The 134148-nt window shown below is 50.1% G+C and overlaps 2 protein-coding genes and 2 long non-coding RNA genes across 6 annotated transcripts in view; 3 read left to right on the top strand and 1 right to left on the bottom strand.

The window, feature by feature from the left end:
- The first annotated feature begins 13277 nt into the window (after nucleotides 1–13277).
- On the top strand, nucleotides 13278–66926 carry BMP2K (BMP2 inducible kinase). Of its 2 annotated transcripts, XM_064149651.1 has the most exons (16): nucleotides 13278–13703; nucleotides 33033–33151; nucleotides 33648–33753; nucleotides 34478–34620; nucleotides 35863–35984; nucleotides 36958–37039; nucleotides 37607–37739; nucleotides 41026–41129; nucleotides 42507–42586; nucleotides 43306–43466; nucleotides 44624–44805; nucleotides 45738–45833; nucleotides 46575–46762; nucleotides 48691–48848; nucleotides 53109–53222; nucleotides 61851–66926. In XM_064149651.1, exons 1-16 carry the CDS (start codon nucleotides 13553–13555, stop codon nucleotides 63275–63277), a joined length of 3366 nt encoding a protein of 1121 aa, XP_064005721.1. In that variant the 5' UTR covers nucleotides 13278–13552; the 3' UTR covers nucleotides 63278–66926. The 2 variants fall into 2 exon arrangements, with proteins under 2 accessions (XP_064005721.1, XP_064005720.1); XM_064149650.1 differs by lacking the exons at nucleotides 13278–13703; nucleotides 61851–66926 and adding an exon at nucleotides 32171–32195 and having other exon boundaries at nucleotides 53109–54000.
- A 433-nt stretch (nucleotides 66927–67359) lies between these two features.
- On the bottom strand, nucleotides 67360–73986 carry PAQR3 (progestin and adipoQ receptor family member 3). Of its 2 annotated transcripts, XM_064149654.1 has the most exons (7): nucleotides 73720–73986; nucleotides 73432–73594; nucleotides 72584–72739; nucleotides 71494–71691; nucleotides 70983–71073; nucleotides 70572–70720; nucleotides 70125–70206 (listed from the first exon to the last, which is right to left on the bottom strand). In XM_064149654.1, exons 1-6 carry the CDS (start codon nucleotides 73902–73904, stop codon nucleotides 70578–70580), a joined length of 936 nt encoding a protein of 311 aa, XP_064005724.1. In that variant the 5' UTR covers nucleotides 73905–73986; the 3' UTR covers nucleotides 70125–70206; nucleotides 70572–70577. The 2 variants fall into 2 exon arrangements, with proteins under 2 accessions (XP_064005726.1, XP_064005724.1); XM_064149656.1 differs by lacking the exon at nucleotides 70572–70720 and having other exon boundaries at nucleotides 67360–70206.
- Nucleotides 73987–105470: 31484 nt separating this feature from the next.
- LOC135178629 (uncharacterized) lies at nucleotides 105471–106441 on the top strand. The gene is made up of 3 exons (XR_010303652.1): nucleotides 105471–105653; nucleotides 105966–106067; nucleotides 106359–106441. It is a non-coding gene; the product is annotated as an uncharacterized LOC135178629 (long non-coding RNA).
- Nucleotides 106442–126177: 19736 nt separating this feature from the next.
- LOC135178627 (uncharacterized) overlaps nucleotides 126178–134148 on the top strand; it is a 36670-nt gene continuing 28699 nt past the window's right edge. The window contains exons 1-2 of the long non-coding RNA XR_010303647.1: nucleotides 126178–126393; nucleotides 127342–127454. This is a non-coding gene — a long non-coding RNA (uncharacterized LOC135178627). The remainder of the gene's footprint in view (nucleotides 126394–127341; nucleotides 127455–134148) is intronic.

Raw genomic sequence — 134148 nt, 5'->3', positions numbered from 1 at the left:
TATAGACAAGGTCTTGTAATGACAGAACGAGGGGTAACAGGATTAAACTGGAAGAGGGGAGATTTAGACTAGATATTAGGAGGAAGTTCTTTACAGTGAGATTGGTGAGATACTGGAATGGGTTGCCCAGGGAGGCTGTGGCTGCTCCCTCCCTGGAGGTGCTTAAGGCCAGGTTGGATGAGGCCTTGAGCAGCCTGCTCTAGTGGGAGGTGTCCCTGCCTACGGCAGGCGGTTGGAGCTGGATGATCCTTGAGGTCCCTTCCAACCTAGGCCATTCTATGATTCTATCAATGACAGACTGAAGGCCAGGGTAAGGCTTCAGAGTAAGGATGGCTCAAGCTCAACCTGTCATGCAAAAATCCACAACCAAACAACCCCCAAGCCTCTCCCAAAACAAAGGGGGTAAAAAAAAGCCTGAATTCCTTGTAGCTGTTTACTCTGGGAAGGAGGATATCCAAGAGTGAAATTCCCCCAGTGTAATTATAGATGCCAGCTGAGGAGGGAAAGCCTAAGAAATGGTAATGCCACCTCGAGCCTGTTGGTTTGTGCTTCAGCATGTCTGTAATAACTCGGCATTGTCTAGAATCTATTGGACAATTTATTCTCCACTTTCAGATATGCTGTGTGTTCTGTACTTCAAAGAACATCAAGCCAGGCTTTATCTACCTCATCACTGACAGCCAAGCGTCTATCCTGCTTTTAATGATGCCACATAGGTGCTTTCTAAAGAGCAGACAGGCTGGGGGAGAGCTGCAGAGCAGAGCTCAGCAGAAGATCCGTGCTCCCCTCAGATCAGGCTGTGTGTGGCTATTTATCAGGCTGCTACTTCTAGCATGACTTTTACCTTCTCCCAGGCTTTAGCTGTGGGATCATAATACAAAGCCCATTTGCTGCTGGCTTCTCCCTCCTCCATCCCAGGGACACAGGAGGATGGGATGACTGTGGGCCATTTGCCTTGCTGGGATCATAGAATCAGTCAGGGCTGGAAGGGACCACAAAGATCATCTTGTTCAAATCCCCCTGCCATGGGCAGGGGCACCTAGGTCAGGCTGGCCAGAGCCTCATCCAGCCTGGCCTTAAACACCTCCAGGGATGGGGCCTCAACCACCTCTCTGGGCAACTTATTCCAGGATGGATGGGTGCAGTCTGTGGTCTGCCCCCTGGGCTGGGGAGAGTCCCAGCTGCTGCACTTAGTCCTCACCAGAGCTGTCTCCTTCAGTGCCTTTTAGAATGCCCAGGCTTGCTACTGTGGCACAAGCAGCTGAGAGACATAGCAGAGGATAAGCTGTACCACAGAAAGTGTGGCAGGCTGATGCTGAAGGGAACTCTTGCTCTGTTTTCTGTGCCAAGTGATACTGATGAGTGCCAACACCAGTCTGGTGCTGTGGCAAGAGCTGGTGGGCAAACACTGCTTTCCATGCTGCCGCAGAAAATGGCACAGCCCCTCTGGATGGGTTAAGCAGTGTTGGTGTCTGAGTAGCAAACCACACTTGTGGGCTCACTTGTCTCCAAGTTATGCAACACACCTCACTTCAGAGCAGCAATGATTTCATCAGACAACAGAATGCAGTTTTGAACCTCAGGGGGAATTGCAGAGGAAAAGAATAGCTGTGCTGCACTTAACTGTCCTGGGCTGTTTCCTGTCATGCAGGTTTTTAAGAGCTGTTGCTCCTAACTCCTGCCCTAAAGATGTTCACCATGGACATGGAGAAGTTTCAGGTGGTAGCTTCTGTTGTGTTCTCCCCTTTCTCAAAGTAAGCTCAGACCGTGGTTAGACCACACCTTGAGTACTGTGTTCAGTTCTGGGCCCCCCAGTTTAGGAGGGACACTGAGATGCTTGAGCGTGTCCAGAGAAGGGCGACGAGGCTGGGGAGAGGCCTTGAGCACAGCCCTACGAGGAGAGGCTGAGGGAGCTGGGATTGGTTAGCCTGGAGAAGAGGAGGCTCAGGGGTGACCTTATTGCTGTCTACAACTACCTGAGGGGTGGTTGTGGCCAGGAGGAGGTTGCTCTCTTCTCTCAGGTGGCCAGCACCAGAACAAGAGGACACAGCCTCAGGCTGTGCCAGGGGAGATTTAGGCTGGAGGTGAGGAGAAAGTTCTTCCCTGAGAGAGTCATTGGACACTGGAATGGGCTGCCCGGGGAGGTGGTGGAGTCGGCGTCCCTGAGGCTGTTCAAGGCAGGGTTGGACGTGGCACTTGGTGCCATGGTCTAGCCTTGAGCTCTGTGGTAAAGGGTTGGACTTGATGATCTGTGAGGTCTCTTCCAACCTTGGTGATACTGTGATACTGTGAAATGGCACCTTAGCTCTTCAGGATGGGTGTTCTATTCCACAAGAGGTACAGAGCATCAAAACAATCCCTTTGTTTTCCCTCTGGAAAAAGAGACAACTTGCAGCTCTCTGTATGAGTGTCTAATGTGCACCAACCTCCCTGCTTTATTCACTGAGCTTTCCTGAACTGATTCTGCAGGAATAAAGGCCTGCATCATGCAACCATGTCACGAAGCTGTGGTTTTGCCACACAGCTGTTCCAAGAAGTGTACCATGTGCTTTTCTGGCAGACACAGGTGCTTCCAGCAGCAAGGCCATGCCAAGACAGCCCAGGCTGTGTACTACTCCATGTTCCAAAGCACTGGAAGCAGAAGCTTATATCACTTAAATAATTTGCAGAGAACTCAGAGTTATGCACTGAAAAGTGTCCAGCTCCATAAGGACAGTGGGGCTTGAAAATGCTTTTAGAAGTGACACTGAGCCAATGAATCTAAATGAGATGAAGCAGAACTGTGATACTTCACCTAATTTCTGGAGAAGAGGAGGCTCAGGGGAGACTTTATCCCTGACTACAACTACCTGAAAGGAGGTTGTAGCCAGATGGGGTTTGGTCTCTTCTCCCAGGCAACCAGTGACAGAACCAGAGGACACAGACTCAAGCTGTGCCAGGGCAGGTTTAGGCTGGATGTTAGGAAGGAGTTCTTCACAGAAAGAGTGATTTGCACTGGAATGGGCTACCTAGGGAGGTGGTGGAGTCACCCCTTGGAAGCCTTTAAAAAGAGACTGGATATGGCACTTGGTGCCATGGTTTAGTTGATTAGACAGTGTTGGGCAATAGGTTGGACTTGATGATGTCAAAGGTCTTTTCCAACCTGACTAATTCTGTGATTCTCAGACTATCTCATGTAAGCAAGCTAAGCAAACAGTGGCAGTTCCCCTCAGTAGCAGATAAACCCCCAGCAGGTTTGGCTGTTACCTAAAGGGACTATCTTTGGGAAAAAAAACCAAAAACATTTCCTCCTTGTTCAAACCCTGGCAGGCAGAGCGCTGTGCTCTGCAGGCACAGCAGCTGCATGGGGGGCACCAGCACATCTACGCTCCCCGCCCCAATTCACTCTAGCGTTGCCGCATGGTTTGGTCGCTGAGAGGGCCTGGGCTGGGGTTGGAAGGGAAGCACAGCAGCTGCCAGAAAGAGAAGGTACACACCAGCTATGGAGACAATTAAACCCCTTTCCCTTGCCTGTGAGTGCTCATTATTGGTGATATCTCCAGCTCCTTGAGGTCACGGTGACTGCTCTGCTTATCAGAATGGCTGTCTGCTGTGCATACAGCTCAGCTCTGCAGCTCCATGGCCTTGGTGGCAGATCTGAGCATTACAGACGCCACATGATGTAGACCTGCTGTTGGATGTTTATGTTTCTCCAGAAGCAGTTGAAACTCTGCCTTGGAGTTCAATTTGCTATCTTGTCTTAGGCACAGAAACACAGGGCGTGCTAAATAACTCTTTTGTTATTCCTTGGTTTAGAGATACCAGGGGCACAGCCTTATCAGCATTGCCCACTCCAGTCCTTACTGGCTCTCCTCACATGGTCTCCTCCTTAGAGTTCCTTACAGTGATGCTGACAGAAGTGAGCTGTGTTAGGAAGAAGTTCTTCAGGAGGGTGGTGAAACTTTGGAACAGGTTGCCCAGGGATGTGGTTGAAGCCCCATCCCTGGAAGTGTTCAAGGCCAGGCAAGATGAAGCTCTGCACAGCCTGATCTAGTGCAGGGTGTCCCTGTCCATGGCAGGGGAGTTGGAACTAGATAATCCTTGTGGTCCCTTCCAACCCTGGCTGACTTTATGATTTTATTACATAGTCACCTTGGTTTTGGATGTGGCACCTTGCTGGTGTCTCTTCTAGACATCTGAGTCTGATGCAGGGCAGGATAGCAACAGATGAACACGAATGCCACGCTGCTCTCTGGGCATGCCTCCTGCTCCCCAGGATCAGGGAAGTGATCCCTTTCATCACAGATGAAGTGCTTGAGCTAGAGTTTGAATAAAGACTTTGCCTCGATTGATTTAATTAAATCAGTGCAGAAACTGCTTGAGCAGTCTGCACACTGCAGTGATTTAATTAAGCTCACATCTAAACCACTGCTGCTACCCTGGAGTGAATGCAATCATTCTAGGCAATGACAGATGTCTGAAGCAGCAGCTGGTGTGTAATGTGCTTTTACCACTGCTGGATGTTACTGCCAAACCTGGCTGTGGCACTCTGGGCTGGCCCTGAAACCAAGCTGAAAGGCAAGCAGAAGGCAGGAGTTTCCCCTTGGTCCCACAAGACAACCAGCTGTGACCAGCTGCTCTGTTGAGCCCTGCGTGCAGGAGGAGTGCGGTCAGCACTGCCTCAGCTCCAAGTCTCTGCCCACCAACTCCCCACTCGTGCTGACGGGAAGAGCTGGAGCCCAGTGGAAGCTCCTTTTGCTCCGGGGTTGCTAAACTCGTGTGGAGGGTACAGCACTCCCTTTCTGTCCTTGCTGGAGGCTAAAATTAGAGATGGTACCCAGGACTAACACCCAGGGCTAGTTGCCATCCTCTGATCCCATGGTTTGCCGCATGGTGATTCGCAGCCTTCCGCCTCTCAACACGATGAACTGGAGATGGTGCAGCACCTTCGTGAGGCACAGCTGGAATGCTGGCATCACAGAAAATCAGTGCTAATCATCTCTTGACAGTTCTGCCTAGCAGATGTAGAGGGCAAGAAATACGTAGGACTGAAATGCTAAGAACCTGTGCCTCGACTGTTGGAAGGTCGGGAGGTGAGCAGGAATGGCTCAGGAGTGAGTCAGTTGCTGTGGCAGCCCCAGGCTCTGCTGGTTGCAGTCTGAAGTGCTCTTGCTTTCTTGTTCCTTTCTGCTCTTGTCAGCAATAACCATGTTTATGTGGGAAGTGCCCAGGTTTTGTTCGCAGCTTGTTGGGTTGCTTTTACTCATCTCCTCTCAAGCACCCTACAAGGTCTTAATTCATCACCCTTTGTGAAGATTGAAAGTGTCCCTATTGTTTGGTGACACTCCAGTTAAAAAATAATGACTAGGTGTAGGCATTTCCTAGAGACTGATACAAGGCTGAAGGGAAGTGATGAACCAAGGCCCTGCAGAGGAATTGTTGCAGTTGTCAGCTGGGCAGAAAAAAGCAAAGGGAGAAATGCAGGAAGGAGGTTTCAAGGATTACGCAGTTCCATTGGCACTGGAAGCCAGTGCATGCTCTGAAAAGAATGTATCTCCTGAAAGCTCCTCAGATTGTTTCAATCAGCTCTCAATTTTCCAGACAGCTTAAAAAGGGGACTTGGAAAATGATTCCTTTGGCCAGGCTTAGTTCACAGCCCCTCCTCCCAGACATCTGTATTTGTGTGCCTGTGTTAGTGTTTCTGCCACAAGAGTCACTTCACTTCCACTGTCAAAGCCGGGTTCCATATGCTGCAAATGTCAACCTGTACCAGCTTACTACCAAGGAATATCTTCCTCAGTCTAGTCACCATCAGAGCAATTTGGAGGCCACTCCTACCAAGCACAAGAGTACATGAAAGTACAAGAGTAAATGAAAGCAGCCAGCACACTGCAGGCTGGCCTCACTCTGCTGAAGCTCTGTGCCATGTTTGTTACCTCATGTTGGACTGGACTGAGTGGGTGTAAACCTGCATTCAGGGCATGGAAGCAGCTACTCTGAACATATGATTCCATCCAAATCCCCTAATGATCCTCTCTGTTTCCCAGAACAGCAAGTTATTTCCATCTCATGCCAAAGACTTCCCTATGCTCTTTAAGGTGCACTTAAGCTGCAGAACATGGAGTGCCAGTCACAGAATCACAGAATGGTTTGAGCTGGAGGGGACCTCACAGGTCATCTAGTTCCAGCCTCCCCACCATGGGCAGCCATTAGGAGATGCAGTAGCACACAGCCCATTTCATGTAAGGCTGCTGGAAAGTGATGAGCAAGTGTTACTACAGTTCTGTACCTACTTAGAGTTGGCATAAACTTGCTGTCGCTCTCTTGTCTCCACCTTTGCCGTCCTCCTGCTGTGACACTAGCTTCAGCTGTGCTAGCAGCAGATGCAACCCTTCCTCTGCTCAGCCTGGATGCAAATGCTGCTGGCTAAACTGGCTGAAGGGTGCTGGAACCTGTCCAGAGAAGGGTCACAAGGATGGTAGAGGGCTGGAGCACCTCTCCTATGAAGAGAGACTGGAGAGGAGAAGGCTCCGAGGTGACTTTGTTGTGTCCTTTCAGTATCTGAAGAGGGCCTAAAAGAGATGCTGGGGAGGGACTTTTTAGGCTGTCTGGGAGTGATAGACTGGAGGGAATGGAACAAAGCTAGAAATGGGTAGATTCAGACTGGATGTTAGGAAGAAGTTCTTCACCATGAGGGTGGTGAGACCTTGGAACAGATTGCCCAAGGAGGTGGCAGAAGCCCCATCCCTGGAGGTGTTTAAGGCCAGGCTGGATGAGGCTCTGGCCAGCCTGATCTAGTGTGAGGTGTCCTTGCCCACGGCAGGGGGGTTGGAACTAGATGATCCTTGTGGTCCCTTCCACCTCTGACTGATTCTATGTTTGCCATCAGACCGAAACTACAGCTCGCCCCTTGGGATTTGCACTGTACTTTGAGCCAGCAGCTCAGCAGCACAAATAACCTGTTGGTGAAGTTCATTTATGAGCAGCACGAGTGTGAGTCTAGGTGGGGCTGAACAGCCTGAGTCAGGCAGCAGCTGTGACCTGCAGTCACAGCAAGGACACCATTTCCATGTGCTGATGTGCATCAGCACAGGGACTCTCCAAGTCTGACCCAAAATGCTTTTTTCTTCCCCAGGCTCTTCATTCCAAGGCTTTCTTCCCCCTCCCTTCAAGCTTATAAGACTATTTAAAGAAGTAAGTATTTTTAGCATAAGGAGTGATGGATGACCAGGGATAATTTTGCAGCTCTCCAAGACTCAAAAATAAACAGGGGAGGGAAGTCCATTGCTCACTGTATAGAACAACTCTAAGCCTATTGCTGCCAGGAGGGGAGGGGGGGGGAAGAGATTTTGAAATGAAATAATTTCTTGAGCTCCAATGGCTGTGAAGCTTCAGTGGCTTTTTACTGCTGCAAAGAAATTTGGGGTGTATCAATGCCTCTGTTGAGGGCTGCCACTTGCATTTTTATGTGTGATATAAAATAGTTTATTTGCACCTCAAAAGTACTTCAAGATACTTATTTGGATTTGCCCTCTGTACTTGAACTCTACCTTTTGCCTTTGTTTATCCTTCATTAGCCACTGTAGAAGCAGGAGAGCAGTATTAGTGTTGGGGTTTGAGGCTGGAGATGGGGCTGAGTCTCTGTGAGTGCAGAGCAGCAGGACTGCAGGCTGCTGTCCTTTCACACCTGCAGGAACAAGCATGCCTCAGTGTATACAGAGGCCTGTAACCAGTGGAGTCCCTCAGGGGTCAGTACTGGGACCGAGGCTGGGGAGAGGCCTTGAGCACAGCCCTACGAGGAGAGGCTGAGGGAGCTGGGATTGGTTAGCCTGGAGAAGAGGAGGCTCAGGGGTGACCTTATTGCTGTCTACAGCTAACTGATGGGTGGTTGTGGCCAGGAGGAGGTTGCTCTCTTCTCTCAGGTGGCCAGCACCAGAACAAGAGGACACAGCCTCAGGCTGCACCAGGGGAGATTTAGGCTTGAGGTAAGGAGAAAGTTCTTCACTGAGAGAGTCATTGGACACTGGAATGGGCTGCCCGGGGAGGTGGTGGAGTCGGCGTCCCTGAGGCTGTTCAAGGCAGGGTTGGACGTGGCACTTGGTGCCATGGTCTAGCCTTGAGCTCTGTGGTAAAGGGTTGGACTTGATGATCTGTGAGGTCTCTTCCAACCTTGGTGATACTGTGATACTGTGATACTGTGATATATTCATCAGTGACCTGGATGAGAGCACAGAGAGCACTGTCAGCAAGTTTGCTGATGACACAAAGCTGGGTGGAGTGGCTGACACACCAGGAGGCTGTGCTGCCATTCAGTGAGACTTGGACAGGCTGAGAGCTGGGCAGGGAGAATGTAATGAAATTCAACAAGGGCAAGGAGAGAGTCCTGCACCTGGGATGGAACAACCCCAGGGGTCAGTATAGGTTGGGCACTGATGTGCTAGAGAGCAGTGGAGGAGAAAAGAACCTGAGGGCCCTAGTAGATGGGAGGTTGAGCATGAGCCAGCAATGTGCTCTTGTGGCCAAGAAGGCCAAGGGCATCCTGGGGTGTATTAGAAGGGCTGTGGTTAGTAGATTGAGAGAGGTTCTCCTGCTGCTCTATTCTGCCCTGGTGAGGGCAAATCTGGAGTACTGTGTCCAGTTCTGGGCCCCCAGTTTGAGAAGGACAGAACTGCTTGAGGGAGTGCAGCACAGAGCCACAAGGATGATGAAGGGAATGGAACATCTCTCTTATGAAGAGAGCCTGAGGGAGCTGGGGCTGTGCTGCTTGGAGAAGAGGAGACTGAGAGGTGACCTCATCAGTGTTTATAAATATCTAAAGAGTGAGTGCCAGGAGGCTGGAGCCAGGCTCTGCTGGGGGAGGCCCAATGTTAAGGGGCAATGGGTGGAAGTTGAGCCATAGGAAGTTCCATGTAAACATGAGGAGGATTTTTTGCCTGTGAGGGTGACAGAGCACTGGAACAGGCTGCCCAAGGGGGTTGTGGTGTCTCCCTCTCTGAAGATACTCAAAACCTGCCTGGATGCATCCCTAGGTGATCCTGCTCTGGCAGGGGGGTTGGACTGGATGAGCTTTGGAGGTCCCTTCCAGCCCCTGACATTCTGTGATTTGGGCATGGTAACTTTCAGGAAGGGGAATGTTGTGCCATGCCTGTCAGCAGGCCCTCTGTGAGCCATTGGCCATGCTTTAAGAATGGTTTAGCCACGTTTGGCACTTTTTCAAGGAAGAAAGTCACTTCCTAGGGCTTATCCACTCAGTTGGGATGGTAGCCCTCCTCCCAAGGGCTATACAGAGCACACTTCCCATTAGAGACATACAGTCCCATCACAGAAACTTCTTGGCTGGCTGTCTTTAACAAGTTACTTGTTAAAGTCAGGGTGCAATCAGGCTTTGTTTATGAGGGAATTATGGAATCACCTGGTTGGGAAAGACCTTGAGTTCACTGAGTCCAGCCATAACCTAACACCTCCCTCGAGACAATTGTCAGAGAATGCACACGAGGCTGCTGGTAAGACACCTGCACATCAGAAGGCAGGCAAGAACTCAACTGCAAGGGGTCAAATGCAGCTCCAAGAACGCTCTTCTAAAGCAAGCAGGAATATGTTGCCTTGTCAAATGAGCTGAGAGTCCTGGCCATCAGGACACACACATGAGCCTTCTCCAGAGAGAAGCCTTCTCCATTATTATTAATGTGAAGCAATTAGCCAAGTCAAGATGCAAACAATTATGAGCCTGCTACAGCTTCTTTCCTCCTCCCTCCCCTCAGTTTTCTGCCCAGGACTCTTACAAATACGCTCCCTCTGTGTCTTCCCTGCTTCAGGCTGCTGAGCTTCCCAGGGGCTCTTGTATCAACAAGCACTTTACACTGCCTTGGGTCCCAGCACTGGCTGGAGGGCAAATGACCAAATCTGGTGTTGCAATAAAAGACTCTTGACCTCAGTGTCAATGAGAGTTGTGTTGGGTGTCACCAAAGCTGACATCAGCTGTTTGTACCTTCAATATTTTCCCTAGCTCACTCCTCGGTTTGCTTCCATTTCAGTGACTTAGTTCCACAGTTTCTGTTTCTTTCCTAATTAGAATAGCTGATAGAAACAGGGATGAGAGAAAAAGTTGCCTCTGTTCATGGGATCAGTGCAGAGCCTCAGGATTCTCAAAAACAGAGGAGATGTTAGGGAATGCATAGAACCATAGCATCAACCAGGTTACACCTCCAGGTTCATCCAGCCCAACCTAGCACCCAGCCCTGGCCAATCAACCAGACCATGGCACTAAGTGCCTCCTCCAGGCTTTGCTTCAACACCTCCAGGCACAGAGACTCCACCACCTCCCTGGGCAGCCCATTCCAATGCCAATCACTCTCTCTGCCAGGAACTTCCTCCTAACATCCAGCCTAGACCTCCCCTTCACACTGTGTCCCCTTGTTCTGTTGCTGCTTGCCTGGCAGAAGAGCCCAACCCCACCTGGCTACAGCCTCCCTTCAGGTAGTTGTAGAGAGCAATGAGGTCTGCCCTGAGCCTCCTCTTCTTCACACCACCTACTGTTCTATGCCAGCCAGAAAGTGGCTGTGCTTGTGGGTACTTTGAAGGGTCTAAAATGTGCTTTCTGGGCTTTCTAAAGCAGTGCAAAGCCCTTTCTGATCCATTTGTCACGATGCCAGGCACGTGTCACAGTAAAAGGATGGGTTTACTGCATTGCTGCTTTGCCTGAACCAAATGGGAGGTTCCATTTCAGTATAGGAGACCGAGGTTTACTTTGGGTTTCATAGCCTGGGTGAAAGAAGTCTCCTAACTCTTTTTTTTTCTGGAATTCATACCTTCTAGAAATGTCAAAATGCTGTTCCACTCAGGTGAGGAATTAAATTGGCCTACTGACATAGTCACAGCCATGACTCATGTGGTGGCTTGCAGGATCAGGTTCATGTTTTTAAAGTGATCTGTCAGATTTATCTCTATTATTCAACTCCACTGACCTATACTTAATAAAAGGGGATCCTTCACACAAAACCTCCTCTCAGCAATGCTAGTGTCTTACAGCAAAAGACCATTTGGGTGCCAGATTGGTGGCTCAGTGGGCTGTGGAGCATCGTAAGGGCACTGAGATTACTCACTGGAGTAAGCCAGTCGCACAGCCACCCACGCAGGCACAGCCTCGGTGTGCAACACTGAGCCACTGCTCTGCTGCCCATGCCTCCTGCCTGACCTCTGCATCCTCCAGTGTGTCAGAGCAGAGATTAGTTGTGTTAATGCCAGCATAACAAGGGTGCTTGTTTACGTCAGCCTATAAATAACCCAGGCAATAATTCCCCACTCTGACTTAAAAAAGCAAGCACACAGGTGGGGTTAGGGACCCCCCCAGGAACACGAAGACTGACCAGTTCACCTAAAAGCCAGTCCCACTCTCTTGCAGTGGCTGCTAGGAAGTACATTATTTTTCTTGAGGAGAGGCAAAATTGTATTTCTCTCCAGGGCTACACTGCTGTGCTTTAAGCCATCTGCCTGCCTTCTCGGAGGCACAACAAGCCATGTGCGGCTAAGGAGCGCAGGCATCGATCGCCACCAGGCTGCCCTCATTACCTGCTGTGCCTGATCATGCTGCTCCTCTCAGTGCCCTGCTCCTTTCACCTGCAGCCAAAACATCTTCCTCTTCTCAGGACAACTGCGAATTAAAGTCCCTGTATGCTGTTGAAAATCTGATCCCCTCTTACAAGGATCAAATGTACCCCCCTGCAGAAGAGGTCTGAGGCAGGTAGCCGTATGAGTGCTTCCAACCTGTGACAAGCTGTCACTGCAGTGGAGAAGGATCTCATTACCCACCGAGGGTATGGCAATATGAGTAAGCCAAAACTAATTTGATCATTGAAACCTTCTCCCAAAATTTAAGTTATTGAATCATAGAATCAATAATAGAATCAGCAAGGTTGGAAGAGACCTCCAGTCCAGCCGAGCACCCAGCCCTATCCAGTCAACTGGACCATGGCACTAAGTGCCTCATCCAGTCACCTCCAGGGATGGTGACTCCACCACCTCCCTGGGAAGCCCATTTCAATGGCAATCACGCCCTCTGGCAAGAACTTCATCCTAACATCCAGCCTAGACCTCCCCTGGCACAATTTGAGACTGTGTCCTCTTGTTCTGTTGCTGCTTGCCTGGCAGAAGAGACCAACCCCCACCTGGCTACAGCCTCCCTTCAGGTAGTTGTAGAGAGCAATGCAGTCACCCCTGAGCCTCCTCTTCTCTCCCCAGAGCCTTTCCTGACACAATGGCTGTGGTTGGTGTGCATGCAAACCCTGGTGTGCAGTGCATGTGGCTGTGTGCTTCAGTTCCCACCATGAGCACCCAAAATGCAGCTTTGTTCATATGTACAAGAGACTGACAGGAGATCTCACATCAGCTTCTTTTGGTAAGGGGGGGAAAAAAAATCACAGAATAAGCCAGGTTGGAAAAGACTTTTGAGATCAAGTCCAACTCATCGCCCAACACCATCTAACCAACTAAACCATGGCACCAAGTGCCACATCCAGTCTCTTTTTAAACACGTTGAGGGATGGTGACTCCACCACCTCTCCGGGCAGCCTGTTCCAATGCCAGTCACTCTTGCTGTGAAGAACTGCTTCCTAACGTCCAGCCTGAACTTCTCTTGGTGCAGCTTGACAGTGTGTCCTCTTGTTCTGTCACTGATTGCCTGGGAGAGGAGACCAACTCCCACCCGGCTACAACCTCCTTTCAGGTAGTTGTACCTCCTGTGTTTACACAGGGAGGGGTACCTGGGGATAATAGGCTTGGAACAAAGCTTCCTGTTCAGTGACTCCACCCTCTCACCATTTTGGGGTGACTAGAATCACTGGTTTGGCACAAAACTTGGATTCCCTGGCCTTTGGACAGCTGGAGATTTGGTCTTGGTCTGAATGTGGATTTGAAATGGGCACTGGTTAGTTGCGGGCGTGGAGGAGCACCACTGGCATTTTAAACTTGGTGCTTTTCACCTCCTTTCCCTGCAGGAAGCACCCCAGAGACTGCAGAGGCCCTGCAGCCAGCAGCCTGCCTCCCCAGGGCGTGCACGGCCGCCTTTTCTGCCAGTGTGGCAGAGGAGAGCACACCGGCGGTGCCCGGCGGAGGCGGCGGTGCCCGGCGGAGGCTGCGCTGCAACCGCGGAGCTCTGCGCAGCGCCGCAGGGGCGCGAAGCGCGGCGCGAGGAGTGGGCGGGCCGCGCCACGTGCTCGCCTCACTTCCGGCCGCGCGGGGCGGGGTGCGGGCAGCGCCGGAGCCTGGCCGCGCATGCGCAGTTGGCCGCCTGCTCCCGCCTGCTCCCGCCTCCCCGGGCCCGGGGCTGTGGCCGGGCTCTGCCCGCCCCCTTCCTCCTTCGCCCTCCTTCTCCCGGAGCCGGCGCTGGCGGGCGAGAGGCAGCGGGGCGGGGGCCGCGGCCGGCATGTGAAGCGGGACAGCCCCCTCCCCGCTCCCGCAGCGTCGCTCGCCTCTGGCTCTCTGCCCTGCCCAGCCCTGCCCTACCCTGCCCTGCTCGGCGGCTTCTTCCTCAGCCGCCCCGCGCCCGTCCCGCGGGCCCGGAGGGGCTCCGCTAGCCATGAAGAAGTTTTCTCGGATGCCCAAGTCCGATGGGAGCGGCGGCGGGACGGCGTGTGTCGGCTCCGGCGGTGGGGTGAGCGGCGTCGCTCTAGGCAAGGTGCTCACCGTCGGACGGTACCAGGTCACCCCCGAAGAGCTGCTGGCCGAAGGTAACGGCGGGAGGAGGCACACACCAGGACGTGCTGAGTGCTGAGGGAGGCTCGGCGGGGAGGCCCTGGGAGCGAGGCGGGGGCCCCGCTGTTGGCCGGGGCGGGTGTCGCCCCCACGCACTGCCCGCCGCTCTCCCCGGCCCTCGGTAGCTCTTAGGCGCTGTAAAGCCGGTTAAGGGCTTTTGGGGCGTCTGAGTTTCGGCTGGTGCCTGGGGCAGAATTTCCTGTCCCACTGTGTCAAGGAGAGCGGTAAGAGATGTCCGAGAGAGCGGCGCGGTGCTGGTGAGTCGCTAGGTCGGGTCGGTTTGGGGTGGAAGTGGCCATCACCGGTGCCTGCGGTGCACTCCAGTGGTAGGCTTTTGCCAGCTAATCTGGAAGGAAAAAAGCAAAACCCCAAAATAAAGCCCATGATCTTCTTTGCTGGAGCGCAGTAGATTTCTGGCAGGGTCACGAGTGGAGCTGCGCTGTGAGCAAGTTGTGCTGTAGGGACCCTCTGCCCTCCCTTGCTGCAGGGCTGCTACTGCTTGTCCGGGACTTGCACCTGGAGTCGCTGGACCTCCGTTGAGTCTGGAGCGGAGTTGTGTGAGTGCAGGGAGCACGGAACTGGCCGGACTTTGCCGGCTGTATGACTTCCCTGGGCGCTGGCATGGGCCGTGGTCAGAACAGCCATGTTTTGAGTTTTCCTGTGTGGGGGGAACAGTGCAGTGCTGATCTCTGATGGTAGCAGCTGATGTTGTATGGAGAATAACTCCTCGGCGAGGTCACTGAGCCTAGGGCTGGTCCTCTGCCTTTCATGGCCACTGAATTTCGCAGTGCTGTGGGTGTTGTGGGTGCAGTAACTTTGTCATTTAAGTGTCTGTGTGTTGCTTTAGACTAGTGAGGGCATGGCTGTGCTGGGGCACTTGAGTTGCTCGTTCATTTCTTAAGATGCAGTTTTACCAAGTGCATGCAGATTTTATTCCTACTTAACGTGCAAGCGTATAGATGGTACTTCAGTTTTTATTCCTAGCTGGAAAAAAATCTTAGCAGGATAGTGGAACTGGCATTTTAATATGTAGAAAGCAATAATTTGGCTTATGGAACGAGGTCAGGGCTTAGCCAGCTGCGTACCTGCTTGCCTAAAACGCAAGTGGTCCTTGCTGAGAGCTCATCCAGAGTCATTGTGGTCTGACAGAAGGTGGTTGCTCTGCAGGGCTTTTGGCAGGATAGAGACAACTTAATGAAACGATGGAAAGGGACTTCTGAACAAAAACCTCCGTGTAGTGGAAAGGAGAAAAACTGCATCGGTGCTTGGTTCATTGCAGCAGATTGTGAAAAGTTAACCTGGTAATCTGCTGTTTCAAGACTCACTGGGTTTGGTGTTTTTTTCCCCAATTTCTTAGCTTGCAGAAACAACTTCTTAGCCCCTGAGGGTTTGGGGGTAAGGGAAGAACGAATTTTATCAGTTGGCTTGTGCAAACTGACTTCCTTCCTTATTGAGACAAAGTTCCATACAGTTTTTTCGTGCCCTCTCAAATAGTTACCTAGGACTAGAACTGGTAAAGAGTCAGGGCAGTGGATCTGCTGTCATTTGAGCAAAGTCTGGAAGCCAGCACCGGCACAATTCAGTAGGAGGAACCCACGAAGACTGAGGAGAAGGCACTAACAGGTGGCATAGCTGCGTGGCAGGGGAAGTAGAGCAGTGCAGGAGCTGGGCAGGGATTCCTTCACAGCCGCACTGTGGTGTGCTGAGGAGAAGGTGAGGGTGACTAAGTGTCCAAGTGGCACCGAGGCAGTTTGAGCTGACCACAGCAATTGATGAATGACAAAGCTGTTATCTAGGAACTACTTCTCGGCAGGCAGGTTTTCCCTTGACTTGGTAACCATTAATAGTAAGTAATGGTATGTTATTGATGCCATATTAGTCATAAGAGTAGTCTGTTGTCACTCTTAACATGTCCTCTCTTTGAGAATCCTCCTCCTCCTTAGGAGGCAGGGGGGAACCAGATTTTTTTTCCCCCCTGCTCTCTCTGTATAAGGCTTTTTTTAATCTTCTCTTCCTGTTTTGGTACCTCCCTTTTCACTGAGGATCTGTCAGGTAGTTCCTCTTATTCAGAGCTGCTGAAAAACCATTTCCAACTTACTTTGAGGCTCACATCACAGTTTTAGACGTTGCTAATAAGGTAACGAACATGAGAAGCCTCTTTCAGCAGGGACGTGTATTGCATTAACAGTGGGGGAGGCATTTTTACTGTTAGAATTAATAGCATTGCATGTCTGTCAGATTCAAACTGCTTAAACAGCACCTCCCCACACATCCCTTCCAGATTTTGCACCCTAGGAAGCTAGCTGCTGGTGTGGCAGAGGACTTGGGCTCCTGGTAATGAGGGCAGGTGGCAGAGGTGGTGCCAAAGGCTTGAGGTGTTACTCCCTTGTTAGTCTGCAGTGATGAATCCCGAGTGGATTTCCTGTTGTCTTTCTCTGTGTTGTGCTACTGCAGCATTTTAAAGGCAAAAGCATGCAGGGATGTAACCCAGTTCTTTGCATAAATACATCTGAAATGCTGTCTGAAGCCACAGCAGCCTTTGTAGTAGAGAGGGGATGAAGGTGGAAGTGCTGTACTTAGTAGGCTTTTAGATGGTTTCTTTTGCTTTAACCATATCTCTCTCCTGGTGACCTCTTAGCCTTCATGATTCATAACCAAATTCTGTGCTGGAGATACTGGGGTTTGAGATTGACTTTCTCAGAGATGGGGAAAAGTCAACAAATGAGAAATGAATGAATGGTGAATCTGGGTTAAGGTTTGAGGTAGCAAATTAGTTCCTATCCACTTTTGGGGGGAAGTATGCAGAGTAAATGACTGGTGCAGGCAGGATGAAGGCCTTTCTTTCCATCTTTTCATTGAACTAGAGTGTGGAGCAATGCAGCTGAAGTCTGGAAAATTAAATCTGACAAAAATAGGGAGAATCCTCTGTTCCAGCTTGCAGGAGCTGCATGCAGAACTCTAGTTATGGTGTCTCTTGTGTTGAAAAAGACTCTCTAGTTCAGAAACTACAGCAGAGTGGCCATGCAAAAGTAGAAACCATCTGTTCAAACTGATCTTGGATGTCATTGCAGGGCAGTGGATGTTGTGAAGAGTGAAAAGGAAAGCAAAACCTAGCAGCTTCCGCAAATGTTTTTGGTTTATGTAAGGAGCAGGTAGAAACTTGTGGCTTGATGTGGGCATAGACCTACTTCATTGTTTACATTGCCTTAGAAAGGAGTTAGTGAAGTGTAAGAACTGCAGTAAACCACATTTTTTTCCCCTGAAAACTATAAAGGTAGGCATTGAAAAACACTGATTTGTCTTCTCACCTTGATTGCTTGGTAGGATTTGAGGGTGTTTAAACTGAATAATTAAAGACTACCTCAGGTTTGCAGTTGTCTCTGTACCACAAGCAGACCAAAGTGGGTTTTGTTGGGTTTTTTTGTCACACACTGGGGATGCTAATCAGGCCACGTGTGGGTGAGCTTTACTGAACTGGATTGCCCAGGATTATCCAATAATTACAGTTTTCCCCACTTTAACTCTCCCACCAGCAAGTCCACTGCCTGTGAAGTGGAGGTAAGATTCTAGAGACTTACTCATAAGAAACTGGGTTAAAAACCTTGCAGTTTGTTCCCAAAAGCACCCAGACTGGCTGGGAAGCAGTGGCAGAGTCCCAGTGTTGAGGAAAGGCAGTGGCTGCTCTCCAGCTTTCTGTGTCCTGAGACTTCGGGTGGCAGAGGTTGAATGTGATGGCTGCTGCTCTTGTGCTGTACCTTTCTCTTTCCTTTGCCCCAGCAGATGTGGGAAGGAGGTGTGTAGTGGTGGTTACAGTTGGTTTTTATCCTGTTAGCTGATAAAATGGTGAGTTGGGAGCTGTATGGTGGTATGCCTTCCGGAGCTGTATCTTAGGAAGCTGTCATTGTTCTCAGTGACCTAGGACTAGAGAGGCAGGGGAAAAAGTGATTGCTTTTTAAGTTAATCAGTTCATGTTTGCTTCATTTGTTTCATATAATGGTTAAGGCACAGCTTTCTGTGAAGAGGAACCTCTCTCAGTAGGGAGGACAAATGGAAACCTCCCATCTTGCCTTTTTAAAATGGGAAATTCATTCTCCCCTAATTCATCTCAGACTGCAGCCTCATGGAGCAGCGAAGGAATGAGCCTCTTAGAAGCTTTCCTGCCCTGTTAAACTTGAGCATGCCATCTCTGCAAGTACTGGATGACATTTATTATTCAGTCATTTACTTCTGCCCTGTTACAGAGGCAACCTAAGAAAACAAGAACCTGGATGGGAAGGATTCAGAATCCTGTTTTGTGAGATCTTGTGCTGTGCATGAAGCTTGTCTTGATGTTTAACTTTTAGCACAAGTGTCTGTTCTTGGAGGTTTTTCTTTAATTGTCTGTGGGAAGAAAAGGACTTTTAATTTTATCACTACAGCTGTGGTTAACGTTGAATGACCTACTATCCAGAAAATAGGTGTGGTGAGGTTTTGAACATCAGCCTTCAAATTAAGGTAGAAACCATTTCTTTGCTGCAAGTGTGGTCATGGATTGGAGCAGGTTGCCCAAGGAGGTAGTGGAGTCCTCATCCCTGGAGGCGTTCAAGAAATGTGTGGATGTGGCACTTGGGGATGTGGTTGAAGTGGCCGTGGTGGTCTTTAAGTTGAAGGTTGGACTAGATGATCTTGGAGGGCTCTTCCAACTGAAGCCATTCTGTGTTTCTGGGATAATCTTGAAAGTTTTGTGGTGGGTGATTATTTTGTTTCCTACCTTAGGTGTCTTAGCAAGAGCAGTTCAGTTAGTAATCCAAACAGCTGAACTTTCTGATGTGCACAAGGTTCTTCTTGCCCCTACAGGGCTAATCCCCAGATGTTTAGGTGGATTTGCAGCTGCTCTGAATTGTGAGTGCTGCTGTGCAGCACACCCTGCTTTCTGTCCTGTGAAGGTGCCTCATTTGTTGTGCTTTGCTCCGAAGAGGCAAACAGAGAAGTGCCATGGTTGTGGAGCTGCTCTCTTCAGAGCGTTTCAGTGTGGTGTAGCCTGACTTTGGAACTCTGAGGTTCAGATTGTGCAGTGTGGGAGCTGCTTGTGGTTAGAGTGTAGCTGCTGCAGGTCCCTTGTGCATGGCTGTGTGGCACTGCAGCCTCCCAGCTGGGGCCAGCTGACAGTGGCGGCAGCGGTTCAGTGGTTGTGCAGCTACTGGTTTATTTTCAGTTGGAATCTAGCTCAGGTGGATTATCAGCTGGAAGGCTGTCTGGAAAGATAACTTGTGGAATTTGAGTTGGGGTTGGCCATGTTGGTCTTCCGCCAGTGTAACACTACTGAATCTCTGTTCACAAGTGGCTGTAAAGGTTAAGCCTGCTACTCTGTCTCCAGCAGTTTTGCTTTGCCAATATTTGATTAGCAGAAATGGCTTTGTTTGAGTTCAAAAGATAAAGGGAGAAGGAAAGCAATGTGGACACTTGAAAGCTTCCGATTTTCTTGCTGGCTCAGAGGGTGCTGTAACATAGGTGAAGTCCTGGCAGTCTCAGTAGCAGCCATGGTTGCTGGGGCTGAGACAAGTCTGATCTCTGGCTAATGCAAGGCAGGGAGCCTATCCTGTAGAGCTTGTGATTTAACTTGGAGCTTTTCAAGCCCAGCAAAGGCAACTACAAACTGGAAAGAGGAGCACTGTCTTGGGAGTTACAGGCCATGCTATGGAATGAGAAAGACAGACCAGGAAGCAGCCGCAGTGTTTGCATGCGATCCTGGGCTCGCATCACCACACAGGTGAAAACACCTTTGTGTACACAGCACACAACATGAATGCTGCTGCTTCAGTTTATCACCCAGGTAGCTGGTGTCACTGAACTTTGGTGGCACCCTGGTAGAGCAGTCTTTGCTGTCCTGTGCCTCTCCTACACTGCTAGAGAAGCTAAGAGTTTGGGGAACATCTGCAAGCTGGCAGAGGTGTGTACGGCTGAGAAGTGCAGCTCTCACTGACAAGTGCTGTCATGCTCTGTGGTGGTCTTTGCATCCCCTAGGAACACTCCTTTGTGCACTGCAGGGTACAGGAACAGGTAACATTGCTCTCTTAACTGCACACAATTGTTCCTTTCTCATTGAAGAACCTTATCGACTTCACTTCTGCTTGCCCAGAAGTAGTTAAATACTGAGTACTTTGAATCGAGTGATTGCGAGCTGAGGGTTGGGACAGTGGCCAAGAGTCGGATGGTTAGATAGGAGAAGCAACTGGATTTGTAGCAGTCTCATGTTAGTGTGATGCACAACATTCAACCATCTTTCCTCTGCCAGCCTCTGACGAAAGACAGATGTGAAAAAATGCAGCTGCCATCTCCTCCTTTGTCGTGTGGCTGTGCTTGGACACAGCACAGTAGTGTGACAGCAGTGCTCTGGAGCAGGTGCTTTACTGGGACACTCAGCTGAGGCAGCATGGACTAGCGGAGGACAGAGTAGCTTTGGGCATTTTGCTTGGCTCCACAGGGTCTTGTTTTGGCTGTGTGGTGTGTTCTTGTGTTAGGTGAATGGTGACTTTTTTTATTAGAGCTCAGTATTTTGCGTGTCAGCAGAAAAAACTTTGCTAGTTAATAAAAGCAGAACTAATTTTCAGAAAGCAGTGATCCTGAGAAGTGTGCTCATTGCTCTGGGCTTCCTTTTGTGTGCTGTCTGAACTGTCAGTCACCCAGCTGGGAGAGTTTGTGCAGCTCTGCTCTTACCTGGAGCTGAAGTTGCTGCTGGAGATGGGGCTCAGGCTCTGTGAGTGCAGAGCAGCTGGACTGCAGGCTGCTGTCCTTCCACACTTGCAGGATCAAGCATGCCTCAGTGTATACAGAGGCCTGTAACCAGTGGAGTCCTTCAGGGGTCAGTACTAGGACCAGTTCTGTTCAATATATTCATCAATGAACCTGGATGAGAGCACAGAGAGCACTGTCAGCAAGTTTGCTGATGACACAAAGCTGGGTGGAGTGGCTGACACACCAGGAGGCTGTGCTGCCATTCAGTGAGACTTGGACAGGCTGAGAGCTGGGCAGGGAGAAATGTAATGAAATTCATCAAGGGCAAGGAGAGAGTCCTGCACCTGGGAAGGAACAACCCCAGGGGTCAGTATAGGTTGGACACTGATATGCTAGAGAGCAGTGGAGGAGAAAAGAACCTGAGGGTCCTAGTAGATGGGAGGTTGAGCACGAGCCAGCAATGTGCTCTTGTGGCCAAGAAGGCCAAGGGCATCCTGGGGTGTATTAGAAGGGCTGTGGTTAGTAGGTCGAGAGGAATTCTCCTCCCCCTCTGCCCTTCCCTGGTGAGGCCAACTCTGGAATGTTGTGTCCAGTTCTGAGCAACTCATTTTAAGAAAGACCTCAGGGGACTGCTTGAGAGAGTGCAGCACAGAGCCAAAAGGTGATGGAGTGGAACATCTCTCTTATGAAGAGAGCCTGAGGGAGCTGGGGCTGTGCTGCTTGGAGAGGAGGAGCCTAAGGGGTGACCTCATTCATGTGTATAAAGATGAGTGGGGTGAGTGCCAGGAGGCTGGAGCCAGGCTCTGCTGGGTGATGTCCAATGACAGGACAAGGGGCAATGAGTGGAAGTCGAGGTGTAGGAAGTTCCACATAAATAGGAGCAAAAATTTCTTCACTGAGAGTGACAGAGCATGGGAACAGGCTGCCCAGGGGGGTTGTGGAGTCTCCCTCTCTGGACATATTAAAAACCTGCTGGGATGTGATCTGATATAGATGATCCTGCTCTGGGGGGGGGGGTGGACTGGATGAGCTTTGGAGGTCCCTGCCAGCCCCTAACATTTTGTGGTTCTGTGTGTACAGTTAGCTGTGTGACCCAGGCCATCCTTCTGGCTGGGTGCAGGTGTTTGCTTTAGCTGCCAGCGCCTGCACACACTGGCTCAGCATCTCGCTTCTTGCCACTTGCTTCAGCAGAAGAGTCTTTAAGGTTATCACTGAGCTTGTGCTGCTTGTCCCTGGCACTGGTTTGCTTTACAGCATTTTTTTAAGTCCTCATTCTCAAAACTCTTTCTTGGATGAGGCTCTTAGTGCCATGGTCTAGTTGATTGGGCAGGGCTGGGTGACAAGTTGGGCTGGATGATCTTGGAGGTCTCTTCCAACCTGCTTGATTCTGTGATTCTTAACCTTGGGCTATTTTTTACTGCTTGTGGCTATTTTTTGCCTCCATGCTGGTGTGGCTAGGTAGCCTGCGAACTGACACTATGAGTGCTCAGTACCTGCCATACTGTGTCCTGCTCGAGTGTCAGCTAATAGGTGCTTCTAGGGCAGATTCTAGTCTGCATTTGGGACTGACCAGGCACACGGAGCAATTGCCTGCCTGTAACTTGGTTGTTTGAGATGCTTCCCTTTCCCTAAGAAGCTATTGGATTTGCATCAGTCTGCTTTGGCATGGAGCTTTTTCCCTGTGTTTCTGTAGGTTTAGGTGAGAAGCAGCAGGAATGGCTGCTTTCTGCAGTGCTGGGCATATTTGCCTATTTCTAATTTCAAGCTAAAAGTCTGTGGCTGGTTTGCACATCTCAGTGATGCTAAGCAGCAGCGCACACTGATGCAGGTCCTACCATCTCCAGTCTGTTCTGCTGCAGTAGGGATGGCTTATCTTCTGTTTTCCTCTCCAGCTCCAGAAGATAGGCAGTGTGCTTTTGAAGGGATAGGCTCTGTTATGTCTCTTCATTATTGTCTAGCTGCTGACAAGGAAGGAAGATTAATTCCTTTTCTGCTTTCTTGATTGTCCTGGGAATGGATTTTAGTCTTTTGAGTGTTTACTGGTTAAGAAGGTAGGAATCTCTTTCTCCTCCTCCTGAGTAATGTGTTCTTTGCTCACGCTTGTCTAGGTTAGTTAGGTCTTACCACTGACAGTGGCTGTGGGTGGGGTGAGTTATGAAACTCAGTCTCTGAACAGAGCAGGGTGGGAGAAAGTGCACAAAAAAGTACAGATTAACAACTGGAGATACAAAAATTCCTTGTTCTGGGTCTGTTCTACTGGGGAATGCTTTGGTTTGCATAGCAAAAGGCCTGCTGCTTTGCTCTTGAGCAACATGAGTACAGGTGTCACAAAGCATGAAGGCTGTGTTGTGGAGTTGAAGGGTGGTTAATTGGCAGTGTTCTGCCTGTGAGGGGGTGAGAGGCTTGTCTGGGCCTTGAGTCTTGCTACAGTTACTTCTGGTGCAAGTGTTAAGAACATTGAAGATGTAGACGCCTGTGAGTGAACCTCTCAATGGTTTTTGTCTTGCCCTTCAAGAGGTGTCCAAGCTGGTACTGGTCTGAAGATCCTCACATCATCCCCTTAGGGGAAGTCACTATTCCACAGATGGAGAAACAAAGGCAGGTGTTGCCCTAAGACATACAAGTCTGTACAGGAGATATGGGGAGAGTTTGGAACCTCCTGGTTTTTTTTGCCTTGTCACTTGTGTAACACACTCTGCCTTGGCTGCCATAGGCAGAACTATGAAAGGAATTCTGATGTTCTGGGACTGCAGGGGATGTTATTGGTGATAATGTGGATGTTGGCCTTCCTTCCAAACTTGCATGTGATTTTAATGGATGATTTTGTTCCTGTAGTGCCTTGAAACTTTAATGCATGAGGCTCTAATAAGAGTTACGTACTCATGTGTAGGAATGGTCCAGTCCTTGCTTTAATTCCTGTTCTGCTGTACTGACTCATTTTACTTCTCATCTTTTTAATTTGCAGTTTGGACTGTGAGTTCTATCTGTGCATCCTGGCTGTCAGCAGCAGCCCTAATGAGTTGTTCCTGCAGCATTTTGCCACTACTTCTAAAATGAACACTATCTTTAAAAGGCAGTGGTTAGTGTGACATACTGTTGTGTTCCTTCCCAGTTTCTGAAGGCTGGAACACTGAACCTGCCTTGATTTAGAGCAGTTGTGGCTAAACAGTTGTTTTCTCTTCTTTGCTTTGAATAATTGCTGAGTGACTTATGTGAAGCTGTATGAAAGTGATGTTTCTTGGGAGAGACAAACTGTGGAGGAACAAAACTTGGAGCAGCTAAATGGGTGTGGGCTTGGTCTGTGCCGCCTAAGACCCCTGATAGCGCCAAGTGCTGCTTTGGATTGCAGCCTTATGAACTCAGCAGAAGGTGATTCCTCTTAGTACTTGGGTTTGGAGCTTGATGTCTGTGATACAGAGCAAACAGGTTGTTCAAGAAGGTAAGACACTGACACCTGCCCTGAAGGTAGCCTGTGTTCATCGGAGAAGGGAAGTGTGAATGAAATGTGTGGTGTCATTGTTAGCCATGGGGTCAGTTCTGGTTTGTCCATGCTGGGCTGGAAAAGAAACTTTTTAAGGAGGAAATGAAGTGGTTGCATCCTTCAGAGCCCTGTGGTCTCTCCATAAAGCTGAGTAGCACAGTCTGTGGCTGCAACGCTGAGACAGTCACTGCCAGATCAGCTCAGATGAGCTATTCCTTACCTAGTACCACTTGGCTTTTACTTAATGAGAATACTTGCAAGCATCAGGAGGATTATTTGTTCTCAGAATGAGCTATCCAGAGATTCTTTAGGCACTATGGGGATAGAATGGAACATTTGTCTCATTTTGGTGTGTATGACCACACAGAAACTCGTCCAAATAAGTGTGCTGCATCTAATTTACTTTGGTCAAACAGATGTCTTCAGGTTCCTTCAATCTTGGTTTGAATTCACAATGTTACCTCCCCAGCTTTGTACTCTCTTGAAATGTTTGCCTCCAGCAAATGGACTGGTTTACTCCTTCCTTTTGACTTGCTCTTCTTGTTATACAGCTGGGTTTGTAAGAGGAAGTTCTGGCTGAAGTACATCTTTGGATTTAGGTGGTCAGTGGGTCCTCACATTTCCATGTTTCAAGACTAACCCAAAACCAGATGAGCTTTCACATGGGTCTGTTTAATGACAAACTGCCTCGTTCAGAGTTGTGGCTGTTGAGTGATTCTGCCTTGAGACACAGATGGATGAGAGGTTTTAAATTATTTTGATCATAGACTCTGTTACTCAGAATCCTGTTCTATTTATTGCTATAAGCAGATTGAATACCAGGTATTTTGCTCTTAAAGTTTGTTGGTCCCCTGCTCGTATGCCAGATAGCTCTGCCTCTGCTCCTTCCAGCTCATCAGCCTGCAATTGTGTGTGTGTGTGTGTTCAAAGAAGATGAGGTGAAGTCATGAAAATCTTTGCACTGATCACCTCAGATATTCATGCCAGATATTAACTCATTCCAGCCAGTTAATCCAGTTTAGTCATGCTCATACTTGTAAACTGGTCAGCGAGTTCAGTGGTGGCTGCGCTCAGATGTGAGTCTGTGTCGACTCCAGCTACGTTAGTGTGTGTATGATGCAACCCAGAGCATCTTCCTGGGACATCTGCCTTGGTCTGACATGCTTCTAACATCTTGAGCTGCTTGCTGGATCACTGTGTGGCCTTCTGACTCCTTTGTTTGGTCACAGCGAGTGGCACTTCTCCAGGGTGACACAGAGCTGGGGCTTGCCCAAAGTGGGGCACCTTGTGCTGTGCCTTGTTTCTGTGCTGTGGCAGCTCTGTGCTGCTCACTGGCTGGGTTAGTGATGTGAGGTGTTGGATGTGTTAGAGATCATGATTAAAGGAATGATTTCATGGAATATGGAAGACACAGAGCAAACAGGAGCTCAAGCAAAGGCACAGCGTTGGGGGTTGTAACTGGCAATAGAGTTCAGTCCCAAAAAAGCTGTGGTGGTTGCACATCAGGTGTGTCAGGTCTCACTGCCACTGAGTTAACCATTCAGTAATTGTGGTTTATTTTGATACTTGTTTGTTATATTGGGGTCAAAATCCAGTCTCCTAAACTGCCCTGCTGTGGGCATTCCAAATGCATAGCAAGTGACATTTGAGATCAATCTATAAAGTGAATTGAGTGCATGGGTTCTATTGATCATAGCTTCACAGCTATAGTCTGGGTTCATAGCTACTGTCATCATCCAGCCTTTTGACTCCATCTGTTTTTAGCTCAGAGTAAACTACAGACAGAGCTGAATTCAGTTAACAATCCAAGTCGAAGATACAGCTGCTGTCCTGAAGTGTTGGTGTGGGTTTGGTTTGGGGTTTTTTTGTCAGTGATGCTAGCAGGTGCTCAGCAGAGGTGCCTGGGAAAAGCTGAGAAGCTTTCTGGTGAAAAGGTGGGTAGGAAGCACATCTGCCTGAAGGCATCACTTTGGCTGCATCTCCAGTAGCATGCTGTGTCCAGTGTGCTCAAGCTTAAGAGACAAGAAGTTTAATGGCAGAGTGAAATGGCACTAAGTTAGCTGCTCTGGCCTAGATCACAGCGTAATCCTTATGGAAATGTTTGGTCAGTGATCTTGACCTTGGCCAGAAGCAAAATGGGAGTGTTCAAGTCGGCCAGTAGGGCTCTGTTGTGTGAGTTTCTGTTCTTGAATCTTAACAGTTTGGGAAGGGAAGCCTCAGTGACGTGAAGCTCTGTCTCCTGGAGAAAAAAAATCTGCTTGCTCCTGCAAACAGCTGTCAACTCCTGACAAGTGTTCCTTGGCTCCAGAAACATGGGCTGTGTTTCTGGGATTTAGTTGCTTTTTTTTGTTTTAATTCCAGAACTGGTTTATGCCAGCCAGGGAAATTGTGAGCTGCCAAGTTAGGGCTGCAGCTGTGAGTGGTGCAGTGCAGTGTGGGTGGGTGGGAAGCCTACCCGCAGTGCTGGGCAGGTTTGTCCAAAGGACACTGGCTTGGACATCACAGATGCAGAGAATGGATTGGGTTGGAAGGGACCTTAAAGATCATCTGCCATGGGTAGGGATGCCTTCTACTGGACTACATTGCTCAAGGTCCCATCCAGCCTGGCCTTGAACACCTCCAAGTGAAATGCTGCCTGGCTCGTTTGGAATGTGCCAGGAGGGCATCTGCAGTGGGAGAAGGCAACCAGCAACAGAACAAGGGGGCACAGTTTCAAGTTGTAATGGGGCAGGATTAGGCTGGGTGTTAGGAGGAAGTTCTTGACAGGGAGAGTGATTTGCCATTGGAATGGGCTGCCCAGGGAGGTGGTGGAGTTGCTGTCACTGGAGGTGTTCAGGCAAAGCCTGGCTGAGGCACTTAGTGCCATGGTCTGGTTGACTGGATAGGGCTGGGGGATAGGTCGGACTGGATGAACTTCGAGGTTTCTTCCAACCTGCTTGATTCTGTGATAAGGGATTTGAAAGCAAAACTGGTTACTTCTGTTAGTGTACATCTTGGAAGTGCCAACTGCTCAGTAACCCTTGGGTTGCTGAGAGGTGGTGTTCCCAGGCTGAATAACCCTTGGATTGCTGAGAGGTGGTGTTCCCAGGCTGGATAACCCTTGGATTGCTGAGTGGTGGTGTTCCCAGGCTGGATAACCCTTGGATTGCTGAGAGGTGGTGTTCCCAGGCTGAATAACCCTTGGGTTGCTGAGAGGTGGTGTTCCCAGGCTGGATAACCCTTGGGTTGCTGAGAAGGGGTGTTCCCAGGCTGGATAACCCTTGGATTGCTGAGAGGTGGTGTTCCCAGGCTGGAAGATGGTTTCAGAGCACTGGACTAGGAGATGCCCATCTGAATGCAATGCTGCTTTGCTTCTGTTCCTGATGTGCCTGTAAGGAAACTGTTGTAGTGTCTGTACAGCAAAGGGAGGTTGACATAATAAAATCTCTGAGTGTCAGCTGTGCTGAGGTTAAAGCTTTGTTGCTGCTTCATGAGGCAAATACCAGTGTCTGCTTGCATCCCTGGCACCTCTGGGGTTTGTTTATGACTGCACATTGTATCAGTTGCTCTAAATGATTTTTAAGTGGCTAAAAAATGAAATGATTTGTGCTCTTAGCTTTTGTATGCTCTCCTTTGCAGCAGAAGTGCTTCTGTCTTCCCTGGATGGATTGATTTTTCCAGTTGTGTCTGTGGGCCTGTGTGGTGCATTGGCATTAGTGAGTAAGAAAGCTTTTCACCAAATGCCATGGCAGACCTCAGAGCACCTTCGTAACTGGAGGTATCTTGGGTGCCTCAAGTAGTCCCAGAGCTTTTGGCAAAGCTGGGCTGTGGTTGGTGCTGGGAGAAACCCCAACAGTGGGCATGGCTGCTCAGCAGCAGGACTGCAGGCTGGGCAGCAGGCAGAGGTGTGCAGAGTAGATCTCCTTCTGCCAGGCTGTGCTGTAACCTGGTGTCTTCTGGGCATGGCAGGCGCAGCTGCTGCCTGCAGAGCAGATGCTGCTTTGAAGCAAGCCGTGCTTGTGTCTAAACCAGCCCTGGTGCTGGGATTGTCACAGTGGGAATTTGTGTGGGCAGTGGGAAAGGGACAGCAGCATGTCCCTGGGAGTGCACTGTCCGCATGCTGAGAACAAAGCAGAGAGTTCCAGAAAGTCTCGGTGTGAAATGGGTCCTTGGGAAAGTTGGGAGCTATTTCTGCTAGTGGTTGTGGGAATGCTGAACTCTCCAGCTTGTGGGTCACACAGAATCACAGAATTGCCAGGGCTGGGAGGGACCTCAAGGATCACCTAATTCCACCCCCTGCCATGGGCAAGGACGCCTCGCACTAGATCAGGTTGCTCAGAGCCACATCCAGCCTGGCCTTAAAGACCTCCAGGGATGAGGCTTCCACCACCTCCCTGGGCAACTTGGTCCAGTGTCTCACCATCCTCATGGTGAAAAACTTCCTAACATCTAATCTGATGACCCACTGCTCCATTCCCCCTAGTCCTGTCACTACTCAACACCCTGAAAAGTCCCTCCCCAGCTTTCTTGTAGCCCCCTTCAGATATTGGAAGGCCACAAAAATGTCTCCTCAGAGCCTTCTCCTCTCAAGGCTGAACAGCCCCAACTCTTTCAGCCTGTCTCCATAGGAGAGGAGCTCCATCCTCGTGGCCCTTCTCTGGACAACTGCAGTTAGGGATGGGGCTGTGGAGCTGTGTTTCAGAGCCTGCTGTTGGTGACTGAGATGTGCTTCACTAAGTCTGTGGCACCAGCATCTGGTGCCATGAAGCGGCAGCGTTAGAGCAGGTGAAGTGGTGGCAGCATACTGAGGCAATTAAGAAGTGAATGACCTTCAGCCCATGCTCTGGAAGCCTGGTGTAGGAATTCTTGTCACGTTGCTGGGAGACTGATACCTTTATTAAAGGAATGGTTCACCTCCTTTTCACACAGAGGTTGTGCTTTGGGAATGCAGAGACAGAAATGATGGTCAGTGGCTTCTTTGCCCGGTGGAAGTTTTGACAAAAATAGAGTGTTTGGGCAAAAAAAAATCTTTATAAGGCTTGAAAACTACCTCAGAAGTTTCTGTTCACCTGTAGCTTCTCAACAGTGGTGTGGTACTTGGAGGCTGATTATCAGTGTTCAAATGTTTGAGCTGTGTGTGCTCATGAAGGTTTTGCTGTTACAGACACAAATGTTGCTCTCTTGAAGAACTAAATCACAGAACTTCTTAGATTGGAAAAGACCTTCAAGATCATCGACTCCAATGATTAGTTTCACACTGACAAGTCCCTGACTAAACCAAATCCTTCAGCACAACATCTCATCACTATGAAGTGCTGTGGTTGGAATGGGCCACCAGGATCATCCACTCCAACCTTCATCCCAGCATCCTTCATCACTAGACCATAGCCTCAAGCACCACATCCACTCTCCTCTTGAACACCTCCAGGGGTGGTGACTCCACCACCTCCCTGGACAGCCTTTTCCAGTGCCTGACCATTCACTCAGTAAAGAACTTCCAAAATCACACACAGTATCACAGTATCATCAGGGTTGGAAGAGACCTCACAGACCATCAAGTCCAACCCTTTACCACAGAGCTCAAGGCCAGACCATGGCACCAAGTGCTACGTCCAATCCTGCCTTGAACAGCTCCCGAGACGGCGACTCCACCACCTCCCCGGGCAGCCCATTCCAGTGTCCAATGACTCTCTCAGTGAAGAACTTTCTCCTCACCTCCAGCCTAAATTTCCAACCTACACCTCCTCTGATGCAACTTGAGGCCATTTCCTCTTGTCCTAGCATTAATAATTTGGGAGAAAATCCTGGGCTCTGTGCAACCTCCAACTCTTGCCTATGCTTTTAGCCTGTTGCTCCCACAAGTGCCTGGAGCACAGTATCTGCACTGGCTAAGGAGATGGTGCCTCTGGAGAAAGGACATTGTTGGAAGGGGGAGGTGTCTGATAGTCTGAAGTGCTTGGAGAAGATGGTTGGTTTAATATCTGGAATATTAAAGCAACCATCTTCTCCAAGCACTTCAGACTTCCCTGTCCTGTTTATTGTGCCATAGCTTATCAGAGTTTGGTTTTAAGCTTTTGTTGGATGTATTCTGTCATGGAAACCTGAGTGTATTTTCTATCTTCACTGAGCTGAGACAGGAGAAGTTGTGGGTTTTTTTTCCAGTTGCTGCAAATGCTGGGACTGTGCCAGCCTGGTGGCCACTGGAGGAAGCAGTGCTGCCAGGCTGCAATCTTCAGTCTCTGGGCAAGGCACCTTCTCCCTGTTGCTGGCTGTTTCTGTCCAGGATAAGGCCACGTGTGCGCTCAGACTCTGCAGTGTCTCCTTAGAGTCAGCAGGAATGTCTGCTTGGTGTTTGCTTCCCTGCTTTCAGGGACATCTTAACATCAGAAACAACTGGAAAGGTTTACTTCAGTGGTTCCAGAGGGCTGCTGAATGAAGATCTCCAGAACACCGGGGACTGTTTGTTTTCCTGTGAATGCACTTACTCAAGTTTTGTTCAGCTTTATGCCTCTTGGTACTTTGGAAAGCCTCTTATAGTGCTGTTATTTGCTACGGGCAGGGTCCCGTAGTGGCAGAGTGGGGAAACAGGTCTGCTGGTGGCTCAGCCGTTGGGTTGTGTTGCCACCTCATGGCCAGAGAAAGGTTTCTCTGAGCCGTGAGGGTGTTTTCAGTGCTTTCTGCTGGTTGGTTTTTTCCCCACTCCTGTCTGCTCTGGTTACATAAAACCAATTGTCAGGGAAACTAGAAACATGGCAGTTTGTACTTCCCCTCCTGCCACTCATACAGAACCTTAAGGCCTTAGAAGGGGCTGAAAAGACAAGAAATGATTTTTATCCTCTCATCACTAGACCTTAGTGCTTCAACTGAGTGCTGCTTTAGATTTTTGGTGTTTGAAAAATAGGGCTCTTGCTTGAAAGGAGTACCAGAAAGTCTTGCACTGGGAAAAGCCTGCACATCACTCTTCATAGAGCTCCCCAGGCTGCTATTGGGACATCCTGTAGGATCCTTTCAGCTCCAACTGGAGGAATTTGGCATCAGAACTTGAGTAACTCAGAAGCCAGGTGCCTGTTTGGAATAGTAATATTAAATGTAGTGATTCTACCAGGTGTCCTGGTAGTGTTATGCCAAGTTAAGTGCAGAGTTGAGCCTGTTATAGTCAAGCTGGCAGCAATTCTGTGTTGTCAGCCTAGCATCTTGTGTGGTTAAATGAGTTAAAAATGAGTTAAGTTAAAAATAATAGAACTTTTAATCTTCAGGAAAACTTTGTCTGGAAAACTTAGCACCTTGGGCTGCTCTTTGTGTGCAGGGTTGCTGAAGCACCTGAGGCTTGCATCAGATGAAGTGCATTGTACTGAGTCTGCTGGCAGATCACAGATTTAAACAGGTTGGAAAAGACCTTCGAGATCTTCAAGTCAACCTATCACCCAACACCATCTACTCAACTAAACCACAGCACCAAGTGCCACATCCAGTCTCTTTTTAAACACCTCCAGGGGTGGTGACTCCACCACCTCCCTGGGCAGCCTATTCCAATGCCAGTCACTCTTTCTGTGAAGAACTTCTTCCTAAGCCTGCTCTGGCACAGCTTGAAAATGTGTGCCCTCGTTCTGTCACTGATTGCCTGGGAGAGAAGACCAACCCCCACCTGGCCACAACCTCCTTTTGGGTAGCTGTAGACAGTGATAATGTTCCCCTGAGCCTCCTCTGCTCCAGGCTAAGCAACCCCAGCTCCTTCAGCCTCTCCTCACAGGGCTATACTCCATCCCACTTACCAGCCTTGGTGCCTTTCTCTGGACAAATTTGAACATCTCAACATCTTAAACTGAGGTGATACAGAACTCAAGATGTGGCCTCACCAGTGCTGAGTACAGGAGCAGAATGGCTTCCCCAGTCCTGCTGGCCACACTATTCCTAATACAGGCCAGGATGCCATTGACTTTCTTGGCCACTTGGGCACACAGCTGGTTCATGTCCAGCCACCCTCAACCAGTACCCCCAGTGTCCTTTCTGCCTGGCTTCTCTCCAGCCACTCTGTCTGCAGCCTGTAGTGCTGCATGGGGTGGTTGTGGCCACAGTGCAGAACCTGGCACTTAATCTTGTTAGATCTCATGCCCTTGGATTCCATCAGGGGGCACTGATGAGCATTTTGGCTGCCCACCTGATTAGCAGAGCTGTTAATCGCTTCTATTTACACGTTTCAGCCCTGGCTCTATAGCTGAATGTTTGCACTCTTTCAAGTTCCGAGGGTTGGCTTGCGACAGACAGCAGTCAGTTAAGGAGAGTATGGATTTGGGTGAGTCCTCCTTGGAGGCAAGTTTGCCAGAGCTGTGGGAAATGTGAACCTGGGGGTGATGCTGATAGGAGCTGCTGGATGCCTGGAGCAAAGCTCAGACCAGCCCGAGACGTAGAGCAGGAAAGTGATGGTTTTCCACTTAGCTTCTGTGTGATTTTTGCCTACCAGCCATGAGCTGGGAGGTGGCTGAAGTGCATGGCTGATGGTTTGTGCTGCTGCTGGGCAGTTGTGGGGAAGTGTTTCAGTCTTAGCTGTGTGTTCAGTGTGGGCTTCTGTAAGTACAGTGCTGCAGAGCTGATGGCTTGTGCGGTCTGTGACTGCAGGGAGGTTCTTCCTGTCCTTAGGTGGTACTGGAAAAGTTGCTGACTTCTTAAATACCTCTCAAGACTTTCTCTGTTGTTAGTATTTGAACTCTTATGTTCAAATTAGGGAGTTAATAGTGACCTTAGTTAGATATTGGGGAATTCAGAGATTGTGACTATCTGGAGAACACCTTCAGAGTGTTCAGCTTTTTGGCTGACTCTGAAAGCGTTTCGGGGCTGATATCTTAACACAGAGTTTGCATTAAGCTTTAGGAATGTGTTTGAGTGTGGAAATCCTTTTCAGGTGTTGTTTTTACTTAGTGTCTATCAACAAAGTGAGGTCCTTAAGGTGTTTTTGTCAAAACTACTTAATCTTTGTGAAATGGATCAAGGCAGCAAATCTCTATGACTTTTGAAGTGTTTGTACTCCTCACGCTGTGACTGACACAGACTTTTTTAACTTGTTTCTTAGCATGTAGTGATATTGGCTAGAGGCACAACCAGAACTCAAGTTGCTTGTCCCTCTATTTTCCAGGTGGCTTCTCAACCGTGTTTCTGGTACGCGCCCACGGAGGGGCACGCTGCGCCCTGAAGCGAATGTACGTTAACAACGTGCCAGACCTCAACATCTGCAAGAGAGAAATCACTATTATGGTGAGAAACCCAGCATCTGGAGCTGGAGAGTGCACTCACAGAATTTTCAGGGCTGGAAGGGACCTTCAAGATCATCCAGTTCCAACCCCTCTGCCATGGGCGAGGACACCTCACACTAGTTCAGGTTGCGCAGAGCCACATCCAGCCTGTAACAGAAGTACACCTTTGCAGTGACAGCAGCTTCCAGACCACCTTTTCTTTTGACCTTCTGCTCCTGGGTTTGTCCTAGAACTAGACTACAGCAGTTGTGCTTTTCTTCCATCTACTTGTTTTAGTAACTGTGAGAGACTTCCAGTTCAGCTCAGGGTGGGAATGAGTAGCTTTTGATGCTTGCCAATCTTAAAGGTGTTTTCCAAGCATAGTGATTCAGTGGCTGTTCCATATCCCCTGCATATCAAGGCTCTAACTATTACTTGGCTGTCTGAAGGCTTGTGCTGTCTTGTCTTTGCTGTGGATGTTCCTGTGCTGAAGTGTTAACATGGGTTTTCTTTTTCAGAAAGAGTTATCTGGGCACAAGAACATTGTCAGCTACTTGGACTGTGCTGTGAACTCCATAAGTGACAACGTTTGGGAGGTGCTCATTCTCATGGAGTACTGTAGAGGTGAGACTTGGGGGAAATGCAGGAGAAAACGTTGGTATTAGTCACCTGAGATTGTTACTTACAATTGTTTACAACTGATATAAGAAGGTTGACAAATTCACAGCTGCAGTCCTGTTAGGCTTTTTTGCCTTTCTGTTTGCCTTGTTCCTTAGGCACTGAGCTCTTGAACACTGAACCTAAGTCAGTTTCACATAGCTTTAATTAAGTGTGATTAGAAGCAGGGAAATGATTTGTGTAAGCATAATCAGCATGGAGCTAAAACACTGTTTGATAGGAGAGACTGACAGGCTTTTAACTACTGTTGCCCTCTGCTATTTTTGGTTTAGATAGCAATATTAAAGCTACTTTGCTCTTACCTGATGGATGACTTGGTATAGGTGAGCACAGCATAGCTGGCGTGGGTAATGCTGGCCAAAACCATGCCAGTCCTGTGGCCCCATTTTATCATGTGGCTTCGTTTCACACAAGATGTAAAGCCAGAGGGTATCTAGATGTCTGCCTTTGTGACAGGCTTCATTCACAGGGGCTTTCTGCCTGAAATTAAAACACCAGGGCTTTTTCTATCTAGAGGCATGCACCTGTGGAAAACCAGGGGTGACTTATTTAACTGTAGTGAGTGTGGAAAACTTCCTTGCATCTCATTTGTGGGCTTTCTGTGTACAAACAACTCTTCTGCATGTGATAGGAAGTGCTGAAAGAAAAATAACTGGCCTTGTTTCTTTAGCTGGGCAGGTTGTGAATCAGATGAATCAGCGCCTGCAGACAGGCTTCAGCGAGGCAGAAGTGCTGAGGATATTTTGTGATACCTGTGAAGCTGTTGCCCGGCTGCATCAGTGCAAAACGCCCATTGTTCACCGGGATCTGAAGGTAGGACCCTAACGAGGCAGTGTCTGGCTTCACATCTCACCTTGGCTCTGGGGAGGCCACACTCTGCTGGTTTGAGACTGAATTTCTCTCAGTAAAATATGCCAATTAATCTTTAGCTGTGAGAAGAAAGAGAAGAAGACAACAGTAGCCTATATCACCCATTCTTCTGCTGAGAAACACCACTAGTCAAAGTATAGATAAGGCACTCACTTCTCACACACTGCTCAGCCCTCACTTCTGGCTGTGCCTTCTTACTGGCCGTCTGGTCTCTGTGGCTGACTCTACTTTAATTCTCTGATCCTCTGGCCCTTTTCTTCCCTCTGGCCCTTTTCTTCCCCCTGGCCCTCTTGTCTTTTTTACATCTCACCTCAGATCTCCAGATTTATCACATGAGATATATGGGGGTTGACCTGGTTGGTTGTGAAAGGAGGGAAAGAGGGAGGGGGAAAGGGGCATTGGACTCCCCCAGGAGCCCTCCTGGAGATTCTGATTGTTTCTGGGAGGGGTATTGTGTTTCTGAATTACTTTTAACTTGTATATAGCTGTGTATATTGTAAATATCTCCTTGTATAGTGTGCTGAGCTGTAAATATAAAGCTTCATTTCCAGCTGGCTGAGTCTAGTCTGGGTGATTTCATAAGAGGGAAGGGTGTGGGTAACACCCAAACAGTCACACACACCTTGAGTATTGTGTTCAGTTTTGGGCACCTCAATACAAGAGGGATGTGGAGGTGCAGAGGAGGGCAAGAAAGTTGGGGAAGGGCCTGGAGAGTAAATCTCATGAAGAGCAACTGAAGTAGTTTAGTTTGAAAAAGAGGAGGCTGATGGGGGGATCTCACTGCTGTCTAGAGCTACCTGAAGGGGCATTGTGGAGGGGCTGATGCTGGTCTCTTCTCACAGGTAGTTAGTGATAGAACAAGAGGGAATGGCCTCAAGCTGCAAATGAGTGAGTTTAGACTGGATGTGAGGAAATTTTTTTCCCAGCAAGAGTGGTCAGGCACTGAAATGAGCTGCCCAGGGAGGCTGTGGAGTCACCAACCCTGGATGTGCTTAAAAGTCATTTGGATTTGGTGCTTGTGAACGTAGTTTAGGGTGCACCTTGCAGAGTAGGGATATGGATTGGACTTGGTGATCCTGAAGGGCTTTTCCAATTTGAATGTTTCTGTGATCTGCTTCAAAAGGACTGAGGCAGTAGGGGCTACTTCACTTACACTCAGTGTTCCTCTCTGAATTTCTGTTCCAGGTGGAGAATCTACTGTTAAATGATAACGGGAACTACGTTCTCTGTGATTTTGGCAGTGCCACCAACAAATATCTTCATCCCCAAAGAGATGGTGTGAATATGGTTGAGGAAGAAATTAAGAAGTAAGTTCCCTTTTAAGTGACTGGCTAGAAGCGCTGCCTGTGCTGCTGTGCAGCAAGCATTTGCCTTACTGATCTGAACTGCACTTTATAGTTGTGTTTGAGCTAACCTTGCCCTAACTGTAGTAGAGTCTTGGAGCTGTCTGCTGACGTAGATTGGTTTATTTACTCACAGACTGAATTTGCAAAACTCAGCCTTTTAAGACTGAAACTGTAAGGAAAAAAGCATTCCTGAAATGCAGTTGTTCAACAAGACTTCTTTGGCTGCTGGCCTTTTTAGGAGTCATTTCAAACCTGTGCTGTTTTGGTACAGCTAACTCTGTGAGAGAGAGGGACATGGTGTCAGAGATGGAATGGGTCTGCAGTGAGGGCCACTCTCATTCTCCTAAGGCTGATGAGAGAAATGCTGTAACTGCTACTACAGGAGTGCTCTTGGAAACGTGGGTTGGTTTGGGCCTGCCCCCTTGGGTTGTCTGCTGCAGAGCAGTAAATGCAGGCTGCTTGTTCTCAAGTTAGTGCTACAGGGTAGGGTGTTTGGGGTTTTCCCATCTCTGAAGAACACTTTGAGAGAGCTTATTTTGAGACCAGCTTTTTGAAGACCATATTCTGCACATTTCAGTGTGCAACAGGGAATACTCCTGTGGGATCTTTGCCTTGCATCTCTCAGCTGTCTGATTCTTGCAGTATTTAAGCAAAGTGACTGGCATGAGTACATATGCTGGGGAAGTTGCATAACGAGCAGGTTTTAACTGACTTACTATTTATTCTTGTGTGTGATAATGTTATGTTGCTAATCCAGATAGTTTCCACGGTGCTGCAAATGCAACAAAGGACTTGCATTGTGTGCAAGTTAAGCCCAGGCAGGTCCCTGAGGCTTGCTGTGAGTGGTGTGTGTGTGTGGCAGATGCACTAAAGTGTTCTCTGAGTCCTGAGGTGTACTGCTCATCTCTGTCCTCTTTTAATCATGTGCTGCCAGGTACACAACACTGTCGTACAGAGCTCCTGAGATGATCAATCTGTATGGAGGAAAACCAATTACCACCAAGGCAGATATCTGGGTAAGCAAAAAAGTCAGGTACAGTGAAGTAGGGAACTAATGAAGAGGTGTGTGGAAGTGAAACCTGCCATGCAGCTGTGCAGTGCAGAGTGCAGCAGAGGGGTCTTTTGGAGGTGGCATTTTTCCACACCCATAATGAGTGCCACCTGTGATTGTTTTAAGAGGGGCATGATTGAAAATTCCTTTCCTTTCTGCTGGCTCAGGTTGCTGCTCAGGAGTCACCAGGGGTTTCCTGAGGAAACTGTTGGCAGCATGATTAGAAAGGTGTTGTACCGGGTGCTGTGCAGTGAAGTCAATAAGGACTGAACTCGGATGAGGTGCTGGTGGTATGCCAGTGTGAATGCAGCTTTTGGGCTGCTGTCTGATTCTGGTGGTTGCTTGTCTGGCACAGGAGTTGGTGAGAAAGAGCCTTGTTAGAGCTGCTTCATGCGTCAGCTTGTGACACCACCAGCAGCTCCTACCCACATAGCAGTGTAAGCAGCAGCTGCAGCTGGGCTGCCATTTGGTTCTGGTCGGTGCCATTTGCTCACTCTGATCCCTTCCCAGTGCCTGTGTTTGTGTTTTACAGGCACTTGGCTGCTTGCTGTACAAACTCTGCTTCTTCTCACTGCCCTTTGGAGAAAGTCAAGTTGCTATTTGCGATGGAAGCTTTACCATCCCCGACAGCTCCCGGTACTCCCACAGCATGCACTGCTTGATCAGTAAGTGGCTGGGACCAGGGCACTTCTGCCTCATCAAACCATTAGAACACAGAGGATCCCACTGGGCTGGGTGCTGCTGGCTGTCTGCTTGAGTGATCAGTGGGAATTGCCACTGACTACCATCTGGTTGCAGCTCCTGCAGTTGCACAGGTTGATATTTTCCTATCCAAGCCAGACAGTTGGGCTTAGATGAATTAGAAGTGCAAATCAAAGTTGTACTGAGGTGAATTGCACTGGGGAGCATTTTATAGCAGCTTTATGACACTGTATCTAATAAAGTTTGTGTAACCTGAAGTGCTGGGCATGAACATTGGCCAAAGCCTGAAAGCATAAAGAGAGTGAAGGAGAATTGTGGACAGCACAGCTGTGATGCTAACAGCTACAGAGATCCAGGAGCTCATCTCTACACTCCTAATAGAGGCTTTCACTTGTCTTAGCTTTCAGCTTTGAGCAGGTCAACTTAAAAGGGTGTGACTGCTAGTTTGACAAGCTCAGACAGTTTGGACAGGAGCTCTTATAATCTATTTCCAAGTTATGGATGTGCTGACCATACAGTTTCTGCTTTTATAAGACTAGGAAATAACAAATGCAAACCACTTTTTTGAGCCCACGTTGGTAAATGAGAACTAGCAGCTACCTCCCTAAGCACTTAACCTTCTGCAAATACTGAGTAACTGACAGTATTTCCAAGTGATTAAACACTTCTGAGTGTCACAGGAATACTTTCAGAAGAGTACAGGTTTTAATCCTGTCTCCCTGTGAGTATGAATGTTGATTTATTAAGATTCAATGAACTGCTGTGCCAAGATGAGCCTTACTGGCATGGAACATATGTGGGTGGGGAAGCATCTTGTAATGTAAACTTCCCCTCTTGCCATTTGGAATGAAAGCCAAAAAAAAACCCTGCAGTTGGACACAAAGGATGCTTCAGGGACTTCTGGCTGCATCTCAGCTCTTTGCCAGGGTGGGAGGTGAGGAGTGACAAGCTGAGTGTCCTCCTCATACATCTAATATTTCAGAACCAATTGAAAGGAATCACTTCAGTGTGCTCTGTTTCCACTTAAACTTGCTGTGACAGCACCATTAAATAGAATCATAGAATCAGACAGGGTTGGAAGGGACCACAAGGAGCAGCCAGTTCCAGCTCCCCTGCCATGGCCAGGGATGCCCTACCCTAGATCAGGCTGCCCACAGCCTCAGCCAGCCTGGCCTTAAACACCTCCAGCCATGGAGCCTCAACCACCTCCTTGGGCAACCCATTCCAGCCTCTCACCACTCTCATGCTCATCAACTTCCTCCTCACATCCAGCCTCAATCTCCCACCTCCAGCTTTGCTCCATCCCCCATAGTCCTGGCACTCCCTGAGAGCCTGAAAAGTCCCTCCCCAGCTTTTTTGTAGCCCCCTTCAGATCCTGGAAGGCCACAAGAAGGTCACCTGGGAGCCTCCTCTTCTCTAGCCTGCACAGCCCCAACTCTTTCAGTCTGTGCTCACAGCAGAGCTACTGCAGCCCTCTGAGCATCCTCGTGGCCCTGCTCTGGACACACTCTCCAGCATCTCCACATCCCTCTTGTAATGGGGACTCCAGACCTGGATGCAGTACTCCAGGTGGGGTCTCACCAGAGCAGAGCAGAGAGGGAGAATCACCTCCCTGGCCCTGCTGGCCACATTTCTTCTGCAGCCCAGGCTCTGTTTGGCTTTCTGGGCTGCAAGTGCACACTGCTGGCTCATGTTGAGCTTCTCATCCACCTGCATCCCCAAGTCCCTCTCATTAAGGCTGCTCTCCAGCCAGTGACTGCCCAGCTTGGATTTGTGCTTGAAATTGTCTTGTCCCAGATGCAGGACCCTTCACTTGCACTAAATCTGCTTTGATTTGTTAAACCTGTTAAAAATAAAACCTGCTGTCAGCTATGTTGACCATGGCTTGCAGGAAAGCGCTGAGATCTGTCTGGATGATAGCAAAAGTACTGCAGGGTGTGTTGGAGGTTGGCTGTGCTGGTGAACAGTGTGGAAGCAGAGCTCTCTTTTCCCATCCAAATGGAGAAGTTGCATTTTCATGCATTCCCTCTGCTTGCAGCTGGGTGTATTCTTGGAGGCACAGCTTGTTTAGAAAATACCTTTCAATCTCTGTTTAGATTCTGTGGCCATATTTAGGCAAGAGGTCTTGATTGTGTACTCTGGATTGTATTGGAAACAATATAAGGAAATTTCCACTTGCTTGAAAAACACCAAAACTTCTAATTTGGGAACCTAATATTTGTGAAGGGCATCAGGAATGCTGTGTTTTGTCAGTTAAAAAACACTAACCCTGCAAGGCACAAGGGGATGTAGAACCTTAGCCTGACTCAGAGTTATCTCTGAATCTTCTGGTAGCTCCACTGAAATTTGTGTCAACCCTAGAAAATTTCTAGGTTCGTAGAAGGGGTTGGATTGGGAAGAATTTCAGAGATATCCAGTTTCAACCCCTCTGCCATGTGCAGGGACACCCTCCACAAGCCCAGGTTGCTCAAGGCCTCATCCAGCTTGGTCTTGAACACCTCCAGGGAGGAGGCAGACACAACCTCCCTGGGCAAACTGTTCCAGTGTCCCTCCACCCTCACTGCCAAGAATTTCTTCCCCATCTCCAGTCTCAATCTCACCTCTTCCAGCTCAAAGCATTTGGTCCCTGTGTTGTTGCTCCCAGCCCTTGTCAGAAGTTCTTCCACAGCTCTCCTGTGCCACTTCAGGTACTGGAAGCCTGCCCTAAGGTCTCCCTGGAGCCTTGTCTTCTCCAGGCTGAACAGCCCCAACTCTTAACCTGTCCCCATAGGGCAGGTTCTCCAGACATCATCTTGGTGACCTCCTGGACCTGCTTTAACAGTTCTTGGTCTCTTACACGGGGGCCACCAGAACTGGATGCAGTTATGCAGGATGTCTGAGGCAAGCAGAGCAGAGGAGAGGGGGATTATCACCTAGTACTGCAAATTGAGTTTGTGTCATTTCTCCTCCAAGTTATTAATTACTGCTTCAGTTTAGCCTCCTTTGCAGAGCTTCATGTGAGGATACCCAACAGCCTACACCTTCTCCATCTGTATTTGAGACACCTGAGAAACTATTTGACTTGACAAAACCTATTGGGGGAAAAAATCCTCCACCAAACAAACCCAAATGAAACCCTGCACAACAATAAAAATCACTCTGAGGGAAAGCTCATCTGGTGGAGCTGCTGGGTTTTCCCTGGCTGATAGCACACTGCCTCAACAGACCTTGTGATATCCAGCTCTGATGATTTGGTCTTAATTTTTACAGGATATATGCTTGAACCAGACCAAGAACAGAGGCCTGATATCTTTCAAGTATCTTACTTTGCCTTTAAGCTTGCCAAAAAGGACTGTCCAGTGTCTAATATAAATGTAAGTAGTCTTTCATTATCTTCTGGATTATTTTGTGGGGAGTGTTGAAGTCCATCTTTTGTTAGAAAGTCTCAACATGCTCTCAAGGGTGAGCTCCTTACCAGCAAGTGTTTGGTTTGTGAAAGTCAGGTTGGGAAATTTTCCTCTTAACCTCTTAATTTTCAATGGTTTGTTTTTTGAGAGGGCAGATGAGAGAGTTGGGGTTGTTCAGTCTGGAGAGGAGAAGGCTCTGTGGGGACCTTCCTGTGGCCTTCCAGTATCTGAAGGGGACTACAAGAAAGCTGGGGAGGGACTATGTTGACTGGATAGGGCTGGATGCTAGGTTGGACTGGATGATCTTGGAGGTCTCTTCCAACCTGGTTGATTCTATGTAAGTAGTGAGCAGTGGAAGCTGAGCAAGACCAGTGACTGCAGGCCAACAGAGAGGCTGGCAGAGTGCAGCCTGCTGCCTGGGACAGCAGCTTCATTTTTCAAGGAGCAATCAGGAGTTTGCCTCTTTCTCCTGGATTCTTGAATAATTCCAGCACTGTGTCCTTCAGCAGCAGTGTTTGATAATTAACTCTGCACTGTTTGTGACCAGGTTTAGATCTGGTGATCATGAGGTGATGCATGTGTAACCCTCTTCCCTCCTGCCACATTTCTTTCCCTAAGTCACAATGCCAAGGAAAAAGGCAAAGTCAGCAGTCAGACTGAGGTGGGGCTAAGCTGAAGCACCATAAGCTTAGGTGCTGCAGAGCTTGCTGAAATTACTGTTGCCATGGGAGAGTCAACCAGGCTAAAAATCTATTTTTTCATCCAAAGATTAGGCCTTGGTTTAGTTCTGTTTTTTCACCTGAAGGTTAGGCTTTGGTTTAGTTCTGTTTTATCATCCAAAGGTTAGGCTTTGGTTTAGTTCTGTTTTTTCACCTGAAGGTTAGGCTTTGGTTTAGTTCTTTTTTTTTCATCCAAAGGTTAAGCCTTGGTTTAGTTCTGTTTTTTCACCTGAAGGTCAGACTTTGGTTTAGTTCTGTTCTATCATCCAAAGGTTAGGCTTTGGTTTAGTTCTTAAACTTGAGGCTAAAGTGAGGCTCTGTTCTGTGCAGTTAGAAGAAGATACCTGGGGAAAACATTTTTCTTTACTGCTGGTACCTGGTAATGCATGAAGTAAGGGCAGTGGTTGGGAAAACAGCTCAGGAATGGCTTTGCTGTACCTCTGCAGCAGAGCAGATACACTGCTGGAGTTAAAACACCTTTAGCCTCCAGCCCTCTGAAGCAGTGCTGCATGAAGCCTTGTAAGATGAAGAGCTGGAGCCCAAGGATTCCTCTTCAATATGTAATGATTTTTTTCTTTCAGGATTTTGTTTTTTTTTTAATGTATTCCAATTTATTTTTCCCAAGAATTCTCCTGTCCCTTCAACTCTTCCTGAGCCCATGACAGCTAGTGAGGCAGCTGCTAGAAAAAGCCAAATGAAAGCAAGGTGAGCAGCAGATGTGGCTTCACTCTTTCTTTTTTCTTCTCTCTCTGGTTTGTGTTTGCTAACATTGCTAAACTTGGAAACAGGGTTCAAATAAACATCACGTGTGGTAAGAGAGAGGCATTGAGGTGCTGGAGCAGGTCCAGAGAAGGTATAGGCTGGATATTAGGAGGAAGTTCTTCACAGAGAGAGGGATTTGCCATTGGAATGGGCTGCCCAGGGAGGTGGTGGAGTTGCTGTCCCTGGAGGTGTTCAAGAAAAGACTGAGGCACTTAGTGCCATGGTCTAGTTGATTGGATGGGGCTGGGTGATAGATTGGATGGGATGAGCTTGGAGGTCTCTTCCATCCTGGTTGATTCTAAGAGCAATGAAGCTGGAGAAGGGTCTTGAGAAAAGTCTTTTGAGGAGTAGCTGAGGGACCTGAACAGCCCAGGCTGTGATTTGCCTTCTGTGCTGCAAGCTGACACTGTCTGCTCATGTTCAGCTTCTTGTCCATCAGCACCCCTAAGTCCTTTTCCACAGGGCTGCTTTCTGTCACCTCATCCTGTGGCTGCAGTGAGTGGCAAAGTGCAGTTTTAGAAGCAGATCTGGAAGCGTTAAAACTCAGTACAGAAGCAGAGCTGTTAAAACAGGGTTGAGCTGTTGAGAGGTGTGCTGTGCTTAGCCTGAAGAAGGAGGAGTCTTTCAGTGAAGTCTCTTCTGTTGGGACCTTGCCTTTGCAGAATAACAGACACTGTTGGACCAACAGAAACCTCAATCGCGCCCCGGCAGCGCCCGAAGGCCAACGCCAGCAGTGCCAGCGCCGGGGTGCTGGCGATCCAGAGCTCCGCAGCGCCGGGCAAGGTGCAGGCTCCTGGGGAGTTCAGCAGTCGTGCACATAAAGGTAACTTACAGCCTGAGGAAGGCCTGGCAGAACTGAAGAATCAGCACTCTCTTTCCCTTCTGGCTCTACAAGGGATTGCAGTTCAGCTGGGGCTGTTCACGTGCCAAACCCCAGATCTTCATCCTTTCCAGAAGGCTCTGGAGTTGCATATAACAATTTGGACCAAGGGCCACAAAATCTGAAAGCAAATTGACAAGGGAGGGGATTTTTGTATTGTGTTTCACACTAGTTTTGAACTGACTTCTCCTCTGTGGCCTGAGAGAAGCTGAGGCTCAGTTTTGACTTGCAGGTAATTCATAAGAAGTACTGAGCCCTGCTGGTGGTGTAGCTGGGAGGCTGTATGCATGCAGACCTGTGTGCTGTCAGGGTTAGGGTTTGACACACTAGAAGGTACAACTCAAGGTGTTAGAAAAGCACAAGTCTGGAACTCAGCTTCCTCTGTCATGAAACTGGAGGAAGCTCCTGCATCCTGTAGGTAGAAATTGGCCATACCTTGAGTACTGTGGTACTCACAGTGCTCACTGGGCTCCTCAATTCAAGAGAGATGTTGAGATACTGGAATATGTCCAGAGAAGGGTGACAAAGCTGGTGAGGGGCCTGAACACAACCCTGTGAGGAGGTGTGCAGCCTGGAGAAGAGGAGGCTCAGGGGTGACCTCATTGCTCTTTACAACTACCTGAAGGGAGGTTGGAGCCAGGTTGAGTTGGTCTCTTCTGCCAGGCACCCAGCAACAGAAGAAGGGGACACAGCCTCAAGCTGTGCCAGGGGAAGTCTAGGCTGGATGTTAGGAGGAAGTTGTTGGCAGAGAGAGTGATTGGCATTGGAATGGGCTGCCCAGGGAGGTGGTGGAGTTGCTGTCTCTGGAGGTGTTGAAGCAAAGCCTGGCTGAGTGCCATGGTCTGGTTGACTGGACAAGGCTGGGTGCTAGGTTGGCCTGGATAATTTTGGAGGTCTCTTCTAACTTGGTTGATTCTATGATTCTATGACAGGCTGGAAATACTTGAGTCACTTTAGTGTCTACCAGCTCTGCCAGCTGTCAGGCTGGGAAGGGAGTTTGAACTGTTCACCCCTAAAGTGTTAAGGAGGTTAACTGCCAGGTCACGCTGCAGCTCAGCTGTAGAGCTCAGTATGTCAGTAGTGTTGTTTGAATGCTGCAGGAGGCTCACGACCAGGGAACGGACAAGAAATCTTGCAGTCCCATGGGACCACTCAGCAGCACCCCCCACAGCAGAACAGAGTTCTCCAGCAGCTACAGCAGGGAGACTGGAGACTGCAGCAGCTACACCATTTACATCACCAGCAGCAGCAACCTACACTTCAGGATGCTTATATCCAGCAGGTACAAGTCAGATCTGTTAGTCAAGTCCCTGTACTTGTAGCTAACACCTGGAATCGTGTGCTGGTTAAACTCTGCTATTGTGGCCTGGCTGTCTTCCTGCTAAGAGATAAAAAGGGATTGTGGCTCCTGCCCCTTCTTTTTGCCTCTGATTTATTTCTTCACAGGCTCTCTGATGCTTATCCCAGAGAGCTGCTTTCTTTGTGCTGTCCTTGTTTTCCTGCAGCGTTGACCCTGAGTCCCAGCTTGCTGTGAATCATTACTGTTCAGCCCAAGGAAAGGGTTTGTGTGCAAGCATGGTTAAGGAGTTACCCAGGGGATGATGCTGCAGTAGTTGGTTGGGCACACACACACCACCTGAGCAGGACTTCTTCAGTTTTTGCTATTCTTCAGTTTTTCTTGGTCAGTGAATAGCTTCCTTTTTGTAGTTGTTTTGATGGCTACCCCATTCTCAGTGTCTGTCTTGCATGCATCAGCTGTAATCACTTCAGTCATGTAAGCAGGATAGAAGAACAGCCAGGTCAGACAGCTTCCAGATCCTGCCTAAGATATCTATTGCTATTCCTCCTTTTTGTTTTTCCCTCTCACATTGAAACCTCTTATTCTTCAGACACAGCAGAATTTCTTGCCAATGGGGCTCAGCACCAGTGAAAATGGCAAACTTGGGGTGTTAGTTGGCCTGCCCAAGGAAAGGCAGTGCTGAGCATGTGGTCTTATTTTTGGTTAAATAGATTGGTGTTAAGTGGGGGAGGTGGAGGGGTTATTAAAGTGCAGCAAGAGAACTGCAGACTGATTCTTGGTTCTCTGATGTCTTAAGTGAAGACTTCTCTTGAATCACAGAAGTGATATTTTAATTGATGCTGCTTCTGAGGATCTGGATATTTCTAAAAAGGGATCCTGGCTTCTTAAAGCTGTTTTCTTCTTTCCAACTGTAGTATCAACAAGCAGTGCACCAGCAGATGGTCCAGCAGCAGCTGTTGATGCAATCTGTGTACCAGCAGCAACCTTCCCAACCTCAGTACCCTGCTATGGTATGTCAAGGATGGAAAATGGATGGTACAGTCCTAAAACACATGCTGTGCTTATAAGTCTGTTGTGAAAATGCACTAAGAGAAGTTTGTGAGTAGGTTTATGAGCTGGAGGTGTGGTAAACAGTGTGAAGATCAGCATTGAAAATAGTATTTGATTGGGAAGAAAACAGTTAACCCAAAGTTGGTTGTGAAAGCTCATCTGGAGTCACAGTTCTGTATTAATCAGGTGGGATATATCCTAAACTGCAATGAGTAGATGTATGCTACTGTGAAACTTATTGCTGTGATCACCAATCTTTAAGTACCAAGTATATGTCTGCTCTGCTACCAGGTGATAGAGGGCATGGTGGCATCAAATTCTTACTTTAAAAGCAAAGAAGCTGACTGGCAACATCTGTTTTTCAACAGTAAAACCAGTAATAATTGTTCTTGAAACCTTGGATATCAATGTTTAAGACTAGCTGGTGAAGAAAGCTACCTCTTTTGTGCTGCAGTAGCATGTGCTTAGGCCACAGTAGTTACAGCAAGCTAAGTGGTGATGTGTTGGAAGAGAAACCTCTTAGGGCAGTTTAATTTCACCCCTGTAATGGACTGCTTTGGCTGCTTGCTTTTGCTGAAGCTGCCAAGCTTTTTTGAGGGAGGTAGGGTGGGTGGTCAGTGCTGCAAGGCTGGTGCTGTTCCTCAGCAGAGGAGAATCCCCTGGCCCATGTGAGTGTAACTAACGTGAGCATTGTCCCTTAGGTGCAGCAGTATCAGCAGGCTCTCCTGCAGCAGCAGATGCTCGCTCAGCAGCAGCAGCGGGCACAGCAGGCACAGTCCCCTGAATACATCACTTCTCCACAAGACTTCTCACCAGCCTTAATCTCCTATCCTGGGTCACTTCCAGTGTGTGCTGGGACAGTGGCAGATTCTTCCTACCCTGCAAGCAGGCAAGTACTCTGACAGGGCTGTACCCAAGGGCTATCCACTGATGAATTCTTTCCTCAGAAATTGCTTGTTTCAGAAGGAAGGTGCTACTCAGGGCCCTTGGATGAGTACTTTTTAGTGGCAAAAGATATTCTGGGAGAAGGGTGAGACAACTAACTTATTGACAGACAAGCCTGGAACAGGCTTCTTAAAGGTCATGTCTTCCACTGTTTCTTGGCTGTGGACTCATCCCAGGAACTGACTGCTTACTGCTTTGAGGGTGGTCAGTAGCCTATGCTGGATGAGGTTATGGCCACGAGGAGGTCATCTCAAACACTCCTTTAAGAGAGGCCTTCTTGCTGGCATTTGTTTGCTAGGACTTCTTACTGCTGTGTCAGTTGGCATATTCCATACTGGAATCCACCTCAGGCCCTTTGCAGGAGGCTGTGGACTTAGCCATGCTTGAAGCGTCCTAAAAAATGACTTTGCTGTGAATTCTTACGACAAAGCCTGTGTGGAATAACCCCCTCCTTCCTTTGCTGATTTACAAATGGTCCCAGATGTGTCCAGGTTCAGTCCTGTTATGAACTGGGCTGTACTCCTGTAGGTTCCTCCTCTGCTGTATGGCAAGGCAAGTGTGGGAATGCTGCGCTGCTGGATACAGCCAGGCTTGAGGCAGGCTTTCAGTTAACAGCATGACTGATGTGTATCAGGTGCTGTTGTCATTCAGAGACTCTTACAGGTTACAATGCTTTGAAAGAGTAAGAAGCAAAATCTTGCCCTGCTGTGGGCTGGATTGTTACAGCCTCTTGCATCACTGTGACCAATGTGGCTTCATCTTCCCAGTGAGGTAGTCTGAGTCCTAGCAGAGTGATGTCCTCCTCTCTGCCAGCTGTTCTTTGGGCAGATCTTGTGCCAGAATGCTTTTGCCACAAATCATTCCTCAAAGGAATCACTTCAGGCTGGCAGTAAATGTGTCTGTTTCCAGTTTTCACAGGATCACAGGGTATTAGGGGTTGGAAGGGACCCAAGGAGATCAAGTCCAACCCCCCTGCCAGAGCAGGACCACACAGATCAGAGGAACACATCCATACAGGTCTTGGAAGTCTCCAGGGCAGGAGACTCCACAACCTCTCTGGGGAGCCTGTTCCAGTGCTCCGTGACCTTTACAGTAAAGAAGTTCCCCCTTGTGTTGAGGTGGAACCTCCTGTGCTGCAGCTTACACCCATTGCTCTTTGTCCTATCCCAGGGAGCAGTGAGCAGAGCCTGTCCCCCCGACCCCAAGATCTCAGATGTTTATAAATATTTATTAAATCCTCTCAGTCTTCTCTTCTCCAGACTAAGCAGCCCCAGGACCCTCAGCCTCTCCTCATCAGCCATGCCCTCCAGTCCCCTCATCTTCATAGCCCTCTGCTGGACCCTCTCCAGCAGATCCCTGTCCCTCTTAAACTGGGGAGCCCAAAACTGAACACAGGATTCAAGATGAGGTCTCAGCAGGGCAGAGTAGAGGGGAAGGAGAAGGAGAGCCTCCCTTGGTCTGCTGGACACACTCTTGTTAATCCACCCCAGGATCCCATTGGCCTTCTTGGCCACAAGGGCACATTGCTGTGCCATGGGTGACGTGTTAGCCACCAGCACTCCCAGCTCCCTCTCCACAGATCTGCTCTCCAGCAGATCACCTCCCAGCCTGTACTGGTGCAGTTTTCTCCTCCAGTTTTGCCCCAGGTCGGTGCCTGGGTGTTAGCAGTGTTTTGCAGTGCATGAGGTCAGTCTTTCAAAGAAAAAGGTGTATTAGAGAAAGGGCTGATGAGTTGTCTGAGCTGTTAGTGCACCTGCCTCTCTTGCCTGTAGTGTTTTGACATAATGAAGTATGTCACAGATTTTTTTCTTCACCCTGACAAACAATCCAGTAATGTTTCTCTCTCTTTCCTTCCATAAATTGACTTTACAGGTCAGGTGTTCCTGATGTTGAAGCAATTACCAGTTACCCAAAGCAGAGCATCAATAACCCACCTGATATGTCAGGCTGGAACCCATTTGGAGAGGACAATTTTTCCAAGCTGACAGAGGAGGAGCTGCTGGACAGAGAATTTGACCTGCTAAGATCAAGTAAGGGACGCTTGAAGGCTTATTTTGCTTCCCAGTAGATAAGGGCTCTGTAGTAGCTGAGCAGTTCCAACACCTGTTCTGTGGAAGGGCTGTGCAGCCTGTGTACAGAAAATTCTTTCTGAGCATTTGAGGGCAGAGTTGGGCCTCTCTTCTTTCCTCCTCCTCCTCCTCCTTTCTGAACATGTGTGCAATAGGATCTCACTGTCTCAAGTCAGTGCTTACTGGCTGGAATCCTGCGGAAATGGCAATATATTAGCCCTTAAATACTGCTTCTGTCAACCGGATTGTCAAGAAGCTCTGAACAGCAGAGGTATGTGCTGAGATAGGAAGAGAAGTTTGGCTGCTTGCTTTATTCCTTTCTAGCTTTTTCCTTGCACACCAGAGCAGAAGATTCTGTGGGTCTGACCTGCCCTTTGAAAATGCCTGGAGGAGCAGTGATCTCTTACATTATGTTAATGTTTTGTAATGTCCTTTCTGACCAGTGCCTGTGTGTAAGGGCTGCTTTATTGTTCTGATCTGGCAATAGTTGAATAAACTTTTTCCTCTTGAAGCTACTTATCTCAATGTTTTTTACTTGGAATGACTTTCTGTTCCTAGTGCTTGCCACGTGGTCAGTTAGAGGCTCTTCCTAAAAAGGATTTGGTCAAGCTGAGGTTCAGTACTGAGACTTGTAAGATGTGATGATGTCAAACCCCAGACTATTGACTTGGCTGACTCTCAGTGAGTTCTTTGCAATTAAAAACAAAGTAAAGATGAACTCCAAGTAACTGGAAAGAAAAACCAAACCACCTGCATGCCTCAGTGGAGTCTCTTTATTCTTGGATTTCTGTGGCCTTGAATGGCTGGGCAAGAGGTGCACATGACCTGTTAATCCCTCAGGATTCAAGCCTGGTTGAATGGACTGCTTTGGTAGCTGTAGGTTTTCACTTGTGCCCTGTGTGGATCAAACCAGACTCCTGCTTTTGAGATGTGACTCGCTGCTGCCTAGGAGAATGGAGAATGTACCAACTGCAAGCATCAGCACTGAATCCATGGTCAAACTGGACCTTATTTAGTAGGAGAATTGAATGTCTTCAAGCCTCTTGCTTCCAAATGAAGCCTTAGAAGTCTTGTGAAACACCCTTCTCCAGATGTCAGAGTGTATTAGCTTGAGCCATAAGGACAGCACAACGTTGCCTTTCTTCAGTATCTTGAACTGCCTGCTGGGCTGTGGGGAGTTTTGTGAGTCTGGTTGGGTTAAGACACGTTTTGAACCAGTTCTGTACAGAAGATGCTACCAAGGACAGCTTTCAAGTGGCTTTGCAAAAAAGATGAGAAATGCCATGGAAGACACAGGCTTACCTGGAGTAGCTGGTTCTAGTTAGCTGGGTAAATAGAGAGTCTCAGAATCATTCAAAATCATCAGGTCCAACTCATGTCCCTCAGCACCACATCTCCATGGCTTTTACACCCCTCCAGGGATGGGGACTCCATCACTGCCCTGAGCAACCTGTTCCAGGACTTGACAGTGCTTTTTGGGGGGGTAAATGCTGTATCCCACGGGGATAGTTAGACTTAATGAGGGCTAGGATAACTTGAAGCTCAATGCCACTAATGACTGACTCTCAACCTCCATCAGCAAGAACAGTGAAGTGCTGCTGTGAGTCCATTGCCCAGGTTTTGTGCTACATCTGTGAGAAGAGTCTGACATTTTTGAAGACTAAATCTGCTTGTACATGGTTTTGGCTCCCCTCTTGATAAAGGGAAGAGCTGGACATGGTAGTAAACTGCCATCTGCTGCATCAGAGAAGTAAAATACCAGCATGGCTCTCCTTGGAATGGGCCAGCAGCTGGGTTTTCTAGCCACTGCAGAACAAGTTACAGCTCCAGGAGGAGTCTCCTGGCCAGCAGTGCACTAGATGGCAGACTTGCCTCTGGCCAGGAGAGGCAGCTGCAGCCTTGCTGAGACGTCTTGGCTGGAGCTGTGTTCCAGATGCAGTGGAGGGGAGCATGGTTAGTTCTGATCTCTGTGTGTGTGGGTAGAGATGTGCAACAAAGGCTGCCTGGGCCTTTTGTCTTCCTGTTTTGACAGTGAGGATTTTGTGCCAGAGATGGGATGACCTTACCTTGCACTGTTCATGCCTTTGCTGCAGTCAAAGCAGAAACATTGGTAGTTAACTTTATCTGCTGGTACTTGCTCAGACTTAGGTGGATCAATGAGAAACTGGCAGGCTTATTTGTCCAGATAAGGCTTTACCTGTAAAGCTGTCTCTGTGTGATACTTGCTGCAGTCTCCTCTGATATATCCTAAGGATCAAGGCTTAATACTCTTTAGATGTAGCTTGTCTCTCTCTGTCTCTCTTGTGAGAAAACTGCTGATTAACACTAAGGAACTTGGGGGTTTTGCTCATTTTTCAAGCTTGCTGTGATTCTTTTTGCCATCTAGAGGAAGGGGAATCGAAACTACAGCTCTGATAAGTTGGTGTCTTTTCTCTTGCTCAGCCTCCTTGCTGTTCTGTGCTTGGTAACTCACATACAGTGTTATGCCAGTGTCCTTTGGTGGTGCTGAGTAGCACTCAGCACACCAATCCTTTCTTTCCGTTTCCAAGGGCATGTTAGGAGGAAGTTCCTCCCAGAGAGAGGGACTGACATTGGAATGGGCTGCCCAGGGAGGTGGTGGAGTCACCGTCCCTGGAGGTGTTGAAGCAAAGCCTGGCTGAGGCACTTAGTGCCATGGTCTGGTTGATTGGTCAGGGCTGGATGCTAGGTTGGACAGGATGAGCTTGGAGGGTGTCTTCCAACTTGTTTGATTCTATGATTCTACTCCATGATTCTGTTGTTGAGCTGGTGCTTTATACAGAAATTCACAAGGTCAGTGGCAGTCTGGCTGAGGTGGGCAAGCTCTCTGCTCCTCATGCTTGTCCCAGGAAGGCCTTCTGGCTGAAGAGCTGAGCAGAAAGCATGCATGTAACTAGATGTGGAATTAGGACACAGAGCAGCAGCATCCCCATGGTGATGCAAATAGTTTGGAAGAACAGCTGCTTGCTGTGGACAGTGGGTAGAGCCAAGCGCTCTGTCCTCTGCGTGGAGGATGCTGGATGTCAGCTGAAGGTGCAGCACCATGTCCTGGGACATGTCCAGAGAAGGGTGACGAAGCTGGTGAGGGGCCTGGAGCACAGCTCTATGAGGAGAGGCTGAGGGAGCTGGGGGTGTGCAGCCTGCAGAATAGGAGGCTCAGGGATGACCTCATTGCTGTCTACAACTACCTGAAGGGAGGCTGTAGCCAGGTGAGGTTGGTCTCTTCTCTCAGGCAACCAGCAACAGAAGAAGGGGACACAGTCTCAAGCAGTGCCAGGGTAGGTCTAGGCTGGATGTGATGAGGAAGTTGTTGGCAGAGAGAGTGATTGGCATTGGAATGGGCTGCCCAGGGAGGTGGTGGAGTTGCCATCCCTGGAGGTGTTGAAGCCAAGCCTGGCTGAGGCACTTAGTGCCATGGTCTGGTTGATTGGCCAGGGCTGGGTGCTAGGTTGGGCTGGATGCTCTTGGAGGTCTCTTCCAACTTGCTTGATTCTATGGGGCAGGGGCTTGCTGGACACTCCTGGACTGCAGCATGGCTCTGAGGTTGGTAGCACAGTTAAACTAAGAGCTCAGACAGCAAAACTTGAGTTTATCATTCCTTGTGCTCCCAGCTTTTGACTGTTTGAAAGCCTTTCTTGTGTCTCCCAAAAAGCAAAATCCCAAACCAGTCTGAGAAGGGTTGCAGGCCACACAAAACAGGCACTGCATTTGCCTCTGTGGTGTGGCACTCAATGGGTTTTAGTTGCTAACAGGTGTTAGATGTTCAATGAAATGACTCTCAGCTCTCTTGCTGTAATTGTCAGCTTGTCTCTTTCTGTGGCAGATGCTGGCCAAGGCCTATTTCAAATGACTGATGATGTGTTTTGGCTGAGCACAGAGGACTGGTGGGTTCCATGAGCAAGCACGAGGGCTGCATGTAGCATGGAAGAGAGGTCCTCATTTACAGCATTCCCTCAGCAAAAGTGAGCTGCTGTAGGTGGGGCAGGGAATTAACAACAGGTTTGTGCAGCTGAGTTGTTCTGAGGGCTGGAGAAGTGTGAATTCAAGGTGTAGGATGTCTTTTCAGCATCAGCCCCCACCTGGTGTGAGGGTGCATTGCCCCCTACCCCTGCTCAGGAGATCCCTTTGCTTAGGCACAAGACCTGCCACTTTTTATTTTATTTTACTTTATTTTTTGTTCTGTTTCATTTTGTTTCTTTGCAGACAGGCTGGTGGACAGGAGAGCATCCTCAGATAAGATTGTGGAGCCACATTCTGCTCCACAGAAAAATCCTCCTGAAGATCCCTTTGGTTCTGTTCCTTTCATTTCTCACCCAGGCAAGTTACACCTGTGACATCCCTACCTCCTAGATAAACCTTTGGGTGCCTCCTGTGTAGCTGTGTGTGCCTGCTGAAGCATGTACAGCTGGCTGGGTGACCAAAGAATGAGCAAGGTGTTGGCTGCCTCTTGACAGTGGATGGGTTGAAGAGATGTTTAGGTGTTGATTACTTCCACTCGTGTGCCCAGGCTCTGGTGTCTGAGCAGGCCATGCTGCTTTGGCAGCACAGACATGCTGGCCTGGCACAGCCCGAGGTGCAGACCCAGAAGTGCTTTTGCTGAGACAATGTTTTGCTGCTTCCTTGTAGTCTGCTTCTAGCCCATTTTGTTTCTCTAGTTCAGTTCTCCTGCCAAGCTCAGGCTGGGAGCTGCTGCTGCACTTAGTGCATAGCTTTGGTGCAAATGGAGTCAAGCCAAATGAAATACCTGTGTGAGCTGTGCGTTGGAGGGGAGGGAGGAGTCATTCCTGTGCTTCACTCCAGCTTTGGCTTGTACCTTGGATGAAGTGAAGAGAATAACATTGTGTGTGAACACTGACTGTGAGTGCCAGACTGCATCACCCTGCGACATAATGGCCAGTCATAACACTTGTTTGATCAGCACTTTAATCATCTTGTGGCAGCTGTGGCAAACTGAAGCCTGAACAACAGTGAAATGGTTAAAAGGTTTGATTACTTCTGCAGCCACTCATTTTTGGTGAGAGAGTGGCAAAAGTGCCTTAATGACTGAAAATCTCAGGTAATGTGCCTTAAAATAAATCACTTGGGCTCAACCTAAGCACGCATCTGTGTTTCCTTCTGCTGTCACCTTGTGTTCCTGAAGATCCCCTACTAGACCTGCTCAGTGCTCAGGAGAGCTCATGTGCTGTGCTGGGGAAGTGCCCAGGAGAACCCTGGTGTGCTGGGAGGCATCCTGCAGAAACCCCTCTGCATCCTGGCTGCCCCTGCTGGAGCCCTGGATTTACCCTGCCCACTCTGTGTGCCCAAAGTCTCCTTCTCCACATGCTGGGTTTCCCTCCTGTCAGCATTCAGAAGCTCAATACAAAGTGGGAGCAGCTCTTGCATGGGGAGGTGTTTGCTCTGTAAGTGGCAGTTGGGAAGGATTTGCCCAAAAGCCTTTGTTGAAGGGGTGCCTTTGGTTTAGGGTTGAGCCTAAATTCAGATGTGAAATGAGCAGTAGCAGTGACACTTGACCTGAGATGGTGGCTATCAGGTGCTTAGTCCCCTCTCTGAACTATTCACACCTCTGTGTCCAGGGATTCTTTTTTTCTTTCACCACTTTAGATCTTTAAGATGTGTTTGCTCATTGCTGGTGTCAGGCAGTTGCAGCTTAGGGTGTACTGAATTGCTCTCCTTGTGAGTTATGTTACAATTTTGGTGCTTTGATTCTTGATGCCCTGAAAAGCAAAGGGAGATGCCTTCTCTTCAGGAAAAAAAAAAACCAGCAATGCTCAGTCATGGCTCAAAACCCAACCTGCTTGAGAAATGGTGAGTTGGTTGTGAGCTGTTACCTGGCACTGGGCTAAAAGGGTACAGTTTGCAGTAGCCTCCTCTGCCTCCTCACTGTGCTGCACACACAGGAACATCCTGGCTTGGTCTGAAGGGAAGCGTTTGTAACTCTGACAGTGACTTACACTCAGCAAGCAGATCTGGTCTGATAAATCTTTACATCTGAAATGATGTCTTTTAAAAGTTGGTTTTGTTTTCCCCCTGATACTGTTCTTGGAAGGTGGGTGCTGTAAGGCAACTAAGGAGAGCAGAGTGGTGGCCACTATGAAAGTTTTATTTCCAGCTGAGGGTTTTCTAGGGCAAACCTGACAAACGTCCCTAACATTTTGATCCCCTCTTGTACTTAACATTGTTGTACAATGAGGGTTTGCTGCCTTGTTCCTTGGATTGTAAGACATTTAACCACGTGTGCACCTTGCTCAGGGCATCAAAGGGAAGGTGACCAAGCAGAGGCTTAGCCCCAGTGTCTGGCTGAGAGATGTCTTCATCTAGTTGGGAGCAGAGGATTCACTTCGATGTTGTCACCAGTGCAGTGTTTTCACTGCTTACTCAGGTTTGACTGCTGAACTTTGTCCTCTTGAACTGTGATGAGATGGAATTTGATGTTACCAATGCAGACTACTTAAAACAAATAAAAGCCCAAACCCCAGTTCTACAGAGCTTCTATGGAAGATGTGTTCTGCTGCACTAACAACCTTCAAGCTGTGACTCTGATCTTGTTCTGCTCTCTTTTCCTGTGTGACGCAGGTCTCAGGTTTTTAAGTGTTGCTGCATGTGGACCATAGCTGAGTACAGGCACCTGAAGTATTTTCTTTGTGTCAGAGGCTTAAGGGTTCTCTGCTGAAGGCAGCTCTTGACTGAACACTTGGCTAACTTCTATCATCTGATGTGAGATAGCAGCAAGAAGCTGAAGATCATGGATCATCTTTGGACCTAACAACAGAAAGTGCTGGTAGCTCAGCAGAGGAAATGCCACCAGGTACATCGTGTACAACAGGAAGGCAATGCAAGGGAGATGCAGAAGTTGAAACCTGAAAGCTTTTATGGTGGCTGGAGAGGCCCATGGGGTGCTGAGAGCTATGAGCCCCTGGGACTGCCCTTGGGGAGCTGTGACACATTTCAGCCTGTTGCTGCAGGGATTACTAGGACCTGGTCAGACACAGGTTGTTATCCATCAGAGCTTCTCTGCTTGTTCCTCTCAGGTGGGAGTGGAGAGCCAGCAACAGGTCCTTTGTCACTTGGCACACTCTGTGGAGGGCCAGCAGTGGTGTGAGAGGAGCTAACACTATCCTGGGTTCCTCTGCTACTAGCTGACAGGGGAAGGGTGCAGAAGCACTCAGTGCTCCACCTGGGTACCTCCTGTTCAAGGTGTTTTGACAAGTACTACGTGCAAACTGCTTATAAATGCTTGTGCAATGTTACGGCTTAGAACTTATGGACTTGAGAGAGAGTTTCAATGCTCAGTCTGGTGGAAACCAAAGCAGCATTGCAACCTTCTTATGAAAGAAAAAAGCACAACAGGATAGCCACTAATGGGGGGTTTAGAACAGGCACCTACCAAGTGACAAACAGCCTCTGGGTTTTGTTTGCCTCTGCTTACTACTGGAATTCAGAGAAGCAATGAAAGACTTGAGGTAGCTCTCAGAATGATGTGGGTGGACTCTGAGAAGGGGAGATGTTGGGAAACCTCGCCTGGAATTTCTTCACAAGTGCTGACTTGAGGCTGTCTGCTACACAACTTGTTCCTGTGGAGAGCCTCAGTGAGCAGCCTTCTGGCTTGGCATCCTGGGGTAAAGCTGTAGCTCAGGTCATCTGCTGAGCTGCTCCATTGAGCGTTTGTAAAGCTGCCCTCTGGCACCTGCAGACGTGGTGCTCCTCCAAGTCACTGCTCTCTGCTCATATTGCAGGGCACTGCATGTGTGCTCTTCAGGGGCTGTCTTTGACTTCCTGCACTTGAGGACCTGGTAGTGTCCTTAACTGCCCATTGTAGGTGTCCATCTGGCAGTGGGAGCAGTTGTGTGCTGCACAACTCTTTCATCAGAGCCTGGACCTGGCAGAAGAGCAGCCAGCACAGTGCCATGCAGCAGTGCCTTGGGAATCAGCTGGGGCTCTGAACACAGCACGGCGCTGGCAGGACTCTGCTGCAGCAGGAGTGGGTGTTCTCGAGGCACAAAGAGTAAGGGTGCTTCTTGGTGTGCTGCTTTCAAAGTAATGCAGGTTCCTGCACCACAGCTTTGGAGCCCTTGGACTGTGCAGTCTGGAGCTTTAAGTGAAATGCAGCTCGCTACAGCTTAGCAAGAAACTGCAAACAGGAGAAGAGCAGAAACAGACAGACTTGAGCTGGCTGCCTCCACAGTGGCTTATGCCATCAACTGCTTAAAAGATGCTCAGACCCAGAACTTGAGATGGCCCTTGTACAGGCTTAAAGGGTCAGGGAACTTGACAGCTAAATGAAGTTGATGTCAATCTTTGCACTTGCTGAAAACCCTGCTTGTGTTACTCCAGAGCCTTCTTTTGGCATGGTTTTGAGGATTGCTGGATGCAGGTTTAGGATCTTTCCCTGTATCAAGATCACCTTTGGACTTCAGCTTTTCTAGGTGACACTGCCACAGTAACTTGAACTTCCTCACACATCACAAGACTAAATGCCATATGTGGGCTGTGCTGGTGCTGTTTTTTTCTCTCCAAGATGCTTCAGTGAGGATTGTTTTGGGGGTCATAGGGCAATCACAGTCCCCTTTCACCTTTTTCTAACTCACTGCCCCTCCAGACTGGTTCTTGGAAAGAGCAGCTAAACAGTAGGTGGCAGGCAGCAGTGCTTTTGCTCTCCCACTTTTGCTGTCAAAAGCAGAGGAGGTCAGCAGTGCAAATCCCCACTGCAGCCCCCAGCAGCCGCTGCTCTGGCTGGTGGGAGAAGCGGTGCAGAGGCGGTGGCAGCCTGTGGGTAATCCTGGGGTCTGCCATGTGGCCAGTGGCTCTGCAGTGATGGTGGCAGTATGTTCCCAATTCAGGCGAGGCTTAAAGCCTTCCTGCCACCCCCACAGTGCCCTGCAGTGAGGAGCCAGCAGCAGGCCTGTAATTACTGCAGTTGTTGGAGGGGATTCATCCTCTTAGCGGCGGCTGTCTCGGAAAAGAACATCAGAACAGCAAATTTCCTTGAAGATTGGGATCTTCTTATCCGATTAAAGATGTTCCACCTGGCTTGCATTTGAGCCAAGGACAATTGTCTCCTACAAGATGCAAACCTGATTAGAAGTGTAGCAATCTGCACAGTACATTACAAACAGATGTTGCTCGACAGTCTGCAGGGTTTTTTATAGCTGTGTAGCCAAACAGGCTGGGCTGAGGAGATTGCATGAAATCAACGTGACAGAGCACTTCATTTTGGAAGTCTTTTTGGTCAGAGCATTAAATCATCATTAACCAGGGTTTTTTTTCCCCCCCTTTTGGAGCATTAGGTTTCTATTTGTAATGGTCTCTGGTATTCCTGGAGTTTGGCTGACTTCTTCAGGAGTGAAGGGAGAGACTTGTAGGGTAGGCAACCAAACCAAACCACTCCTGCTGTGAGTCTCGGGGTGATGCCTCTGGGGGGAGGGGGGGCCAGCTTTGTTTCTTTGGTTTAGTTTTGAAACCAGCCTGCTGCAATTTTCTTCTTGGGACTAAAGCACAGAGGCACTGCAGGTGAGTTGCCTGCAGACATGGTTTAGTCTCTGAAAGTTGCCTGTCTTAGACTCTGCATACTTTAGGAGTGGTATCTTAAACCAATGCCTTCTTGGGAGCAGATGACACCACCTTGAGCCACTGCAGACCAAAGCACAATTCTTGCTCTCTCCTCGAAAAGAAATGTGGGAGCAGCGAGGTCACCACTGCTGCCATAGCTCAGAAAGGAAAGTGCTTTCCCCAAGCCTGTGGCAGGAGCAGGCTGCCAATACTGGCATCATCTGACGTGTGCCATGCGCCGTGCTGGGGACGCTGTGCGTGGGCTCCTGCCGGCTCTGAAAGGGGAAGAGCTGAGCTGGTGCTGTCCCTGTTGGCTCCTGCTGGCGCTGTCCCTGGGAAGCCTCTGTGACTGCAGCAGTCACTGCCTTCGCCAGGGTTTTGGGTCTGTACAAACTACTCCACAGGAATTTCCTGAGGTGATGAGGAAGTCTTGTAGGAGCTGGTGGGTGGGGAGGAGTGTGTCAGGGCTGAAGAGACAGAAGCTCTGGTGAGATGAGGAGTTTAAAGCTGAGGAGCTAATTGGCAGTTAGTTGCCTGGTGCTGCAATGATGTGACAGCTGGAAAAACAAATCACAGAACTGTCAGGGTTGGAAGAAGGGACCTCGAGGGTCATCTAGCTTCAGCCCCCCTGCCATGGGCAGGGACACCCTCCACTAGATCTGCTTGTTCAGTGTTTGAGCAGCCTCAGAATGGAGACATTGAGGCCATTTTCTGTGTGTGCAGGGACAGACAGCTGCAGATGCACAGGCCTGAGCTTCTCCCAGTGTGCTGCTTCATCCTTCAGAAAGGGAGATGGGTGCTGTGCTCAGTGCCAGGCCTTAGCCCCTCTGGCCTGGCTAACAGTGCAGATGCTCTTGATGCTCACAGAGGTTCCTTCAGAACACAACTGTTGGGTGACTGATGCCCAGAGCCACTCACCATCTGTTGGCAGCAAGAATCATTTCAAGCTGGGTCTGTTGAGAGAGGCTGGAGTGCCAGTGCTGGTACACTGGGCATTGTCTGGGAAGCTGCTTTACCTGTTTTGCTGTGTATGGGCAAGTCCTGTCCAATGTTGTTGTGTGCAGAGGCCTGCTCCTGAGAAATAAACATGGTGTGGCTGAAATTACTCCTTCATCGAGCCAGCAGCTGCTGCTAGAAGTTGGGTTTTTGGTCTTGTTGATGTCCTTTGCAGGTTGTTTTCTGGTGAGAGTGGCTGTGGCAGCAGTCAACAAACAATACTGAAACCTTGGAGGAAATTGGGTGTGTTAGATGTGCAGGGGCTCAGTTCTTGTCTTTAAAACTACGACTTGATAAATTTGTGTGTGAAAGTAGAGCTGGTCCCTGGGGGTGTGAACTCCCACAGATACTGACAGGCACAAAGGGTTTGGAGTGCTGCTGTGGAGGTGGTGGTAATGTCTAGCCTGGAAATGTTTGCTCGTCCTTCTGCTTTTGAAATGTGATTTTACTTGTGCTAGCATTAGAGTGTCAGTAAATGCTGGAAGCAGCAGGATTTGGGAGCCAGGGGATTGTGGAGTGCAGTGTGGAGGCTGTACCTTGGGGAAATCTAAAGTAAGCAGCCAAATCCAGATTCTAATTTAGTGGGTAAAGCAAATATGTAGTATTTAAAATGACAGGAGATAAGAAGCAATCTGACACCAGAAGCAAAGCAAGAGCAGCACAAAGCCTTAATCACCTGATGTTTTCAGTCATTCTGGTCATCTTGGGTTTAAATCCATACAGAAAATCCATTGATGCAGAGTTGTTGTGATTTGAAGTGTAATTGCAGAGAGCATGAGGGCTGCTGGCTGAAGGCAGCAGCCATTAATTCCTTCAAAAAGGGCAGAATCTGCACTGGTGAAATTGAATATTCTGGTCTAAACTGGTGCATGGGTGGGAATAATCTGACTTGGCCTGGGAGGTGCCTGCTAATTCCTTGGGAAAGGGGAAACTACCTGAGGAATTGTGTTGTACATTGTCAGAACAAGAGGGTCACAAGCTGGAGACTTCCTTCAGAGCTGTGACTGCTGCACACATCCAGCCCCAGACTTTACCCATCTGGAGGCTGGTCCCCTGCCGGTATCCAGCCCGGAGTGATGATGCTGTAGCATCACCTGGTGCTGTACACAAGCCCTGGGTAGCTGCTGGGCCTGCAGAGAGGTGAATGATGGCTCCCTGTTAATTGCTGCTGTAGGTATGGCTGCTGGCTGAACTGTGTCCTGCAGGAGAGGATGTCTCCAGAGCAAATGCGCTTTGCCTAGCTGAGACCAAGTGTTTTGTGTTTCTTCCTCCTCAGTCTTTTCAGACAGAAATCTGACAGGCTGCTCACGACATCTCTGTGCAGCAGCAGGGCTCTGACACATTGCTTGATGGCTATCAGGACATGGTTTGGTGGTCATGGTGCTCTTAGGCTGACAGCTGGACTTGAGGATCTTAGAGGCCTTTTCCAACCCAAGCAGTTTGCTGATTGTGTGACACAGAGAGGCCCTCGTTTTGCTTAGGTCTGATGGGTGCCATACTGGTGGCACTGTGCCCTCTGACTCGTTCTGTGCGCTCCTGCCACCCCTTTACCTGATGCAAAGGTTTTACTACTGCAGCTATTGCTAAGCTTACCACCCCAGGAAGGCCCCAGTGAGCTGTTCTCTTAGCTGTAGCCATCATACAGTGAATAGGAGACGAAGTTGTTGCAGTGAAGGAACAGATGAATTTGTTTCCCATGGAGAGCCTGAGCTGGCAGGTCTGAGCAGAAACAAACAGGGGAGCTTCAGTAAAGGCAGTGGTTGCTTTTTGTGACCTGAACTGCTGCAGTAAGAGGAGTGAGAACGTGCTAAATGTGGAGCTTCCCTGTTGCTTCTGCCCTTCGCTGGCACAGGTGTGACAGGCAAGGCAGGGACTGCTTTAAAAGCCCCACAGAAGGCAGAAGCCCTCCAGTGCTGCTGTCACAGTGTGAGCTCTGTGGCACTAACCCTGGGGAAGGCCCTGGCAAAGAGGTTGCTGAAGGCAAGGGGGGAGACCTCAAGTGGCAGTGACCATCCAGTTCAATTCCCAGTGGAATTTATGAGCCCAGGTCATAGTTTCAGCCCCGCTGGGAGAGCATGCTGGCTCCCGTTTCCCTGGAGGGGAGTGGCTGTGTGATGAGCATGTTTGGAAGGCTGGCCCAGGAGATCACAGGTGTCCATTGGTCCTTTCTTTGTGCCCCAGAAGTGCCCAGTGCTGTGTTTGCAGATCTCATGTGCTTGAGCTGCAGAGCTGAGCAGTCCATGACTCGGTGGTGTGAGCGCTGTTTGAAACCCTCAGTCTGCCCTGAGCTCGTTTCCCTCAGCGAGCACGGAATGGCTGTCAGCTGCTGGGCTGCAAGGCTGGGTGGAGTCTGTGCTGACTTTAAGAGTGTTTCAAGTTTTGCATTTCTCTTGGTACCTGCAGGTTCTCCTGGGAAACAAGCGGATAACTCAGCCAGCGGCCAAAGGAACGACCTGGGGACCTCTAGCAAGGCTGGGAAGCTGAGCCATGCTTTCAGAGACCCCCGGGCAGGCAGGAAAGCTACAGAAGGACAAGTGGCAAAAGGAGGCGACGAGTCAGAGAGCGATTTTGAATCTGATCCTCCTTCTCCCAAGAGCAGTGAGGAAGAAGAAGAACAGGAGGATGAAGAAGTCTTGCAAGGGGAGAATGGAGACTTCAATGATGACAATGATACAGAGCCGGAGAACTTAGGCCACCGACCTCTTCTCATGGACTCTGAGGAGGAGGTGGAGGAGGAGGAAGAGGAGAAGCAGAGTTCTGACTCCGATTCTGATCGCACCAAGCAGAAATGTGGAGAAGGGCCCCTGAGCAGTAGGTTCAGAGATGGTGTGGACAGCAGTGAAGTCACAGAGCCTACTCCAGTGCCTACATCTGAGGTGCCAAGTACCCTAATCAAGGGGAACCCCGGCCAGGAGTTTGATGTGTTTGGGGCTGTACCCTTTTTCACTCTGCAGCCTCAGGCAGGGGAGAAGATGGACAAAGATATCTCTTCCCAAGTGGCTATTCCTGGCCTGACCCAAGAGCAGGATGACTTTGATGTGTTCACCAAGGCCCCCTTCAGCAAGAAGCTGTCTCAGCACGACGGCCAGCTGGCAGGAACCGTGCCTCTGCTCTCCCCCAGCTCTCCACACTGCGTGGACGTTTTTGGCTGCACCCCATTTCAGCCTTCCCTGCTCCCCAAGACCGGGGGCAGCAAGGAGGACCTGTTCGGGCTGGTTCCTTTCGAAGAGATCGCAGGGAGTCCGCAGCAGAAGGTGAAGCAGCAGCGCAGCCTGCAGAAGCTCTCCTCCCGCCAGAGGCGCCTGAAGCAGGAGGTGCCCAAGAACAACGGCAAGCGGCACCACGGCACCCCGGGCAGCACCAAGAAGGGGCCAAAGCCGAGCTACCGCACGCCGGAGCGAACCCGCAGGCACAAGAAGGCTGGGCGCAGGGACTCGCAGAGCAGCAACGAGTTCCTCACCATCTCGGACTCCAAGGAGAACATCAGCCTGGCGCTGCCAGACAGCAAGGACCGAGCCGGTGCTCTGCAGGCCGATGAGGTGCTGCTGGATCCCTTCGGAGCCAAACCCTTCCACCCGCCCGACCTGCTGCGGCATCCCCAGCACCAAGGCTTCGGTGACGGCCGCGGGGAGCACGGCGCGGTCGTGGTGGCCGGCAGGGCCAGGCAGAGCTCCTTGCACGGAGCCCTTCACGGCGCTGAGGGGCTGAAAACGGACGACTTTGGCGCGGTGCCCTTCACAGAACTGGTGGTGCAGCGCGCACAGAGCCAGCAGCAGCAGGCGCTGGAGCTGGACCCCTTCGGAGCGGCTCCCTTCCCTTCCAAGCATTAACTGCCTCCAGCTGGCTCCCCCTCCGCCTCTCCTGGTTGGTTCAGAGAGGAGCGAAGGAGCGGGGTGATGGATCTGCCTGAATTGCCTGGGAGCCAGGCTCTATGGCTTGCTGGAGTCCCACAGGGCCAGGCCAGCTTGCACAAGGAAATTCAGAAAGGTGGCAAACAGGGGCTTTGGGTGGGGGAGAAAAGCAGGACAGACCGACCTGCAGGATCAGCTTGTTCTGACAGGTGGCTCTCGGAACACAAGGAGAAATCAGACCTGAATGGCTGGCCCTGGCCTGTGCTGTCATTCTGCACTTTGGCCTTGCCTTTCCAGCCCTCTGATGTGCTGAGGTGGAGGTCCCAGGAAGGAGGTTTCCCATGAGTACAGCCAGGCTGATGGCAGCGGGACTGCGATGGTTCTTGTCTCTCGATTGCAGTAGACCCAAGAGCCAGGATGTACCAACAGCCAGACTGCTCTGCTGGAGGTAGTAGAGTCTCTGCTTCCTAGGTGAAAACTACCTTGATGAATCACAAAAATCAAGAAGCCAAGGCCTCAAGGGGCTGTGGCCCAGAGATCCAGAGCACACCTCTGGCCTGGGCCCTGGCAGCCATCTATGCAGCTGCAGAGGCAAAGGGCAGATCCTTTCTGTGTGCCTAATTGTTCAGTTTCATTTTGATTTTCTCAGTAAGTGCCATTAATGTAAAACAGCAAACTGGAAGTTTAGCATCCAGGCTAAAGGTCCTGAGAAGATAATGATCTGGGGGACAAAAAAAGCTGAGTGTAGAGGAGCAGGGAGGCAGGCAGTGCTTGCAGCACTTCCACTACTCAGTGTGTTGGGAGCAGAGGCTGGCATACCCCAGGAGGCCCTTGGGCACAGGGGCAGTGTTTCAGATAGCCCTGAGGTGCCACCATCAGATTTATTTGGTCACACATTGGGATCTGTGTCTGCAAATACCTTTTCTTTGGGGTTCTTGTGGCAAAGAAAATGTCTCTTCTCTCAAAGCTGTTGGGTTTTTTTAGGACAGTGCTGTTAGGAGGTGGCTGTAAGCTGCTGCTCTGTTCAGTGCTGGCTAACCTCTGAAATGTACTTTGAGAGAAAGTTTTGCTCCCTGCACTGAGCTTTGAGGAAACTTCTCTAGCCAGGCTGTGTGCAGGACCAGGGCAGCAGCAGCACAGCAGCAGCTCAGTTGCTCCTGCACCAGCAGCCTGCGTCCCACACCGCCAAGCCTTTCAGCAGGGCTCTGTCCTGCACGGTGCCTGCAGCCACGGCCGGAGCCATGCAGCCTGCGGTGCCCGCGGGCGAGGGAAGGCTGCTGTGCACAGACTCGCTGGCCATAGGGGTCCCTGCCCCGCCGGCAGGACGTGCTGTGGGTGGCAGGACAGCTCCTCTGCTGCCTCACAAGCTGTCTGCAGAGCAAGGCAGGCTCGAGGTGCTCCGATGTGCTGCTTTTGTCCGTGGCAGCCCTAGGGAGGGGGCGATTCCTCTGCTTTCACTTCAGATCTTGCTGGGCTACAGGCTGACAAGTAGGTAACTGGGTGCTGACAGATAGTGGCCATTAGGTGTCTGTGGTTATGTGTCCCCAAGCCTGCTGCTGGGTATGCAGTGGTCCTGTGAGGGTAAACATTTTTGGGAAACATGTTAAAAGGGAGTCTCTTGACTCCTCTGGGAGCAGGTCTGATGAAACCCTCCTCTGGACACACCTGAGATTTGCTTGCCCTCACCCTGGAACCTGCAGGGTCACATGTGTGTGACACCTTCATCACCTTCATTTGCTCACTTCAGCTTTCTCACAGGGTGCAAGTGACTCCACTTGCAGCTGTGCTGGGCTCAGCCTGCCTTTGCCAGGCTTAGAAATCACTCCTAGGAGGTGACGAGCAGAAAGGTTTTGGTTCTCTTTGCACAGCAGTTCCCTAGGCTGCCCTTCTGCTGTTCTCACTGGGGCTGTGCCAGAGGCTGCAGGAGGCACAGGCCAGGTTTGTAGCATTTTCTGATACTCAGGTTAACTCTTGGCTTTTTTGCCTCTGCCTTCCTATGGTTTCCTTCTGATCTGTGGCCTGCCTAAAGAGCTATTGGACCAGGATGGTGTAAGAATGGGGTATTCTAATGCAGCAGGCACTTCCCCATGCTCTGCACTGTGGCCAGGCCTCAGCACAGCTACAGGCAGCAGCTTTTCCAGGAGGGAAAGCACCTGCGGGGCTGGCTGGGCCCTGTGGTGCCCACTGTGCATGGGGCTTGGCTCCATGGCTGCTGGGCACACAGGGCAGAGGCCCTGCAGGCTTGGTGTGGACCTCAGTGCTGAGGAAGAGGAGGAGCAGGAGGTGGGTGCCAAGTTCCATCTGTTTGCCCCAAGGCTGCCGGCTGAGGAGCCCTGCAGGTTGCTTTCCCTGGGTGGCAGCTTGGCCGGTATCTGGCGGGGCTGTGGGGGGTGCCATGGCAGACAGGGGAGCTGAGGGGAGGTGAGGTGAAAGCAGACTCTGAAGTTGCTCTAGAACTGGTGCAGTGCCTCTGGCTGCATATGAGCTACAGCTTTCTAATGGCCTTAATAAACCTGGCTCTTGGTATTCTAGCTCTGAGCCAGGCCTGTGCGTTAATGTAGCGCTTTTGTTTCTAGAGTTAAAGTGATTTTCCTCCTTCACCATGGCTTAAGAGCTATCAGTTTGCCTCACTGAGCTGACTTTGCCTGGTGTACATTGTTTATACACAGCTCAGCCCGACTTTGGGGCTCATTTCGGCTCAGATCAGCAGAGCTGCCGTGTGGGTCTGTGGGGAAGGCATCCTCTTGCCTTCACCTGGGCTGCCTGTGCTCATCTGTGTGTCCTCACCCTGCCTGGAATGCACTGGACATGCACCACAGCATCTGTGAGGACAGAAGCAGCAAGGTAAGGAGCTGACCCTTCCAACCCAAATATCTATGGGTTTGTACAGCTTCTCCTGCAGCATGGGGAGCGACTGCACCAGAGGCCTTCTGGAATCAGCTACTTGAGAGAGAGAGGGGCTGCCAGAAGGTGCTAGGAAGGCCTCACTGGTTGTGGTTGTTGAAAGTACAGTGGGATGGGGGCGTCTCTGCAGGCTCCCAGGGAGTGCAGCTGCTTTGAGCAGCCTGCCTTAGGTGGCCCTTGTGAGGACCAGCTGTGGAGAAAACAGCTTCTAGTCACAGAGTGTCCCAGTTAGCAAACCCAAGTACTGTGAAAACCATCTGATCTCTTTGCTACTGTGAGAAACAGTTTGTCTGGAGCCTTTGATGCTGCCTGGTGTATTTTTATAGATGGGTGTACCCTAAAGGATCTCCATGCTCCACACATCCCCTGGCTGCTGGGGCTGCTCTGGGCTTGGCAAGGCAGCAGCCACACTCACGGTGCTGAGGTGGGGCAGTGAGTAGTCACAGCCTCAGGCAAGGGCAGAGGGTGGCTGCAGAAAACCAAGGGGGCTGTGTACAGATTGATCTGTGACTGAGGCATGCCTCTAGTGTTAAAGAGCATCAAGAGGATTTGAAATTGCTGGCATTCAGCTTCCAAGTGCACTTTCCTCGACTACACTTCCACTTCTTGTTAGACTTCACATTTCTAAAGCTTTTGTTTTTTGTGTACCACTAAACAGAGAACTTTAACTTTTTGTGACTCTGATGTATGGCAGTTGGTAAATAAACACACGTGGTGACAGTGACCGTGCAGCTCTCCTTAAGTGTTCACACTCAGGCTTTCTTTTACTTGATAAGCAACATTGCTTCTCCTGATGGCTCTTTGTGGCTCTAGGCTGCTCCAAACTCTCCAAAACGTTTTCCAATACCATTTCCCCCCCCCCCCCCCGCTTTCTTTGTCCTGCTTGTTGAATATCTGCTAATGCTGTACCATTTGTAATCCCTTAGGTTCAGTGTCACTCTAAGGCCTTTCCTGCAGAAGCTTGCACAGCTGAGATGATCAGCTCGTTTGCCTAGAGATGCTCCTCCAACCCCCCACAGAGAACACAAAGCAGCGTGAGCAGAACCATCCTGCAGTCTCCCTCTGTATCTAAACCCAGGGGAGGTGACAGACATCGTATAGCTGAACCATTCATCTCTGTCCTTGCACCAGGTGAGAAGCAAGAATGAGGTCACTCCTTCCACTGAACTGGACTTTATTTACAGGCTCAGTATGTACAGAAAAGACCAGCATGCAGCTTGTGAGTGTGGTCAGGGTCATAAAAAGGCAGAGCTCTGTAGTCAGTTTCCTTAACCAGGGAAAACTGCCAGAGCAATTTAAAGTCTACATACAAAACACATCAGCAGACTTGAAGGTCAGTCAGTTTCTGGCACACAAACACACTCTTGGCTATTACTGTTCACCTAATACTGGGCACAGGTTTTGGCAGGTTCCTTGGCAGGCCTCAGTAGCAGCAGTTAGTACACTTGAAACTTGGCTGGCACGTTTGGGAGTATTAAGGAGTCAGTGTTTACACTGCAAGGCTCAAAGGCTGGGACTTCAATCTCAAATGCAGTCAGTTCTGGAGTTAAAAATACAACAAACCAACCAAACCCACCCCCTGAAACTGGCAGGGGCTTGGCATTACTCTGCAGCAGGATCCTGCCCTGCCCTCTCCACCCCAAGGAGTGCTCAGGGGCCTGACGGCAAGTTCCCAGCAATATTCCACGCCCTTGGCCCACCTCTCTCAGACAGGCCGAGGGAGCTTGGCTTGTCTGGCCTGGAGAAGAGGCTGACCTGCCCACTCCGAGAATGGCACTGCAGAAAGCCAGCCTCTCTGCCTCTGAGAAGCCAAACTCCATCAAAGGAAAACCCTCCCCAAGCAGAAGAGGCACTGGTGGAGCATTCATTCACTAAGGGCTTCTCATAGCACAGCTCTGAGCTTGGCTGCCCGAGGCCTCCCTGTCCACTGCAAGGCAGTGCCAGCTCTTCCTACCCTTCAAGTGCCCTACCAGTGTGTGAAACAGGCTGCTGGCAGAGGAGATGCTGGGATGCCACCGAAGGCCACGCTGCAGGTACCACGACTCCCATGGAGGTGAGCTAGGACAGTGTGTAATCCCAGAGCAGAACACTTCTGCCTGTGGCAGAAGTAGGAACAGTCTAACACGAGCTCTGCCCATGCCCTTGCATCCTTCCACTGCCCTGCTCACAAACATGAACCCCTGGGATTAAGTCCTGACAGCATCTTGAAGCAAGCAGGTTGCTAACACTGACACAGAGTCAGATGGGACAGCAGCAAGTGGTTCCTGGGCTGTGGTGGCACAAGCTCAGCTGCTCTGCAGAAGCTGCTTACAAACAAAGCTTCCTAATTCCAATCCTGTTGGAATAGCTGGCACCCACTGAGGTCAGTTGTGCTTAGCTACAGCCAGTGAGTGGCCTGGCTGTAGCACGGCTCCTGCTGAGCAGTTTGTGGGAGAAGGCTTCACAACAGATTCCAAACCCAGGGCAGCCTCCCTACCATGCAAGCTCATGGTGAGAGGTTGTTTGCAGTAAGAAACTCTGAGGCCACTGTGCAACATAGAATCATAGAACAGTTTAGGTTGGAAGGGACCTCAAAGCTCATCCAGTTCCAACCCCCTCTCATAGGCAGGGACACCTCCCATTAGAACAGGTCACTGAAGACCTCATCCAACCTGGCCTCGAACATCTCCAGGGAGGGAGCAGCCACAGCCTTCCTGGGCAACCTGTGCCAGTGTCTCCCCACCCTCACTGTAAAGAACCCTTTTCTAATATCTAGCTTGAATCTCCCCTCTGCCAGTTTAAACCCATTACTCCTTGTCCTGTCATTACAAGACCTTATAAATAGTCTCTCTTCAGCCTCCCTGTAGCCTCCTTCAGACACTGGAAGGCTGCTACAATGTCTCCTGGAAGCCTTCACTTCTCCAGGCTGCAGAGCCCCAACTCTCTTAGCCTGTCCTTATAGCAGAGCTGCTGTAGCTCTCTGAGCATCTTCATGGCCTCCTCTGCACTGGCTCCAACAGTTCCATGTCCTTCTTGTGCTGGGCGCTCCAGAACTGCACACGGGACTCCAGGTGGGGCAGAGCAGAGTAAAGGGGGAGAATGCCCTCCCTTGCCCTGCTGGCCACACTGCTCTTGCTGCAGCCCAGCACACAGTTGCTGTCTGGGCTGCACTCACACTGCAGGCTCCTGCTGAGCTTTTCATCAACCCAGACCCTCAGGTCCTTTTCCTCAGGGCTGCTCTCAGCCATTTGCCACCCATCCTGAATCTGTGCTTCATTGGTTAGAAGGCCAAAGGTCAGCAGGTTGACCTCCTGAGGTGAGTATAACAAACACAACATAAAAAAAAATCTTAGCTGATTGCAAGATGAGAACAAACGTCGAGTTCATGGGCCCAGGGCTGCTCCCCAGGTGCTGTAGAACAACTTGTCCCTTGGTACCAAGAGGATCCAGAGACGCTTCCTGAAGTACTGGCACTGCCCAAGGTGGGCGAGGCAACGTCAAGATCTGAGCTGCAGATGTAGCTGTGGGTGATGTTTGACCTTAGCTTCCAGAAAAAGCTCTTGTCCAGCAGAGTAGAGGAGCCCACCAGATGCAGTTTCACACCTGCCCAAAGCAGTGCTGGAGCGCATCAGCCAGACTCTGATCATCATAGTGCTGTGAGGAGAGCCCAGGCCAGACCTACAGTGCTGTGGTGGTCCCCACTGCTGTCAGGAGTATTCACTGTGGGCTTGGCAAGGCCTGCAGAGCAGTGCACAGCCCTGTTAGCTCACTTCTGCTTGTATTCCCCACTGAATGCCAAGCTGGAGAGTTCACCTTTCCAGCATCCTAGCCCAGCAAGGCCTGATTTGGACTTGATTGCAGGACAGGAAATGGCTGTCAGGTCCCAGGCAGTGCTCTTCAGTTTTGCAGCAGCTTTTTGCCAGAAACAGTCCAGAAGTCAGCAAAGGAACTGCCTCAGCACTTCACAGTTCAGCTTGCCAGGGAAGGTCCAGACCCTCAACGGCAGGAATTTCATTGCAGTGCCTCTGGAATGCAGAGGGAAAACAAGTTCAGTCCTTTCCTATGCATACGATCTCTGTAACCTAATGGCCACAAAATCCAGCTCAGTGCTAAAACCTGAGAACAGCCTGAGGAAAGGGCTGCTGGGGAACAAACACTAATGACAGCTTGAGACTACTGAAGTTGTGCACCAGAGCTAGCAGGGATCTTGCAGACCTGCTTCTAACCTCTGCTCCAGGGCACTGCTGCTTTAGTTGCAGCCAGCGTTGCACCAGCCGGGCCAGCCTTTGCCTGTGGGAAGCTGATCAAGGTGGGTGAGTGAAAGCTGTGGCAAGCTAACGCCAGGGCTGCTTAACCCTCTCCTTGTCCCAGGAGGATGTGGGTGCAGTACCTTGGCTCACAGGCCCGGGCTGTACTCGGGGCAGGGCTTGCTGTGTCTGTACTGCATGATGTACACCATGGACTGGTGCCACCAGTACAGCATCACCACTGCCAGGACGTGCCAGACTTGGTGACTCGAGCCGAGGTAGTTCAGCTGTCCTGGGGATAAGAAAGAGGGCAAGGGGTTAAATTCAGTAGCAACTCCTGCAGTACAGCTAGCAGTCTGCCTCCTCCAGAGCTCAGCTAAGCACTGCACTTGCTGGGAGGCTGTGGAAGTTTAACAACCTCGATCAGAAGGTTCTGATGCAGACACACACAGAGCATTTTAGTCTGTGTGAGAATACTTCAGGGGCACATGGTCAACAGGAGGTTCAGGACTCACAGCAAGGACCTTGAAAAGACCCAGAAAAGAATTTCCTACCTGGAAAGTATCTTTCTGGAACTTTGGAAATATAGAAGAGAAAAGCTACAGCAGCGATGAAGTACATGACAGCTACCCGGGGAGCAAACTCCTGCAAAAGAAAAGGAAGCTCTCCTGTTCTGTTAGAAGGCAAGAAAGAGGGGAGAAAAAGCCCCTGAAGATGAAAAAGGCATAACAAAAGTGAACCTTGCTTCACTGCCTGTGTTTATCAATAGCCACAATCCACCGGGGAAGCAAATGCCAAAGTTTGGGCAATAAGGGAAGGGAATCAGCTTGTTTAATCCCCCTGCCAGTGCCCAGGGTGCTCGGTGTTCCTGTGCAGCCTGCAGCAGGCAGGGAATGTGTCAGCAAAAGGCTCTCCCCAGAACCCTGATCTCACACAGAACAGCCAGGAGCGAGACTTGTGTGCAGCACCTCGGTTACTGGCAGGGACTGCAGGCAGTGCAAGCCAAGGCACAGGATGGCAGAGTGCAACAGCAGGGCCTCTCCCCAGCCTCTGCCTTGTCTTTACCTGTACGATGGCTGCGCCGATGCCGCCGTTGAGCCAGACCCAGTGGATGGTGGGGATGATGCCATAGCCAGACACAGAGCAGAAGATGACAGAGCGCAGCCTGTGCCACTGCTGTGTGAGGTAACTGGGGTGGATCTGAGCAAAGAACACTGCCAGGATCATGGCCAGCACAGTGATCAGGTAGACCTGGCGCCAGTACTGCAGAGAGAAGAACAAGAGCAAGGCTGGGGGCTTTCTCCTCATGAGGCAGGCTCAGGGTAGCAGGCTGGCATTAGATGTGAGGGTGACCCAGGTGCTGTCACTGCTGCAAGCAGCGTGATGGGCCCACAGTGACCAGGTTCCCCTGTGTCACCCTAGTGCCAGCTGCCTGGCACAGCTGGCAGAACATCCTTCCTGCCAAGCCTTTGCCAAACACCTTCCACACACCTCTGCCTCAGCAGACTGGTTCAGCTGCCTGATGGCTGCACCCACTGCAAGCAGGCTGGAACTTGGGCCTCTGAAGAGAGCTTATTTCATTTGTCCTCTGTTAGGTGAGCAGAAAATAAGCTTGTTCCTGCCTCAGGCAAGCTACCTAGTTGGAAATAATGTTTGAATTGCTTGTGAAGGGGACACATCCCATCATCAGCCTCATGACAAGGGAGGACCTGTAAAGCTTGTCCTGCCTTCATATAGATGTAAATACTTGCTTGAGGCTTGTGTGACTGACAGCTGGAGAGGAAACCCTCCATTTCTGTCATGTCACCAAACCAGGCTCTCCTGCTGTCAGAAAGACCTTGGCTCAGTTCCCATCTCCTCTGCCAACTAATATTCTGTCTCACAGGATCACAGAACAGTAGGAGTTGGAGAGGACCTCTGGAGATCTGAGTCCAAGCCTCTTGCCAAGGCAGGGTCACCTACAGACCACCACCCAGGTGCGTCTGGAATGTCTCCAGACATGGAGACTCCACCACCTCTCTGGGCTGCCTTGTCCAGTGCTCCTTCACCCTTAGAGAAATGTCTCCTCATGTTTAGAGGCAATGTTTGGACAGCCTGCAGTGACCTCCCTTCCTACAGTGTGGAACTAGGAGCTCAGAGCACGCTCCAGACTCACGTTGTTGCAGTAGAAGGCGTAGAAGACGCCCGAGACGTAGCAGCCCAGGATCCCAATGGAGATTCCTGCATAGTCCAAGGCCATCCAGCGCCGGCTGGTCTTCTCGGAGCGGTGGCAGCAGAACAGATGGTAGCCCACGGAGCAGAGCATGCAGACCTGCAGAGTGCAGACAAGAGGCATCCACCCCTGCAGCAGGCTGCAGCCTGGCGCCTCAGAGCACAGGCGTGCCCCGTTCTGAGTTCAGCAGCACAGCTTGCTGCGGGCAGCTCCCATCCTGCCAGAGAGCAGCAGCAACTCCGGTGAGCTTCTCTGGCAGGTGGAAGAAGGAACAGCAAACTTGGCAAGCCATGATAACCCCAACTTGCACAGCTTGGAAAGCTGGGCTCTGGTGTCCACAACCTCCTTACAGGGACCTGCAGAGAGCAGTGAGGTCTCTCCTGAGCCTCCTCTTCTCCAGACTGAACAATCTCAGTTCCTTCAGCTGCTCTTCACCAGCCCTGTTCCCCAGACCCTTCACCAGCTTTACTGCCCTTCTCTGGACATGCTCCAGCCTCTCAGTGTCCTTCTTGGAGAGGCCCAAAACTCAACCCTGTGTTTGAGGTGTGGCCTCATCAGGGCCAAGTAGAGAGGGACAATCCCTACCCAGCTCCTGCTGGCCACACTACTGCTCCTCCTGGCCAGGCTGATGTTGGACAAGTCAGCTGTTTGCCACAGCCTCTGTCCTATGCTAGCTCTGTTTATCCTGTCTGTTAAAACAGCTCAGTTCAAGCACTAATCCTGGCAGTTGCCTTTACAAGCAAAGTCACTGCCCAAGCTCCCCGGAGCGAGCTCCCCAGCCCGGCCCCTACCTGGAAGCAGAAGAGACAGACTGAGCAGATGACAAAGTCCTCCCGGGAGGCGCCAGCAGCCGGCAGCACGGCCGTCAGGTCGTAAATCCCCAGCGTGAAGAAGAGGACAAACCCGAGCAGGTGGCTCCAGATGTTTACAGTCTCGTTGGAGAGGATGAAAAGGCTGCAGGGAGAGACGCCGAGAAGGGGGTGTGAGCCGGAGCCCGGCCCGATGGGCCCGGAGTGGTGCGGGAAGGGATGTGTGGGTCGGGGATCGACCCCCGAGCGGGGAGTAGGATCTACCCTCACCTCTTGAGGCAGAGCCGAGAGGGAAGGTAGGCCCGGTAACCGTCGGTGATGTAGGGGTTGTCCTTCAGGAAGACGGGGATCTGCTCGTAGGTGTAGAGGCGGATGCCGCGGGGCACCAGCACCGGCCAGTACTGGTAGCTGCCCAGCTCGATGTAATGCGCGCTCCGCAGCAGCTTCTGGTGCATCCTGCCCGCCCCGGCCCGCCGCCGCCGGCCGGAGCCCGCCGCATCGCCCTCCCGCTGCTCCCGGCACCGGCTGCTAGGGCGCCCGGGGGTGACGTCACTGCACGGCGACACCGCCGCCGCCCCCCGTGCAGCGCACGCGCTCTGCAGCCCCGCGCGGGGGCGCCCGTGCCCGCCTCGCGCCGTGCCCTCCTCGCGCTGTGCCCGCGTGCGAGGCCGCAGCCATGTTCCCGCCGCTGGCCGAGGCCCGGCCCCGGCGAGCTGCCCGCGGCCGCCTCTGAGGGAAACCAAGCTCCAGCCCGGGCTGAACGGAGCGGCTGCTGCGCGCCTCTCGGTGCCCCGAGCGCGGTGCCCAGGGCCGTCACCGGGCCTCAGGCGAACGGAGCGGCTGCTGCGCGCCTCTCGGTGCCCCCAGCGCGGTGCCCAGGGCCGTGACCGGGCCTCAGCCTGGGGCGAACGGAGCGGCTGCTGCGTGGCCTGTGCGCGCTGCGTGTAAGTGCCCCGAGCGCGGTGCCCAGGGCCGTGACCGGGCCTCAGCCCGGGCCTCACGGAGCGGCTGCTGCGTGGCCTGTGCGCGCTGCGTGTAAGTGCCCCGAGCACGGTGCCCAGGGCCGTGACCGGGCCTCAGCCCGGGCCTCACGGAGTGGCTGCTGCGTGCCTGTGCGTGCTGTCTGTAAGTGCCCCGAGCACGGTGCCCAGGGCCGTGACCGGGCCTCAGTCCGGGCCTCACGGAGTGGCTGCTGCGTGGCCTGTGCGTGCTGTCTGTAAGTGCCCCGAGCACGGTGCCCAGGGCCGTGACCGGGCCTCAGCGGGGGCTCACGGAGCGGCTGCTGCGTGGCCTGTGCGCGCTGCGTGTAAGTGCCCCGAGCACGGTGCCCAGGGCCGTGACCGGGCCTCAGCCCGGGCCTCACGGAGTGGCTGCTGCGTGGCCTGTGCGTGCTGTCTGTAAGTGTCCCGAGCGCGGTGCCCAGGGCCGTGACCGGGCCTCAGCCCGGGCCTCACGGAGCGGCTGCTGCGTGCCTGTGCGCGCTGCGTGTAAGTGTCCCGAGCGCGGTGCCCAGGGCCGTGACCGGGCCTCAGCCCGGGCCTCACGGAGCGGCTGCTGCGTGGCCTGTGCGCGCTGCGTGTAAGTGTCCCCAGCACGGTGCCGAGGGCCGTGACCGGGCCTCAGCCCGGGCCTCACGGAGCGGCTGCTGCGTGGCCTGTGCGGGCCGTCTGTAAGTGTCCCGAGCACGGTGCCCAGGGCCGTGACCGGGCCTCAGCCCGGGCCTCACGGAGCGGCTGCTGCGTGGCCTGTGCGGGCCGTCTGTAAGTGTCCCGAGCACGGTGCCGAGGGACTCCTCCGTGCTGAGTTAGCAGCTGAGTTCGTGGTCTCAGAGGTCTGTTCTAACCTACTCTGTGGTGTGTTCTCTGGACTCTGTGAAGTACCAGACCCTAAACAAGCAACTCGGTATGAGCCAGCAGTGTGTCCCGGTAGCCAAGAAGGCCTATGGCATCCTGGCTTGCGTTAGAAACGCTGTGTCCAGCATGAGCAGGGAGGTGACTGTCCCCTTGGACTCAGCTCTGGCGAGGCCACACCTTCAGTGTTGTGTTCAGCTTTGGGCACTCCATTACAGGAGGCATGTGGAGGTGCTGGAGCGAGTCCAGAGGAGGGCAAGGAAACTGGGGAAGGGCCTGAAGAATAAATCTTGTGAGGAACAACTGCAGGAGCTGGAGATGGTTGGTTTGATAAAGAGGAGGCTGAGGGGAGACCTGATTGCTGTCTACAGCTGCCTGAGAGGACCTTGTAGAGAGGTTGGTGCTGATCTCACAGGTAATTAGTGCTAGAACAAGTGGAAGTGGTCTCAAGCTACAACTGGTTGGGTTTAGCTAGATATCAAGGAAGAAATTTTCCCAGCAAAAGTGGTCAGGCATTGGAATGGGCTGCCCAGGGAGGTGGTGGAGTCACCAACCCTGGTCATTTGAAAGTTGTTTGGCTGTGGTGCTTAGGGAGATGGTTTAGGATGCAGCTTGCAGGGTAGGGGTATCAGCTGGACTTGGTGATTCTGAGGAGCTTTTCCAAACAGAATGTTTCTGTGATTAAAGAGTCATGAAAAAGACTCTTCCAAAGGATATTCTTTTCTTGAACAGGAAAGCTTGCAGTTTCTGTGCCAGTTGCTTTATTTTTTCTCAAAGGGAGAAGGTAGTCTTCAGGCATAGTCTGACTCCTGTTTTTAGAGCTGAAAGCAAGAGTGCCCCAACACCCTGCCCTTCCCTTCCAGTAATGTGCTCCTCCAAGGTCTTTTGTCTCATCACACAAAATGAGAGAGCTGGTGTGACAAGTAGGGAAGATTTTCCCATGGCAGAGAGATTTGTCTTGTGAAGTGAAGGACTGGGGGTGCTGGGTGTTGGAAATCAAGAGTGACAGAACAGCCCAGGTGTTCAGATCCTGGCCACTGCAGCAGCTCCAGCTGTGCTTCCTCTTCCACACGTTTCCATGTTTAGCTGCTGGGTTACCCGAATTAAGCCAGTTCTGGTCAAGAGGAGCTCTTGAATGTTTCTATGAACCAATCTTTTACTGAGATTTCGTAGTGTCAGTGCACTGAACACAGTATTCCTGCCTCTGCAGACCTGCTGATGGTTTCTTGTGCCTCCTTCCCAGCTGCATGTTTTCCTCCTCCATGTTCCACAGAGCTTGGGAGAATTACCCCTAGGAATTGTGTTCTCAGGGCTAACCCAGCAGGTTAGCTGGAAGAAGCCTCCTTGTATTCTCACCTGTTTGGGAGGTGACAGAATGGGTCATTCTCATCTGATGGATTTTCTGTCCTCCTTATTGCTTTCTGCTTCTGGTTGGTTTTTGGTTTTGGTTTTTTTTTTTTCTTCTCCTTCTATCTGAGCTTGTGATTAATGAAATGAGTAAGAATAATTTGGGAGGACACACAGAGAAAACACCTTCTGAAAGCAGATCTATAGGCATAGGTCAGAGAGGAGGAGAGAATCCCGCATAGCACTGCTCTGCTGACTTTAGGAGGGAGCACAGGATATCCCTTCTGCAGACAGTAGTCACCTTGGGGGGAGTGGGAAGCTCAGGGAGTAATAAAACACCGTGCAGAATGGTGCAGTGCTGGCAAGGGCTAAGTTGTGAAGTGTCTCGGTGGGTCTCACACCCAACAGGGTCATGTCATGGGAGCACCGAGGAGGCAGAGTTTCCTGGAAACAAAATCCTGGGAGACTGCAAAGGTGTTGCCTGGTAGCTTGCTGGAAAGGGAAATAACTCATAGGCTGCCAGTGTGTCTGTGCTGCGGGGGAAGAACAATCCAGTTTGAGCTGTGCTACAAATAAGAAGGGGAATGTCCTGTCTTGGTCACCCTGGTGTGCACCTGGCAGCTGAAATCTCTGAACCAGGATGGTGACACCTAGCTAGCCAGAAAACATTAACTTGGTGGCAGACTTTTCTTCACAGGTATCCCACTGGCTTCTCTCTTCGGAGAATGAGGGAGTTAGGCATTTAAAGGAGCAAGCACGTTACCCCTGTTGTGTGACTGCAACTACCCCAGGAGCCTCTCGCTGCCACACACAGTGAGCTGGGGACGTGGCATTTCTGCCATCTCCTGCTGGCACAGGAGGAGGGGTCACTGCTCACTGAGTGCTGGCAGTCTTTGTCAAGACAAATACGGCTTGGAAAGTTGCTAGCAAGTTACAACCTTAATTAGTCTTAATTGTCCATTGAATCATTAGCTCACAGAGAACATTACACCTGGAAAAGACACTTTGTTTCTAAGCCCTCCAAGAGCTCAGTCAGAAGGAATCGGAGCTGACAGCGCCTTTTTTTTTTGTTATAAAAGAAGCTTTAATTGGCTTTTCAGTTAAAGCTTTGAAGCTTTGATAGGAAAAGTGTTATAGGTTAAATTAATAGGGAAAATCGAGAAACAATTAGGGCAGCTTTAAATTAATTACTTACACTATTTATTTTGACCTTCTTGAGCAATTGTGTTGTATGCGTGAGTGATTGAAATTAGCCATCTGTGCAAGATAGCTTTGACCTAAATTGACCTTCTGGGGGAAGGAAGGAACTTGCCCTAATTCCTCTACAGTAACCCTAATTTTCCTGGCAGAAAGGCTTAATTAGGAGTACTGAGGAATGTGCCTGAGAGGTTTGGTGCAAACAAAGGTAAGGAAGGACTCACAGAGATGGCTGTGGAGATAACATGGGAGCCAAGCTTTGTTGTTGACCCAACTGCACTTTGCTGGGTTGCATCTCCTGTTGCCAGCAGCGTTCCGGCAGAGGCACGCAAAATATAACCCCGTACTAGTGCTTAGCCTGCTGTCTGGGAAGGAGCAGCAGGCTTATTTGAGCTCCCTGGTATCGGTTCTGCAGTACCCACAGGATCTGTACGTGCCCTGCCGCCTTCCACTGGGGCATTTCAGGGAACAAATGACCCGGAAGAAGAGTTACCCAAATATCTCAAATGCTTGTGGCAAAAGCCCCAGTCAACCGAAAAACAACAAAGTTTGTTCAGTTTTGAAACTGAAAGGGTGAAATTATTCCTGTTGCTGATTTTGGAAGCGTTTAAACATTTCTCCCCTCCCTGCTTTTCCTGTCTCTGCCAGGCGCACCCCTGAAGTGCTGCAACTGGGCAAGGGGAGGCAGCAGGTTGGGTGCTCAGGGTCCCAGGCAGCTGGGAGAGCCCATGGTTTCCCCAAAGGCAGGACTTGACTGTCGCCTGCCGCTCCTGCGTATCTCTCCTCCAGGTGTCAGCCTGGCACTGCGCTTCCAGCCCGGCAGCCGCCTCCTCCCCGGCGTCCGACTGAGCAGGGAGCTGGTGCCGCGCATCGCAGGGCAGCGCCGGGACTCCTGGGGGGCTTTGTCGCGGAGGTCAAACCTCCCCTTCCGTAGTGCCTGGCAAAACACCCCCTCCTCGCTTCTGTCGGAGCTCTGGTTTTCCGTGTGTCTGTTGCAGTCAAAGATATGGGGGATGCCCCGGCGCTCCTTGTCCCACTGTTGGAATCTGCTGCTGTGGAAGAATTTGGCTAGTTCGAGTTTTCCAGAACAGATAGCTGAGTGCCCAGCAATGGAATCTGCTGCCAGTCTGAGGAACACACTTGGGAATGTTGGTCAGAAGGAGCATGCCTTCTTTTGCACCCTGCCTGTGGTGGTGTGGGTGTAAAGCCGTTTGCCTGGCGTGAAAAGCTGTTTCCCTGGGGTGAGAGGAAAGATCGGGGTGGCACCATGCTGTGCTTCAACGCAAAGCCTGTGCATCAAGTACAGGCATGGGTCATGACCACACAGACCTTGTTATGTGCACAGAGCACCTCTGGAGCCGTGTCAGCGGGTTGTAGGGTCACCTACAACCTGCGTGGTTACTGAGGAGATGGAGATATTTCAAGTCCCTCGTCGTGTGAAACAGACAGACCCTCTCTCATCCTCTCTTGGAAGCAGCCAAAGCGTCAGTGAAATTACTCGATAAGTAGTGGGGTTGCATGTGAGAAAGTAGGGTTGAGCGAGCAGTCTCTGGCAGTGTGTGGGGAAGAGCTGAAGTCCTGGGACACTGCTCCACAAGCTCCCTCCATGCTCCGGAGAGCATCAGGAGCACAAGTACCTTGTGTTTGATGGTCAGGGCGAGCTCGGCTTGCAGTCTCCCTGCCCTGCAGACCCACACGTTCCCACTCGGGTTGTGGTGCTGCAGCCCTGCGCTTTCTCCTCGTTGCAGAGCCTGAGCGGCGTCAGAAACGCCCCAGACAGCGCTGACAGCTACCCAGGGGGTGCAGCCTCTTGGCTCTCCCCGTGGAGAGCTGCATGTGTGAGGTGTGCAGCCAAGTGGCTTCTCTCTTGGTAGGGCTCCTCCTGTTTGTTTGTTGGGGTTTTTTTCATTGTTGTTAGGTTTGTTTGTTGGTTGGGTTTTTTTAGTGGTTTTGTTTGTTTGTTTTGTTTTCTGATTCAATCCCTTTGGCTTTCAGCTCCAGCTTCTGAATCTCAGCATCTGTCAGTGGTGCGATAAATTCTCTTTGGTGATAAGAGAACAGCTGCCAATAGCAAAAGCAGGGATGGCATTTGGGCTTCCTCCTGCCGTGCAAGAGCTTGCAGTCAGCAGAAATGCCCAGTGCACACAATGGAAGAAGGCATCTCTCCTGGCTAACCTACTGCTTTTGTCCCCAGTTTAGCAGCATCTTTTCCCTTTCTATTAAGCAGATGCCCACAAACAATTAATTGTGCGCTGGAGTAGAGTCCTGAAGCTAAAGAACTGGAATTAGTGACAGATGTCTTTTTTTTCTGGATAGGTTCTGAAGGTGAAAGTAGTGAGGGGACAATAAAGGAGTTTCCAAGGAAAGAAAGGAGATGTTTGGAAAGCTGCTTAATCACGTGGGGTGTTGCTTCCTAGCACAAGAACCTGCTCCCAAGGAAAGGAGTAAGGGGAAAATTAACTCCTTTCTACAGAGTCCTGAATTTTAGGAGCAAAGGGCTTGAGTTGTTTTCTTTTTTCATATTTAAAGGTCTAACTCCAGCTTGTCTATAAAATTTTATCACAGCTGGAATTCATACTGTGACAGAAGGCACTTTGAGACAGACTATTCTGAACACAGCATTTTAGTTTCTCTAGTTGTGGTGAGTTTAGCTGCTTTATTTACAAGGCGGGTGAAACTCCAGGAACTGTGGGCAGTTTTGGTGGTTGCAGTGATTTCACTCCTAGGCAACCATGTGGGTTTCTGACTTTGGTCAAGTAAGGATCAGACTGTTGCTGGGAAAGTCCTCCCCCAATAAGGTCTGACAGCAGAGTTCTCAAAGGGGATCCTGTGTGTAAGACACTGTCAAAAGTCACCACAGCCTTTTCTGCAGTGTCCTGCAGTTGTGTTTTACACCATGATAATGTCTGGAGTGGCTTCTCAACAGAGCAGGAGAGAGGCTGGGTTTCAGTGGTATGAAAGTGTGTTTGGAGCTGTGTAGACACTCAGGATGCTTCCTGAGTGCCAGACTTCTCTGTCTACCAGGAGTGGGTTTTTCCTCCCTGCAAGTCTGTTTATCTTAGGAGATTTCAGGTTTTCCTCAGTTACCTTTGTTACCAAAACTGGAATCCCCTTGTCTTCTGAAGAAATCTTCCCTCTCTCACCCTCATTGTCTGTCTGGCTTCTTTGAGTCATGGAGACCTTTAAGTGCATAGATGTGTGCTGGAGATAGTGGATGAGGAATCAGCAAAGCACAAAGTAGAATTGGCCAAATCTTGCAGTTGTTTTTAATAAATTGTTGTGCCATCTCTCTTGTCTATGTTTTAATGCCAGTAGGTTCCTCAGCTCTGCCTTGATGTGAGTCTGGCAACCCTGGAATGCTCCTATGAGGATGGGCTGAGAGAGATGGGGTGGTTCAGTTTGGAGAAGAGAAGGCTCTGAGGAGACCTTATTGTGGCCTTCCAATATCTGAATTGGGCTATAAGAAAGCTGGGGAAGGACTTCTTAGGGTGTTGGGTAGTCACAGGACTGGGGGAGTGGATCTGAGCTAGAGGAGGGGAGATTTAGATTAGACATTACGAAGAAGTTCTTCACCCTGAGAGTGGTGAGACTCTCAAATAGGTTGCCTAGGGAGGTTGTGCAAGCCCCATCCTTAGATGTTTTTAAGGCCAGGCTGGATAGGACTCTGGGCAACCTGATCTAGTGTGAGGTGTCCCTGCCCATGGCAGAGGGATTGGAACTGGGTGATCCTTGAGGTCCCTTCCAACTCTGACAATTCTGTGATTCTTTGCGACAAACGCTTGGAGTAAAATGGGTGCAGAGGAGAGAGGGAAGGGAATTAGTAGGCTGCTTGCCTGCCTAATTTTCCCCTGGTCCATTCCATCACTTAACTCTGCTATTTAAGACAGCTACTTTTCTCCACCTCCAGTTGCCTCTTCTTTTGGTTCACAAGCCATGCCTTGTACTCTGATCGCTCGTACAAGTCTCATCAGCATATCTCCAAAGTGGCTCAGGGCACTGGACTTTGAACAGTCTTGAGAAGCCTGTTCTGCTTCCTCTGACCTTGGAATGAAGGTGACAGAGCCTTTCCTTGCACGCTGTGCTTGGGTAAAACCAGATGGTGCTTGAACCTCCCCATTGGTGCGGTACACAGGAAGCCTTAGCGGGTTACACTTGTGTCACTCTTGCCCAAAGCCCATCTTCATTCTGTGGCTGTTTCCTGCTTTCTGATGGTGTTCCTGCGTCTGAGTGCCTGGTGCATGGAAAGCTTTTTGCTCTGCAACAAACACATCAACAGACCTGCTATTTTGTCAGCTTCTGCATCTGAAGAGTGTCTCTCCCCGTCCTGATTGTCACAGACACACCAAATGATCTAAGAAAGCTTAGAGCTGACCTGATCCATGCTTCTAGGAAGGGATTTAAGTGGTACCTGGAGTGCAGCCTGAGGATTGTGGGGTGGTAGGACACGAGCAGAGCTCACAGCTCTAGCTTGTCCTACAGCCACATGTCACTGAGGGCATTCAGCCTAGCGTTTGTTGGTGTATGTGCCAAGCTGAGATCTTTGTTTCAGCAGCTCGCAGGGAGCTGGGCAGCCACAGATGCTTCCTTCTGCCTGGCGCCGGGGCTTTGAAGGGCAGCTGACTTTGCTAATGTTCCTGCTTTGATGCCGAGTGTGAGAAATGTTGATGAGGCATGAGGCAGAACAGCTTGCTCTATTGCTGCTGGATGGACTCTGCAGTGCTGACAGCAGTTAAAAAAATGGCTTTTCTGCATAAGCTTAGTTAATATAGAGAGCTTGGAAGGCAGCAAGCAGCAGCTATGGGCCGTGGCCACCAGTGCGTTCTCTCTCTGGTTTTTAATAGAGTCAGTTCCCTGCCCGGAACTGTACTTGAATTTGCAATCACTTTGGTGTTGTTAGGGAAGGCTGACACTTGGGGAAGGTCTGTACAGTGTGAGTGTGGGTAGTAGTGCCCCTGCTTTGACACCCAGGCCAGGGTTGCTGCTTGTTTTCCTGCTTGCTAGCAATGGTGGCATCTTTGTTTCAAGTACAGAATATGGTGTTCCCTTTGCTGAAGAGTTACTCCAAAGCGGAGGCTCAGCTGGGGTCTTCTAAAACCAAGACCTACCAGATGGACTCTGCTTTCTTGGGTGCCCTGGATATATTTTTATTGAGCTGCCCTGAGGAAACCTCTGCTAGAGCAGGAAAGCTGTTTTGATAACTGCTGAGTGTGTTCTGTCTGTTCTCTGCTTGGCTCTCTCTTTGGCAAATCCTCTAGGAGAAGAGATGACTTTGCATGTCCATCTCTCTATCCGAGTCATCTCACCTTCACACCAGAGCTTTTCAGCTGTTTCTAAGGCGAGATTGGGTGGGAGCTTGGTCTCTGCCATTTGTGATCAGTGACCCTTGGCAGTCACTCTTTTGAGGGTGGAAGTTTCACCCGTGCAAACTGGACTCTGTCCTGCGGGATACCAAAGGCTGTCCTCACGCAGTGGAGGTGGGTGAGAGGTGGAAAGGACAGGGATTTTGATCTTTTTGTTTACCCTCATAGCCTCATCCTTGTGCTCTCCCAAGTTAAGATGTGCATCAGCTCATGGAACTGGATGCCAAATAGCCAGGAAATCGCTTCAAGAATGTTCATTAGCATTTCTCTCTCCACGACATTGCCAAAAACATGAAAAAAAATTAAACCTACAGCCTCATTATTATTTCAGTGTAACTTCTGACATGAGGAGATCAAGCAGTTGCCTCCTGTTTGAATGTCAGTCTCTGACTGTCAGCTCGAGAGCCCAGCTGTGGCTGTGGCTCTATGCGAGAGCAAGTTTCTGGGCATGCTGTGTCAGGGGCGCTGGTGAGTTTCTCTCAGGCTGCTGGAGTGCTTGGGGTTTTGTCTTCCGTCTTTTTTTTGCTGTGTGGTTGTTTGGTTTGGGGTTTTGGTTTGTTTGTTTGCTTTTCTGATGGCCTAGTAAATTATTAGGCTGTGGATTGTCAGACAGGCTTGCCAGGTTTTCAGCAGTCATCCCAAGTGGACTGCTTGGGAACTGGCTGGCGCTGCATCACATGGAATGACCAATGATCTAGCGTATATTTTTAATGGGCAGAATGCTTTAATAAACAATCTCTCTCCTAAACCGCTGCAGTTTAAAATAGGTTTTAGCCTTGAGCCATGTAGCTACCCAGCTGTGAATTTTATAAGGCAACAATCTCCACATCATTAGATGTTATGACTGATACACCAGCATCTGCAAGAGTGAGGACTTGAACAGACTCACAAAGTTTCTGATGGCAGCTGAAGGAAGTGTGGCTGCACTTGGCAGATTTGCTGAGCTCAGAACGAAACAGGTCTCTAAACTCATGAAAGCAGGTATGTGCTGTCTTCTGGTGACCCTAAGTGTCTGTTTGAGCCCTGCTGACTTGTTTACCTGACAGCTGCAATCACATTGCCTGATGCTTTGGAAACCAAACATTATTGCTCGTTTTGTGTGATTTCTGCATCTTCAGCCAATGTTGGATAATGAGGCAGGTTAGAGCTCAGCGTGATCAGTCTCATTTGTACTGGTTCAGAGGTTCAGGTGTGTTTATTTTTTCCTGGGTTACACCAGTTCATTTATTTTATTTAGAAGCATGAGGGGCCAAATCTTAAGTTGAAAGAGGATCCAGTGACCCTTCCTGGGGCAATCCGAGTTCCTTATCTGCAGTGACTTTTGTGCAGTGCTCAGTAAATGATGTGGCCTTTCCGAGATCTGTTCTCAGCCTGAGCCTGCTGCTAAGCCAAGCAGTGTCCCTGACAGTGGAGTGCCTCTTTCCATGGCCTAGGTGCCACTAAACCAGAGGGACATCCCAGTGTCTGTGTCTGAAAGGCAGAGCTGGGAGAGCTGAGATTCTGCCTTATGCTGGGTATTCTTGCATCCTCTGTGCTCTGTGCTGATCCTTTACATGAGGGCTGGGAAACTTTCTAAAGTTTAAGGGGGGTAGAACAGATGTGATTTTCTTTGTTTAAATTCACCACTGAGACATTTGTTTACAGAAAATCACTTTTTTTTTTCAAGAGAAGGCATTCTGTTACTATTCCAGTACAGAAAGGGATTCTACTAATAACTTACAGTTAGTTTAGGCTGTAGAAGGTGGCAACAGGCTTTGCATCCTGATAGCACAGGAAGAGAGGCACAAACTTTGCTTGGAAAATCTGGCCAGGATTAATCCCAGAGCAGGGTTAATCCTTCCCGGTGTGTGGCTCGTGGCCACCAAAGCTGCCAGCTGAGTACTGGTCTGGTTAGGGAGCGAGCCTGAGCAGTTCAGGTGTGTGGGAGTGGCGGAGGAAGGTGCTTGCAAGTCTAGCAGTCCCAGGCCGTGATTTGTTTAACCACCACTCAGCTATTCCAGACAGTCAGACTGTTCTTTTACTTTGGTGGATCTCTGGTTTTGGTGGCTAGGCTGAATAGACATCTGATTCCCACAGGTCCAAGTGTTGCAGTGCAAGGTAGCTGCCATCAAGGCTCATTCGAGCTGGGGGCCATGGTGGGGACTGAGTGGGCAGGGAAGGAGAGGCTGGGCTTTGCTTCTGCCACCTTGATGCCCAGTCCAGCTTAGGTGTGGAGGTGGGAGGGAGAGAGCAACACGTCAGTTGAGATGGACAGTGGCCTGCCCAAGTGTCTCTGTGTGTGCTCAAACATCCCTGTGAGCTGGGGAGAGCCATTGGGCTGAGCGACAGAGGCAGAGAGGCCCTGTGCTTTGAGTGTTGGTAAACCACCGTCCCTTCCTCCTTAGCAGGTGAAGTAGGGCTGGGGAATTCCAGCTCCTCCCTGGAAGAAGAACTGCTGTGTGAGCAGCTCCTCCACCTTGCAATCTGCAGGTGAAGCTGGGGTGGCAGCTGCCTCCAGCACAGAGCTGTGACCCGTGAGGGCAGCGCTACAGACCCTGGCACAATATTTGCACGGCCCCGTGCCGGGATTCGGTTAAGTCTTGAAAGACTTTGTGGGTTATGACATTCTCCTAAATGTGCTGAGCTTTCTTTAACCTTTCATAAAACATTGTGATCTTTATGGACTGTATCATATTGTGCAGTAATGTGCTTTATTGTCCACAGAATAAGCTTTTCTTAAAGATAATTGGAAAGCTGGAAATGGCTGCTATCGGCTGAGGGTTTTTTTTAATACATTATTTCTGAAATGGGCCTGGTGTAATAATGACCCTATCTGTTCAAGATTTAAGATTTGTCTTGGCAGAGAAAATTGATCCATTTCACCTTTGTCTAATGGAAATTTTTATCTGGGATTATCTGTTTATGTAAATGAATGTTCCTCTGAAAAGAGAACTTGAGGGGGCTGTAAATCTCAGTGACACTTTAGTTTCACGGGGGGAAAATTGGAAAGGATTCTAGTATTTATCTGACTGAAATTGGTTATAAAAACAAAATTATCTTCATGTACCTGCTGCATCTGATGTTTCCTGGAATTTCATTACCTTTCTGAATAATGCAGTGTTACACTACAGACAGGATTCTCTCTGGTTAGCCCCAAATTGTTTGGGGGTTACTGCCTCATGTTGTAATTATCAGGAAGAGGCAGCCTGTGTAGGGCAGTGGGATTCTGATTCAGTGCCCTAATGGGTACCAATTAGCCCTGCCACATTATTCATAATGCTCTGCGTAGAGCAGTGGAAATAATGCCACATGACTTTATTTTTCCTTACTAGTTGGGTTGTTGTTATTTGGGGTTGTTTTGGTTTTAATCTGAGGAGTGGACCTAGTTACAGGGGAAAGTGTCTCTGGCTAATCAGCTTTTGTTTAGAGTTTGCAGAGCGGGACTGTGAATGTAGTTTTTTAACTGATAATTTAAACATCATCTTTAAAAGCAGTTTCAATGTTAAGGAGACAGGCTAGGCCTTGGTCAAGTTTGTTCTTGAGCTCTAGAGGCCACAGAGCGCTGCAGGCTCGGTCCTTGCTGGGGTGGCTGTGCTCATGTGTGCTGGCAGCACACGCAGGTATCCAACAGAGCTGCTGCCTCTTTTCTGGCACCCAGTGGTACTGACCAACAATAGAGAGCTGAGCCGATTTTGTCCCTGCCAGTGTATTCCAAAAGGTGCTTTGGGTTAATTCAAGATGAAAGCCCTAAGTGTTTCTACCTGGAGATAAGCTGCTTTGGAGATACCTAACCCTTGCCAGCTTTGGCAGAATGAAAAGGCTTTTGGAGCTGTAGTGACAGGGTGGTGCAAATGATATGTGCCTCGGGGAGCAGAACTCACTGGACATAAACAGGCAGTTAATGTCAAGCTCCTGTTTGCTGTCACTTAATGATCAAGTTGCAGCTCTCCTGGACCAGTTTGTGTCTTCAAGCCATGAAAGAAGTGACATTGAACCTCAGAGTGCACTTCAGAGTACAGCGTAGCACCCCATCAATGTCCATATAATTGAGTCTAATTTGCAAGCATCTTTCAGAGCTGCTGGTTGGTCAGAGCCTTCAAAAGTCAGCCCCTTGCCAAGCTGTCCATGTGAAGACAGGAGCCTGACTTTGGAGACTTCTCATCCCAGTAAATGGGAGTTGGGCTGAAGGCTTTCATAGGAAGAGGATTGGAAATCATAGCAGTAATTGATGCTCTAGAGAGCGGCATTGAGACTTCCTCAATGGTCCAGCCAGCAGAGCCATTAGTACTAAAAATGAAAGGTATTAAAAATGAAAATGGGCCCTTGGCCATGGCTTTCACTGGGCTGTCTGGCAGAGTTCTCCATGTCTTAATCTTGCTTCATTTTATCTCCATAAAACTTGAGGCAGCAATGTTCCCTCCCCAAGTTCTCTACTTTGGTGACTTTCTGCTCCACGTTTCAGGCAGTCATTTCAGCTGGAAATATACATTATTACCAGCTCATTAAATCCCAGATAAATGAAGTGGAAAATTACAGAACTCCATGGATTACAGTGCACCCAACTCGAGGAGAAGTGTGTGATTAAAACCAAAATGGGCTGCGTTTTAAAAAGGGATTAATAGTTTTGGGCCCAGCTGGCAAAAACACCGTCTGAGATGTGTTTTCAGAGGTGGGCTAATGTAAATGAAATGGCACTGAGAGGTGCTCAAGGTGTGCCTCTCCCAGGGCAGGCCTTCCAGTGTCCATGTTCAAAGAAAAAGTGAAGGAAGAGATGTGTTTGTGTAATGTGAAGGAGTGAAATACGTGAGAGCCACTTGGAAAATGCAGCTTGTAGGGCAGAAGAAATTAGAGAGTCAGGAATGGGGAAATGTGAGGAGGCAGAGATTTTGCAGCACAAATAAAGCTGGAGCTGGATTTCCTTGTGGCATTTTACCAGATCATCTGGGCTTTGTAAAGTGTTTCCAGGTTTGGGTACCTCCCCTCAGACCTTGTAAGGTACAGAGAAAGATAATTTGCCAAAGCCTGGAATAAAGCATCTTGAACCACAAAGGAAAAGTAAAGATCCTAGAGGTAAAAGCTCTGCAGGGCTCTGTTTCCCTGCCTGGTCCTGCAGCAAATGTGTGTCAGTGTTTGAATGCCGCTGCTGGGCTGTGCTTCGTGTGTGAGTTTGAAGTGGAGAAGCACAGTTTGCCAGCTCTGGGTGGGCAGGATGGCAGGCTCAGAGTGTGGGTTTCCCTTCCTTCTGCTGCACTGAGTGTCTACCTAAGCCCACATCTCTGCCTTGTTCTGCTGCAGCCTCCAAGAGCTGTTACACACAATGGGGAAAGGAGAGGGAAAAAAAGTGGGCCATCTGTAGATGCAGATGGGGATTTGTGGACGGTGGACAAGTTGCAGTCACTGAGTGAACAGAGATGCCCAAAATATGTCATCCAAATTGACCAATCAGGCTGGAAAGGGGCACATTAGCCTGTTTGCATGCCTGCTCTCGCAGGCCCACCCCAGCAACTGTGCAGCTCGCACTGGCACTCGGGCACTCCAGCAGCTTTCCCTCCCTGCTGCTGCTCAGCAGCCAGAAAGCAGGCTACGGTTACCTGTCAGCTTAGCTCAAACCACCCAGGACTAGCAGGCTTCGTTCTGCTCTTTCAGTGTGCTGCAAGAAACCTCTTCTGGTTAGTTTGTGGTGGTTTTTTTTGCCAGGGGTGATGCAAGACTTTTACAATACCTGTTTGCTCTGAGATTTGATTGCCAGGTGGTGTGTGCTCTTTAGTGAGTACCTTGTGTTTTGTTGGGCCAAGTGACAGCCAGATTTGCTTTAGTTCCTTAGATGTCTTTTCCATTCTAGAAGATGTCAAAGCTTTCACAAACCTACACTTAGGGGAGAAATTAATTCTGAAGGGAAAAATTACTGTTTCTGTCCAGTTCTTAGGGAAAGACAGTCTGAACAACAACCTCAAGCACTGCAACAGGCTGGGGACAGAGTGGCTGGAGAGCAGCCAGGAAGAAAAGAAAGGGACCTGGGGATACTGGTAAATAGCAGCTGAACAGGAACCAGCAGTGTGCCCAGGTGGCCAAGAAAGCCAATGCGTCCTGGCCTGTATCAGAACAGTGTGACCAGCAGGACAAGGGAGGTTATTCTTCCTACATACTCAACACTGGTCAGGCCACACCTTGAGTATTGTGTCCAGTTCTGGGCCCCTCAAGTTAAGAGAGATGTTGAGGTACTGGAACGTGGCCAGAGAAAGGTGACAAGGAGAGGCTGAGGGAGCTGGGGGTGTTTAGCCTGGAGAAGAGGAGGCTCAGGGCAGACCTCGTTGCTGTCTACAACTACCTGAAGGGAGGCTGTAGTCAGGAGGGGGTTGGTCTCTTCTCCCAGGCAGCCAGCAACAGAACAAGGGGACATAGTCTCAGGCTGTGGCAGGGGAGGTCTAGGCTGGATGTTAGGATGAAGTTGTTGGCAAAGTGATTTGCATTGGAATGGGCTGCCTAGGGAGGTGGTGGAGTTGTCACCCCTGGAGGTGTTCAAGGGGTTGGGTGCTAGGTTGGACTGGATGATCTTGGAGGTCTCTTCCAAGCTGGTTGATTATATAATTCTAAGATTCTAAGCTGGGAGAAGTGTGTCTGTACACCAAACCTGCTGAATATTCTTACTGACTGCCAGTTAGCCTTTTTTTTTTTTCTGCTTTCCCTTCAAAAAAAACCTCATCAACTCTAGTTTGTTCTCCACAGAAAGCTTTTATTTCTGTTGAGTGTTCCAGGTACACATTGTTGTGCTGCAGGAGAGGGAGGATCCTTAGACAGTTCTGAGGTGCTGGTGTGGTGGTGGTTTGGTGATGGTTTCTCTCAAAACAGCTTTGAGCAGTGCTGAAGGAGCAGACTGCTTTGCTGCACACCAAAGAGCCACTTTGTGTAGGTTGGGACTGGGTAAGAGGAAGAGCAATGTGCTGGAGTGTAAGTTTCCTTTCTGAGGAGAACCTCAGTAAGGATGATGAGCTCATGGAGAGGTCTCTGAAGGGGAAATTTTGCTACCAGGACCTTTTAAAACCTGAGCGGTGCTCCAGGGACCTCCCTTGAGGGTTAGACCCAGGCTGGCAAGAGGAGGGAGATGGTCCCTCAGCATATCTTTAATGCCAGCATGCTTGCAAGGGCTGATGCTCATCCATGGAAGCCATCAAGTGTTAAACACACTGGACAGAAGGTGGGACAAGGCTGGCAACATGTGAAGGACACTGCCCAGGACTCTGCAGTCAGTTGCCGCATCAGTTTGTCAGCCCCAGCTCTGGTGGCAGAGCCGTCAGCTCTGCAGTGGGGTATCTAAATCTGCTGGAATGGCCTGGCTGGAGGCTTGCATCAGCAGAAATGTGCTAACATTGTTCTAGGCAGGCCATAAAAGGCAGTGAGTTGTGCAGCCAGTCCCAGACATTGTTCATTGCTGCGTCCCTGAGAGGTTTGCAGGGTGTCTGGGGCATCCTTCCTTGTGAGCACTCGAGATCAGAAAGGATAGGAGGGCAGGGGAGCTGCCTTGCTGGTGTCCTCAGGAAGGGTGGGCAGGCTCTTGCCAAACAACTCTGCAAAGCAGCAGCAGCGAGGGGAGGGGTGGCTACAGGCTGTCACAACAACTGTTCAGAGAGATGCTGAGATTCGAGCTCCTGTGGCTGCTGGTGCAGGTCCGTTTGGAGTTTCCAAGCTAACAGCAGTCACGGCTTGGGCTCAGGTGCCCGCGGGGCGTGCCAGGAGTGCTGTACTTAGGCATAGTGCATTTGTCTGCCCAAGTACCCGAAGCCAGTTTGCACTGCAGAGAGGGCAGTTCTGACCGTGGTAGTTCAGCCTTGCAAGTGCTTTCTGCCTTTGTATTTCATGCCACTTGTTCTTGTAAATGGGCCTGGTGTTTTGTGAGCTGGAAAGAGCCTCTGCCTGCTTATGCAGGCTTGCAGAGCAACAAGCCTCCTTGTAATGTCTTTCAGGATGGTTCCATTCATATTCATTGTGTCACTAAAAATATTCCCTTTTACTTAGAGGCGTGTAGTCTGCCTCACAAATCATCAGAATTGTATCCACAGTGGGGAGCACTTCTTTGAGGTAAGGAGTTTTCTCTGGCGGCTTTTAAGTAACCCCTGCTCTTCACTCTCTTGCAGCAGCTGGCACAGAAGGCAGGTGCCTGTTACAGGCTGGCTCCCATGACTGACAGCAGGAGTGGCAGCATTTCATGGAGAGGAACAGAACTGTGAGTGTGGCCCAGACTCATTCCAAACTTAATCTCTGAGTGATATAATGGCAATGAAAAGAGAGACACGGGTAGCACTGTGCTTGGCAAAGCCTGTCCCTGTGTCAGTGCCTTTGGTTGTTCTTGTGCTGCATTGTCTGCTAAGGACACCGAGCACACAGGGCTGTGCGGCAGGGCTATCAGCTCAGTGCAGCAGGTGTCTCATCTCAGGCACCAGAGGCCGGTGGCCATGTGGAGGTGCCAGCTAGATCCATGTCACTCCTGCTTGCCCATCCTCCTTGTAGGGGAATGGAGGCAGCAAGATGAGGGGACTAATAGAGGGTGCACACGGTAGCAGAGTCACACTCAACTTCTGAGGCTGCCAGTTCATAGCAGCAGCTTTCTGCTTTCCTGGAGAGTTTTCTGCCTTCCTGGGACCTGTGATTGCTGAGAGAGCTGATGCACAGCTACAAAGCTGTCTATCTGCCCTCCTGGGTGGCACTCTGGCTGCCCTGCTGTGGTTTGGCCCTGCTATTCTTTCTTCAGCTGCTGACTCTAAGTGAGGCTTTTTCCTCCCAGCCCTGCCCTGATCCAAGCTCCCTGCAGTCAGTGTTTGTCTTCACCACTCCCTCCAGCTTGTGACTATGGGCAAAAGCCTGTGGAGCAGTATCAGTGCCAACAAGCTGCTCTATGCAGCTCTCCCCTCCCACTCTTCCCTTCTTTGCTACTCACTCTGCTTTCCCCTACCTCCTCCTCGGCCCTCCTCCTCATCCTTCCCCTGCCCCTCCCTCACCCAACAAAGTCTTGGGTTCTTCCCGCTTGTAATTTGTCGCTAATCAGCTGTCAGTGTTGGAGCAATGATGAGAGGTTCATCTCGTGCTGAGGGTAATGGCCTTAAAAGTCACAGAGTCAATGTCAATGGGATCGCTCCAATTCAATCAGAGACCTGAATGAGGAATGGCCCCCGCTGACATTAGCACTCATTTTGAGCCCAAGCATCTGGGCCCTAGTAAATAACCATCAGTGGGTGGGTCTGGGGGACAGGTCATTAGCCCCACGAAAAATAAATATCGTTTCCCTTGATGGCTGCAAGTAATTTAGCTCAGACGAGGAAATTTCACCCTAGATTAAGTATGATGAGCCAATATCAGTCAGAGGAGGCCAAACAGTGAGAGCTTGATGAGATAGAGGGAAATTTATATGCAGCTGGCTGAATGCAAGATGAGTTTAAAGAAATGATGTTCCCTTCCACTCTTCAGCCATGTGCCAGGCCAGGCACTGCGTTTCCTGCGGCTGCCCCTCCTCCTCACACTCCTGGGGTGCCCCAGCCAGTAGGCAGCCGTTTGAGCACTGCAGGGCCCATCCCTGCCATCCATCCCCTCGTCCTCCACCAGCACCGTCTCTGCCCTCGCTGGCCGTCAGTGCCTGAGAGTTCTGGAGAGGGGTGTGCCATGCCCATGGGCTTGGCACAGGCCCCGGTGTGGCCAGCCCTGCTCAGTCCTAACAGCCAGGGGGCTGACAGCTCTGGAGGCCTCAAGGCCATCGCCTACTCCCCTGCTTTCAGGCAGGCACCGGGATAAACCTCCCCCTTTATTTGTGCTCACTTATTTAAGCCATCAGTCTAGCACATGATGTGCTCCATGGCCATTAATTCCACCCCCAGCCCCTCTTTGTAGGGAACACACATTGGGAATGATGTTTTATGTTTGCTGGAAACAGAAAGCAGGCAGCTTCTCTCTCCCTCATTGGCCCAGCTTTCTTCCGAAAGCTGTGGCTGGAGGCTGAGGTCTCTCCTCCAGTTGTGCTCTGGGTACAGGGCAGGCTGGCTGTAGGAAACAGTTCAGCTCTCCCTCTCTGTCAGGTCTTTCAGGTGGACTTCATAGGTGACTGGGATGAACCAAATGAGCTGGGATGCCAGAGGAAAACTAAAGCAGGCCAAGAGCAAAGGGAGATCAGCAGAAGCCACATGGAGGAGTAGTTATTTTGGCATAGGCATGGAGAAGGGAGCTGCAAATAGAAGAGAGCAAGAAGCCTTGCTCCAGCTAGCGTGTGCTTTGGCTCTAAGAGGCCAGTTTCTTGGTGCTAGAGCTCATTATTTGTGCTAAGAGCAGAAGTCAGATTAGTTATGTGGGAGGCTGTGCCCTCTATTTCTGCTTGGTGCATTTTCTTGTGCCTGAGTATTTGTCTTACTTCCCTTACATTCTCTTGCTCCAGTGAAACTTGCCAGCCCCAAAGACCACACGGTTAGCAGGTTTGACAGAGATGAACCAAGAGGTGGAATCTGCTGGGACAGCAGTTGTTCTTTCACAGGATGTTCCCATTAGGAACTAGCCATTTCTTTCTACCAGCTCACCCATTTACACTCTGCACTCCAAGTCATGACCAGCATGATGACCCCATCTCTCTGTGAGCCTGTCCTGCCACTCAGCTCACCACAGGCAGCTTCTGGTGGGTCACTGAGTGATGGGCAGCAGATGTGTGTCACCTGTGGAAGTAATTTTCTGTTTGAGAGACAGTGCTAATGGTTCAGAGTTAGCAGCCTTGCTTTAATACCCAACTGAACAGAAGCAGAAATAGCTTTGTAAATATTCTGCTCTCCCTTGCACAATCTCTGTCGGAGGCTGGGCCTTGATGTTGTGCTGAAGGACTGCTCAAAGTGTGTACAGCAGGAGACTGAAGTGCCAGAATAACTGTCAGGCATATGACATGTCCCCTGGCACCTCAGAAGGATTCCTTCTCTTCAGTAAATCTTGGGCAGCTGTGGTCAGTAGAATCAGGGCAGTGTCTTGAAAATGGAGGTCTGGCCTGGACAGATGGTCTGAATCCAAGACAAGAGTGAAAGGCAAAGCTGGTACACAACTGCTCCCCGTCGCCAGCCTCCCTGGCTTTCCATGATCTTTGGATTACATCCCCAGTGCCCACAAGCCAAATTATGGGCTGCTTCAGAGCATGTTCCCCTCTTGTGCTCACTGCTCTGCTTCCCTTCTACCATCACAGCTCAGGCTTTCCTTAGCCCCTGAAGGTTTCCTTGCAGTGTGCAGGAGGCTGGCTCCCCTCCCTCAGAGTGCCTGCCCTCCATTTCTGATCTGAATTAGGGATGAAACTGCCGATGCCCTACCTGAAGGCTTGTCCAGGGAAGGAGGATGCTGTTGACCTTTGGTTTTACAAGTGAGGGCGTTTGGGCTGGTTTCAAATGTCTCAGCCCAGGAAGGATGTGCAGCAAAATAGGGGCTGGACTGGGGATGAGTCTGAACTAGGCCAGAACAGTACTTTGTATGCAGCAGGATACACACAGCAGATCTGTTAGTTCTTTGCTGCATTTTCCTACAACAAATGGACTTCTCCTTGTTAGAGACTTTTGCTGGGGTGTTTCAGCCTTAAACATTATCTTTTCCTTGTGCATGAAGCTGCATTATATGTAGGTGGATAGCGTAGCATAGGCTGAGTTCTGGCCTAACATGAGTGGGTGTAAAGTTAGGAGAATTATATCCACCTGGGCCAAACCTGGCTTTGGCCCTGGGCCTGCTCTGCTCCCTTGCCAAAGCAGAAATTGCCATTCCTGGGAGGTGGGTTCCTGCCCCTTTTTTTTTCTCCCTTTTAATCCAGATCTGTGATCACTCTCTGTGATGCAGTATCTGTCTCCTGGTCTCCTATGTTGGTACACAAGCAAATTGATGAGCAAACCATTGACAAAGTCCTGATGGTAGAGGGGGTGATGATGAATTTGGGGCCATTATAGCAGGTATTGTGTGCATGCTACCAGCTGACACCGAACTTCCCTCCCAATGCCAGTTGCCTTCTATCATCTGCTAAACGGATTGGATGCAGGCTTCTCCCAATTAAAGCCAGTGAGGTCATATACTTCCTAATTACAGGCTAGCCCATTGTGTCTAAATGTGACAGACATGTGCTTGGAAAATTGCTTTTAATGCCTAAATAAACATGATGAACTAAACAGCAGATTTGAATCGTAATTGAAAGTGCTCAGCCTCTTGAATTCTGCAGTGACTTTCTGATAGCCACTTGTGCTGCCACCCCCCCACTGGGGATGCTTTGTTCCTGCCATAGCACTGCTATTATGAGGCTGTGGGCCCTCACCCTTCCCTTTCTCTGGGACATTAGTGTTGTACAAACATATGCAGCAGGAGCACACAATGGAGAGCAGTCCAGCCCTGGAGAAGAGGAGGAGAGGCTGTGGAATGAGAGACACATTGAGTGACACCGAGGCGGGCCAGTGAGCAGGTCTAGGACAATGCAAGTGCAACAATGCAAGGCAGGATGGCTGAACAGAGAAACTCTCAGTGTCCCCAAGAAATCCCAAGTGGCTGCTGTCACCATCCAGGCTGGGAAATGTTTCCACATGGGCAAACTCTGCTCCCAGGGTCTGAGGAACAAATCCGGACTCTTTCTAGACAGGCCAAAGCAGTCACTCCTTATGCAGACCCCAAGCGTAAAGTTGCCCCTTCTGTGCTGAAGCTCTGAACGAGGGAGGATGAGATCTCTGCAGGTCTTCAGGAGCAATCTTTTGGGGATGTATGTCTGTTAAATAACACACTGGCTGCAGGAGCAAAGCAGTCTGAGCACTGTATTTGCTGACATTGAAGGCAGAGTGCTCACTCCCCCCGGCAGCTTGCTCCTGCCTGCTCTCATCAGCTCTCTATCGGTGCTGTGCCCTGCAGGCTGAGCTAAACTGGCTGGAGCTTGCCCTGCTTTAGCATGGTTGGCAATATTCAGTGCCCACCAACAGCCACAAATGCCTGGCTCTGCTCTGCTTCTGCTCCCTTTGTTCCCTAGGGCTAAATATGTGTCTGAAGGTTTGAATCTGGGTAAGGCAACTGGGATTATCCATGAGGATCAATAACCCTCTTATTGGTGTCCAGAATAGATGGTGCTGTAGCAGAATGAGTATGGAGAGGTCGTGGTCATAGTCACAACTTGTTCTCCAGCTGTGTGGATCTCAGGTGGTGGTTCAGCCAGCTGCTTAGATGTGTGCCAGGCTTTAGTGTACTGGCTAACATGCTTGAGGCTGGTCCTGTACAGATGTGCTCTGCTGACCTGCAGCCTCAGTTCTGTGAACACTTGGGGCTGACATGAGCCCTGAGGCTTTAGCATGAAGTGATGCAGTCTTGTTGGGTTCCTCTAAACCAGAAGATCCCCAAATCTTTCCTAGCTCCCAGGCACAGGCAAGTCCTCTGCCCAGGTACATGTTGGAAGGGAAGCTTTTTCTTTCCCACCTTGTTTTTCCAGCAGTACCCCTCACTGATGTGGATGCCACCAGTGACCTCAACAGAATCGTGGAGGTACCCTAAGTTAGACCTGAGTGGAAGGATTTTGTCATGGCAGGACAGGAGTGGGTGTTGACTGTGGCTTGTGCCACTGGTCTGCAGTGTCTGGCTGTCAGCTGAGCCTCCAGAGCTGCCCCAGTTCGAGGAGTGCACAGATCTGCTGGCTTTCTCAGCAAGGACAATCTAATCAGGCCTGTTCAGAAGTGAGCAGATGAGGAGTGGGCAGTGATGTTTTATGTCAGAGGAGATGGGCACAGTGAGGTTCAGCTGGTTCAAGTGAGGACCATCACTGAGCATGAAGTGCTGCAGTGAGGCAGCACCTGGAAGATCCTGGTGTAGCACGGCCTGGTATGTGAGCGCAGAGTGAGTGTGTGCAAACCTGGAAAATGGCAAGCAGTTCTCTTTAGATTGGTGCTGAGGTGATAGGAGAGCAAGAGCACCCAGCAGGATGGAGACTTGTCTTGCTGGGCATTTTCCTGTGGAACAGATCAGCACATCTGCCTTGTGCTTCATGGCCTGGATCCTTTAATGCTGCCTTGACAGACACTGGTCTCTTCTTGCTCTGCTGCAGGAACATGCTCTCTGATGAAGGGCAGTGCTTCCCCTCACCAGCTGTATTTTATACTTTGAGCTGATTGATGAGTGTCAAATTCACAACAGTGCCAAGACAGATGTGAAGTGCTTAGGGCTCACAGCAATATATCAGGCTGTGCTTTATGTTGCTAGCAGGCTGCAACAATTCACCTCAGCTCTTCTGCCTTACCTTGAACTGTAAGCTACAGCAGCTGTTTGCTTTGTATTTACAGCACTGTAACTGTTTAGGCCATGCTTTTGACAAGTGCACCCATATTTCATGAGACTGCATCCTCCTGGATTCTGACAGATCAATCCAGGTACTGATGAGGAGGCACTCAGCAAGAATCAGCCAGCTGAGAGAGCAGGGGGCAACACTGAAGGTGTGCTATAGACTGGAGTGAGATGTTTGCTCTCTCCTGTTTTCATGACACTTGCAAGAGCTTAGCTGTCTTAAAAGCTGTCAGTGGCTACAGCAGACCCAGAAGTTAACCAGAGCAGTGTCAGGTACAGAGTCTGAATGGGTTTTGGTTTTTCTGTCCCATGGGAAATTGGGATAGACGTTAAAAGTGGGAATAAAACACGGGGATACTGGTAGCTAGGTGGGAGCTGTTGTTCAGTCCAAGCATCAGGTGTGCTGAAGCATGAAATGAAAGCTTTATTAGCCCAGGATGTGTGCTCCACCCTGGCGGGGGAGAAGGGCTGTTTGCTGCAGCTCTGCAGAGGATGGCTGTCCTTTGCAAATGATGTTACATCAACCCTGTCCATTTGGCAGAGAGTAAGGATATTAGAGGAAAAGCCAGGTCTTGCCAGGGAGGGCTCTGTTCCTGGGGTGTGCATTTAATGGCACCAACCAATCCATTTAAATGACCTGGCTGTTGCAGGCACATGGCTTTCTGGGAGACCAGGAGTGCTCTGGCAGCCAAAGGAGCAGCTTTGCTCCTTCTCTCTCTAACTTTTCGTTGGGCTAGGTGCTCCTGTCCGTGGTGGGGCTATTTGTCTTAGCAGCAATGACAGTAAGATTTCCCTGAGAGCTCTGGAGGTAATTCTGCTGTGCTGCACACTCCTTGCTCGTGCCTGGGTTGATCATTGAACTCCAGGTCCTCAGACATATCTGGACACTGACTTTCAAGTGGCTTTCTATGGAGTATAGAGGCTGAAGTGCCTCTGAAAGTGTGGGTCCTACTCTAGGGCCTGATTGACACTGTCTTCCTTGCCATACTGGAACGTGCCCAGTGCTTGCACCCACTGAAATTGTCTTCCTCTCTCCTCAGCAGCTGTGACAGCAGACACAGCAGAGACGGCAAAGTGCTTACTGGATGATAGGAGTCATGGAACATCCTGACATGGATAAGCTGCTCTTTTGTGCATGTGTCTGGTAAGGAAAAGTGTTACTTACCCTTGCAGCATCCTCTGGGAGCCCAGAGCTCCCTCTGGGCTTCACCTGATGCCTTCAGGCTAATAGCTGCCAGCCCTGCATTCCTCCTCTGCCTGATTCCCACATGCTGTACCCACCCTTTAGCTCTTCTCCTCACTAGAATTTATTTGCAGAGGTCAGCCCCTCCTCTGCTGCACTGTGTGTGGCACCCTTCTTTCTGTCTTTGCAGAGCCTATTGCACAAAAGCAGGTTTATGGCTGGCGTTTGCTTTTTCTTTTCTGTCCAGATGGTCACTCTTGAGCCCCACTTGACCTCTAAAGCACAGACTCTGGACTAAAAGGCAGAAATGAGCAGGCTTCATCATCTCCTTCACAACAAGCTGTGAAGAGCTTCAGCAGGAGATTGGCTTCAGGGAGAGGCAATGTATTGGAACGTGCTGCAAGAGATGTGCAAGACAGCGTAGGTAAGGGCAGGAGTTAGCTTCTTCCTGCCTGTAGCTGGAGCTTGCTTTGCAGCAGGGCTGGAGGGCCCAGAGACTCATGCTGAGAAAGAGAACTCTCTTAGGTGTCTCATGCTAATATTCGCATTCCTAGGTTCCCTGTCTCCTTGAGTGGGTGAGGTGGGACTGCAGTGCTTTGACCCATGAGTCTGTCCCTCAGAGCCCCTTCCCTGAGGCAGGTGGAACAGTGGGTCACACTTGCCTTGGCTCTCTTGTTCATGCCAGCAGTGAATGTGGGTGGTGGACATGGTGGTAATGGAATGCTGATGGGAAGGGCAGCACCTGCACCTCAGGATTAAGCAGTAGAAGCAACCAGTTGCAATTTTAGTGGTGAAGACAAAACCTGGCTGGTGTGTAAAGACAGACTGTGCAGGGAGCTGAGCTGTCTGGTAAGTTCTTCCAGCACTCTATGAGCTTGAGCCTGGACTCAGTAGTTTGGACCATACCTGCAGGGTGACAGAGCCAGAGTCATTGCTGACACTGTCAGTGTGTGGGTACTGGAACAGGCTATCTCTGACACAAATTCTGCCTAGTTACATTTTGGTGCTCATCTGTTTTGTTCCCTTATTTCCTCCTAATACAGATCTTTCTTTTCAGAGTGCTTTCACAGACAGGACCAGATAGATCTGTCCTGTATTTACGGCACTGGGCACATGTGCTTGTACCTTGCCTGCTCTGTTAGCACTCCTGTGCTCCCTACAGAACATAGGGTGTTCACTCTCTCTTTCAAACAGCCAGAGCAAAGCTAAAGCTCATACTGTGCCATATCAGAGATGCACTTTGGGCATCTGGAAAACTAGGACAAAGTCACAGAATGCCAGGAACCGGAAGGGACCTAAAAAGATCATCCAGTCCAAGCTCCCTGCCAGAGCAGGATCACCTCTACCAAATCACACAGCAACACATCTTGACCAGGCAGGTCTTAAACACCTCCAGAGAGGGAGACTCCACAGTCCCCCTGGGCAGCCTATTCCAGTGTTCTGTCAACCTCACAGTGAAAAAAATCCCTCTTATGTTTACATGAAACTTCCTGTGCCTCAGCTTCCACCCATTGCCCCTTGTCATGTTATCGGGCATCACCCAGCAGAGCCTGGCTCCAGCCTCCTGGCACTCACTCTGCACATCTTTATAACCATTGATGAGGTTAACACGAGTAGAAAGTCCTCAAGTAGCCGAAGAATATATGGACACTTTATATTCCCTGTTACTTCTTGTTCTCTTTCACTTCTTTCAAATCACAACTTTTGGGGGTTCAGGGTTTGTTTTCAGTGCAGAAAGGTGCATTTGAAAAATCTAATCTGGGTGTTATTATAAAAGTAGTCCTTGTGGTCACTGTTCAGTATTTCATCCCTGGTTCTGTGCTGCTGGGAGCAGTTAGGAGTCAGTTTCTGTTTGCTTCATTTGCTTGTTTATCTTCCGTCATCACAGCATCATTTCACATCCTGCAATGTCTGCCTTTGCTGCTCTGAAAGCAACTGTCCAGCTCAGCAGATCTTTCTCAGCTCAGAGTTTTGAAAGTAATGGGTCAGAGCTTGCTGTCAGCTTTAGGACGTGTAGTTTCAGTGACAACTTGATGGCTTGTCACTGCAAGGAGAAGAGTTTCCAGTAGGTGTGAGTGTAAACACTAAATTTAACCGGTCTCCCTCTAGCCCTCCAGGCTGGATTCTGGACTCAGACACAAACCTCAGACTAAAGCTGTGCCTGCTGTTGTCCTCAGGCCATGGTTTGAGCTAAGCAGGTGCTACATAAAATCTGAGGATTTCAGCACTTGGCCCTCCAGCAAGCAGCTTCCTCAAAATGTAGGGTTTCTTATGTGGGAGCCAGCAGGCAGTGCAGAGAAAAGCATCCTGCAGGAGTCAGAAGGCTTCAGAGAAGACATTGTGAGATGGGAGATGTCGCTGTGGGCACGGTGCTACAGAGGTGCTGGTTGTGTCTGTCATCCTTAGGCAGAGGATCCCTGTCTCCTAAATCACCATCCAGCCTAGCAGCAAGATCATCCTGTTTTTGAGATGATGGCATTTTAATCAATTGGAAAAAGCAGCTTGAGCTGGCAGAGTTCCTCCTCTTTCTCCCCCTTTTCTTCTCCAGCACTCATTCACTGCAGCTAAACTGTGGCCAGAAAGCTTTTGCAGGGAGCAGTTCCAGCAACGTTCTCTCCAGAACCAAGGCACCCTCTGCTCCTCGTTCCTGCCAGCAGCAAATTTTGAGGAGTGATTTATAAAGTCCCGGGCCTGGGGGCTTTGTAATGGCAATGCTGAGAGATGCTTAAGTGTGGCATTGTGAAAGGCAAGGCTGTAACCCAATGAATAATATTCATGGGTCTGCCATAACGCTGGGCATTATCACTCATTACCGTCGGAGGAAAGGGGTGATTAAACTAATAGTTACTGAGAGACATTTCTGGTGACAGGAGGCAATGATTAGGATGAACTGACTTCAATATACATTTAGAACTGGGAATAATGGGATGTGGCAGGAAGCCAATAAGTGAACATGGCCCTCAGCTCTGATCAATGAATTACTTTTTTCCGCTTTACAGCAGTACATGGTGCGTAATGAAAAATCAATAGCCCCCTGTAACTCAGAGCTGTAATCAATCGTTTGACCTGCAGCTTTCCCTTTTTCTTCTGCCTTTCCCTGCCTGCCCTGCCAGGCAAGGTGTCTCTGGCTGACACAGTTCAGCTGTAAGGTGCAGTGCTCCACAGGGCTTGCCAAAGGAGCCTAGCGAGGGTCTGCTGTGCTTTAAACCACAACCATTTAGATGGGAAATGTGAGGATGACTCCCATGGACTTGCAGCCACCTCACCATCCTTCTGCCACAGCCAGGAGCTGAAGGTGAAATGAGACTTCTTTGCTTCTGCTTTACCCTCTCCTCACTAGCCACAAGGACTTCTATGGTTCCATTCAGATCTGGCATGGAAACACCTGTTGTGTGAATTAAGTGGAAGACAGGTGACCCTTTCTTCAGGCTGCAGCCAGTGGTGAAACCCAGAGTCAAGAAGCACTTCTGCTTCTCCAGGCAGCTGCCTCCCCTGCCTTCCATTACAGCTGGTCAGAAGAACTCTCTGCTTAGTAAAGCAGCCCTGTGGACAGCTCTGTTGGGATGTCCTCCAGGTTCTTTCAGATCTGCAGATGATCACTCATGGGTGGACAGTGATGCTGCAAGCACTGTACATTTTCCCATCAGAAACTACTTGCGTAAGGTTGGTCCTTCAGGTTGAGTGGACGTCATTGACCTATTAAAGCTCTGCTTTATATAGGTGTGGATTAATGCAGCTTTTCTTGAGCACAGTGACAGAGGCACAAGTGAGAGGAGAGTGCTGCAATTGAGAGTCTCTCAGAAAGGCAGTGGCATGCTCTTGGCACATATCTAGGCTGTGTCTCAGTGCCTCAAGCCTCCTGTGCCTGTCAGGGCTGTCAGAGAGGGTTATTTTAAACAACAGGGGAAGAGAGAAACTCAGTGTTGGAAGTAGGTGGGAAATCCCAGGGCCATCAGTGCCCATTGGCTTAGGAGGAAAGATGTCACAGCAAAAAGTTTTCCCTCTGAATTGTTGCTGGTCACGCATCTACCTGGGGCCTTACTGGGCTGAACCAATGGCAGGGGTGATGTTATGCAACAGTTCCTGATTTGCAGCAGTGAAAACAGGAGGAAAAATGAATCTGGCATGTCTCAGCAGCACCTTGTCACACAGGACAGTGAAGCTGAGCAGCAGCAGTTCCATCCCAAGGATAACCCGTTTCTGGGAACCGGTAACAAAGCTCCACTCCCAGAAAGGTCAGATTTGGAAAAGCTCAGGCTTTATTTGAGAGCCACTTGGACAGTTTGAGAGTTTGTCCCCTTTTTTGGTGTGTTTTTCTCTCCCTTGCTGGCTTCTTGCTCTAGCCTCGTCGCCACCTGCCTGCTCCAGCCTTGTCACCAACCACCAGAATCAAACATTACCTCCAAGGGAAGAAGGCGAAGCATCAGCAGTGGCAAAGACCTGCCTGCTGCAGGGTTGTTCCTGACAGGCTCAGACTACAAAACGTCCCCTTTGGCATCCCAAGACAGCTCACAAGCAGGAGTGTTTCTGCTCACAGCCTAAGCTCGAAGACATTGTCCCAGTGTGTGGGCTCTCTCTCACCACTGCCTCAGCAGCTTTCTTCTTTGCTGCATCAGGAAGGTAAAGGGGCTCAGCCCAAATGTCTGGCATCTCTCTGTTCCTCACACCCCCTGCCCCTGCTATCTGTTGTAGTGCAGGAAGAGAGAGCAAGCCTGTCTCTGGGTTTGACAGCTCCCTTCTGCTCCTCCACCTTCCGTGGCCACTACCTTGCCTGCCAGCTGAGGGGCTGCTTGCTGGCGCGCAGACCCTGCCGCTCCTTGGCAGGGAACTGGGCACAGCCAGCACTGCCAAGCAGCACTTCCTGTGGTCTGCCTGTGCCACAGCTCTTGCTTGGTGTCATCTGCTGCCATCTTCTCATTTTTCTTTCCTCAGGCATATGCCTCAAGACATGGGAACAGGTGGGTGGAAGGGGGATCTCAGTGGGCTGGGGGCAACAGGAGGGGACAGGGCTCCTTAGGGGCACAGGTGTAGGCATGAAGCATGTGTGCTTTGGTCTGCTTCAGAGCTTTGGATGGGTGCTGGGCTGTAAAGGGAGACTTGACACTGCTTCTCATGAGAGGGTTGGTTTCTTCCTTGGCCACTGCCACTGTAGAACCTCAGCTGGACTTGGCTGCTGTGCCCCGGGGGCAGGCTTCCCTTGGGTGGAGCAAAGGGCTTTCAGCAGGGCTTTCACACTGCTGCTGGGTGTTCTGCTCTTTCACTGGTTTACCTTCAGTGCCTGGTGTTCCCTGTAGAAGACCTTGTTGACCTTTTTGCTGTGGAAACACACCCTTGGCTTAGGAAAATCTCCTCTCACAGGCTGCTCTTGAAGGGGATTGGTGTGGGGGAAAGGAAGCTTTTGGAAGCAGGGGAAGATTGAGGCAATCCTTGCAAGGTGATTCCTTGCCCTGTGCTAAAGCTGTTGAGGCTTGGAACAAGGGGAGTGGATTTCACTCCAAAAGAACATGTTCTGGGGTAGTTGAGCAGCTGTGAATTTGGGGTTATTCCTGAAACTGTTCCTGAGCTGGGAGAGGGAACTGAACGCAGCACTCAGAGCATCCAACAGGCCAGCTCCTCCTCTGGTGTAAACTGGGATAGGCACAGGGCCTTAGCCCTGAATGGTTCTCTGAAGCCTGGCTACCAATCTCTTCATCTAATCCCATGCACTGAGAGGTGAAGCTGTGTTCCTACTCTTGCAGAACTTCACTGCTGTGTTTCTAGCACCCTGCATGGGCTCAGTGAGCCCGTGGCTGGGCACTGGTGTGTGTGTGGCTGCAGCAGGCTGCTGCAGTGCAAGGGACGTGCTGTGGGAGACGTTTCATCTCCAGCAGTACCCTGGTCAGTGTGGTGAGTACATGAGCACAGTGCATCCAGGGCAGAGGAGACCTATTGACCAGTGTCTCCAGTCACCACACCAGTGCCATTGTTTTTTAATCCTTCCCCCCCTTCCTTGTTTTCCTGACACATTTTGGTCCCCTTTTCTCTTCTCCCCTTTTCCCTTAAGTAGAGATGACACAGATCAATACCTTTGATGGAAAGTAATAATCAGGCCTATTAAGTGACAAAGGTTTACTCTGTAACAGCTGTGCTGGCGGGAGAGGAGAGCTTGTCTGACTAATGAATCATGAAACAATCAGGCAGTAGCCATTTGTGTTTAGATCTGTAAATATGGTGTGGTTCAAGTGCCAGACCATCTCCAGCACTCCAGCTGGGGGCACAGATGGTCCACATTCAGAACAGCACAAGTGTAAAGAAAAGCTTCCCCCCCTTCCCCCTCTCCTGCTCTGTCCCATACTGCCCCTCTCAAAGGAACAGCTCAGCTAGCTGGAGGGTAGCCCTGGGTGGTGGGCAGGACTGGCAGTGCTGCCCTGCCCAGCTGGGCAGCTCCAGCAAGGTGCCTGTCCACTTGAGTGGCCAAGGGGAGAACAACCAGGGAGCCACTCCAGGCCTCTATCTGTGCAAGTCCCAAGTTTCAGACTAAAGATTGGGTTTGTTCCTTGTCTTCTGCCCCTTTGATTCCTGCTTTGTGCTCTGCTGGTAGCAGGAATCTTCTGAAGGGCAAGGTGATGTCACCTGTTAGCTCTGAGGGGTGAGCCAGTGGCACATCAGCAGTCCAGAGCTCAGGCCCAGCGATGAGAGAGAGATGAAGCTGTCAGGAAGCTCAAGCTGTGCCCACTCAGCTGAGTGCTGGCTGCTGGGGCAGCTTTTCCCTCCAGGAGGCCTGAAGGTGCTTCTCACTATTGTCTTGTATGTTTTTCTTCCCCCAGCAGCTGGTGGCATGCTAATAAAGCCTGTGGAGTGCTTTCACCTGCAAGGAAGCAGCAGATGAAGTAGCAGAAGGACTGACATTTTGACAAGTTCCGTGCTTTGATACGGGCTTGAGTGCAGTGGATGAGACACCTGATTTCTGCTGTCTTACAGGAATGGAGGCCCAGAAGAGCCAAACACCAGCAGAAGGTATCATGCAGAAATCAACAATTCAGACCCAAAGATCTGCCTTTAATGGCTGTGTGCTGTTGGTGCTTAGCTGCCCATTGCAAGGGAGCTTGCTGCTCCGAGCATTTCTTTCCTCTGGCAGCATGTGCACCGGTTTGTGTGGCTGGCTGTGTGTGCATTTACAAACACATTTCCCTCTTGTCAGCTCCTTCATCCCAGCACTCTGGAGCTGCACCTCAGGCTGGCTTAGTGAAAGAAGCTATTGCTGCAGTGGGGCTCTTGCTATTGCAAATATGTATGCTCTGGATGTGCTTCTGATTTCTTTTGCTACAGATGGGTAATTGAGCACAAGATGAAACAAAGGAATAGCTTTATGTGTGCAAACCAAAAATTCACTGGCTGGCCCAAGCGTGGGAGTGACAAAGGCACAGCCAGGTGAGTGTGCAGCTTAACTGGCAGCTTTTTTGAGCAGTCAGGCTGTGTTGCTGTGGGTTAGAAGAAGTCAATGTCTGTCTCTGCCCTGCTGGAATTACAGGGTGTACCTGAAAGTATTTCGACAGAAATTTTTCTTGTCTTTTTGTTGTCTTCTGACAACAAAGTGGTGAGATGGGATGGGTCAGTGGGAGGAAATGGTTGATTGTTAGCATTGTGATCTGCTCGTCAGACCTCTCTGGAGGAGGGCCTGGCAGAAGGGAGGGTATGACCTGCCTTTCCTATTCATCTTAGGAGTCTTGAGTTATCCAACGTCGCTGCTCATTGATGCTCACTGCTGCTCGTTTCTCTTACGGATGGCCACTCCCTCAGCAGCTTCATGTTACCTTCAAGGAAACATCTTTCGAGGGGCTCTTGCCTGGGGCTGTAGCTCTGTCTGGCACTCCTCTTGCTCTTGCTCTGCGCATCATCTTCTGTAGTTGTCCCTGCTCAGACATTACTGCACTGCAACCGTGAGTCAGGGATGGCATTTCCCCTGTTGGGAATTTCTATTCATTTTGCTCTTGCCATATGAGTAACTGCAGGGCACAAGCCAGTGAAAAGACATGTGCCTTTTTTCACTTGGAAACCAGAGAGGTGCCTGTGCCTGCCTTCTAGCTGCTCTCTGGCAGCCTGCAAGGGCCAAAAGCACAGAGAGACATTTGGTCTCCAGAGCCTTGTGGGTAAGGCAGCGATTTGGCTGCCTGCAGGTTACAACATGGACAAGGAGTGGAGCAGACTATGGGCCCTTATCTTGTGAAATCTGCTTTCTGCTCTGCAGTGGGGAAGAAACTGAGGGGGCTCAGTGAGTGGAGCTCTGCTGACAGCCCAAGAGTCTTTTTGTCTTCCCTGCAAAGGGTCAGAACGCAGATCTCATCATGAGCACTCCCTGCTCAGAGCAAAGCTTGGAATTCACTGCCCTGCACGTCTGGCTGTGTGAGGTGCTCTTGGTGAGCTTAGTTATGCTGAAGAGCTGCGGGGACAACAGTCAGCCAGAGAGTGCAGAGAGTGATGGCTGGCTTGACTGGTGTGTCATCACTCAGCGTCCTGGTGGAAGGCTGTCTTGGACTCTGATCCTTTCTCCCCCTCTGCTGCGCTAAGGAGCAGCACATCTCAGTGTAGTCCATTGACAGAAAGAAAGTTCCTGAACTCAGAGCAAGTGCCTGATGTCTAGGGCTCACCTGCACTGCGGGATATAGCTCTGGGGAAAACATTTCCGTTCAGAGGACTTCACAAAGAAATCTAATTAAAGTGTGAAAGGAGGCCACAGTGAGCAGAAAGCACTGAAGAAATGTCTGAAGCCTGCCCGAGGAGCCACAGCACAGCCTTCAGCTGCTGCAGGTTACTGGGCAGCCCTCCTGATGTTTAGGGAAGAGGTTTGGCTTCTTGTCCCACGAGGGCTCAGCCCGCAGCCTTCACCCTAGCAGGGCTTTTTCACGAGTGTTTCAAAGTCCCTCAGCCTTGCTAAGTCAGGGTGACATAGTCTGAAATAGGGATAAAGGGCAGGAGGGAAGAGGCAGCAGACTTCTTGGGATTTCCCTTTGTTTTCCTTTCTCTTTCTCTTTAAAGGCATTATCTCATGTGGACAAAGGAGCAAGTTTGCCAAGCCCCCAAGAAATACAGATTTTGTAGGCTTCAACAATAGCAGCATTCTTGCCAAAAATCACATTAAGGCCCACCTCATTTGAGCTGCGGAATGCTTATGTTAGGCACAAAGGTGGGTGAGAAAAGCCCCCAGACTCTTTCAGCGATGTCAGTGCAATCAATGCAGCTCTCAAAGGTAATTCTCTGATTTAAGACCTGCTCTTCCCTTGGCAGGATTTCTTGCTTGCACTGACCGAGGTGCTTTTGGCAACAAAAAGAAGTTTAAACTCATGGAAAAATAATTTCTTCAGGAAGTGGTTTTCCTCCTCCTCTTGTCCAGTAGGCCTTCTTTCCTTTCTTCTTCTGGGGAGGGGAATTTCTTTTTCTGTAAGCAAGGCTTAGTTTTATTTTTTTGAAGACATCTTAGATGAAGTGAGTAGGGCCATGCACAGCTGGCTTCTGAAAGTCGTAGTTCTGCTGCAACTTCCCTGCTGGGATCCTGACAATCTCCCTGTTATCAAAGCGTGCAAATACTGGATGTGACAACTAGTGCTTACGTCAGGGAGGGGTTTGGCGTGGCCGCCAGAAGAAGGGGGCCACTAACAATCGTGCCCCCCGTGGCAGAAGCCCTGACAAATTCATCTCCTCGCACGGGGAGCCTCTCTCTTCTCTGCGCTGCTCGCAGCCGCTCAGCGCCTCCTTTGCCTTGGGCCAAATCACCAGGGCCGTCCCTTGAACGCTTTGCAGGACTTCAATAGAGGATCATGCTGATCGTGACTTCAGGGCACCGGGGGGTTTTCTTCTTCTTCTTCTTTTTTAAAGCCTAGAAATAAATGATTTAACTAATATCTGAGTCAGGCTTCGAGCTTTTGCATGTCATTCACTTCAAGGTTGTGTTAAACTTGTTAGCATCAGCTGGGGTTCTTCTTTTGCCAACCTGCTTAGCAGAATCCAGGGAAAGAGAAAAATCAGCTAAATGTCATCAGCTTGGTGTGTTTGAAGTGTCACATATTGTAATCATTAACTACCAGCTTGCATTGTCTGGATATGAATTTTAGTTTTTAGGGCTGCCTTTATTCTCTGCTATTAAAAGTCATCAGCACATAGCAGACATCTGAAGTGTCTCGTTTTAAAGACAGATAACTTGGCAGATTGGTCAGCTAGATGATCCTAAAGGACCTTCTTGCCTGTTTGCACAATTTTGATGGCTCTTTCAGAAATCAGGTATCAGGACTTCCATCTGCCTGGAAAAGTTGCCCTTCAAACTCAGTTTGTCCCAGTCTGAGTCCTATTCTGCTGTGCAGAGGAGGAGCTGTACAGAGTGAAGCTGGCTGTTTAAGATGATTTCTGTGCAGCACATGAATCAACAGTTCAGCTGCTCCCAGCCATCAGGAACCACTTCACTGCTTTTAAGCAGAACAGCCCGGAACTGGAGCCCTGGGCCAAATCTGTTGTCCTCCATAGGGCACAGCTGTACCTGCTCCTAGCAGGAGCAGGCTCAGTAGTATGTTTTAATTTGACAGCTGAACTTAAAGGAGCAGGGGCAACACGTGAAAAGCTTCAACAACAGCTGCTAACTGGTCATCACAGAGTGCTGGAGGAGGTCTCTCTGTCTCACCCTGCATGGGTAGACCCTTGTGCTGCACAGAGTGCAGAACATTCTGCAAATAGATGTGCATCAGGAAAATGTTAAAGATAGCTTAGTTGAAGTGCACCAATAAATACAGAGTTACAGTTTTAAACACATGCTGGAGATTCCCATGACCACAGGGGTCCTGCCTCTTGTTTAACAGCCTGGTGGTCTGAAACATCAAGGTCAGAGTGCATCTATTGGTCTGTGTGTCTATTGTCTGCACTTCTAACTTAAGCTGGTGAAAGGGATAATCGTGTCTGAGCCAACCTCCTCTTCCAAGCCACGGCCATTGGAGGCCTGTTCATGAATTACGATGGGCAGATAGTTCTGCCGGGTGGCCGTTCAGAGACAAGGCAGGGAGGCCTCTCCCTGCAAATGTGGGTGCCAGGAGCAAGGTTTGGGTTAACTGGGGCATCGGGGTTACCACCCTTGAGCTTCCTTTGTTCAAAGAGGTGGGATTTTTGGTGTGCAGAAAGCCAGGACAAGGAATTCCTGCATTTCCCTGGGGCTTCCCAGTGTCCAGCAGCATCTACAAGGTTCCCATTCGTTTTTGTCAAGAAGGTAGGAGCCCTTCTGCTGCAGGCCTGTGTCACACAGACCATGGAGAGCACAGACCTGAGGACACTGGGAGAAGGAGAGTGTAGGGAGAGGCACTTGGAGCAGTTTGTCTCTTTGAAATGCCTGTTGTGGAGACCAGGAAAACACTTTGCTGCTTGGTCCTGCGAGTTGCTGCATTCATCCACTGAGAATATGAAAGACCTCAGCGTAGCAAAAGACACCTACATTCCACTGGCAAAGGCTCTGTGAGAGGGCAGGTCCCTGCAGGAGCTTTTCCTTGGACTCTCACAAACTTGCTAGAGCCCTTCTCCTTTAATCTTGAGGGTAGGAGGTGTCTCTGAGAGCAACAGCATCCTGGGGCAGCTTTGGGATACCAGTTTCTGCAAGTGGCTGCTGGGATGTCTCAAAGCTGACACCACAGGTATATTGCTTCACTCTCAAAGGACGTATGCTGACTCCTCACCCTGCTTTTGGCTCCTTTTCATAACTTGCCTGAGGATCCATGGCCTAATACCTGTGGATCACTTGGAAGGATGCTGGTGGGTCCATGGACTGGGATTGCCCCACAGTTAGCCTCTGGGGTGCTCTGGTTGAAGGTCCAGGTGGTAGGAGTGTACTGCTCCACAGGAGGGAAGGCAGAGGGCCCCTTATGATGAGCAGCAGATGGGATGGCAAGATGGGACATTGTGGACTGGAGCTCTGAGCTGCAGTGGCTGTGTGCTGACAGAGGCACAAGACCATACACAACTGGGACTTTGTCTCCATAGCAAACTGGTCTGTGGGTCTGTTGGTTCAAGGCATCAGTGGCTTGGTCACGGAACAGTGAATATCACAATGGTTGATCTCACTGCTGAATAGTGGCCCTAAAGCAAGAGGAGCCCAAGAAGGCTTCCAAAGGGATTTCTGTGTGGCTTACCTGCCCTTGAAGCACAGCTGGACAGCAGTGAATTTGAAAAACATTGATTTTAGGTACCCTGGGGATGAGTTTGGGTTGAGCAGCAGGCATGGGCTGGGCTTACTTGCAGCTGAAAGAAAGTCTGGGATAGTGGTTGAACCAGATCTGGGTGGAAGGAGAAGGGAACTGCACCAGGGCTGGCACAAGAGCCTGACTGTGAGTACTTTCCAGAGTTCTGATGGTATTTGGAAGCCACATGGCCCCGCCAGGAGCATGTGGGAGTGAATGGAGATGGTTCAAGTGCTGCTCAGTCTGCAGGTGGAGCCTGCTCCGTGCCTCATGGGAAGTGTGGGAAATCCTGGCATGGCAGAGGTTAACCAGGACCTCACCTTCTGCTCCCGCTAACTGGGCTCATTTGCCACGGGGTGGCTTCCAACACCATTTCAGAAAGCCAGGGGCATGAAAAAGATGGAGCAAAACCAAGGCAAAGTGGGCAGAGGGTGAGCACAGCGCATCAGCTCACGGCTAAATATACCCCGAGCAGGATTGATGCTTTCTATTGTGCTGAGGGAAAGGCAGGAGCTCAGCGGGCTGTAACTTTAATAGGTCATTGCAGCCTGTGCTTACCTTCACAAAATCCTGATAGGACTGAGAAGACAACGCAGGGATCAAAAGCAGTGATGAGATTTTTTAGCAGCATTAACCGTCATGACCTAGCAAAATGAAAGAAAATGGTTTAACAGAACTGTCAGCTCCAATACAGCTAATAAAGGCAGGGATAAATGTTTATTACATCCCGGAGACAGATCATTGCTGTGCAGAAATTGAGGATGACCTTTACTGATAACTCTTATCTGCCTGATATCCTGAATAAGAAAAAGAGAGGGGGAGAGAGGGCTGTACTCTTGCTGATATTTATGAAAGGCGGAGAAAAATTGCAATTTGCAGCTGATTGTTTTTAGACAAGGGCTCTGGGGGAAAATAAAGATATGGAGCTGTTCATTGTGCACAGGAGACTCTGGGCTCTGGCTTGGCTGCAGCGAACATGATGAGCGTGTCCAAGCTGGGGGCTCTCTGGCAGGCTTGATTTCCATACCTGCTGTGTGTTTGTGTGGCTGTGCACGTGCCCGTGCGGGGCAGCGTCACCCCAATTCACACCGAGATGTCTCTCTGCTTAGGAAGCTCCAAATGACTCAAGTGCTGCTGCTGCTGTGAGCCATCTTCCCACCAGCCAGGCTTCTGAGCTGAGCACCCTTGGCTGAAGGCAGACTTGCAAGAGAAGCCAGCTCCCAACAGCTCCTGTGAAGACTCAGTAGTCAGACCCGCAGAAGAAGAGTGAAACGGAAGCAATTTCAGACTGCAGATGTGATGTAAGCTTTCTGAGAGCTGTTTGCTCTGTCCAGTTCCACATGAGGCCACACTCGGGTATTTGAGGCACAGGTAGTGCCAGTGCAGAACCTGGCAGGTGAGGCTGCAGCAGTCTCGCCCCACCAGACATGCAAACAGGGGAGTCAGGTGGCAGAGCAGGCACTCCTGCAGCACCCAGTGGTGGGCTAGGAGAGTTCTGCTGACAGGGGAATCAAAATAAAGGGAAAGTGGAGCTTTTTCCTCTCAGCCCAAGCACCAAAGGCCTTACTTTCCTGGTGGTGTCAGAATGATGTGGATGTTAGGAAGAAGTTGAGAGTGGTGGAATAATGGAACAGGTGAAGTGGTGGAGGCTCACTGGGTCTCTGAGCAACCTGAGCTAGTTGGAGATACCCCTGCTTATTGCAGGAGAAGTGGACAAGATGACCCTTAAAGGTCTCTTCCGACCAGTGCATTCTATGATGTGGACCTTCCTGTGCTGGCAGCACAGCTGTAGCCACGAGGGCTGGCCTGTCCCAGAAGCTGGGTACACAGAAACAGCAGCAGCTACCTGTTGAAAACCTGACTGGAATGAGAGGTGGGTGAAAGCAGGCTCAGGCCCAGGAGATGCAGCTGATCACCAATAATGCTGCCGTGGTCACTGTCACAAGCAGTGCTGACCTTCAGTCTCTGCTTGCACTTCCTATTGGCCAGTTCTGCTGCAGAATTCACTGAATACCCTGTAGCACATTTGCTTTCTGTAAGGCCGTTGTTTGGGGTGCTCAGGTTGCCCCATCCTCACCAGCAGGAATTAGCATAGCTCTGGAAGTACAGTGGTGCTGTGCTGATTTACATCTGCTGCAAAGCTGACCCTTTCTTTGCTGGAGTAGGAGGTAGCAGGTTTCTTTGCTGGTGGCAGGAGCAACTCGATACCGCAGCTTTGCAGCAGAGGCTCTCAACCATCCAGCCTTACAAGAGCAGTGGTAGGGGTGTTTGTCCTCTGGGCTCTGCAGATGACTTACTGGATGCCAGCTGCAATTCTTAGGTCTGGTGACAGTTCCACGAGAAGCTGGAATCATCCTTTAGTGGTGCAGTTTGAAACTGGGAAAAGGAACAGATAGCAAATGCAGTCATCTGACTTCAGAGGAGGAGAAGCCTGTTAAGTAAGGAAGCTCCTTCAACTAGTGCTGATGAACAGCTTAAACTTCTGCATGGGCAGGAGTACCCTTGGGTGCTACAAGGCCTTTCCACGTTGGCAGCTGAAGTGCTGGGTGAACACTTTGGAGCTGCACAGGCCTGCAGACAGCCTGTGCTGCTGGCAGGGAGAGCAGTGCTCTTAACTCTCTTCCTGAAGAGATCTCAAGCTCCAGTTGTTAACCATCTTAGGGCAGCCAGGCTTCCCATTTCCCTGGCACTAAAAGGAGTCTCAGTGCTTTTGCCTTGAGCATGGATTTCCAGTCTGTGGTTTGAAGGTCTTGTGTGTAGCTGTTTCTGGGCTGTGTTGTTTCAGAGAGAATGTTTTTTTTTAAGCAAAAAAAACCCCAAACAATCTTAGGGAAATTAGTTGCAGTTTTAAAACAGAATCTTTTGTCAAAATCAAATTTATTTCAACGAGGAACAATCTTTCTAATGGCCAAGAGGAATGCAAAGATTAAATGAGGTATGAATAGCTGTAAGATGGTACAATTACCACCTCAGAAACAATATATTTGTAAAGTTAATTCCTCTTGAACATGAACAATCTCCTTACACTTGACCCCTCTCTATTGCCTCTTCCATGCTTGAACTCTCCTTGAACTTTGGAGATCCATCTTGAGAGCATGATATGGCCATCTCTTTTGCATCTGGTTATTTTAGCTCCAATTTGCAGCCCTCAAATGGCAATTATGGTGATCTATTGCTCCAGTCACCCCACAGGGATGAGTGCTGGGATCAGTGCCTTTATGCACAGGAGGAGTGAACGGAGACTCCAGCCATGATTTTAAATGACTTGATTAATTCTGAAACAACACTTCAGACTCCATTACATCCAGCAGGTGTTGGGGCTTGGGCTGCACTTCCACAGTCATGCTGCCTTCCCTTCAGCAGCATAGGCATGTTGTTTTCCTTGTTTTTTCTGGGGTGTCCAGCCTGCCTTGCCTCCCTCTTGCCGCTGCACTCTGTAAGAGTTCCCTGGCCCTGGGGCAGCTCGGATGATGCTCCCCTGGCACAGATCACAGGGTGGCGGTCAGATGACCAAACTGGAACGTAATCCCTAGGGACACTGCCTGGCTGGTGTCAGAGTGAGGGCTGTGACTTGTTAGCCAGCAGGGCTGTGTCTGGCTCAGGGGCAGGTAAGTAATGTCCAACCTGCACAGAGTCCTTGACCACACTGGTGCAAATGCTGCTGTTCTTTCAGAGCTTGTTTGCTGGATGTGGATTTCTCCTCTCTCACTTCAGTCAAGTGCTGGTTAGTTGCTGTTGCTGCTTTGGGGGCAGTCCCATAACCCTCCTGGGATGGGGAGCTTGTCTGGGCTGTGGTTACATGCTGGGGGTTAGATTTTCAGCTGCTGTGTGGTTGTCCTTAAAAGAGAGAATGAAATAATTTGCTTCATCAAAGGGGTTAGCATGCTCTTGGCCTTTGAGCTATTGTCACACTGGTGGATACTGTCGGTGTCCATGTCTACCTGTGATCTGCAGTGACTTTAAAGCAGGAGGAGAGGCAAATTTAGTATAGAAGTGTTCCTGCAAGGCTGCTGAGTGAGAACTGGACTCTGTACATCTGCACCTTGTCCTGTGGTCAGTACTACAGGGAGGGAGAAAGTGACAGCAGACCACAGAAATCCTCTGAACTCAAGGGGTGGCTGCATGTGCGTAAAGCAGGGAGAAGCACGATGGAAACTCCTGCAATACATCACTCACAATGCAGGGACAGCCTTTTGTGGCCATCAGTTGTCAAGTGGCTTTATTATGTGCTTGTTGCTTTCATTGAAGTCTTTGTGGCCTGGTCCTGATGCTGTCTGTGTCGTGTTTGAGCTAGAATAATTCAGCCAGTATGCTGGAGCTGAGCCCAGGAAGGCAGCACTTGTGAATGGGACACTATTCAGGCAGGCTGCTGGAATCACCACTTGATGGCCAAGGTAGCTCCTTCCCATGAATAAGGGCACAAAGGTTTGGAGCTAATGAGAGGCACAGCAGTGGAGTGTTTGTTTTAAAGACAGTGGCTCATTCTGCAGGCTGTGGTGTGGAGGCACGGGAAATTCTGTCTGGGGTCAGGAGTCTCCCAAAGGGGGTGGCTTCTCCTTGCACTCGCTGTGTAACAACTCCTCCCAGTAGAGGGGACAGTGCAGGAGCCTACTCTGAGGGCTGTCAGACCAGTGGGTGCCTGGCTGTGGGCATGGCATGTGCCTTAGCAGGACAAGCACCATACTTGGCTCAAGGACAGAGAAGAATTTCCTCGAGGGGAAGGAAAGGCTGCAGGACTTGTCCTAGGGCTCTGCTGGGAAAGCACTGCCCAGCTCACACTGCTGAGTGAGCAGAGGGGTGGGTTGTGGGACATGCTGCTGAAGTAGCCATGCACACTTCTGAGGGTTCAAAGCACTGTGAACCAGCTCTCTGGGAAATATCTGACATGGCTTGGAAGTGCAGAGGATTGTTTTGGGGGTTATTGTGGGGCCGGGGTTTCATTCCTGTGAGAAAATACCTGGTGTCAGACTTTTGTTTAATTTTTGGGGTGAACAGGAGGTGGCATGGACTGGGAAGTTTAACTGCAGTGAGGGGAAAACAGCTGGTAAAAACTTGCAGGCTGCTCATTACCTTCAGCCTTTCCTGGTGGAGCCAGTCCCCTGCAGATACTTTGAGCCTGTTTTAAACCTCTTCCTTCCCCTGGGCTGGCAGTGCTGTGACTGCAGGGAGAGCCTTGGGCTGGATTTCAGTCCTTGCGGCTTCCACTGGTTCACTTAACCTCTCTGATTGCATCTTCTGGGTTTGGACATCAGCATGGGAGAGGAAATGAACAGGTTTTGCCCTGTAGCCAGTGCTGCAGTACTGTGTGCCTCACCAGATTGCCTCTTCCCTTTCTAAGGAGCATTTCCCTGTCTGTGTGTTCCACTCCCACTGAACCGCAGTGAATCAAACCCTGCAGCTGCTTCACCATCTTTCTGATTCTCCTCAGAGCTGGTGCTGATGCTTTCTGGTGACAGGGGCCTCAGAGCTGCATCCTGATGGGGAGGTTTTCCTGCAGGCCCTTTGACAGCCTGCAGCAAAAGCTCAGTGAAGCAGACCTTGGTGTTTCCTACCTGTGGCCGACAGGCTTGAAGTGGGCTGTGACTGTGGGTGGAGGGCAGTGAACAGCCTACAGGCTAAATGTCTGTCAGTAGCAGGGTCCCAAATTGTGGCTGCTCTCAGATGGGCTGCAGGGCTCAGTCTGCTCCTTGCTGATTGCCCTGGGAGCTTCTGCTCAGCCACTGCCTGGGTCCATACTTGGAGCAAGTGGCGATTTCTGCCTGCAGGGCCGTGGATGGCTGCAGGTGCCTGCAGGGCAGGGGCTTTGTGAGCAGAGCCGGCACAGGGTACCCGGGCAGCCAGCCTCTGGCACCCAAGTGTGGCAGCCAGCAGCAGAGGTGGTGAGTGACAGGGGTCTGGTGAACATGCAGCACGGCTGGCCAGCAGGCACAGGGTACCCGGGCAGCCAGCCTCTGGCACCCAAGTGTGGCAGCCAGCAGCAGAGGTGGTGAGTGACAGGGGTCTGGTGAACATGCAGCACGGCTGGCCAGCAGGCACAGGGTACCCGGGCAGCCAGCCTCTGGCACCCAAGTGTGGCAGCCAGCAGCAGAGGTGGTGAGTGACAGGGGTCTGTGCCTTACGCCTGCCGCATTCATGCGGGGACCGTTCCTTTTGAAGCTGTTCCTGACCTTGGGCATGTTTCTGTGCAGGCTCCTGTCAGGGGAGGCTCTGCCCAGCCTGCCTCTCCTCCCACCCTTCTGCATGCAGGCCAACTGCAGGCATTCAGTGCAGGACCCACACCAGGCTTTTATTTATGTCCCAAATCCCAGCGCTCAGCACTGTCAATTTCTTCCTTTGCCGAGAAGTGAAAAGGCAGTGAAAGGGACTTTCGGTGACATCCCCCCTGTTTAATGAAGCTTGGAGCTATGGGCAAGTGACTCGAGCTGCCGTTATTATCTGCATGAGTGACTGAGGGCCAGGGTCTGCGGCGCGCCGAGAGCTCCCCACCAATGTGCACATTGATCACAGCTAATCAGGGGTGCTGGGGGGATGGAGAGCTCTGGGAGCTGACAAATGAAGCAGCCGAGCTTGGGGGTTAATGTCATAGGCAAACAGAGGGAGAGATTAATTTTCTTACAAGCTTGTCACTTTTCCCTTCCTCTGACATTCTGCCAGAGACCACAGTGGAGAGGCAGTGTGAGAGTGCGTGAGAAATGTCCTGCCCGGGGTGGAGGGGAGGAGAAAATCCCACAAGTGTGTCTAAGGAGCAGGAGGGAGAAGGCGTGGGGAAGGGCAGCTCTCCTGCCTCCTCATTTTTCCAGTGCTCTGCACTCTTTTGTAGCAGAAGACTTCTTTTGTGCTTTTTAAAAGGTGATTCTGCTCTTGACCTTTTGCATTACTGCAGCCAACACTCTTCTGTTAGTCTGCAGAAGTCCTGCTCAGGCTGGCTTGTGTCTAGAATGGCCAAGTCCGGGATGCCAGAACTGCTTTCCCTACAAGGAAGGCAGACTGTCTGGCACTGCCAGAGATGAGGGGCTGTGTGGTGTGCTGGCATGGCTGCTGGGGGGTTCAGTAGCAGTGCCAGAGGTGAGGGGCTGTGTGGTGTGCTGGCATGGCTGCTGGGGGGTTCAGTAGCAGTGCCAGGGGTGAGGGGCTGTGTGGTGTGCTGGCATGGCTGCTGGGGGGTTCAGTAGCAGTGCCAGGGGTGAGGGGCTGTGTGGTGTGCTGGCATGGCTGCTGGGGGGTTCAGTAGCAGTGCCAGAGGTGAGGGGCTGTGTGGTGTGCTGGCATGGCTGCTGGGAGAGTTCAGTAGCACTGTACTGAAGACCGTGGGCAAAATGCAGGCCCCGTGTTAGAGGCATCATCATGGTTATTTGCCTTACTTGGCCTTCTCCTGACTTTCTGGGTTCTCAGTAATCAATGCCTCGTCTGAGGAATTTTAAGTATCTGCTAAAAATTCCCTGGCCTCCCCAGTGCTTTGCATGCTGGCAGCCAGGCCCAGCAGTGCATGATAATTGTCATTTAAGCAGCATAAGTGGAGTCTCCCCAGCTCCTCTTGTGTCACTGGACAAACCAGTGCCTCATTCCAGGCATCCACACAGGACAGGAGAAGGGCTTGAGGAGGCCTCTTGACACTTCTGGTCCAGATGAGTGGTTGGGTTATGGCACAGCTGAGGCTCTGGTATGGGCTGAGGAAGGTAGGTGCCTTCTGCTTCAGGGAGCTCCTAGCAAAAGCCTGCCTGGAGGTAAGGATTTGAGGGATTTATTTGGCTCTCTGAATGCTCTCAGGAAATGGAAGGTCGGAGGTGCTGTGAGATCTATGCAGGTTCAGTAATTGTCCTGGTGCTGCAACACGGTACCCAGTGCTGAGGTCAGCTGTTGTGAAGGGAGGACTTCGGGTGCTGGAGAGCTGAAGATCTTGTGCAGTATAGCAGAGCTCCATCATTTGAGATGTAGCCAGGACCAGGGGCTTGCCCTTGATAGATCTGGCCCTTCCTTCCCTACAAGCTGCTGATTGGGAGACCCTTAAATCCTTCTCAAAACCCAGTTCTGTTTTCTTTCCACTGAAGCTTCCTGCCCCTCATTCTCACGTTCTGCTTTCTCTCTCCCAGCTCTAGTTCCTAAGCATTTTCTTATTCTTCTAAAATCTGGAAGTTTGGGGGTTTGCTGTGGTTTCCCCTTCCCCCCAAAAGCAGTTCCTTCAAAAGTTTACAAGGGGGTTGTGAACTGATTATTTCACCCCAGATGCAAATATCTCTCCCAAGTCCACCTAACAAGGTGCTGCATGGGGACAGCAAGAGTTCAGTCTGGTACCTTCACCAGGCTTCAGACTGCAGCCTCCAAAGCTCTGGAAAGCACAGCAAGAACTGGACATGGGAGCTGCCAGGACTGTGTAACAGCAACACAGCAGCCCCAGATTTCTTCTCATTTCCACCAGCTGCTGCAGAGAGCACAAAGGACAGTAGGCACGCCCTTGGCTTGAGTGTCAGGCGATGGGAACCCAGCTCTCTTCTTTCCCACTGGGGCAGTACCAGACCTGGGCTAAGCAGCTGGTTTCTGTTATTTTCTGCTCCTTTGTTTTGCAGATCATTTCAAGATAGTCTTTTTTCTCCGTCTGTTTTGACTACCAGTCCGTCAAGGCTGGCAAGATTTCATGTTATGTTGCCTTTACAGAGGGGCTTTCTTCCAGCAGGAGCCTGTCCTGAAGTACAGGAGGAGACTGAGGGTTTGTTAATGCCAGTGAGCAGAATCATTTCATCCTCCTGCTCCTTCCCCCAGCCCTGCAGTCTGCTGGCTGCCTGCGATGGTGGTTTGCTGGCAGCATTTTTCTACTGCAAGCTCTCTCTCCTCATCAAGCTTCTGTCTCAGAGATTCATGGGAAGCACTTCAGTTTATTCAACCTCTAATCAGATGTCTGACCTGTTCTGAGCAGTGCTCAGCTTATGACCTCCTCCCAATAAACAAGTTTTAAACAAGCTGCCACATCAGATTTTTGCAGCAAGCGGACGTGAGACAGCAAGGAGAGCGAACCCTGCCAGGTGCCGCTGGGCTGGCCTGGCCACGCTCCTTCCCTGCAGGCTGTCTCACCACAAACAAGCGATGCCAGCTCTCTAGCACCCAGGCTCTGCCCTCCTGTGGGGAATGGAGGGGATTTAGCTAGGCAAAATGGTTTTAGGGAGTTGTCCTGTAATGGACACTGTCAGGAGTACTCCATCTGCTGGTGTTCAGGTGGTTTTAAGGTGAAGGCAAACACCAGAGCTGTCTGCACCCCTGCTGCTTTGGACATAGAATACTGAAGAGCTCATCATCCACCAGGAGAGTCAAGGAGGGTGTCCAGAGAACTCCCTGAGATGCTGCTGGGACCCTGATTCTCAAACTGATGTACTGTCAGGTCATAGTGCTGGGAATCTCAGTGGTTTAGAGCTGGGTCTTGCTGTTACTTTGGTTTGGGAGCTTTTTTCTTTTCTTTCTTTCCTTGATCTTAACAAGCAATGGAAGTGGAAGAGTAAAGAGAGTGGTCTTGTTTCAGTGACTGCAGCCATCTTGACCAAAACTACCCTCATCTTTGGCACACTTTACTGGCAGCTTCAACCACAGATACTGAAGCTCAAAGGGGTAAAAGTCTGGATCCCACTGGCTGTGAGGGTGATGGGTGGCAAGTAACTGTGCCTGATGTTCCCTTATCAGGTTACAGTCTCCATCCCTGACTAATAACTCCTTGTACTGCTCCTAGGTGAATATTGCCTCATTTTCCCTGGCAAACAAGGTGGAAGGCACCTTGAGGCTGTACAGTGCCATACTCTGCAGGCACTGACATGCCTAAACAATGCAGCTGGGTGCCAGCTTGGAGCAAAACATCTGAGATGCTGGTGATTGCACAGGCAATCCACTGGAACACTCCACAGGCTGCCTGCCTGCTGAGGATCTGCATTGCCTTGCAGAGGGCAAGAGACACTAGAAAGGAAGAGAGGCAAACACCATAAATCCTGTAACAGGCTGCTGTTGGCATCACTGTGCAGCTGAGCACTGCAGTTACTGCAGGAGAAACATGACAAATATTGACAGGCTGTGTCTCTGTGCAGGCTCCAGGACTCCAGTGTTTGCTGATGTGGATTTTCCAAACATTGCTCCTCCTGGCCCTGTTCCCTGATGTTTCTGAGAGGTGTTTAAATTAGCTCAGAGCAGAGGTGCCATCACAAGCATTGTCAACAAGCAGTGTGATTTCTCTTTGGATGGCTGTGGCCTCAGTGACACCTGGACCTTGTCCACTGCTGAGGCTCCGTGCCAGCAAACGTGGCTGGCAACAACATCGCCCATTTGCTTCCCTTTCTGCTCCCTTTGGGCTCCAAGGTGATTTGGTAACAATTGAATTTAGCCTTTTCCTCTGGCTCCTTCCATGGTGTTGAAAAAATGACAAGAGTGGGAAGTTGATTTCATCATTTGGTCCTAGTGTGTAACATTGTGAGGAGGCTGTGGAAGATGGAATCCATCCTCTAACTTTTGGTCAGCAGCTTGCAGAACAAGCTGGAAAGGTGCAAAGGGTAGGTAGAAATTGGGCACTTTCCTCTTGGCAAAGGAAATGGGTGAGGGGACCAACCCTGGGCAGGTGACCCCTGCTCCAGCATCACCTGTCTTCTGACAGGTCTGCATGGAGGAAGGAGTCTGATGTTCCTGTAGTGCTTGGCATACTCAAGCCTCTCTGGACACTGGAGTCACATTCAAATAGCAAACACTGCTTGCTGTGTAGTTTCTGGTGTATCTCGAACACTTTAGACTGTGAGACTGTGTTTGGCTGTTGGTCAGATCAGAAAAGGATAAAACTTTTTTTTTCCCCAGACTGTCTGTCTGGGGAAAAAGAAATCACTTATCTGTGATTTCCTTTAACTGAACTTGAATGGAGACTTCAGAAGGGAGAAGTGCCTCAAACTCTTTTTGGTGGTCTGCAGCAGCAAGACAAAGAGCAACAACATAGAAAGTTTCACCTCAACATGAGGATAAACTATTTTACAGTGAGGGTGACAGAGCACTGAAACAGGCTGCCCAGAGAGATTGTGGAGTCTCCTTCTCTGGAGACTTTCCAAACCCACCTGGATGCGTTCCTGTGTGAACTACCCTGGGTGACCCTGCTTTGGCAGGGGACTTGGACTCAATGATCTCTGGAGGTCCCTTCCAACCTCTAAGGTTCTGTGATTCTGTTAAACCATGCAGTAATTTTGCTTCTTTCCCACTAGATGGCCAGTTGTGTTAAGGCCAAGAACCATCTTCTGCCTCTTCATCTGGGAGGTCCTCGGTGAGGAGCAGATGCCTCTATCTGCCAGAGCCCCGGCGCAAAGCGAGGCACAGCCAGGCTCCAGGCAGGAGGCTCTCAGGCAGCACTGCTGCACCAGCACTCATCCTCCCAGCTCTCCTCCCCAACAGCAGCCATAGTCAGCAGCAAGAGCGAGGGACACCTGGGCTCAGAGGTCAGGGTCTGTCGTGAGTGGCATCCCTTCGTGCTGTCTGTGAGGCAGGGGAGCAGCATGTAGCAATAGTTTCTTGTTTGCTCACTTTCCTTACTTTTTGGCACCGGTTCATGCTCCGTATCAAATATTTATTCTTGTCCTATTTACATACATTGTGAATGCTTGATCAGAACCCTGATCTCTCACTGCCTTTTGTGCTTGCTTCCCAACAAAGCAATTAAACCCAGCTGCTCTGTGGGAGAGAGTGAGTGGGAGTCAGATCCTCTTTCCAAGGATTGTGCTTTTATAGATTGCCCTCGTGTTCCATTTGCCTGGCAAGAATTAAATGATGCTGAAGACAAAGCCAAGCATCCAATATAACACTTGGGGATGGGAAAATCCAAGAATCTTTACAGTTTTCCAGAAACACTCCTGGGAAATGCTTTCAGGAAAGGCAAAGCTGTGCTTGTTATCCACCTGCTATTCTTAGCCTGTACAGAACCAGGCACTTGGTCAGCTTGCATTATCTGCTCCCCTCGCAGATCTGACTTCACTACAGCTGCTGTCTGTGCTTGCACAGAGCCTCAGCCAAGTTGTCTTTCGTGGCTCATCCTGGAGGCCTGTGCTTGTGCAGAGGAATTTGGGCTGAGCTGAGCAGTCCCTTTCTGCTCATGGCCAGATGGTACAGATTTCAGTGCCTCAGGATGCCCCTTGGACACTGATAGGATTGCCAGAGGTGATGAGAGCACTGATTCCCACTGCTTGGGCATTTTTGCTCTAGAACCACCTTCTCACAGTTTTTAGTCTAGGAAGATTGCAGTCTGTGCACAAGTGAGGCTTTTCAGAGGTGAAGTACTGAGAGCAGCAGCAGTTAAGGTGTAGTCTGGGCAGAAGTGAGGCTTTTCAGAGGTGAAGCACTGAGAGCAGCAGCAGTTAAGGTGTAGTCTGTGCAGAAGTGAGGCTTTTCAGAGGTGAAGCACTGAGAGCAGCAGCAGTTAAGGTGTAGTCTGTGCAGAAGTGAGGCTTTTCAGAGGTGAAGCACTGAGAGCAGCAGCAGTTAAGGTGTAGTCTGTGCAGAAGTGAGGCTTTTCAGAGGTGAAGCACTGAGAGCAGCAGCAGTTAAGGTGTAGTCTGTGCAGAACTGAGGCTTTTCAGAGGTGAAGCACTGAGAGCAGCAGCAGCTAAGGGACTGCCAAGGAACTGACCCCAAATCAGAAAGCTGAAAACTGTATCTAAATGCTCCTGTTGTCTGTTTCAGAAGAGGGCGTCAGAAGTGGAAATAACTGCGGGAGCTGGAGGCTTTCCCCTGGCCGTCCCTTCTACTCCCTCGCAGCCCTCCTCCGCCCGCCTCCCCCGCCCGCAGGCCGCTGCCCATGCGTCTGCCATCAGCCGTGGCAGTGCCTCCTGCCTGCCAGGAGGACAGGATGGCTCACTCGCCCTGCGGGCAGGCAGACAGCTGGGTGGGCCGGGGAGCCTGGCCACGCTTTGCCCTCCTTCATCTGCTTATCTGAAAAGTTTTGGATGCCCACAGAGTCCTGATGCCGTTCTGCTCCAGGGCCCCATGCAGTGCCAGGGGCCCCTGGCACCACTGCAGCCACTGCCCCTGGTGCAGCCCGGTGAGGGCTGCCTTTAGCTGCGGGCCCTGCAGACTGCCTGTGGCCTGGCTGGGCCATTCTGGAGGCGCTTTGCTTTGGGAGCAGTCAGTGTGCTTTGTTCAGTCCCTTTCCTCCCACCCAAAGCCTTTCTGCCTGGATGTGTGGATGTGTGGTGGAGGCGCCGTCCCTGGAGGTCTTCAAGCAAAGCCTAGCTGAGGCACTTAGTGCCATGGTCTGGTTGACTGGATAGGGCTGGGGGATAGGTTGGGCTGGATGATCTTGGAGGTCTCTTCCAACCTGGTTGATTCTATGATTCTGTGATTCTGTGTCTTGGCTAAGGCCAGCCCTGGGCCTGGCCCAGCTGTGGGGCCCTTGGTTGGCACGTCTCAGGGGCATGCTGCTCTCTGCATGGCCCCTCAGCTGCACCTGTCCTTAGGGCACCAGAGAAGGTACTATGCAGATGGTGTTTAGTGCTCCTAAGGTTGCTGAAGGGAGGCCTCACCAGCCTGTGTTCCTCCTGCTCCTGGAGCAGAACTTTGCAGGCTGTGGTGGAGGCAAGGTGGCTTTTTAGCCCTGTTGAAAGCTGTGCCAAATCCTGCTGGCAGCCAAAGGGCACTGAAGGAGGAGCAGGCTGTGACCTGCTGGAGGGGCTGGAAGCGTTTCTATACTTTCCAGTCTGGCTGCAAAGAGGTGATTTAAGTCATGTTAAACAGGTTAGTTCTGCTCACTATTACGCAGTGGCTTGGCCTGTGCTAAGAGGTCCTAGGTCTGTAGCTTTCCTTTTTTCCCCTGTACTTAACCTGCTGTGTTCTCAGGTAGATGAGGAAGGTTTGCTCTATGGAGCTTCTCCTCTAAACCTCCAGATACCATGTTTTAATAACTGGATTCTTCTTCTTGTGTTTTCCAGTTTATAAATACTGTCTGTGTGGGAGCACCAGGGAAGAGTTTTCAGCACTGCTCGAGACAGTGTTCCACTGCCAGTCGTCTGTTATGACTCTAATGTGGCATGGAGTGATTCATAAATCCCACATTAACTCCACCAGGCTCGTAAAAGCTCTGCATAAAGGCAGGATATCAAATCTGTTCTGAAGTGGCTCCTTAAGAAAAGGTGTTGGCATTGATTGTGGCTTTTTCTGTTGGTGGATCTAACAACTGCAGAGGTTCTTCTTATTTTTGTGCTGTAACTGGACCCTTTTGTGCTGGTTGCTCAACTGGCAGTCTAATTAATGCATTAAGTAGAGATCAGAGAGCAGTGTGTGTGTGGAGTGGGTGTTGTAGCTTCCTTTCAAAGCAGTATTTTTCTCTGAGCCTGTGCTGCAGTCAGGGATCTCTGTGGTCACGATGTTAGATGTGACCTCAGTGCTGCTCAGTAGGTGAGGAGAGCTCATCCGTGTGAAATGACTTCAATTAATAGTTAATTATCTGAGGTGATGCTTCTGAGAGAGCAAACTATCCCAAGTCATTTACAGCTGTCCATGTCTAGGCACAGTCTGTGTAATGTAATTTGATGTCTGCTACTACAAATGCAAGGGTTAAAGATAAGCTCTTAATTGACAAAGAGATGTATTTTGTTTATGTCACAGCTTGGCTTCAGGGAGCATTAATAGCTTTAAGTAAAAAAAACAACAGCAACCACCAAACAAAACCCAAACCAAAAGCAGGAAAAGCCCAAAGCCACAAAAGCCTCACTAGGAGAACTTTGCAGTACTGGTTCAGGACATTTATTTTCTCCTAGGTTGACTCTTTCACAGAGACCTTTGAAGGCTTCCAGGGTTTAAAAAGTTGATTGTTGGCTGGAAGGAGTGGAATATTTGTGAGCTTGGGGTTTGGTGGTGGTCTTGGGTTTGTTTTGTTGCCTATTTGTATCGTGTGGAGCAACAGAAAAAAGAAATTAAAGTGCTGGGGGTGGAGGTGCCCTGCAGGATCTGCAGGTGAATGGAGCAGGTGGACATCGTAAGGAGTGTAACGAGCAGTTGGGCTGGAGAAGAGTAGGATTGCACATTGAAGAGCAGCCCTTCAGAATGCTACTTCTCATTTCTTGGTCTCTCCAGTAGGAAATGTTTCTGGTTAGCTAAGGATCACGTTTCCTGGAGGGGCTGCAGTATCCTTCCTGTGCGGACAGAGAAGCAGGAGGTGAATGTTTGTGGGGTTGGGCTTGGTGGTGGTCTTGGTTTTGCTTTGTTTCTTTTTTGTGTGGTGTGGAGCACCAGAAGAAAGAAATGAAAGCACAGGTGTTGAGGCAGAGCTGCCCTGCAGGTGAGTGGAGCAGGTGGACATTGTAAAGAGTGTAACAAGCTCTTGAGCAAGAGGACAGGAGCAGTTGCTCACAGTCGTTGGAGAGCAGCCCTTCAGAATGCTGCTTCTCATTTCTTGGTCCCTCCCAGTAAGAAATGTTTCTGGTTAGCTAAGGGTCACATTTTCTGGAGGGACTGCAGTGTCCTTCCTGTGCTGGCAGGGAAGCAGAGCGGTGGGAAAGAGGCAGCAGCATGCTTTTGCACTGAGGTTCGAGGGAAGGAAACCATTATGACTCCATCAGGTAAGTGTCAGTCGTTTTGTCTGGCCCTGTTTTGACACGTTCAGTTCCAGTGACTGGTGGTAAGGAAGATGAGAGTGTTAGGCAGGCTTGAGGGGGAAAATTCAATGGGGAGAAGCAAGGGGAGAGAGAAAAAAAATAACCTGTCGAAGGCAATTTCTGGCAGGCAGTTGGGTTGCTGGTGCAGACAGATTGGCTGATGTTGGTTGTTGACAGCTTCTGCAGCTTGCTAATTACAACTGTAAAAAATTCAGGTGAATGACAGTAACTTGAAATGTTAATTCTGGCTTTTTTTAGTTTGCAGCTGCAACTGTTAGTTGGCTATGGCCATAATTGATGGACACTGCCAGTTGCTTAGGCAGATGGAAATTAATACTTGTGTTACTGTTAGAACTCAGCATCACAGGCACGTTTTCATCCCTCTCCTGGCCTGAGTTCATGTGTCCAAGATGGGTTGTGCAGAGGGAGCCAGCACAGCCCCGTGCTTGCTCTGTTAGTGCCTGCTGCTGTGGCAAAAAGTGGTCTGTATGATACCAGGCTGCCTGAGCTGAGGTTGGGACCTTTTCAGGTTCTTTTGTATGGAGGCTGACAGCTATTGGGATAGTGCTGCTCTTTGTCTTCCCCTTGAGTTCCGGGGCAGGTCATTCAGACCAGTTGATTTAACTGCCTGGAGTTGTGTCCTGACTTAGAAATGTCTCTGCTGAGCTTTTTTTGAAGAAGCAAATTATTTAATTTCTTCTGGCCCTCAAAACTTAGTGGTTTCAAATGTTCTGGGTTTGCTCTTCCAGTCAAGAAGGGCTCTTGACTGCAAGACCTTGCAAAATGTTGCCTGGATGTTAGTGTGCAGGTGTTAGCAGAGCTTAGAGGAGGAAACCAGAACCCATTGCCTTCCAAATAAGTTCAAAAATTCTGAGCTCTCTGAAGTTTGCCTTTTTTTTTTCCTTTAAACAGTTTGCAGAGCAGTTTGCTTCAAGCTGGTGAGGAAAATCCTCTTCTCCTGAGTGTGCAGCTATGGTGTTGAAGCAGGACTCTTCCCTGGAGGTGTCCATGGGCTGTATTTAGAGGTAGGCTAACAGAACTGATAGCAGTTCCACTTGAAGTGCAAATGTCTCCACTTGCTGCTGTGGAGAGGAGGCCATATAGGCACGGTCCTCTCTGCCCACCTTCTCTTAAGCCTCTGTGACCGCACTGGTGCCTCCTCTTAAGACCCTGCAGGCCTTACTGGTAGCTCTGAGCTCAGAACTGCAGAGGAGCTCTTTGCTGGCCTGCTTGGCAGAGCTGTGCTGTCAGCGTGGTTGCACACTCGTGAGCAGCACAGGAGATGTTTCTGTGCTCAAGGTAGGTCTGTGTTGCCCACTGCTCTGCCAATTACTGGATATTAATGGCAGGATAGCATGCATATGCCTAGGCTGGGAAGCAGAAGGTTAATAGACGAACAGCACCAGAAGATCCCATTTATCAGTTTCTATTTATCTCTCCTTGGGAGGTGGCAGGTTTACAGTAAATACCTTCTGTCCTCCTAATTTCCTAATGATGGGGATAATGATGGAGAATAGTGAAGTCATTAACTGGGACAGCCTCTGTGCATCACTCTGTCAACCACATCTCTCCAAGACCTGCAATGAAAAGTGATGGGCCCCAGCTGTTCACCAGATTCTCTTCCCTTCCCCCTCCCCATTCTCAACCCCAGTTGCAGACGTAGCAGTTAAAAAGAGTGGTTGAAAAAGAGGGGGAAAAAAGAAATTCCACAACCCAAAAGATAGCAGCCAATCCCTTCTCCTGGAATGAGCAGAACCTAGAATAAAGTTTTGCCTCCGAGATGGAGGCATTTGGTTCACTTTGTGCTGTCTTCTGCTCAAGAACTGGTTAAATGTCGGCAAGTGTCTGGGAGTTCTCTGTGTCTGAAGCCTGTATGCAGTGCTGGTGTGCTTTGGTGGCTCAGGAATGGGTGGGTGAACAGTAGTGTCAGTGATCAGGCTCTGTTTCTACCCTGCTTAATACACTGCACTTCTCCCGGGTAGAGGTGGCAGAACCACCCTAGCCAGGGGCCGATGAGCATTTTGCACTACAGTAAAGACGTCTCCAGTGTGCTCTCATGTTCATCCTGGTCAGTCAGCCTCTGTACAAGTGCCTTCAGAACTGCAGTGACATGGCAGAGCCATCGGGAGCACCTGTGGGTCCTGCCTTTCGCTCCTGACTGCCACTGCTTTGGAGTGTCCGAGGCCAGCCTTTGGCCTCAGTGTGTTGTGAGGAGAGACCTGCCTGAAGGCTGAGGCTTTGCTGTGCATCCACCATGTGTTGGGCTCATAAAAGGACTCTGCAGCTGTGGGAGCTTCATATTAGAAGGGTTCATTAACTTTCAAATGTTTCAATTGAGGAGTTTTGGAGCTCTCAGCAGTTGCCCAAGATGGGCAGCTCAGCCAAGAGTGTCCCCTGGCAGGCAGGTACAGATGTGATTGCTACTCAGCGCCATAAGAAACCTAATAGTGCCCCAGAAAGTGTCATACTTTAGCTGAAGAGGCTTCAACCAGACAGCCCAGAGAGGCTGTAAATAATTTTTATTAGGCTTTGAGAGTGAAAGAGATGGAGGAGCCTTTAGCTTGTAGCATGCCAGGAACTGAGGCTATGCAGTGTGTTAGCCCCATCTTTGTGTGACTCCTCATGTTCATTTAGCTGTCCTGGAAAATGTGACAGAAGGCAGGCAGGTGTGGTTGTGGTGAGAGAAAGAGCTCTGATCCTGGCCTGATTCTAAGCAGGTGATGGACCATGTTCTGGAGTGCTTTGGGACAGAGTAGATGGTGTCTGGGCAGAAAGGCAGACTGAAAACAAAGGCAATGGCACAGCTCTCCTGTCTTGGAGGCACGGTGTTAAACAGTTCCTGCAGCAGGCTAGGTGGATCTTAGCTTAGGCTGGATGTTAGGAAAGCATTCTTCACAGAAAGAGTGAGAGGCATTGGAATAGGCTGCCCAGGGAGGTGGTGGAGTCACTGTCCCTGGAAGTGTTTAAAAAGAGATTGACTGGGGCACTTGGTGCCATAGTTTAGTTAATTAGATGGCGTTGGGTGTTAGTTTGGGCTTGATGATCTCGAGAAGGTCTTTTCCAGCCTGGTTAATTCTGTGACAGTAAATGTTCCCCCCATGTTTCCTTCTCCTTTATTTTCCAATCCCAAATGCTTCTTTTGCCCATACCCACCCAGAAAGTGTTTTGTATTGCACCAAACTAGTCTGGTAGCTGTGCCTTGGGGACTCTTCTCCCAGGGGCTTTGATCTGGATTAGCCACCACTGGTATCTCTTGGCTAACAACTCTGGTTTGTGTTCTCAGTCACAAATGTTTAGGCTGGGAAGATGTGGTTTGGTTTCATGTGTCATAGAGCAGGTCACTCAACCCTAGCCTGGCACTGTGCTCTAGGGCTGTTCTCTAACCTTAGACCAGACCTATAAGGAAGTGCCAGTGCTCTGGAATTCCAGCTGTTCCTGGAACCAAGGGCAGAGCTCCTTGATGCTTTTGCAGTGTTCTTCCTCTTGCTGGGCTGCTTTTCAGTTGCCTGGCCTGGCTTCTCCTGAAGACAAGCTAGAGAGAGAAGTGAAGCTTTGGATTTCAGCCCTGTGATGCTGCCTTGGTTCCCTCAAGAGCTGTAGCTCATTGAGTTGTAGCTGAGGAGCAGGCTGTGTATGGTTGTTAATGGCTGAATGTCTGTGGTCTGAGTGGTCAGTGTCCCCCAGGACAAACAGCAGCCCTGGGCCAGCTCAGCTGTTCTGTGGCTGTCTTCTCGGCTTTGACACCCTGAGCATGGCCCAAATCAGGCTCAGCAGGCAATATTAAACATCTGCTGGCTTCTAAAAAAGGAAAATCATGTTAGTGTCTGGGTAAACAGCCTGGATGCTAATGCTGGGGAGGTGTGAGGGGACTGCTTTCTCTGTGCAGGAAAGGGCTGATAGATCTTTTTGCATGTATAAACTACCTGGGAAAGGCTTCTGCATGGAGCAAAGTTGTACTTCCTCAAGGTACATTAGGTGGAGAGAAAGGCAGGATGGATCATGTAGCACTGGAAATTTGTTTGTGTAGGGCAATATCTACAGCAGCAAATGATCAAGTAGATGGAAGCTGTTAGGGCTAGTGCTGGTCAAGTGAAAGCAATGCCACTGGAGCATTGTAATAGCTATCCAAAAGCATTGCTTCAATTACGTGTAACAGCCAGCAGTGGGTGACGTACAAAATGACCTGAGCTGACAGCTCAAAGTCTTCTATCCAAGTCCATTTTTAGAGATGCAGAGCGTGCATGGTAACCCTCTGACTAGAGATGGTTTAAAGCAAACAAAGGTGGCTGCTCACAGTGAGCATTTAGCTGCTTTCAGCTTGTCTGCCTGCTGCTGTTCTGGATGTGACACAGCCACAGCCTCCAAAGGGACGTGCAGCGGTGCGGATCTGCAGAGCGCTGCGGATGCAGTGGTGTCTGTGGGCTCTGGCTGCCAGAAGCTTTGTCAAAAAGGAACCTATTAAATATGTTTTCCTTGAGTAACTAAATTCTTAATGTCTCTGCTGGCTGAAGCATTCAAGTTCAGTTCAGCAGGACGTCCATCCTCCAGATAGTAATGCTTGCTGCATCTGCTTTGCTCAGCTATGGGAGGACTCAGTGATGCTGTGGAGTAATGGGGATTAAATGGAGCCAGCTTTTTGTCTTCCCTGCTTCTGGCTCCCAAATGCAGGAGTGCTGCAACTCTTGGGGATTCTGGTGCTTCCACATGCAGGCCTGATGGAAGCATAGAAATAAAGCAGCATGGGGATGGGGAGGGTGTGAAACGGGATAGTACAGAGACGGAAGTACTTCACATCCTGGAGACATGTTCAGGTTTCTGGGGTCTTAGGAGTGTTTTCCCTATTTCAGAACAGTTTCAGTGTTGCTCCTCTTGTACCATTCCCGTGGCTAAGTGGTGTGTAGAGAATCCCTGTCAGAGTGTTTGGGAAGAGAGTGATTGCTAATGCTGTAGCTGAGGTTAGGTGAAGTTGGCAGCTCTCCAGTCTAGATGGAAACCAGGGGAAATTTGGTCTTGTTTATGTAGTCTTTTCATTGCTTTTAGGGAAGCAATGTTGTGCTGCCATGCCAAGAGCTTGATAGGACTTTGAGAACCCACAGTGGAAGCTGCTTCACCATTTTAGGATTTCTCACCTGAAGCAGGGTGCTTGTAAGGGTTGTTTCCTTGCACAGAGATCAGTGCTGCAGACAGGATCCATTCAGCTGGATCAAGAAGCTCTGCGGGCAGTGGTCAGTGGTGGAAAGAGCTGTGTGGTACCAAGGGCTTCACCTGCTGCCCTTTCTATCCTAAAAATCCTTCAACCTCAGCTCTCACTGGCAGTTGGAGGTGATACTGTGATCTAGAGGTTTTACCATTGCTGGGATGTTTTCATTGCTCTGTGGGTGCCTTTTCCCTTCCTTTCTTCATTCCCATTAACAAAAGAACTGTCCTGCTACCATTTTTCTTAACCCATAGGTGTCCTGGGAGCCTGGAGGCCAGGAGCTCTGGCCACGGTGCTCAGCAGACTACATACAGCTTTGTTGGGTGTAACTTCTGCAAAAATGGGCAGCACCATGGTGCAGAGTCCTGCCTGCCTCAAGCTTTCTTCACACTGGTCAGTCAGCAGCAGTGCTTCTGGCTGCCCACACAGGCTGCACTGAAGACCCACACTGAATGTTTCTGTCACTTTTGCTGTTCTGGCCACTGTGCTTTATCAAAGAGCTGAAAGGAAAGCTCTCATTAGAGACTTTGATTCAGTCACACAAAGGCCTGCACTTGGCTAATAGAGGCTTTAGAGAGCTCTTGCTTCTGGTTAGGATTGGTCTACTTGACCTGATGTAGGCCTGAGGCAGAATGAAGCACGAGCAGACTTAAATGATGCCTGAGTACCATGCTGGCTGGAGATGAGCAGGGTGCAGCTCCAAGGCTGGTACAGAGCAAACTGCTGGTGTGCAGTGTGACTGAGAGAGCCTTGCTAGCTTCCAAGTGCAGGCTGGAGTCTGCCTGGAATGAGTTGATGCTTTCTGTCCTTGTTATTGCTCACACCTGTAGCAGATAATCCACAGCTGGTTGGAAGAAATGAGAGTGCAAGGCAAGGTAGAGAGTCCACAGTCTGAGTGGAAGAAGCAGGTAATGCTGGGGAAAAGAATAAGGGGAGGCAGAGGGGTTCCAGTGCAGAGCTGAGGGCAGCTGTCCTGCTCAGCTGTTGCATGGCCTATAGAAAAGCCCAAGTCTGCCTGAAAAGGGAGCATGAAAAGCAGTGTCTTCTCCTGGAAACAGCCAGCTGTAGTGCTTGAGGTCTCTAGGCTGCACTGCTCCAGAGCTTAGTCCATTTTGTCTGCTTTGTAGACTTTTCTGGTCCTGGTGCCTGGGTGCCAAGGCTTGCTGGAAAACTGGGCAGGCTCTGAAACCGGAGCTAGTGCCCTGTGGTCATGTGGCAGGGCCCTCATGGCCTGTGGAAAAGGAAACTTGGCAGTTACTGAGTGCCTAGAGTGGTTTAAAAAGCTACCTGGAGAAGGAAGGCCATGGATTCAAGTCACTTACTGAGCAGGGTGAAAATGGAATCTGAAGCTGAACAGAGGTGAAGGAGCCAGGGAAGGGACAGTGGAATGTCCACTAGATGTTGACAAATTCCCATATAGCCTTCCCAGCTGGTTGGGCTTTGTTAGCATCATCTCAGTGGCTCTGTCCTGTCAGGAGTCAGTGCAAAGCCAAAGGGACAGCTGGGGAAAGGAGCCAGCCTCTGAAGGAACCGAGATGATCTTGCCCAGGGGACGTCTTAAAGTTAAGTTTCTTTGTTAACAGTTTCATAGTCTATTAGGGGCTGACCTTGCCAGGAGGATATCTTAAGTGCCTCCTTTTGCTTTGCTTTCTGCTTTTTATCTTCCTGCAGAGCAATAAAAAGGCTTGACTCCAGAGAGCTCCCCTGGGAGTTGATTCTTAAGGCATGGCATTGCTCTGTGAGGAGACATGAAGTGACAAGGATAGGAAATGGGAAGGAGGTTCATCAGCAATACTTCTGGAACTGATCAGGGCTAGATGGACGGATGGGAATCAGATAAGAACAGGAGAGGGGGAACTCATTTGAAGCTCTTGTAGGACAGGAGCTCAGTCCTCACCAGACAAAGTGCAATTTGGTGCTGTTTGTGAGCAGAGGACTGGAGGCCTTGTCAGAGCCCCAGCGATGCTGTTGATCACAGTGCGTGAGTGAAGAGTGGTGAGGAGCACCAGAGGCTGTGAGCTGGGGATTGCTGCGAGGAGGTGCAGTTGGGAAGAGAGTGGGGTAGCTGCTTTCTGAGTGTTCTGTCAGAATCTTCCCACACTGTCACCGTGGATTCCAAGTGTGTGACAGAACTGTGCCTGAGAGTGAGGGTTTCTCTGTCATATGTCTGCTGTCTGCCTTTCAGTGCTGAGGGGACCAGGGACCTCTGGTTTTGATGGCAAGAGATCCTTAGAGGAACTGTCTGTGTTGATCTTTGCAGGAGACTTTGTGCTGGAGATGGAAGGGGTGGCTGAGCAGCCAGAGGCAGCCACCAGGGTCTCTGGGGAGCAAAGCCTGGGTTTGCTGATGGCTTTGTTGGATTGAGCGATGCTTCTCAGGCACCAGGGGAGTCTGGGCGAGTACCTGCAGCAGGAGCCCTTGGGGAGTTGTTAAACACAGAAAAGCCATCCTGAGCTCAGCAGGTCCCAGAGCTGTAAGCTGTTAGGGACACAAATGTGTTCTGAATGAGTGTCCCCATGTGC

The sequence above is a fragment of the Pogoniulus pusillus genome, chromosome 10, assembly GCF_015220805.1.
Source record: "Pogoniulus pusillus isolate bPogPus1 chromosome 10, bPogPus1.pri, whole genome shotgun sequence".
NCBI classification, from domain to species: domain Eukaryota; kingdom Metazoa; phylum Chordata; class Aves; order Piciformes; family Lybiidae; genus Pogoniulus; species Pogoniulus pusillus.
Note: the sequence above shows the minus strand (reverse complement) of the source record. Positions and strands in the feature narration are given on the sequence as shown.

Bases quoted from the DNA above. Each gene is read 5' to 3' on its own strand.
- BMP2K (XM_064149651.1), top strand. From the start codon at position 13,553: ATGAAGAAGTTTTCTCGGATGCCCAAGTCCGATGGGAGCGGCGGCGGG. The intron at 33,754-34,477 runs GTGAGACTTGGG...TTGTTTCTTTAG, and splicing joins TCTCATGGAGTACTGTAGAG to CTGGGCAGGTTGTGAATCAG. The intron at 37,040-37,606 runs GTAAGCAAAAAA...TGTGTTTTACAG, and splicing joins CCACCAAGGCAGATATCTGG to GCACTTGGCTGCTTGCTGTA.
- PAQR3 (XM_064149654.1), bottom strand. From the start codon at position 73,904: ATGCACCAGAAGCTGCTGCGGAGCGCGCATTACATCGAGCTGGGCAGC. The intron at 71,692-72,583 runs GTGAGTCTGGAG...TTCTCTCTGCAG, and splicing joins ACGCCTTCTACTGCAACAAC to TACTGGCGCCAGGTCTACCT. The intron at 71,074-71,493 runs GTAAAGACAAGG...TTTCTTTTGCAG, and splicing joins TCGGCGCAGCCATCGTACAG to GAGTTTGCTCCCCGGGTAGC.